Consider the following 144179-nt stretch of genomic DNA (forward strand, 5'->3'; position numbering starts at 1 on the left):
AAGCTGGCTCAGCCTACAGCAGATGACAATAAAGTCACCACAGCATTTTCTCCATAGCATGTACCACAGGCACCCCCAGACTGTGATCCAGAAGTATAAAAGAAGTCCAGATACAAATATAGGAGTAGAATTAGGCCATTTGGCCTTCGTGTCTGCTCCCCCATTTCATCACAGCTGATCCACTTTCCCTCTTAGCCCCATCTCCTGCCTTCTCCCCATATCCCTTCATGCTCTGACAAATCAAGAATCTATCAAGCTCTGCCCTAAATATCCTCAATGACTTGGCCTCCACAGCTGCCCATGGCAACAAATTCATCACTCCTCGTTTAAAGTAATTTCTCCCTATCTCCGTTCTAAAAGGACCCCCCCCCCCCCCATTGTGAGGCTGTCCTCTAGTCTTAGATTCCTCCACCATAGGAAACATCTCCTCCACATCCACTCTATCAAGACCATTCATTCAACATTCAAAGAGGTCACCCCTCATTCTTCTGAATTCCAGTGAGTCAAGGCCCAGAGCCATCAAACGCTCTTCATATGACAAGCCTTTCAAGCCTGGAATTCTCCACTAAGGAATTAGTGAGTTTAGGGGATAGGTACAGACAAAAGTCTGGGGAGTTTTTGGCGATGTGGTTATTGAGGATATGGGATATGGGAGTGATCCTATCTAACAGAGAGATAGGTGCTTTAGAGAGTCTATCATCCCAACATATGTTCACTAATGCCCTGAGAACACTGCTTGTTTCCTCTGAGCATCATGCCTCACTATGGATTCGGGTAATGGCAGTAGTTAAACTTGGCTATCCCACTCTTCCTGAATGGAATTAAATACTCCAAGTGGAGTGCAGCACAGTAGAGGAGGACACTAAAGTTCTACACCAGTGGGCTTTTATCACAGAAATATACCGTGATAGTGGTATCCCATCAGAGGATATTTAATTAGCTTCTGGAATGATAGGACATTTGGTTACAGCGGTGGTTTTCCCAATAAAAGGGATAGGGCTGTCTTTAATAGCACCAGCTGTTGGTCATCCTATAAGTAGCGTGATTCAATCATTACAAGGTTTAGCGTATGAAGAAGAGGGTGCCTGTAGCCATGTTGGATAAGTAGACGGGGAGTAGGGGAATTCTGCATATCCCCTAAGGAATTTTTTTAGCATTGCTTAATGCTGGGGTCCCAAAGGAGTAGATAAATGGAGTACCCATCCCAACCATCTATGCAACATGGAGGAAGTACTGTCTGGGAAAGCAAGAGAGGGAGGTTGTTGAGAGGGGGGAGGGCTGTTCTTCAAGCCCCCTGCAGATAAGGGCTTCTTTTGTCCTCTGCCAGATTCCTCGCAATCCATTCAGGATTCTCTTCAAAGCGTCATGGCTAATGTTCGCCAACAGTGGGAATTGGGGTGGTTAGTGCCTGATTATTGTAGGGAGGGAGTCATTCAACCTGCATCCCTCCTCCTTGTAAATAGTGTGAATGATTTTAATATGTGAAATACCAGTTTACTTTTCTGTGTGTGTGTGAGAGAGAGAGTGTGTGTGAGGGTGTGAGTGTGAGTATGAGTGTGTGTGTGTGTGTGTGTGTGTGTGTGTGTGTGTGTGTGTGTGTGTGGACTTTACCTTTAAGGCACTCAGCGAAATGTGTTGGCTCCGGCCAGTTGCTTTTTCCCTCTCAGCTGTTCTCTCATGTCTGATGTTTCTCTGTGAGAAATTAACTGTCTGTTTTTGCAGATCCATACGAAGTTTTAAGAGAAGAGGAGTGCAACCTGGGCTTTGTGTTTTGTGTTGAGTGTTCTAAACTGTTACTTTGTTTTTTGTGCTTGTTTTGTCAGTAACTTTGTTTCTTGGTTTGGAAATGTAAATAGGCAGTCAGAGCAGAGCACCCCTGTGGCCATTCCCCTCAAAAACAAGTACACCGCTTTGGATACTTTTGTGGGGGATGACCTCCCGGGAGAATGCCACAGTGACCAGGTTACAGGCACTGAGCATGAGTCCATGGTGCAGAAGGGAAAGAGGGAGAAGAAGGGAACAGTAGTGATAGGGGACTCATTCGTGAGGGGAACAGACAGGAGATTCTGTGGACGTGAACAAGACAACCGGATGGTATGTTGCCTCCCAGGTGCCAGGGTCAGGGACGTCTCAGATTATGTCCACAACATTTTGGAGAGGGATGGAGAGCAGCCAGATGTCTTGGTACATATTGGTACCAATGACATAGGAAGGAAAAGAAATGAGGTCCTGAAAAGAGAATTTAGAGAGCTAGGAAGAAAGCAGAGAAGCAGGACCTCCTGGGCAGTAATTTCTCGATTGCTGCTTGTCTATGCACAAGACAGGATAGAAAAGGAATGACTTGGCAGATAAATGTGTGGCTGAGAAGCTGATGCAGGGGGCAGGGCTTCAGATTCTTGAATTATTGGGATCTCTTCTGGGAGAGGTATGACCTGTTTAAAAGTGACGGGTTGCATCTGAACCCAAGGGAGACCAATATTCTTGTGGGCAGGTTTGTTAGAGCTGTTGGGGAGGGTTTAAACTAATTTGGCACGGTGGGGGGGGGGGAACCAAAATGATGGGACTCAGGATAGGATGGATGGTGAAAAAGTAAAGATAGCATGCAGTCAGACTGTCAGGAAGGGCCGGCAGGCGATGGGACATAGTTGCAGCCAACTGGGTGAGTATCAGTACATTAGGGATGCAAAGTCAGAGAGGGTAGTGAATACGGTACTCAAGGTGTTATATCTCAATGCGTGAGTATAAGAAATAAGGTGGATGATCTTGTTGCACCATTACAGATTGTCAGGTATGATGTTGTGGCCATCACTGAATTGTGGCTGAAGGATGGTTGTAGTTGGGAGCTGAATGTCCAAGGTTACACGTTGTATCAGAGGGATAGGAAGGTAGGCAGAGGGGGTGGCATGGCTCTGCTGGTGAAGAATGGCATCAAATCAGTAGAAAGATGTGACATCAGTTCGGAAGATGTTGAATCCCTGTGGGTTGAGTTACAAAACTACCAGGGTAAAAGGACACTGATGGCAGTTATACACAGGCCTCCCAACAATGGCTGGGAGGTGGACCACAGATTATAACAGGAAATAGAAAAGGCATGTCAAAAGGACGATGTTATGATAGACATGGGAGATTTTAACATGCCAATTGGGAAAATCACATTGGTAATGGATCTCAAGAGAGTGAATTTGTTGAACGCCTACAAGATGGCTTTTTAGAGCAGTTTGTCATTGAGCCTGCTAGCGGATCAGCAATACTGGATTGGTTGTTATGTAAAGATCCTGAGGTAATTAGGGAGCTTAAGGTAAAAGAACACTTAGGAACCAATGATCACAATATGATTGAGTTCAACTTGAAATTTGATAGTGAGAAAGTAATTTCTGATGTAGCAGTATTTCAGTGGAGGAAGGGAAATTACAGTGGTAAGAGAGAGGAGTTGGGCAAAGTAAATTGGAAGAAGCTGCTGGCAGGGATGTCAGCAGAGCAGCAATGATCTGTATTTCTGGGAAAAATGTGTAAGGTGCAGGACATGTGTGTTCAAAAAATGAAGAAATACTCAAATGGTAAAATGGTACAACCATGGCTGACAGAGGAGGTCAAAACTATTGAAAAAGCAAAAGAAAGGGCATACAACAAAGCAAAAAATTAGTGGGATGATACAGGATTGGGAGGTTTTTAAAAGCCTACAGACAGCAACCAAAAGATCATTAGAAGGGAAAAGATGAACTATGAAAGCAAGCTAGCAAATAATATCAAAGTGGAGAGTAAAGATTTTTTCAAGTATGTTAAAAATAAAAGAGAAATGAGAGTGGATATAGGACTGCTAAAAAATGAGGCAGAAGAAATAATAATGGGGGACAGGGAGATGGCTGATGAACTAAATGAGTATTTTGCATCAGTCTTCACTGTGGAAGAAACTAGCAGTATGCCGGGTGTTATAGTGTGTGAAGGAAGAGAAGTGGGTGCAGTTGCTATTATAAGAGAGAAGGTGCTCAAAAAGCTGCAAGACCTAAAGGTACATAAGTTACCTGGACCAGATGAACTGCACTCTAGGGTTCTGAAAGTGGCAGAGATGTGGCGGCATTAGAAATGATCTTTCTAAAATCATTGGACTCGGGTATGGTGACAGAGGAATGGAAAATTGTAAACATCACTCCACTCTTTAAGAAAGGAGGAAGGCAGCGGAAAGTAAATTATAGACCAGTTAGCCTGACCTCAGTGGTTGGGAAGATGTTAGAGTCAATTGTTAAGGATGAAGTGATGGGACTACTTGATGACACGGGACAAGATAGTACAATGTTGACATCGTTTCCTTCAGGGACAATCCTGCCTGATGAACCTGCTGGAATTCTTTGAGGAGGTTACAAATAAGATAGAAAAGGGGGATGCAGTAGATGTTGTATATTTGGACTTTCAGAAGGCCTTTAACAAGATGCTACACATGAGGCTGCTTACCAATTGAAGAGCCCATGGTGTAACAGGAAAGTTACTAACATGGTTAGAGCATTGGCTAATTGGTAGGAGACAGCAAGTGGGAATAAAAGGATCCTTTTCTAGTTGGCTGACAGTGATTAGTGGCGTTCCACAGGGGTCGGTGTTGGAACAACTTCTTTTTATGCTGTATATAAATGATTTAGATGATGGAATAGATGGCTTTGTTGCCAGGTTTGCAGATGATACGAAGACTGGTGGAAGGGCAGGTAGTGTTGAGGAAACAGGTAGGATGCAGAAGGACTTAGACAGATTAGGAGAATGGGCAAGAAAGTGGCAAATGAAATATAATGTTGGAAAATGCATGGTCATGCACTTTGGTAGAAGAAATAAATACGCGAACTATTTTCTAAACAGGAAGAAAATCCAAAAATCTGAGATACAAAGGGACTTGAAAGTCCTTGTGCAGAACACCCTGAAGGTTAACTTGCAGGTAGAGTCAATGATGAAGAAGGCAAATGCTATGTTAGCATTCAGTTCAAGAGATCTAGAATACAAGAGCAAGGATGTGATGCTGAGGATTTATAAGGCATTGGTGAGGCCTCACCTTGAGTATTGTGAACAGTTTTGGGCCCCTCATCTCAGAAAAGATGTGCTGGCATTGGAGAGGGTCCAGAGGATGTTCACAAAGATGATTCCAGGAATGAAAGGGTTATCATGTGAGGAATGTTCGACGGCTCTGGGTCTGTACTTGCTGGAATTCAGAAGGATGAGGGGGAATCTCATTGAAACCTTTCGAATGTTGAAAGGCCTAGACAGGGTAGATGTGGAAAGGATGTTACCCGTGGTGGGAGAGTCTAGGACAAGAGGGTACAGTCAGCCTCAGGATGGAGGGGTGCCCTTTCAAAACAGAGAAATTGAGAAATATCTTTAGCCAAAAGACGGTGAATTTGTGGAATTTGTTGCTACATGCAGCTGTGGAAGCCAGGTCGTTGGGTGTATTTAAGGCAGAGATTGCTTGGTTCTTGATTAGACATGGCATCAAAGGCTACAGGGAGAAGGCCGGGAGCTGGTGTTGAGGAGGAGAAAAGAAAAGGATCAGTGATGATTGAATGGCAGAGCAGACTTGATGAGCCAGGTGGCTTAATTCTGCTCCTATATCTTATGGTCTTATGGTAAGGCTAACTGGTCTATAATTTCCTTTGTGCTGCCTTCCTCCTTTCATAAAGAGTGGAGTGAAGTGGACTGAGAGGGAACAGGATAGATTGCCAGTATATATTAGAGAGCTGGGCAATCCTATAGCATACAGTCCACAACCCTGGTGTTGTCTCCACACACACACTCATATAGGCACACTCATACTCACACTCATAAGTGCATGCTCACACACACATGCTCATGCACATACTGACAGACACTCTCTCTCTCTCTCTCTCACATGCACTCAGACACATGGATCTGTCTACCAAGTTTTTTTATTCATTTCCCCTGTCCCCTTGATAAAGTTTAAGGGAATTGGGGGATTCTCAGATTCCTGCAAATAATGGGTTAAGTACCAACTATGTCTGTGACTGCAGTGTGTTTGAATAATGTCTCACTGCTGCTTCTTTGGAGCAAGATAAGGGTTAAAGTTCACACAGATCCATATAAACTATCTTCTGATTCTTCACACCTTTTGGTTTCAACAAAAGGCGGTACCTGATGGAAATTAGACAGGACACTCCTTTCATAATTAAAGTGGCTGGAGTGTCTATCAAACTGATTGTTCTTTTGTATCAATAGTCCATTGACGTGGCTGGAATGCTTATCAAACTGATTGTTCCTTTATATCTTTGCCTTTGCCTTATAACTTCTAACAATTCTGACATCAGGCAGTGAACTTGTTGAACCGCTGGAGGGATGAGAACGCTCCTCCCCTGATGTCGGGACCAAGTTCACTCGCTGGCTGAGCTCGAGGAAATAAACGGGTGAAAAGATAAGTAACAATCTTTTGTGCTGTGGTTATTTGGTCCGGTGTTTTTAAAGTTTACACCCTCCTCTACCTGGTTCCATCTACCCATTATCTCCTCCCCTTATGGTGACACTTATCACTTGATAGACTCTGCCCCAGGCCTAATATACTGTCTGATCATTTATGTTCCAATGCAGACTCGCAGCAGGAAATATCAACTGCCTTCACCAATGCTGCTTGACCCACCAAGTCATTTCAGCATTCTAGTTTTGTTCTTACAAACTAGAATGAATCTATCAGGGAAATGTCAGTCGTGAAATCAAATGTAATTCATTGTGAAGCCCATTGCAACATGCAGACCCACCAACACAGGGAGAGCAAAGACTCTTACTCCAATTCAGAGTGATATGACAGGTTTAACAACATATTTCTATAAAAATAGGTGCATCATTGTCTTGCAAAAAAATCTTTCAAATATTTCTAGTTGGAGGTGTTGCCTTTGTTTTCAATTGTTTTTAGATTATGAAGACACGCAGTCCTCTTTTATTGTCATTTAGTAATGCATGCATTAAGAAATGATACAATATTTCCTCCGGTGTGATATCACAAAACACAGGATAGACCAAGACTGAAAAAACTAACAAAACCACATAAATATAACATATAGTTACAACAGTGCAACAATACCATAACTTAATGAAGAAGTCCATGAGCACAGTAAAAGTTCAAAGTCTCTCAAATGTCCCACATCTCACGCAGACGGGAGAAGGAAGAACTCTCCCTGCCATGCCGACCACAGTCTGACTCTGAGTCATCTGAAAACTTCGAGCTCTGATCAGCTCTCCGACACCGGGTACTGTGCGCCATCTCTGTCCAAACGATTCAACCTCAACCTCGGTCGCCAACAGCAGGCAAAGCCGGGGATTTTGAGGCCTACCCTCCGAAAGATTCCCGACCATGCAGTAACGACAGCAGCAAACAAGCGTTTCAGAAATTTCTCCAGATGTTCCTCTGTGCTTTCACGTCCATTCTCCATCAAATCAGAATTGTCCATGGCCCCTATTTAACAGATACGATATCATTTTTCACAGAGGGCATTTTGAAGAGAAAATCATGGAGGCAATGGACTATTTGATTTCCTTTGTCAATTGTATGGCATATTTATATTATAGACATATGCACCAAGTGGAAGCCATCAACTTAAGATCTGGTGCGGCCACTTGGGCCACACAGTGGACCAGAGATGTCCAGCCTTTAGGAGAAAATTGTAAATGTTGCCATGAGTTAGATTAAAAATTGAAGATTGTTTAAGCCATTTCTAGTACACAGGTGTAAAGGAGAATGAAATGATTGTTATTCTGGATCTGATGTCAGATAAGAAGACACAAGATAAGGATCATAATAAATATAAATACATAGGTAGCATACTAAACACAAAATAATCTGCAGATGCTGGGGTCAAAGCAACACTCACAAAAAGCTGGAGGAAATCAGCAGGTCGGGCAGCATCCGTGGAACAGATCGGTCGAAGTTTCAGGCCGGAACCCGTCCTGACGAAGGGTTCCGGCCCGAAACGTCGACCGATTTTTTCCACAGATGCTGCCCGACCTGCTGAGTTCCTTCAGCTTTTTGTGAGTGTAGGTAGCATACTACATGGTTACATAAAGTGATGCTAGGCACAGGAGTGCCTACGTAATCTGAATGACAGGAAATGATAAGGTATTGGTGGTTTAAGGTGTATACAGGTCAGTTAGTGGGTGGAGGTGTTGATCAGCCTTACTGCTTGAGTGAAGTGTCTTGGTGTGGATGCTATGTAATCTCTTCTCTGATGGGAGTGGGACAAACAGCCCATGAGAAGGGCTAGGGTGGGATCCTTCATGAGATCGCAGACTGTTGCAAGAGACATAACGTTGTTTATAGCAGAATCAGAATCAGGATCAGGTTTACTATCATTGGCACGTGTCATGAAACTTGTTAACAGCGGCAGTTCAATGCAATACATAATATAGAAGAAAAATAATAATAAGTAAATCAATTACAATATACGTATATTTAGATTAAAAATCATGCAAAACAGAAAAAAATATATATTGAAAAAGTGAGGTAGTATTCACGGGTTCAATGTCCATTTAGGAATCGGATGGCAGAGGGGAAGAAGCTGTTCCTGAATAGCTGAGTGTGTGCCTTCAAGCTTCTGTAACTCCTACCTAATGGAAACAGTGAGAAAAGGGCATGCCCTGGGTGCTGGAGGTCTTTAATAATGGACACTGCCTTTCTGAGACACCGCTCCCTGAAGATGTCCTGTGTACTTTGTAGGCTAGTATCCAAGATGAAGCTGACTAGATTTACAACCTTCTGCAGCTTCTTTCGGTCCTGTGCAGTAACTCCTCCATATCAGACAGTTATGCGGCCTGTCAGAATGCTCTCCACGTACAACTATAGAAGTTTTTGAGTGTATTTGTTGAGTTGTGGGACCACTTTGCATCTAGTGATCATAATGCCATTAGTTTCAAGGCAGTTATGAAAAGGTCTGACCCTTGGGTAGAGATTCTAAATTGGAGGAAGACCAATTTTGATGGTATCAGAAAGGATCTGGCAAGACTGGATTGGAACAGGTTTTCTGGCAAAGGTGTAGTTGGTAAGCGGGAAGCCTTTGAAAGTGAAATTTTGAGAGTACTATGTTTGTATATAAAACAGGTAGGATGCAGAAGGACTTAGACAGATTAGGAGAATGGGCAAGAAAGTGGCAAATAAAATACAATGTTGGAAAATGCATGGTAATGCACTTTGGTAGTAAAAATAACTGTGCGGACTATTTTCTAAATGGGGAAAAATCCAAAAATCTAAGAGGCAAAGGGACTTGTGAGTCCCTGTGCAGAACACCTTAAAGGTAAACTTGCAGGTTGAGTCGGTGGCGAGGAAAGCAAATGCAATGTTGGCATTCATTTCAAGAGGTCTAAAATACAAGAGCAGGGATGTGTTGCTGAGGCTTTATAAGGCATTGGTGAGGCCTCACCTTGAGTACTGTGTACAGTTTTGGGCCCCTCATCTCAGAAAAGATGTGCTGGCATTGGAGAGGGTCCAGAGGATGTTCACAAAGATGATTCCAGGAATGAAAGGGTTATCATGTGAGGAATGTTCGACGGCTCTGGGTCTGTACTTGCTGGAATTCAGAAGGATGAGGGGGAATCTCATTGAAACCTTTCGAATGTTGAAAGGCCTAGACAGGGTAGATGTGGAAAGGATGTTACCCGTGGTGGGAGAGTCTAGGACAAGAGGGTACAGTCAGCCTCAGGATGGAGGGGTGCCCTTTCAAAACAGAGAAATTGAGAAATATCTTTAGCCAAAAGACGGTGAATTTGTGGAATTTGTTGCTACATGCAGCTGTGGAAGCCAGGTCGTTGGGTGTATTTAAGGCAGAGATTGCTTGGTTCTTGATTAGACATGGCATCAAAGGCTACAGGGAGAAGGCCGGGAGCTGGTGTTGAGGAGGAGAAAAGAAAAGGATCAGTGATGATTGAATGGCAGAGCAGACTTGATGAGCCAGGTGGCTTAATTCTGCTCCTATATCTTATGGTCTTATGGTAAGGCTAACTGGTCTATAATTTCCTTTGTGCTGCCTTCCTCCTTTCATAAAGAGTGGAGTGAAGTGGACTGAGAGGGAACAGGATAGATTGCCAGTATATATTAGAGAGCTGGGCAATCCTATAGCATACAGTCCACAACCCTGGTGTTGTCTCCACACACACACTCATATAGGCACACTCATACTCACACTCATAAGTGCATGCTCACACACACATGCTCATGCACATACTGACAGACACTCTCTCTCTCTCTCTCTCACATGCACTCAGACACATGGATCTGTCTACCAAGTTTTTTTATTCATTTCCCCTGTCCCCTTGATAAAGTTTAAGGGAATTGGGGGATTCTCAGATTCCTGCAAATAATGGGTTAAGTACCAACTATGTCTGTGACTGCAGTGTGTTTGAATAATGTCTCACTGCTGCTTCTTTGGAGCAAGATAAGGGTTAAAGTTCACACAGATCCATATAAACTATCTTCTGATTCTTCACACCTTTTGGTTTCAACAAAAGGCGGTACCTGATGGAAATTAGACAGGACACTCCTTTCATAATTAAAGTGGCTGGAGTGTCTATCAAACTGATTGTTCTTTTGTATCAATAGTCCATTGACGTGGCTGGAATGCTTATCAAACTGATTGTTCCTTTATATCTTTGCCTTTGCCTTATAACTTCTAACAATTCTGACATCAGGCAGTGAACTTGTTGAACCGCTGGAGGGATGAGAACGCTCCTCCCCTGATGTCGGGACCAAGTTCACTCGCTGGCTGAGCTCGAGGAAATAAACGGGTGAAAAGATAAGTAACAATCTTTTGTGCTGTGGTTATTTGGTCCGGTGTTTTTAAAGTTTACACCCTCCTCTACCTGGTTCCATCTACCCATTATCTCCTCCCCTTATGGTGACACTTATCACTTGATAGACTCTGCCCCAGGCCTGATATACTGTCTGATCATTTATGTTCCAATGCAGACTCGCAGCAGGAAATATCAACTGCCTTCACCAATGCTGCTTGACCCACCAAGTCATTTCAGCATTCTAGTTTTGTTCTTACAAACTAGAATGAATCTATCAGGGAAATGTCAGTCGTGAAATCAAATGTAATTCATTGTGAAGCCCATTGCAACATGCAGACCCACCAACACAGGGAGAGCAAAGACTCTTACTCCAATTCAGAGTGATATGACAGGTTTAACAACATATTTCTATAAAAATAGGTGCATCATTGTCTTGCAAAAAAATCTTTCAAATATTTCTAGTTGGAGGTGTTGCCTTTGTTTTCAATTGTTTTTAGATTATGAAGACACGCAGTCCTCTTTTATTGTCATTTAGTAATGCATGCATTAAGAAATGATACAATATTTCCTCCGGTGTGATATCACAAAACACAGGATAGACCAAGACTGAAAAAACTAACAAAACCACATAAATATAACATATAGTTACAACAGTGCAACAATACCATAACTTAATGAAGAAGTCCATGAGCACAGTAAAAGTTCAAAGTCTCTCAAATGTCCCACATCTCACGCAGACGGGAGAAGGAAGAACTCTCCCTGCCATGCCGACCACAGTCTGACTCTGAGTCATCTGAAAACTTCGAGCTCTGATCAGCTCTCCGACACCGGGTACTGTGCGCCATCTCTGTCCAAACGATTCAACCTCAACCTCGGTCGCCAACAGCAGGCAAAGCCGGGGATTTTGAGGCCTACCCTCCGAAAGATTCCCGACCATGCAGTAACGACAGCAGCAAACAAGCGTTTCAGAAATTTCTCCAGATGTTCCTCTGTGCTTTCACGTCCATTCTCCATCAAATCAGAATTGTCCATGGCCCCTATTTAACAGATACGATATCATTTTTCACAGAGGGCATTTTGAAGAGAAAATCATGGAGGCAATGGACTATTTGATTTCCTTTGTCAATTGTATGGCATATTTATATTATAGACATATGCACCAAGTGGAAGCTATCAACTTAAGATCTGGTGCGGCCACTTGGGCCACACAGTGGACCAGAGATGTCCAGCCTTTAGGAGAAAATTGTAAATGTTGCCATGAGTTAGATTAAAAATTGAAGATTGTTTAAGCCATTTCTAGTACACAGGTGTAAAGGAGAATGAAATGATTGTTATTCTGGATCTGATGTCAGATAAGAAGACACAAGATAAGGATCATAATAAATATAAATACATAGGTAGCATACTAAACACAAAATAATCTGCAGATGCTGGGGTCAAAGCAACACTCACAAAAAGCTGGAGGAAATCAGCAGGTCGGGCAGCATCCGTGGAACAGATCGGTCGAAGTTTCAGGCCGGAACCCGTCCTGACGAAGGGTTCCGGCCCGAAACGTCGACCGATTTTTTCCACAGATGCTGCCCGACCTGCTGAGTTCCTTCAGCTTTTTGTGAGTGTAGGTAGCATACTACATGGTTACATAAAGTGATGCTAGGCACAGGAGTGCCTACGTAATCTGAATGACAGGAAATGATAAGGTATTGGTGGTTTAAGGTGTATACAGGTCAGTTAGTGGGTGGAGGTGTTGATCAGCCTTACTGCTTGAGTGAAGTGTCTTGGTGTGGATGCTATGTAATCTCTTCTCTGATGGGAGTGGGACAAACAGCCCATGAGAAGGGCTAGGGTGGGATCCTTCATGAGATCGCAGACTGTTGCAAGAGACATAACGTTGTTTATAGCAGAATCAGAATCAGGATCAGGTTTACTATCATTGGCACGTGTCATGAAACTTGTTAACAGCGGCAGTTCAATGCAATACATAATATAGAAGAAAAATAATAATAAGTAAATCAATTACAATATACGTATATTTAGATTAAAAATCATGCAAAACAGAAAAAAATATATATTGAAAAAGTGAGGTAGTATTCACGGGTTCAATGTCCATTTAGGAATCGGATGGCAGAGGGGAAGAAGCTGTTCCTGAATAGCTGAGTGTGTGCCTTCAAGCTTCTGTAACTCCTACCTAATGGAAACAGTGAGAAAAGGGCATGCCCTGGGTGCTGGAGGTCTTTAATAATGGACACTGCCTTTCTGAGACACCGCTCCCTGAAGATGTCCTGTGTACTTTGTAGGCTAGTATCCAAGATGAAGCTGACTAGATTTACAACCTTCTGCAGCTTCTTTCGGTCCTGTGCAGTAACTCCTCCATATCAGACAGTTATGCGGCCTGTCAGAATGCTCTCCACGTACAACTATAGAAGTTTTTGAGTGTATTTGTTGAGTTGTGGGACCACTTTGCATCTAGTGATCATAATGCCATTAGTTTCAAGGCAGTTATGAAAAGGTCTGACCCTTGGGTAGAGATTCTAAATTGGAGGAAGACCAATTTTGATGGTATCAGAAAGGATCTGGCAAGACTGGATTGGAACAGGTTTTCTGGCAAAGGTGTAGTTGGTAAGCGGGAAGCCTTTGAAAGTGAAATTTTGAGAGTACTATGTTTGTATATAAAACAGGTAGGATGCAGAAGGACTTAGACAGATTAGGAGAATGGGCAAGAAAGTGGCAAATAAAATACAATGTTGGAAAATGCATGGTAATGCACTTTGGTAGTAAAAATAACTGTGCGGACTATTTTCTAAATGGGGAAAAATCCAAAAATCTAAGAGGCAAAGGGACTTGTGAGTCCCTGTGCAGAACACCTTAAAGGTAAACTTGCAGGTTGAGTCGGTGGCGAGGAAAGCAAATGCAATGTTGGCATTCATTTCAAGAGGTCTAAAATACAAGAGCAGGGATGTGTTGCTGAGGCTTTATAAGGCATTGGTGAGGCCTCACCTTGAGTACTGTGTACAGTTTTGGGCCCCTCATCTCAGAAAAGATGTGCTGGCATTGGAGAGGGTCCAGAGGATGTTCACAAAGATGATTCCAGGAATGAAAGGGTTATCATGTGAGGAATGTTCGACGGCTCTGGGTCTGTACTTGCTGGAATTCAGAAGGATGAGGGGGAATCTCATTGAAACCTTTCGAATGTTGAAAGGCCTAGACAGGGTAGATGTGGAAAGGATGTTACCCGTGGTGGGAGAGTCTAGGACAAGAGGGTACAGTCAGCCTCAGGATGGAGGGGTGCCCTTTCAAAACAGAGAAATTGAGAAATATCTTTAGCCAAAAGACGGTGAATTTGTGGAATTTGTTGCTACATGCAGCTGTGGAAGCCAGGTCGTTGGGTGTATTTAAGGCAGAGATTGCTTGGTTCTTGATTAGACATGGCATCAAAGGCTACAGGGAGAAGGCCGGGAGCTGGTGTTGAGGAGGAGAAAAGAAAAGGATCAGTGATGATTGAATGGCAGAGCAGACTTGATGAGCCAGGTGGCTTAATTCTGCTCCTATATCTTATGGTCTTATGGTAAGGCTAACTGGTCTATAATTTCCTTTGTGCTGCCTTCCTCCTTTCATAAAGAGTGGAGTGAAGTGGACTGAGAGGGAACAGGATAGATTGCCAGTATATATTAGAGAGCTGGGCAATCCTATAGCATACAGTCCACAACCCTGGTGTTGTCTCCACACACACACTCATATAGGCACACTCATACTCACACTCATAAGTGCATGCTCACACACACATGCTCATGCACATACTGACAGACACTCTCTCTCTCTCTCTCTCACATGCACTCAGACACATGGATCTGTCTACCAAGTTTTTTTATTCATTTCCCCTGTCCCCTTGATAAAGTTTAAGGGAATTGGGGGATTCTCAGATTCCTGCAAATAATGGGTTAAGTACCAACTATGTCTGTGACTGCAGTGTGTTTGAATAATGTCTCACTGCTGCTTCTTTGGAGCAAGATAAGGGTTAAAGTTCACACAGATCCATATAAACTATCTTCTGATTCTTCACACCTTTTGGTTTCAACAAAAGGCGGTACCTGATGGAAATTAGACAGGACACTCCTTTCATAATTAAAGTGGCTGGAGTGTCTATCAAACTGATTGTTCTTTTGTATCAATAGTCCATTGACGTGGCTGGAATGCTTATCAAACTGATTGTTCCTTTATATCTTTGCCTTTGCCTTATAACTTCTAACAATTCTGACATCAGGCAGTGAACTTGTTGAACCGCTGGAGGGATGAGAACGCTCCTCCCCTGATGTCGGGACCAAGTTCACTCGCTGGCTGAGCTCGAGGAAATAAACGGGTGAAAAGATAAGTAACAATCTTTTGTGCTGTGGTTATTTGGTCCGGTGTTTTTAAAGTTTACACCCTCCTCTACCTGGTTCCATCTACCCATTATCTCCTCCCCTTATGGTGACACTTATCACTTGATAGACTCTGCCCCAGGCCTGATATACTGTCTGATCATTTATGTTCCAATGCAGACTCGCAGCAGGAAATATCAACTGCCTTCACCAATGCTGCTTGACCCACCAAGTCATTTCAGCATTCTAGTTTTGTTCTTACAAACTAGAATGAATCTATCAGGGAAATGTCAGTCGTGAAATCAAATGTAATTCATTGTGAAGCCCATTGCAACATGCAGACCCACCAACACAGGGAGAGCAAAGACTCTTACTCCAATTCAGAGTGATATGACAGGTTTAACAACATATTTCTATAAAAATAGGTGCATCATTGTCTTGCAAAAAAATCTTTCAAATATTTCTAGTTGGAGGTGTTGCCTTTGTTTTCAATTGTTTTTAGATTATGAAGACACGCAGTCCTCTTTTATTGTCATTTAGTAATGCATGCATTAAGAAATGATACAATATTTCCTCCGGTGTGATATCACAAAACACAGGATAGACCAAGACTGAAAAAACTAACAAAACCACATAAATATAACATATAGTTACAACAGTGCAACAATACCATAACTTAATGAAGAAGTCCATGAGCACAGTAAAAGTTCAAAGTCTCTCAAATGTCCCACATCTCACGCAGACGGGAGAAGGAAGAACTCTCCCTGCCATGCCGACCACAGTCTGACTCTGAGTCATCTGAAAACTTCGAGCTCTGATCAGCTCTCCGACACCGGGTACTGTGCGCCATCTCTGTCCAAACGATTCAACCTCAACCTCGGTCGCCAACAGCAGGCAAAGCCGGGGATTTTGAGGCCTACCCTCCGAAAGATTCCCGACCATGCAGTAACGACAGCAGCAAACAAGCGTTTCAGAAATTTCTCCAGATGTTCCTCTGTGCTTTCACGTCCATTCTCCATCAAATCAGAATTGTCCATGGCCCCTATTTAACAGATACGATATCATTTTTCACAGAGGGCATTTTGAAGAGAAAATCATGGAGGCAATGGACTATTTGATTTCCTTTGTCAATTGTATGGCATATTTATATTATAGACATATGCACCAAGTGGAAGCTATCAACTTAAGATCTGGTGCGGCCACTTGGGCCACACAGTGGACCAGAGATGTCCAGCCTTTAGGAGAAAATTGTAAATGTTGCCATGAGTTAGATTAAAAATTGAAGATTGTTTAAGCCATTTCTAGTACACAGGTGTAAAGGAGAATGAAATGATTGTTATTCTGGATCTGATGTCAGATAAGAAGACACAAGATAAGGATCATAATAAATATAAATACATAGGTAGCATACTAAACACAAAATAATCTGCAGATGCTGGGGTCAAAGCAACACTCACAAAAAGCTGGAGGAAATCAGCAGGTCGGGCAGCATCCGTGGAACAGATCGGTCGAAGTTTCAGGCCGGAACCCGTCCTGACGAAGGGTTCCGGCCCGAAACGTCGACCGATTTTTTCCACAGATGCTGCCCGACCTGCTGAGTTCCTTCAGCTTTTTGTGAGTGTAGGTAGCATACTACATGGTTACATAAAGTGATGCTAGGCACAGGAGTGCCTACGTAATCTGAATGACAGGAAATGATAAGGTATTGGTGGTTTAAGGTGTATACAGGTCAGTTAGTGGGTGGAGGTGTTGATCAGCCTTACTGCTTGAGTGAAGTGTCTTGGTGTGGATGCTATGTAATCTCTTCTCTGATGGGAGTGGGACAAACAGCCCATGAGAAGGGCTAGGGTGGGATCCTTCATGAGATCGCAGACTGTTGCAAGAGACATAACGTTGTTTATAGCAGAATCAGAATCAGGATCAGGTTTACTATCATTGGCACGTGTCATGAAACTTGTTAACAGCGGCAGTTCAATGCAATACATAATATAGAAGAAAAATAATAATAAGTAAATCAATTACAATATACGTATATTTAGATTAAAAATCATGCAAAACAGAAAAAAATATATATTGAAAAAGTGAGGTAGTATTCACGGGTTCAATGTCCATTTAGGAATCGGATGGCAGAGGGGAAGAAGCTGTTCCTGAATAGCTGAGTGTGTGCCTTCAAGCTTCTGTAACTCCTACCTAATGGAAACAGTGAGAAAAGGGCATGCCCTGGGTGCTGGAGGTCTTTAATAATGGACACTGCCTTTCTGAGACACCGCTCCCTGAAGATGTCCTGTGTACTTTGTAGGCTAGTATCCAAGATGAAGCTGACTAGATTTACAACCTTCTGCAGCTTCTTTCGGTCCTGTGCAGTAACTCCTCCATATCAGACAGTTATGCGGCCTGTCAGAATGCTCTCCACGTACAACTATAGAAGTTTTTGAGTGTATTTGTTGAGTTGTGGGACCACTTTGCATCTAGTGATCATAATGCCATTAGTTTCAAGGCAGTTATGAAAAGGTCTGACCCTTGGGTAGAGATTCTAAATTGGAGGAAGACCAATTTTGATGGTATCAGAAAGGATCTGGCAAGACTGGATTGGAACAGGTTTTCTGGCAAAGGTGTAGTTGGTAAGCGGGAAGCCTTTGAAAGTGAAATTTTGAGAGTACTATGTTTGTATATAAAACAGGTAGGATGCAGAAGGACTTAGACAGATTAGGAGAATGGGCAAGAAAGTGGCAAATAAAATACAATGTTGGAAAATGCATGGTAATGCACTTTGGTAGTAAAAATAACTGTGCGGACTATTTTCTAAATGGGGAAAAATCCAAAAATCTAAGAGGCAAAGGGACTTGTGAGTCCCTGTGCAGAACACCTTAAAGGTAAACTTGCAGGTTGAGTCGGTGGCGAGGAAAGCAAATGCAATGTTGGCATTCATTTCAAGAGGTCTAAAATACAAGAGCAGGGATGTGTTGCTGAGGCTTTATAAGGCATTGGTGAGGCCTCACCTTGAGTACTGTGTACAGTTTTGGGCCCCTCATCTCAGAAAAGATGTGCTGGCATTGGAGAGGGTCCAGAGGATGTTCACAAGGATAATTCCAGGAATGAAAGGGTTATCATACGAGAAACGTTTGATACCTCTGGGTCTGTACTCGTAGGTATTTAGAAGGATGAGGAGGGATCTCATTGAAACCTTTCGAATGTTGAAAGGACTAGACGGAGTAGATGTGGAAAGGATGATTCCCATGGTGGGAGAGTCTAGGACAAGAGGGCATAGCCTCAGAATAGAGGGGTGTCCATTCAAAACAGAGAAGCAGAGAAATTGCTTCAGACAGAGGCTGGCTGTAGAGGCCAGGTCGTTGGGTGTATTTAAGGCAGAGATTAATAGGTTCTAGATTGGACACGGCATCAAAGGTTACGGGGAGAAGGCTGGGAAATGGGGCTGAGGAGGAGAAAAAAAGGATCAGCCGTGACTGAGTTGTGGACAGGCCTGATGTGCCAATTGGCCTAATTCTGCTCCTATGTCTTATGGTCCTATGGTTTCTTAATCTGTAACGAGCGAAGATCTACAGATGCTGGAAATCTAAGCAACACACACAAAATGCTGGTGGAACTCAGCAGCTCAGGCAGCATCTATGGAAAAGAGTACAGTCGACGTTTCGGGCCGAGACCCTCACCCAAACTGGAGAAAAATAATGAGGAATCAGAGTAAGAAGGTGGGGCGGAGGAGGAAGAAACACAAGTTGATAGGGGAAACCGGGAGTGGGGAGGGTTGAAGTAAAGAGTTGCTGATAGAGATACAGAGCTGGAGAAGGAGACGGAGGCAACAGAAGAAGAGCTCAGCATCATGGCAGGCATGGAACTCACTGAGGTGAGGGCGTGGGGGGACAAAATTGAGGCCGTTACTGTGGACAGAACATTCTGCCTCAAAGAGGGGACGGTCGGAGGTGAAGACTGGCACAGATGAGAGCTGGAATCAGAAGGGGGAATGGGTTAGTATTGTCAGAGGAGAGGGGAGGGTTGGGGTGTTCAGAGAAGATGCGGTGAGAGGAAAGTGGAGTCAAGAGCTGGTGGTGGGACCTGAGACACACGGGATTACAGAGTGATGGTTGCAAAGGGGAGGCATGGGGATTCCAGTGGCAGCACGTACAATCCCAGCCTGGAGGTGCTGTTGGTGAAGGCTGGAGTCAAAGTTGGAGGATGCCCAATCAGCACTTTGAAAGTGAATCTGTTACATGTCTATTATGTCTTAATCTGTTGCTTTGTTACTTGTTTCCCCATGCAATTAGTTTTAGGGATAATTTAGTTTTCATACTGGCCACATGAAATTTGAGTCGATGGACTAGATATTTGGGCAACTTTATTCTGGATATGAGAGGCCCACATTTCAGAGGAAATTCAGCACTTGGGGCACAATTCTAGTAGTTCTATTGCTTTTTGTGTTTCTAAATATCCACTAACTAATCAGGAGTGAGGATATTGTATTTCCCTGCAGTACAGAATGGCAAAGTGGTGGATGCTGATTTGTGGTGGGAGATCCTGTGATACATTCCTGAGGATGTGGTGTTTGAATTTGCACACTGGACCAATGGGTTAGATTGCTGGATTTGTATGAGGACTCTACTATATCATGGATGTGATGCCACTGATATTGATTTGTTTGACGACTGTTGGGGAAATTAAGTGGTTTTCGGGTTTTAGCATTCTGTTTTTGGGGAGCTGGGAGGGAGTAATCTATTCCAGCCAACTTCAACCCAGAGTATGGTAACAGCCTTAAAGTACTTGAGCCTTAATAGCCTTGGTGAAGTGACTGCTTTGAGGGCTGGTATTTCCCATTTGTATAACTGTGATGTCCTTTCTCTTAAAGTGACAGAGAGTGTTGGTGTAGGTGGTATGTTGAAACAGGTACAAGGTGCATGGTGGGTGGTTAGTGTTAACAAGAACAGTGTCCTGGGATGGCTGTGTCTACACTAAAGGGTGTTGTGAAGCTAGGCATTTGTTGGGTACTGAATGGCACTTACGGGATATGCAGTTCCTAGATCAACCCATTGTCCCCACTGGGTTGTACTATATGTATACCACCCCAGCACCTTGCCCATGTTGGTCGATAAGAGGGTTATAACAGAGGAAGGGAGGTTTCGAATGATAGCTTTTCTCAGCACAGTGTGGCCAGATTGTCACGGAGCTGATTTTGATGACCTCAGATTACCTGCTCACAAAATTTGTGGCACTTGTACTGTTATTGGTTAAGAATGCTGCACCTACATTCCTACTCACCTGGTTGATCACAACTCAGAGTCAGTGTATAAGATTAAGTGGGGTGACCAGTTCATTGGCTATTACACTCCAGGGTGGGGCCAGTGGCCTTTTTGGGCTTAGGGAGGAGGGTGACTATTGAGTTTACAGTAGTCAGAATTGTACTTCTGTGTTTTATATGTAGTTTAGTTGGGAGTTCAGGAGAGTCATACTAGTCTGAAGGGTGGATCATCACGTTCACAACTTTTGAGGGGTAGAGTGCCCTGTGGGAATGTCCCTTATTCTGATTGTCAAAAGTCGCTTCCATTGTGATTGGTAGTGGCTTCTTCTCCCATGGTTAGCTGCCTAGCCTTCAGTTTCAAATATTCTGGGTATATCGAGAGCCCGTGTGGGTGGTTCTTTATCCCTCTTCCTTTGTTTAAGGGAAGCGGTGCATATGCCCATTGGGAAGGTATGCTCTACACACGCTTTTAGCTAAGTACATATGTTTGTTGAATATTCAACTTTGTATGTTCTGTAACTTGGGGAACATAACTATTTAGTTAAATTTTTACTGTTTGCAAATAAATAATTGATATACTTATTCACAGTCAGTGTTTTCTATCTCACTTGCCAGACCCATGGACTTGATTCAACATTACATCAACACAGACCCTGTAGAACACCAGTAGTCACCGGCAGCCAACCAGGAAAGGCTCCCTTTCTCACTCTTTGTCTCCACCGATCAGCCACTGCTTTATCCATGCTGTTATATTTCCTGTAATGCCATGGGCTTTTTACTTGTTAAGCAGCCTCATGTGTGGCACCTTGTCAAGGCCTTCTGCAAACCCAAGTATACAACATCCATCGATTCTCACTCGTCTATCCTACTTGATATTTTTTCAAAGAATTCAAATAGATTTATCAGCCAAGAACTTCCCTTAAAGAAACCAGGCTGACTGGCCTATAATTTCTTTTCTTCTGCCTCTCTTCCTTCTTGAAGAGTGGAGTGACATTTGCAATTTTCCATTCCTCCGGAACCATGCCAGAATTAATTGAATTTTGAAAGATCTCTTTACCCACCTCCTTCAGAACCCTAGGGTGTAACTCATCTGGTCCAGGTGATTTATCTACCTTCAGACCTTTCAGTTTTGCAAGAACCTTCTCCATAGTAATGGCAACTTCACACACTTCAGCCCCCTGACACTCTTAGGCTCACGGCATACTACTAGTGTCTTCCGTAGCAAAGACTGATCCAAAATACCTATTCAGCTTGTCCACCATTACCTTGACCCCCATTTCTACCTCTTCAGCATTATTTTCCAGTGGTCCGATACCTACTCTCACTTCTCTTTTACACTTTATGTATCCTCTTTACAATTATTGGCCAGCTTACTGTCATATTCCATCTTTTCTCTCTTATTAACTTTTTTAGTTGCTTGCTGGTCTTTAAAAGCTTCACAATCCTCTAACTTCTGACTAATTTTTGCTCTATTATGTGTCTTTGCTTTGGTTTTTATGTTGGTATTGACTTCCTTTATCAGCCATAGTTGTGTCATCCTGCCTTTAGAATGCTTCTTCCTCTTTGGGATATATGTATTCTGTGCCTTCCGAATTGCTCCCAGAAATTCCAGCCATTGCTGCTCTGCCGTCATCCCTGCCATTTATCTTTTCCAATCAATTTTGGCCAGTTCCTCTCTCATGCCTCTGTAATTCCCCTTAACCCACTGTAATACATCTGACTTTAGCTTCTCCTTCTCAAATTGCTGGGTAAAATGTTATCATATTATGATTACTTTCCCTCTCTAATCAATTGTACAACACTGAATCCAAAATAGCTGGTCCCTTAGTAGCCTCAACTACAAGCTGCTCTAAAAAGCCATTTCATAAGCATTCCAGAATTTCCCTCTCTTGGGATCCAGCACCAAACTTATTTTCCTAATCTACCTGCATATTGAAATCCTCCATGACTATTGTAACATTGCCCTTCTGGCATGCATTTTGTATCTTCCATTGTAACTTGTAGACACATCTTTACTACTGTTTGCCGGTGGGGGGGCAGTGTATATAACTCCCAAGAGAGTCTTTTTACCTTTGTAGTTCCTTAACTTTACCCATAATGATTCAGTACTTTCCGACCCTAAGTCACCTCTTTCTAATGATTTGATTTGAGCCACGCCTGTCCTTTTGATACAGTGTATATCCTTGGATAGCTCCCAGCTATAATCTTCTCTCGGCCACGATTCAGTGATGCTCACAATGTTATGCATGCCAATTTGTAACAGCCCTACAAATTCATCTACCTTATTCTGTATATTGTGCACATTCAAATATACCACCTTCAGTCCTGAGTCACCTTTTTCAATCTTGTCCACCTTTTACATTGCAACTCATCCTGTTCAATGAAATTTTGCCCTATCATCAGCCTCTCCTTGCTAGCAGTCTCACTACACACTGCCTCTGCTTGTAAACCAATTACTTCATCCTCAACACTACCACTCTGATTCCCATCCCCTGCTAAATTAGTTCAATCCCTCCCAAACAGCTCTAGTACACCTGCTCACAGAATATTGGACACCCTGTGTTCAGGTTTACAGGTCATTCCTTCCGCAGAAGAGATCCCAATGATCCATAAATCTGAAACCCTACCCCCTGCACCAGTTCCTCAGCCAAATCATCTTACCCTCACTAGCGAGTGGCACGAGCAGCAATCCAGAGGGAGAAAACAATTCTAATTGAAGTTAGAGATGGAATCGGATACACTTCAGCTCTGGCAGTGTTTACAGGTCATTACTTCCTACAGTATGAAACCTAACACCATGAATAGCTGTAGTGCTTCGCTCCAAGATGAGCTCAATGCTTCTTATGCATGCTTTGAAAGGGAGAATAAAACTACACCTGTGCAAATCCCTGCAGCATCTTGTGATCCTGTGATCTCTGTCTCAGGCCCTGATGGTGTACGCAGTGGGGCACACCAAAATCTGTGCCAACCAACTGCTGGGAATGTTCAATCTCTCACTGCTGCATTTGGAGGTTCCCACCTACTTCAAAAGGGCAACAAGTATACCAGAAATCAAGAAAAGCAGGGTGAGCTGCCTCAACAACTGTTGAACTCACATCTACTGTGTTGAAGTGCTTTGAGAGGTGGGTCAAGGCTAGAATCAACTCTTGCCTAAAGCAAGGATCTGGACTCGCTGCAATTTGCCTATCACCGTAATAGGTCTACAGTGGATGCAATCTCACTGGCTCTGTATTCAACCCTGGATCACCTGGACAATAATAATATCTATGTCAGGCTGCTGCTTATTAATTACAGCTCAGTGTTCAACATGATCATAGTTTCAGTTCTAATTAACAAGCTTCAAAACCTGGGCCTCGGCATGTCCCTCTGCAACTGGATCCTTGACTTCCTCACTGGGAGACTGCAGTCTATGCGAATCAGAAATAACATCTCCTCCTCAGTGACGATCAACCCTGGCGCTCCACAAGGATGCGTGCTTAACCCACTACTCTACTCTCTCTACACCCATGACTGTGCAGCCAGGCACAGCTCAAACTCCATCTATAAATTTACCAATGACACAACTATTGACAGAATTTCTGATGGTGACAAGGAGGCATCCAGCAGCAACACAGATCAGCTGGCTGAGTGGTGTTGTCACAGAAACAACCTTGTGCTTATAGACAATAGACAATAGGTGCAGGAGTAGGCCATTCAGCCCTTCAAGCCAGCACCACCATTCACTGTGATCATGGCTGATCGTCCACAATCAGTACCCTTTTCCTGCCTTCTCCCCATATCCCTTCACTCCGCTATCTTTAAGAGCTCTATCTAACTCTTTTTTGAAAGAATCCAGAGAATTGGCCTTCACTGCCTTCTGAGGCAGAGCATTCCACAGAACCACAACCCTCTGTGTGAAAAAGTTTTTCCTCAACTCCATTCTAAATTGTCTACCCCTTATTCTTAAACTGTGGCCTCTGGTTCTGGACTCCCCCAACATCTGGAACATGTTTCCTGCCTCTAGCGTGTCCAATCCCTTAATAATCTTATATGTTTCAATCAGATCCCCTCTCATCCTTCTAAATTCCAGTGTATACAACCCCAGTTGCTCCAATCTTTCAACATATGACAGTCCCGCCATCCTGGGAATTAACCTCGTGAACCTACGCTGCACTCCCTCAATAGCTAGAATGTCCTTCCTCAAATTTGGAGACCAAAACTGTCCACAATATTTCAGGTGTGGTCTCACCAGGGCCCTGTACAACTGCAGAAGGACCTCTTTGCTCCTATACTCAATTCCCCTTGTTATGAAGGCCAGCATGCCATTAGCTTTCTTCACTGCCTGCTGTACCTGCATGCTTACTTTCAGTGACTGATAAACAAGGACACCTAGGTCTTGTTGTACTTCCCCTTTTCCTAACTTGACACCATTCAGATAGTAATCTGCCTTCCTGTTCTTGCCACCAAAGTGGATAACCTCACATTTATCCACATTAAACTGCATCTGCCATGCATCTGCCCACTCACCCAACCTGTCCAAGTCACCCTGCATTCTCATAACACCCTCCTCACATTTCACACTGCCACCCAGCTTTGTGTCATCTGCAAATTTGCTAATGTTACTTTTAATCCTTTCATCTAAATCATTAATGTATATTGTAAATAGCTGCGGTCCCAGCACCGAGCCTTGCGGTACCCCACTAGTTACCGCATGCCAATCTGAAAGGGACTCATTAATCCCTACACTTTGTTTCCTGTCTGCCAACCAATTTTCTATCCATGTCAGTACCCTACCCCCAATACCATTTGCTCTAATTTTGCACACTAACCTCCTATGTGGGACCTTATCAAAGGCTTTCTGAAAGTCCAGGTACTCTACATCCACTGGCTTTCCCATGTCTATTTTCATAGCTACATTCTCAAAAATTTTCAGAAGATTAGTCAAGCATGATTTCCCCTATCCTGCCACTGCTATCCAAATATGCCACCATCACATCTTTTATAATTGATTCCAGCATCTTCCCCACCACTGATGTCAGACTAACTGGTCTATAATTGCCTGTTTTCTCTCTCCCTCCTTTCTTAAGAAGTGGGATAACATTAGCTCCCCTCCAATCCGCAGGAACTGATCCTGAATCTATAGAACATTGGGAAATGATTACCAATACGTCCACGATTTCTAGAGCCACCTCCTTAAGTACCCTGGGATGCAGACCATCAGGCCCTGGTGATTTATCAACCTTCAGTCCCATCAGTTTACCCAACACCATTTTGTGCCTGATGCAAATTTCCTTCAGTTCTTCTGTTACCCTAGGTCCTCTGGCCACTATTACATCTGGGAGATTGTTTGTGTCTTCCCTAGTGAAGACAGATCCAAAGTACCTGTTCAACTCATCTGCCATTTCTTGTTCCCCATAATAATTTCACCTGTTTCTCTCTTCAAGGGCCCAACTTTGGTCTTAACTAATTTTTTCCTCTTCACATACTTAAAGAAGCTTTTACTATCCTCCTTTATATTTTTGCTTAATGCCAGTAAGACCAAGGAATTGATTATGGACTTCAGGAAGGGGAAGTTGAAGGAACACACTGCAGTCCACATCGAGGGATGTGCAGTAGAAAAGGTAAGCAGCTTCAAGTTCCAACATCTCTGAAGATCTATACTGGGCCCTGCATTTGAAGCAGTTACAAATAAGGCATGACAGTGGCTACTCTTTATTAGGAGTTTCAGGAGACTTGGGATGTCACCAAATACTCTTGCAGATTTCTACAGGTGTACTGTAGGAAGCATTCTAACTTGTTGAATCACCATTTGGTGTCGAAGGGCCACTATATAGGATTAGAAATTGCTGCATAAAGTTGTGATCTCTGTCAGCTCCATTAAGGGCACTAGACTCCCCAGCATCAAGGACACCTGTAAAAGGTGGCATCCATCATTAAGGACAGCTATCACCCAAGACATGCGCCCTTCTCATTGCTACCATCAAGGAGGAGGTACAGGAGCCTGAAAACATGCACTCAATGTTTTATGAACAGTTTCTACCCCTCTGCCATCAGATTTCTGAATGGACAGTGAACCCATGAACACTACCTTGCTATTTTTTCTCTCTCTTTTTGCAGGATTTATTTAATTTATTTTTATGTATACTTACTGTAACTTATAGGTTTTTTTATCATTATGCATTGCAATGTCTTGCTGCCACAAAATAACACATTTCACAACATATACCAGTGATATTAAACCTGATTCTGAAATCTCATCTTCTAGAGATTCAGATTCAGATCCAGATCCATTTACTAACACATGTACATCAAGACATATAGGGAATTGCATAATTTGCATTAACACATCTAGGGATATTGTGGGGGCAGCCCACAAGTGTCACCACAAATAGCATGCCCACCTTGTTCACAGAACACAACAAGCAACAAAACAACGACAGCAAAACAAGCAGCTTTCCTCCTTCCCATCCTCCAACTGCAGAACAGGCCTCTGCGCCTCCAGTCTCCAGTCCCCACTCTCCAGGCTTCAGCCATTGGGCATCGACTTCTAGACTTCCAAGCTTCCGAATGATCTTTGGGATCCGATCTTTGATATCAACTTCCAGACTAGCCAATCTTGGGATGCTGTACTCTGAACTATGGGCACGCTAGCAGACCGGCCCTTGTGCCTTTTCATGCCTCCTGTTTACATTGACCCATATGAACCTGGGACTCGCTGACATCCACAGATATTATTGGAGGTCCACTACTGTCCTGGTACTCCAGTGCTTCCCTTTGTAATTGTGCCTAACAGCTACGTTATGAAGATCATTCGTGTGAGGAGCCAGGACATTCCACTTCACCCCCACCCTCCCCACCACACACACTCACACTCACAAGTCATTATTCCAGGCAGTGCCAGCCATTGATAATGTCTGGTAGTGCAGGCTCCCTCAGGAGTTACTCACTTCTGAAGGTGCTTTGTATCTCAATCTCAACATTGTGTTTCTTTGAAAGCCACAAAGAAGCAACAAACGAGCATCTGCATGAGGTCAGAGTGCTCCAATATCTGTTTGCACATTTCGACATAAAGAAAACACATCAGGCACCAGTGATTTCCAGCACAATCTATTCTAAGGTAGTAGACAATCCAATTCCATACGTTCAAGTCACATCTTGTAAATTGGATTGTCTCCCCATTACCTTGGTCAAATATTTCCTAACTCCTAACCGATTTCCCAATTGTATCAATAAATTGGCTCCAGTTTCAAGTGTTTTCTAACAGCTCCACCTACTGTATATGACATCTGCTGACTTCCTTCCAAACGATAACTGTTGACTATGTTATTTGCTTGGCAAGGTTAATTCAACATGATTTTGTCATTACTAATCTCCCAGCTGAGTTTGTATTTTTTCAGAGTTCAGTCATCCCGTCAGATTGAATCCTTGTTAAGTATTCTTCTGTTGCTTACTATAATAGTGTAAAGTCAATTATTTCAACGTGTTATGAAAATCACAAGTTTATTTTGAAAGGTGATAAATAATTGGGCTGAGCATTTTTGTTCTTGAGCCTGGGACTTTTCAAATTCATTGAAGCAGCAAATGGAGTAAATCAAAGAGGAGCACCATCTGATGAGAGGACTTGATATTTTTTTAGATTCCCGTGGATACAAACCAGATTATTTCGATCCTTTAATTTCTGTATCTTAGACCATACTTGAAGTACTGTGAGCAGTTTTGGATCCTTTATCCAAGAAAGAATGTGCTGGCATTGGAGAGGATCCAGAGGAGCACAGGAATGATCCTGGGTATGAAAGGGTTAATGTATGAGGAGCATTTGATAACTCTGAGCCTGTACTCGCTGGTGTTTAGCAGAATGGGGGAAAGGGGGTTATTGAAAAGCCCAGAGTATGTTTCCCTTAGGGGGAAGTCTAGGACCAGAGGACGCAGCCTCAGAATAGAAGGATGTCCCTTTAGAACAAAGATGAGGAGGAATGTTTTTTAGCCAGAGGGTCATGAATCTGTGGAATTCATTGCCACAGGTGGGAGTAGAGGACAAGTCATTGGATATATTTAAAGAGAAGGTTAATGGGTTCCTGATTAGAAGGTGTGAAGGTTACAGGGAGAAAGCAGGAGAAGAATAGGGTTGAGAGGGACAATGAATCATCCACGATGGAATGGTGGAGTAGACTCAATGGCCTCATTCTGTTTCTATGTCTTATAGCCCTATATGCTGTGAAATTTATTGTTTTGTGACAGCAGTACAAGGCATGGCATAAATTACTATGTTACAATAAATAAATAAATAGACAGACAGGTAGATATAATAGATGGATAGTTATAGATAGATATAATAGATAGATACAAAATTATCTTACTGAGAAAGGTATTAAGAGTAAATTGAAACAACGTTTCCTTTTTTAATTCTTACCAATGAATGGTAATGGTGGCTGGTATTGATTAACTGTACGACTATTTCTGACTTTGTCATCAAAAGAGATGATGATAAAAATTCTATTTTACACCTTTACATGTAGCATTGAAGTGTATGGGTGGCAGTGTGATCACTCGAGGCAACTATGATATTCTCCTAAGGGGACTGTTTACTTTACATGTATGCAGTTTGTTTGTCCTTTGACACAATGACCAGTTTACTGAGATTCACTGAGTTAATATTCTACAAAGGTTATTGGCCTTCTGTTGTGCTTGATCCATGTTACATCTTTCTCCTTTCTATCAGGTCCAAACTGTCAGACGTCACTTCTGATTAAATTATAAAGCATTCTTTTTCCAGAATTGATGGGCATACAGTGTAGACTTTGATGTCATGTAAAAAAGTCTTTTGTGCATAAAGATCTGGATTCTTACAGGCCTCTTCAACTGAAGAAGGTTTTAGCTGATGAGTTGAGCACTGTTTTTGCTCTTGTTAAAATGAACTTAACATCGGCTGGTCTTGGTTTTCGAGACTCCCAACATCTTCTAGGGTGGTCCTTCTTGAAATAGTCTCTTTAATTCATCTTTTCACCTATTTCCTCAACAATTCATCTAATGATACCGTGAGGCCAGCATTGCTTTCACTGAACAGATTACTAATCACTGTAATTTTCCTCAACACACACAAAATGATGGAAGAATTCAGCAGGTCAAGCAGCATCTATGGAGAGGAATAAATAGTCTACAGTATAATCTACAGTACTCCACAGTAATTGTAATGATTTACATCAACAACCTGAAAGACCATAAGACCATAAGAGATCGGAGCAAAATTAGGCCATTTGGCTGATCCATTTTCCCTCCTGCCTTCTCTCCGTAACCTTTCATGCCCTGACTGATCAAGAACCTATCAACCTCTGCCTTAAGTAAACCCAAAGCATATTGCACTGAGCTCAAGGAAGTTTCTAACTCACTGTTATCGGAATGAAACAAGAGGTAGGAAATGACAGGTGAATCCGGGTGAGGAAGGGTGACAGGCAAATGGCAGATGGCAGATGGAAGAGTGGAAATCTTGACAGAGGCAGGGAGGAGATCAGAGGGCTGCAGATGATGGAGATTGATAGGAAAGGAAGTTGGTGCATAGAAACAAATAAGGGAGGTGGTGTGGGCAGTGGGAACAGCAGGAAGGAGTGTGGGTGATGGGCAGAGTGGGTGGAGGCAGGGAAACAAATATATGCGAAGAAATGATCCATAAAGCAAAGTTTTTGACTGAACCTCAGTATATCTGACAATAATAAACCAACTTACCAATTTTATTAACATTATGAGAACTCATTACATCTATTGGAGTTGATACATGGGTGTTTGCAACCCAGGGAGAACTTTGAATGTAAGCCAAGCTTCAGAGTTTTAAATGTTAGTTAATTAAAACTTGTAAATTGATGTAATGGTTTGCTAATGTTACATATACTGATGTTCAATGAAAACCTTTGCTTTACAGAGATTCTGCAGATGCAGGAAACCTGGAGACAAACACACAAGGTGCAGGAGGAACTCATCAGGTCAGGCAGCATCTGTGGAGAGAAATAAAACAGTTGACGTTTCGAGCTGAAACCCTTCATCAGGACAGGAAAGGAACAGGGCAGAACCACAATAAGAAGGTAGGGGGAAGGGAAGCAGTACAAGTTCCTCCTTCAAATGACACCTATTTCACTGATAGGTGTTTTTTCTTGTTTTTGGGAGTAGATTCTAACAATAAGTGAAACCCCACTGATTTCCTTGGCTGCATAAACCTAGGGAATACACACTCCGGTCCTGTCAGACCCATGAGATTGAGACGGTTCTCCCACTCCAAACCTCGATATGTCTGGATGCTGTGTAATTTGCTACCCTGTTACAACTCCGTGCCAAGAAATAACAGACTTCACGCTGCATACAATTAAAGAAATTGTATTTATGAATCTTAACTAAAGGGTTAGTAAAGAAAAGAAAAAAACATAAAGAGCCCATTATAATTAAACAGTTAAATATGCACTTTGGAGTTTAACTCTTCAAAAGTAATATTCATCGATCCTCAGTCGACTGCAGCACCTCCTCTATCAAATCACGGTCCCCCACCAGTTCGAATCCTATGACCGGTTCTCTCCAGAGTCTTCCCTCTCCATCTCCCGCCAAACAAAGGACCCAGCTCACATTCCAAAGCACCCGTTATCTCTAACCATAACTCAAGCACTGCTTCTTCAGAAAGACTATTACATTAGTAGTGAAACCTTTCCCAGGGTGTCACCCTCTTCGCCCACCAAAATTAATCATGTCTTCATGACGTTGAGATGATTTGTCACCCCTTCATACAAAGCACAAAGTCCAACCCAGGTGCAAATGGCTGTGACAGCTTACCAATAGGATAGGTCCCACACTTTTTTCCTGGCTGCGATATAGGCCTGTCTGTCTGGGGGGGGGGGGGTCTCCTGACACTTTGGGACCTCCTTACCCATCATTTACTTCTTCAGCTTCAGACACTCCCTGGTCTCTTTCCTGTCTACCTGGGGAGGCCCCTGCTTGTCAATTACTCATGCCTTCTGACAACTCAGGTCCTCTCGTCACTTGGCTGAGCTCGGCTTCATGCCCAGTTACTTTAGAGTCTAAGCGCAAACTTACTTGTCCACTGATAGTTCTCCCCGTTTCACCTGCCTCAGTGTGAGAAGAGTTGGGAATCTCTTCATTAATTATTGGGGAGGTTGCAAAGGGCAGCATATATCACACCCCCATTTCCTCATCCTCTGAGTCCATATCACATTCAGGGTATGGACTAATTCATCTCATTGCTGGTCCCACATTACCACAAAGTCCTCTTACTAGGTGTAGGGCCCAGGTCAGGCTCTGGGTCAACACGTACCTCTTGTCCCAGAGGGAGAAGGTGGTTCTGATGGAGAATATTGACAGGCCCATTCCCATCCTCTGGTTGCACCCAGAAATCTGGTACGTTTGGCATCTGACTCTCCACTACATAAGGCTTAGCTGCCCAGTGGTCAGCCAACTTATGCTTCCCAGGTAGCACCAAATTCTTTATGAGGATTCTGTCTCCAGGCATCAGTTAGGAGAACCTAACCTTTGATCGTACTTCCTCTTATATCCTTGATTCTGCTTGGTAGTCAAGACCTCAGCTAGTTCATAAGCTTTTTTTCAGCTCCCTTCTCATATCAAACACAAATGTATCAAGGACCTCAGCTACTCCCATATCTGCCTTCGAAAACTCCAGTTTCAACGACAAGTAACCGCCGTACGGATAGTCATCCATACTAAAGCCCCAGATCTCTAGCGCACGGAGCGGCATTAATCGTAAATGCGTCAAATACTGGTCGTAAAACAAATGGTATAGCAGAGTAACCCGAGAGCATGTCTCCAGCATACATACCCTCAATCTGTAACGATACACTGGAACTTGGCCCCAGTAATCCTTCAGGAATATGGTTTTTTGCTATAAGGTATTCCTTGATACGTTGCTGGGAAAGTGTTCCTCCTGAGACACCATGCTATTCCCTCACTGGGCCTCCCCACTGAGGTACCCGGGGAGGCTCACTCTCTGAGGGTTTTCCCATCTGTCATACACTCGCTTGAAGTGTCCGTCTTCATCACAGTTATAACAGACAATCAATACCGGTCACTCCCCTTCTTGTAGGGCCCTGTTCACTCGCAGCCCCCTGCTTAGTCCGTCCCCTCAGGGGCTCTGATTTCCTGTCGGCTTTGTCGTGTGGGGTGGCCGCCAATAACAACTGAGACATCTCAGTCTTACACTTTGCCACAAGCTCCTTTTAATACTCCCTGGCGTGGTCACTTCAACCAAACGGGCTACTACTGAGAACTGTACCCTACTGCTACTACTGCACTTCCGTTGCATTCTCCCCCTCTCTTACTTCGCTGATCAGCTCAACAAACAAGAGAGGAGGGTGCGTCTCATGAGACATGCGGAGACCCCAACGATCGGGTCCTGTGACTGTGCACCTTTTGCCACTTGGTCCATTCTTAACTGGTTCACCTCAGCCATTTGAATGCCACCCCCCCCCCCGACGCCGCAAGCAACTCAGCTGCCTTTCTAGCCATAAAATGTAGGTGGAAAGTTTCTCCCCCTTCTCCTGAATCGTGTTCTGAAACACTGTCATACCAAAAATGTTTAGTAGCACTTGTACGTAGCCCACAGAAGTAGCAAATGAGTTCTGTGTCTTTAAGGATCTCACTACGTCAACAGCTAGCCCCCTCAAACTCTCTACCAATTGCTGTCATCAGAGCACTGCCACTCATCCAGCATCTGAGAGGTCTGCTCCACCCAAATCTCATACTCCTCTTCCTCTTTAGTGGTGGGCTTCATTTCCGAGAACATGCTGAGACGACAATAACTGGTACTTTGAACCTGGGCACTTTGCCATTTATTCGTCAAGGAGGTAGGGGCCACTGTCAACTCAGAATGCTCACCCCTCACTGGCGGACTCATTAGACCTTATATATCAGACCACTCCTTCCCCTTGCTCTGCAGAAATGAGAATAACTTGTCTTCAAAGTCTCTGCCCCCAGCTAAGGGAAATTCGGCTTCCGATTTGGCACGCTCACCTATACTCCCCTCCTCCCGGCAAATATGGACTGCCCACGGCCCCTCCTCTCCCAGAGCCCCAATAGTACCAGGTAGATCCACTGCTGTTACGTCAGCGCTAGTCTGAACTAAAACAAAGACTTTGCCTGCCATTTTGTCAAACCTCCACTCCATGATCGTAACTGTTCCAAATGCTTTAACAGTACTTAAAGTACGAATTAACAATTCATCGGAAGTACGATTGTGTACCTCACTCAATATTCATGCATTTGTTACTGGTAACCTCATGAATTAGCACCACAGCTCGACCCCTGCAGCGTCCATAACCATGTATCTTAATCACTCTACCGGACAGTAGTTTAACACAGGCTTAAACACACAACCCATTGGATCAATGCTCACAGCATCCAACAAAATCAATCCCGGACGAGCCCCCACAAATGAAACCCCACTGGCTTCCTTGGCTGCGTAAGTCTAGGGAATACACGCTCTGGTCCTAACAAACCCATGAGATTGACAGCTATCCCACTCCAAACCCAGGTTTGTGTGGATGCTGCATAATTTGCTACCCTGTTAGAACTCAGTGCCAAGAAATAACAGACAGCACACTGTATAAATTAAGTAAATTATTTTTATGAATCTTAACTAAAGGGTTAGTAAAGAAAAGAAAAAAAACAAAAAGCGCCCATTTTAATTCAATAGTCAACAGTCAAGTTGGAGCTCAACTCTTCGAAAGTAATATTCACCAATCCTCAGTCGACTGCAGCACCTCCTCCATCAAATCACGGTCCCCCACCAGGTAGAATCCCATGACCGTTCTCTCCAGCGTCTTCCCTCTTCACCTCCCGCCGAACAAAGGGCCCAGCTCATGTGCCAAAGCACCCATTATCTCCAACCGTAACCCAAACACTGCTTCTACAGAAAGACTATTATGTTAGCCGCGAAACCTTTCCCAGAGTGTTATATAAAATTGGTACCCTACTTCTGAGGGGATTAAACCATCCTCAAGATCATGTCCACATCATCAGTCTGGGAGGAAAGCAACAGATATAGAAATCCTAGTCTCACACTGCCAATAAAGGTATATGACTTATTGCACCATAATTTTGGATGCATGTCTCATGCTCAGAAAACATATTTAGAAACAGATGACACAATCGATTCCGTCAGAAAGCTCAGAACTTGAGGTCATAAGTAATTCACAGCATCATTTCTGCTATTTGTAATACACACAGAATCACAAAACTGTTTGGAACAATTTATTGTTTAGTGCTCTTGCTGCTACAATGTGAAAGAAAGCAACAAACAATTTCCAGGATCAGCAAATGAAATTTAAGTGAGCCTTTCTTTATAAAGGAAACTAAAGTGCTTGAATTTCAGGTTGAGTCTTAATGAGGTTCAGTAATGGGTGGAGGATTGCTTTGGCTTCAGTTAAAAAGGATGTAACATTATTGTATCTAAGACTTTCAACTTCTTCCAGGTTGTCCTTTTCCAAATAGTTTCCTTAGTGATTCAGAAAAAAACTCTCAAATTCACAATGGTCCATTGGAATGCAAAGTGGACATGGAATGATGAAGCACTGTGGTGAAAGCTTAGCCTGAGCTTGGAGTATTAGACTGAATGCTTAGTCTCATGATGAGCCAGCAGAACAAAGACACAGTCTGTGCAATGAATCAGAATCAGAATCAGATTTATTGTCACCGGCACATGTTGTGGAATTTGTTAATTTAGCAGCAGCAGTACAATGCAATTCATGATAATATAGAAGGGGAGAAAAGTACTGTAAATCAATTACAGTAATTATATATAAGTATATTAAATAGTTTTAAAAAGCACAAAACAGAAAAAATATTTTTTTACAAGTGAGGTAGTGTTCATCGATGGGTTCAACATCCATTTCAGAATTGGATGGCAGATGGGAAGAAGCTACTCCTGAATCACTGAGTGCGTGCCTTCTTCCTGACGGTAACAATGAGAATAAAGCAGGTCCTGGATGATGGGGGTCCTTAATAATGGACGCGGCTTTTCTGGGGCATGTCTCCTTGATGATGTCTTGGATACTATAGAGGCTAGTATAGAGGAGATGACTCATTTTACAACTTTCTTGTAGCCTCTTTCAGTCCTGTGCAATAGCCCCCACCCCACTTCACCAGACAGTGGTGCAGCCTGTCAGAATGCTCTCCACGGTACATTTGTAGAAGTTTTTGAGTGTTTTAGGTGACAAACCAAATCTCTTCAAACTCCAAATGAAATATAGCCGCTACCTTGCCTTCTTTGCATTGGCATGTTGGGACCAGGTTAGAGATCGTGACACCCAGGAACTTGCAATTGCTCACTCACACCACTTCTGATCCTCCTATGATTGATTCATGTTCCCTTGCCTTATCCTTCCTGAGGTCCACAATCAGTTCTTGGACAATGGACTATCAAAGTGGACAAAGCTTTCACACTACTGAGTCCAGATGAAAGGTCACCAGACTTCAGGATGTTTGCATGGATGTACCATGGAGAGCACTCTGACTGGTTGTATCTCCACCTAGTTTGGAGGCTCCAATGCCCAGGATTGTGCAGAGTTGTAAAGTCAGCCAGCTGCTTCATGGGTATAAGCCTCCACACCATCAAGGGCATCTTCAAAAAGCAGTGCATTAAGGACCCCCACAATCTGGGACATGCCCTCTTCTCATTACTACCATCAGAGAGGAGGTAACTGAGCCTAAAGGCCCATGGCTTCTTCCCCTTTGCCATCAGATTTCTGAATGGTCCACGAACCTTGCCATACCTCTTTTTTACTCTTTATTGTTTGTGTATCTGTCTATCTAACTATTTACTTGTAATTAATAGTGACGTTTATGCCTTGCACTGTACTGCCAAAAAACACAAATTTCACTATATATATATATCAATGATTCTGATTCTGATGTCGGCTGTCCATTTCCATCTACATTTCTGCCAGAGTTCCTCCAGCAGATCATTTGTCGCTCTGGACCCCACCATCTGCAGCTTCTTGTGTTTTTTTTAAAGTAAAATTGATTGTCAGAATATACACACAGTCCATCCAAAGGCCATCTGATCAAATTGGCTGCTCCACTACTGGCAGCCAAGACAAACACACCGACTGCGCAGACAGATCGCATAACGGGTGCAATGTACTACAGAACACGTGTATAGTCTCTATCTTGAAATCTCAGAGTGACGACTGAGGCAGCGTAGAAGACTGCCAAAGCAAAGACCTGATGGAGTTAATGCTACGTCTGTGATATAGATCACCAGGATGAATGATTAACCAGTGTGACAGCCACCAAAGTTCAAAAGTTCAAAGTAAATTTATTATCAAACTACATATATCTCACCATATACAAACCTGAGATTCACTTCCTTGTTGGCAATCACAGTAAATACAAGAAACACAATAGAATCAATGTAAGACCTATCCAATCGGATGGACAATAACCAATGTGCAAAAGACAACACTGTAAATACAAAATTAAAAAAATAAATAAAATAATAATAAATAAATATCAAGAACATAAGATGAGGAGTCCTTGAAAGTGAGTCCATAGGTTATGAGGAACAGTTCAATAATGGGCCAAGTGAAGTTATCCCCCCGATTCAATAGCCAGATGATTGGGTAATAACTGTTTCTGAACCTGGTGGTGTGGGTCCTGAAGCTGCAATACCCTCCTCCTGACAGCGGCAGCGAGAAGAGAGCATAACCTGGACGGTGGAGGTCTTGTTTTCCTGTGACAGTGTTCCCTGTAGCTGTGCTCAATGATGGGGAAGGCTTTAACCATGATGGACTGGGTTGTATCAACTATGTTTTCTATTCAAAAAGGCATTGGTGTTTCCTTAACAGGCTGTGATGCAGTCAGTATAGACATGTTGGCCCATTGTAGTATTGCGTGCACGCTTGGTGGAATGGAATACCAGGGGAAATCCAGTGCCTGTAAGATCAGCTACCAGACAGAAGGCAGCAAAGTTGAGGTGAGAGATCACCTGAGTCAACGCCATGGACCACCAAAGCAAATACATGGTCTATGTAATGGCCTACCAGAGCACATGTCTGGCCACCAACCTCCAGAACAGATCACAGCTTAGATGCAAAATCTGCACAAAGGACAGCGAAACTAAACCTTAGGTCGTAGGATGGATAGTGAATGGTCTCGGAAAGGGATTAGCTACACTAATGCAAATGAACAAGGTCAAAATTTAGATGATATCTCTGTCATCTTCAGCAGGACTCATTGTCTGAGTGAATGCATATTCTGTGTGATGGGGCTCTTGGCCCACACAACATACTCAGAGCAAATATACAGAACTTGTGCTGACCTACCAACACAAATATTCACTCTAGCAGAACCTCAAGTGGGCTATGGGGTTGCTTTGGCCTCTCTTCATGCTAGCTACTGCATTTGCTTCGAGAATCAACCATGCCAATCAACTACATTGACAATAGTTGGTGATTAACTTTGACAACATGATGAGACACCACTCTCAATGTGGTTGAAGGTCACTGTTGAGGGCCAAAACAAATCAAGGACCAGGATCAACTTTATTCGCCAATTACAAATACATTTACATGTATTAGGAATCCGTTGTGGTGTGGACATCAGGGCACAATGGGCAATGAGAAACAATATTCAATGCTTACAAAGAATAAAGAATCAAATTTATATACATACTATTATTAAATATTTTCTATATTATATAGAAATAAAGTTAGAGATTAAATTATGCATATGGAATCAAATGTACATAAATACCAGCATGTACTTACAATATAAATATCTGCTGCATGCTACCACCCACACGGGACCCACTACAATAAACCTACCGACATAACCGATCGACAGATGACGCAATAGCCACTGCTCTACACACTGTCCTTACACATCTGGAGAAGGGTGCTTATGTGAGAATGCTGTTCTTGGACTGCCATTTTAGCATTCAACACCATTAATTCCCTCCAGGCTTGACAAGAAGCTCAGAGACCTCGACCTTCACCCTGCAGTGTGCAGCTGGATCCTGGTGTCAGATCACTGGCAGGTGGTAAGAGTGGGCTCCCTCACCTCTGTCCCTCAACACAGGTGTCCCTCAGGGCTGTGTCCTAGGCCCTCTCCTTTACTCTGTACACCCATAACTGTGTCGCCACCCACAGCTCCAATCTGCTAATAAAATTTGCAGATGATACTACATTGATTGGCCTTATCTCAAATACTAATGAGGCAGCCTACAGAGAAAAAGTCATCACCCTGACACAATGGTGTCAAGAAAACAAGCTCTCCCTCAATGTCGCAAAAACAAAAGAGCTGGCTGTGGATTACAGGAGGAACGGAGACAGGCTAACCCCTATTGACATCAATGGATCTGGGGTTGAGAGGGTGAACAGCTTTAAGTTCCTCAGCCTACACATCACCGAGGATCTCATGGTCTGTACATACCGACTGTGTGGTGAAAAAAAAGTACAAGCACCTCTTTCAGCTCAGACGGTTGAAGAAGTTGGGCACGAGTCCCTAAATCCTAAGGACTTTCTACTGAGGCACAATTGAGAGCATCCTGACTGGCTGCATCACTGCTTGGTATGAGAACTGTACTTCCCTCAATGGCTGAGCTCTGCAGAGAGTGGTGCAGTCAGTCCAGTGCATCTGTAGATGTGAAATTCCCACTATACAGGACATTTAAGAATACAAGAACATAAGAAATAGGAGCAGGAGTAGGCCATCCAGTTCAACGAGCCTGCACCACCATTCAATAAGATCATGGCTGATCTGTCCGTAAACTCAGCTCCATCTACCTGCCTTTCCCCCATAACCCTTAATTCCCTTACTATGTAAAAACCTATCTGTTTCTTAAATATATTTAGTGAGGAAGCCTCAACTGCTTCCCTGCACAGAGAATTTCACAGATTCACCACTCTTTGGGAAGAACAGTAAAAAAAGAACAGTCCTAAATCTTCTCCCCTGAATCTTGAGGCAATGTCCCCAAGTTTGAGTCTCACCTACCAATGGAAACAACTTTCTTACTTCTACCTTATCTATCCTTTTCAAAATTTTGTATGTTTCTGTAAGATCCCCTCTCATTTTTCTGAACTCCAGAGAGTATAGTCCCAGGCGACTCAATCTCTCCTCATAGGTTAACACCTTCATCTCTGGAATCAACCTGGTGAACCTCCTCTGCACTGCCTCCAAAACCAGCATATCCTTCCTCAAGTATGGAGACCAGAACTGCACACAGTACTCCAGGTGCGGCCTCACCAGTACCCTGTATAGTTGCAGCATGACCTCCCTGCTCTTGAATTCAATCCCTCTAGCAATGAAGGCCAACATTCCATTTGCCTTCATAATAACCTGTTATACCTGCAAGCGAACTTTTTGCAATTCATGAACAAGCACTCCCAAGTCCCTCTGCACAACAGCATGCTGCAATCTTTCACCATTTAAATAAAATAATCTGCCCTTCTATTATTGCTTCCAAAGTGGATGATCTCGCATTTACCAATGTTGTATTCCATCTGCCAGACCTTGGCCCACTCACTTAACCTATCTATATCCCTCTGCAGACTCTCCACATCCCCTGTACAATTTGCTTTTCCACTCAGTTTAGTGTCATCAGCAAATTTTGCTACACTATACTCAGTCCCTCTTCCAAATCATCAATGTAAATGGTAAACAGCTGCGGGCCCAGCACCAACCCCTGCGACACCCCACTCACCACTGACTGCCAGCCGGAGGAACACCCATTTATACCAACTCTCTGCCTTCTATTGGTTAACCAATCCACTATCCATGCCAATACACTTCCTCCAACTCCCTGCATCCATATCTTATTTATAAGTCTCTTGTGCAGCACCTTATCGAACACCTTCTGGAAATCCAAGTATATGACATCCACCCATCCACCTGTTCCCCTCTATCCACTGCACTCATTATGTCTTCAAAGAACTCCAGTAAGTATAGGACCTGCCCTTTCTAAATCCATGCTGTGTCTGTCTAATGGAACCACTCCTTTCTAAACGTTTCGCTATTTCTTCCTTAATGACAGCTTCAAGCATTTTCCTGACTACAGATGTTAAGCTAACTGGCATATAGTTGCCAATTTTTTGCCTACATCCTTTTTCAAAAAGTGGTGTGACATTTGCTGTCTTCCTATCCACCAGGACCTGCCCAGAGTCCAGAGAGTTTTGATAAATCATTACCAACGCGTCTACTATCCCATCAGGACCAGGGGACTTGTCCACCTTCAGGCCTTCTAGTTTGCTCATCACTATCTCCTCAGTGACACTGATTTTATCGAGGTCCTCACCTCCCATTTCGTCCATAACATCGTCTTTGGCATATTAGATGTGTCCTCCACCGTGAAAACTGACACAAAATAGTCGTTCAATGCCTCAGCCATTTCCTTATCACCCAATACCAATTTCCCCTTATCGTCTTCCAAGGGACCTACGTTGACCTTAGCCGCCCTCTTCTGCTTTATATATTTATAAAAACTTTTGCTATCTGTTTTTATATTTTGTGCTAATTTACTTTCATACTCTATCTTCCCTTTCCTATTTCCTGTTTAGTTGTTCTCTGTTGCTTTTTAAAGTTCTCCCAATCCTCCAGTCTCCCACTAGTCTTTGCGACTTTGCACACGAGCTTTTAATTTGATATTATCTTTTATTTCCTTAGTTATCCAAGGCTAGCTCTCCCCACACTTACTGTCCTTATTTTTGACCGGAATATACTTCTGCTGAGCACCGTGAAAAATCTCTTTGCAAGTATTCCACTGTTCCTCCACTGTCCTACCAAATAGCCTGTGCTCCCAATCCACATTAGCCAACTCCTCCCTCATCCCGTTGTAGTCTCCCTTGTTCAAGCATAATACACTAGTTTTAGATCTAACTATTTCATCCTCCATCTGAATGCAAAATTCAATCATACTATGATCACTCTTTCCAAGAGTATTCTTGACTACAAGATTGTTAATCTTACCTGCCTCATTGCACAGGACTAGATCTAAGATAGTATTTTCCCTTGTAGGTTCACTAACATGTTGCTCAAGAAAGCCATCATGGATGCATTCTACAAAGTCCTCCTCAAGACTTCCCTGACCAACCCGATTCACCCAATCTATGTGGAAGTTAAAATCCCCCATGACAATTGCCGTTCCGTTCTTCTCAGTTATTTCTTGGTTAAACGCCTCTGCCATGGCAATATTTTTATTAGTTGGCCTATAGACAACTCCCACCAGTGATTTTTTCCCTTTACTATTCTTAATCTCTACCCAGATGGACTCAACATTCTGCTCCGTAGATCTTATATCGTCTCTCGTAATCACCCTGATCTCATCTCTAATCAAGAGGGCCACCTCACCTCCTCTGCCTTCCTGCCTACCTTTCTGTATTACCTGATACCCTTGGATATTTAATGCCCAGTCATCTCCACCCTGCAACCAGGTTTCTGTAATGGCCACTAAATCATATGCCTTAGTACTGATCTGTGCCACAAGTTCACTAACCTTGTTTCTAATACTATGGGCATTTAGATAAAGTGCCCTTATACTCATTGTCCTTTTAGAATCCAGTGACCTATGCGATTTTTGCTTTTTACTTTTATGCACTCTACTCTTACTTTTTTCTTCACTAACTTTAGCTTTGGTCTCTGCATCACTTCCCTCTTCTTCTCTGTGTCGGTTCCCATCCCCCCGCCATATTAGTTTAAAGCCTCCCCAACAGCACTAGCAAACAATCTCCCTAGGACATTGATCCCGGCCCTGCCCAGATGTAGACCGGACAGTACTGGTCCCACCTCCCCCAGAAGCGGTTCCAATGCCCCAAGAATCTGAAACCCTCCCTCCTGCACCACCGCTCAAGCTACATATTCATTCTAGCTATCCTGCTATTCCAACTCTGGCTAGCATGGGGCACCGGTAATAATCCTGAGATGATTACCTTTGAGGTCCTACTCTTTAATTTATCTCCTAGCTCCCTAAGTTCCAGCTTGTAGGACCTCATCCCACTTTCTTCCTTTATTGTTAGTACCTACATGCACCAGGACAGCTTTTTACAGCAACAAGTGTGTAAAAAGAGCCCGAAGGATCATTCAGGACTCAAGTCACCCCAACTACAAACTGTTCCAGCTGCTACTGTTCGGAAACAGTACCACAGCATAAAAACTAGGACCGACAGGCTCTGGGACAGCTTCTTCCATCAGACTGCTTAATTTATGCTGACGCAGCTATATTTCTATGTTATATTGACTATCCTGTTTATTAAAAATTGCTATAAATTGCACATTCAGACAGAGATGTAACATAAAGATTTTTACTCCTCACATACGTGAAGGATGTGAGATATGAAGTCAATTCAATTCAACAGCATTATAAAATGTGGTTTAAAATGTCTACAGTGCAATACAGTAAAGGATGAGGGACTAATAGACAGAGGGGTGTGGGGCTAATAGACAGAGGGGTGTGGGGGCTAATAGACAGAGGAGTGAGGGGGCTAATAGACAGAGGGGTGTGGGGGCTAATAGACAGAGGGGTGAGAGGGCTAAGTAGGATGGTTGATCATATTAACTGCCCGGGGGAACAAAATTTTTAACAGGCATGGTTTTTGTTTTAATAGTCCTATAGCACTTTCCAAAAGAGAGCTGTAGGAAAAGGCAGTTTAAGACCATAAGATACAGGAGCAGAATTAGGCCATTTCGCCTATTGAGTCTGTTCCGCCATTTCATCATGGCTGATCCAATTTTCCTTTCAGCCCCAATCTCCCATAAAATCAGGCTGCAGTAGCTGGCAAAGAAGGGTAGCTAAAGAGAATCCATGGCCTACTGATAATTCTGTCAGAGTGAGTGCATGGCCCATGTGACAGATTGTCAGTGAATGTGTTGACCACAGAATAGGCCACTAAGTGAATACCTAATCCTGTATGTTACAAAGCATATGCGCTAAATAAATCTGAATCTAATCCATAGGATCCCCAAAGTGAATGCACAGTCTCTGGGCCGAATGACAGAGTAAATACATAGCTGACACAGTGCACTAACAATGTGAACTCATTGTATCTGCAATGAACCATGAGAGACAATAGAATAATTGAATTTGCAAATTCCCATGTCCCAGCTGTTTGAATTATGGTCTTATACAACAATTTGAATGTGCAGGAATGCAGAGAATAGTGGACTCTTGACAGGCACAGTCCATTGGTAGCATCTACAGGAGGTGTTACCTCAAGAAGACCAAATCCATCATCAGAGATCCTCCAATTTCTGGACCATGCAATCTTCTCACAGCCTGCAGCTGCCAGGAGGCCTGAAGTCACACACCATCAGATTCAAGAACAGCTACTTCTCTTCAACCTTATCTCTTATGAGTTGAGATTTAAAGGGCAAAAGTTTCGGGGTAACATGAGGGGGAACTTCTTTACTCAGAGAGTGGTAGCTGTGTGGAACAAGCTTCCAGCAGAAGTGGTTGAGGCAGGTTCGATGTTGTCGTTTAAAGTTAAGTTGGATAAATATATGGACAGGAAAGGAATGGAGGGTTGTGGGCTAAGTGCAGGTCGGTGGGACTAGGTGAGAGTAAGAGTTCGGCACGGACTAGAAGGGCCGAGATGGCCTGTTTCTGTGCTGTAATTGTTATATGGTTAACCATTCAATTCCTGAACCAATTTCCACAACACTAACCACTACCTCAGTATCACAACACTATAACCACTTTGATGAATTGACACTACAATGGACCTTGTTCGAATTGTATCCTTTCTTGTAAAACTAGTGTATAATTTATGTTTTTCTTGTGAATGCTGCTCATGTGATACAAAGTGCCTATGATGCTGCTGCAACTAAGTTTGTTATTCCACCTATGTATTTGTGCTTATGAGGGTGTATGGGGTGTCAGGGAGGGGTAGCACCTCTGGTGGGGGAACATGTTGCGTCCTTTTCAAGGCAGTTAGTCCACCTTCGGTCCCCACCTGGTACTCAGCTCTCACCTGTGGCTCCTCGTAGCTGTTTGCATGCGACAGCGGCCACACCCCGGGCAACAGCTTTGACAAGCCGGCTAAACCAGATGAGGGTAGCCAACGGGTCTCAAACCCTCGGTGAGATAGGGAGTTGTCTCTCCCAGCATGTGAAGACAGACTCCGGCGGATTGAGCGGACGAGCCCAATGGAAGGTCCAATGGTCAAGAAGGCAGTCTCTGCAAGTGTCGTGGATCGTGTAGAGCATGACAAGACACAGAAGAGGTCCTGGTCATCCACTGCACCTAGTCCCATCTCCAGCCGTCTCGACTCTTGTCTTGCCACTGGATCCAGATGGGAATTGGGAAGAGAGAGTGAGGCCGATCCTGCACAACTCTCCCTCACTTAAATCCAAATCAAGCGCTCGTCTCGACACCGTCATCATCATCCTCAACTTTTGAAGTCCTGTGGCGATGGGCGAGTGACGAAGCAGCAGGTGTGGATACACTGGGAGCTGTAGTCACAGACCTGCACACAGGCAGCTCAGGTCTAATGGTCGTTTTTCACTGACCGAAGCAGCAGTGAAACTCGGCATCTAACTTGGCGACTGAGCAGCCCTCTTTAGGAATGCACTGCTCACCCCTGTAGTATGAGGAAGGGGATAGAAAACGTGCCCCAAACATAGCCTGCTTCATTACACCCTGGCCAGTTTGCCGCAGCTGGTGGGGATCCTATCTTGGCGGTTGAACAAACACAACGAAACGCAAGGTGACACCACTCACCATTGGCACTTGGAACATGTGCACGCTATTGGACAACCCTACAGCAAACAGACCAGACAGAAGAACAGCCTTAGTTGCCAGAGAGCTTGCAAGCTACAACATTGACATAGCAGCCCTGAGGGAGACTTGTCTTGCCAACATAGGTCAGCTGACTGAAACTGGAGCAGATACACTTTTTTCTGGAGCAGTCGCGGCAGCGATGAGCGTCGTGATGCTGGAGTTGGATTCACCGTCAGGAGTCACTTTGTTCGGAAACTTGCCAGTCTCCCCAAGGGTGTGAGTGACTGGCTCATGACACTACAGCTTCCGCTACAGAACAGAAGTCAAGCCACCCTGATCAGCGCCTATGCCCCCAAAATGACCAACCCGGAAGAAACTAAAGACAGGTTCTATGAAGAACTAGACGCCCTGCTATCAGCAGTGAGCAGTGCCAACAAGCTGATCTTGCTCGGCAACTTCAATGCAAGAGTAGGGTGCGACTCCGCAGCCTGGCAGGGAGTCGTTGGGAGTCATGGAGTGGGCAAATGTAACAGTAACGGCCTACTCTTACTGAAGACCTGTGCAGCATACAACCTGCTCATCACCAACACAACTTTCCGCCTGCCTACCCATAACAAGACCTCCTGGATGCACTCCCGCTCTAAGCATTGGCATCTTATCGACTATGTCATTGTCAGAAGAAAAGACAGGCAGGATGTCAGTGACCAAGGCCATGTGTGGTGCTGACTGCTGGACAGATCACAGGCTCATTGTCTCCAAAATGAAGCTCTGCATCAGACCCAAGAGGCAAACACAAGGAAGCAAGGCTATGAAAAGAATCAATGTGACGAGGCTGAAGAACCCCAGCATTGCTTCAGCACTGGTTGAAGATTGAGGAACCAAGCTTGCTGACCTACACCTTGTAGGCAGCGCTGTGGATGACTGGGATCACTTCAGGGATGCTGTCCATTCATCTGCACTGAAGATGCTAGGGCTCTCTACCCGCAAGCAGCATGACTGGTTCGATGAGAATGATGAGTAGATACAGGCTCTACTTGTTGAAAAGCACCACCTTCATCGTGCCCATCAGAACGACCCATCATCAGCTGCCAAGATAAACGCCTTTACCAGTGCTCGCAGGACAGTCCAGAATAAACTGCGTAAAATGCAAGATGCCTGGCTGAGCGCCAAGGCAGATGAAATACAGGGATACGCTGACAGAAACGACTTAAAACAATTCTATGAAGCCCTCAACACTCTGTACGGACCTCAGTCTCTCCGGAGCTCCCCCCTCCTGAGTATAGATGGTACAACTCTCATTACAGAGAAGGCTCAGATCCTGCAGAGGTGGGCTGAACACTCTGAAGCCATCCTCAACCGACCGTCATCTATTAACGATGAGGCGATAGACAGGATTCCCTAGGTCGACATCAACAGCGCCATGGATGACCCACCGGTAGTAGCCTAAGTCACGAAAGCTGTCAGCCAGCTATCCAGTGGCAAAGCCCCAGGGGCAGACGCCATACCTGCAGAGATCTACAAAGCCAGTGGTCCTATACTTATAGAGAAGTCTTTTTGGAAGCATGGATCCATTCCTCAGGAACTTAAAAATGCATCCATGGTACACCTCTATAAGAGGAAGGTCAATCGACAGGTATGCGACAACCACCGAGGAATCTCGCTACTCTCCATTGCAGGAAAAACCCTTGCAAGAGTCCTGTTAAATTGTCTGGTCACCCATCTGGAGCTGGGCCTGCTGCCAGAGTCACAGTGTGGCTTTCGCAAAGGCCGTGGGACTATTGACATGATTTTTGCCGCGCGCCAACTTCAGAAGCAGTGTCAGGAGCAGAATCGCGAACTCTACACAACTTTTGTTGACCTCACGAAAGCCTTCAACACTGTCTGCTGACAAGGGTTGTGGAGGATCATGTCAAAGTTCGGCTGCCCCTCCAGATTCATTCAGATAGTATGCCAGTTCCATGACGGCATGATGGCCAGAGTGCTGGATGGCGGAGAATCCTCTGAGGCGTTCCCAGTCACCAATGGCGTCAAACAGGGTTGTGTGCTCGCACCCACACTGTTCAGCATGATGTTTACTGCCTTGCTGAATGATATCTTCCAGGACAGTGATGCTGGAATCAGCCTCAAGTACAGAGTGGATGGGAAGCTCTTCAACCTGAGGAGACTTCAAGCTATTACCAAAGTGAAGGAGACTGTTCTGAGAGAAATCCTTTTTGCCGATGACTGTGCCCTCTATACTGGCTCGGAGCTAGAGATGCAAGTCAATATGGGCAAATTCTCCACGGCTTGTGACAACTTTGGACTCACCACTAACATCAAAAAGACTGAAGTCATGCACCAGCCTGCCCCTCATGCACCGTACACAGAACCAAAAATCACAATCAAAGGACAGAAACTACAGGCAGTTGACCTGTTTACTTAGCTTTGCAGCACCCTCTTCCGAGCAGTGACTATTGATACAGACGTTAACTGCAGAATAGCAAAGGCAAGTTCTGCTTTCAGTAGACTGTGCCCAAACTGTATGGGAATGCCGAGGAATCAGTCCAGCAACAAAACTGAAGGTCTACAGAGCTGTGGTACTCACTACCCTCCTGTATGTCTGTGAAACGTGGACTATGTATCAAAGGCATGCAAGACAGCTCAACCATTTCCATATGACTTGTCTTCGCAGAATATTAGGCATCAGATGGCAAGGCAAAGTACCAGACACTGAAGTTCTTTCTAGAGCAAGTCTACCATCAGTCATACATTGCTGATGAGAGCACAGACCTGGTGGGCAGGTCATATCATCTGCGTACCAGTCGAGTGCATACCCAAGCAGCTCCTTTTCGGTCTGCTGGAAGACGCTCGCATAGAGGGCAGAAGAAACGTTACAAAGACACACTAAAGGCCTCCCTGAAGTCGCTTGACATAGACACGACCTCCTGGGAAACGCTGGCACAAAACCGCCCTGCCTGGCGCAGCCTTATCCACAAGGGCTGTCAAGCTTACGAAGCAAGGTACATTGCTGAAGCACAACATAAACATGAGCTGCGCAAGTCCAGAGCCACCAGCGCAACAACTGCAGTGCCTACACGTCTGCCCAACATATGCCAGGCCATTCCGTGCCCGAATTGGCCTGACCAGTTATCTTCGGTCACACTGCATCCAGTCTCAAAGTGACTAATGGTGTCGAGGTCTTCAACGACGACGATGGACGAACGATATGTTTATGACAATAAACTCGACTTTAGGCTTTCGGTGGACCTCTATAGAAACATAGAGACATAGAAAATCTATAGCATAATACAGGCCCTTTGGCCCACAAAGTTGTGCCAAACATGTCCCTACCTTAGGAATTACTAGAGTTACCCACAGCCCTCTATTTTTCTAAGCTCCATGTACCTATCCAGGAGTCTCTTAAAAGACCCTATCGAGGCAGGTTCGATGTTGTCATTTAAAGTTAAATTGGATAGCTATATGGACAGGAAAGGAATGGAGGGTTATGGGCTGAGTGCAGGTCGGTGGGACTAGGTGAGAATAAGAGTTTGGCACGGACTAGAAGGGACGAGATGGCCTGTTTCCGTGCTGTAATTGTTATATGGTTATATGGCATCCGCCTCAAACACCATTGCCGGCAGCCCATTCCAAGCACTCACCACTCTCTGTGTAAAAAACTTACCCCTGACATCTCCTCTGTACCTACTCCCAAGCACCTTAAACCTGTCTCCTCTTGTGGTAGCCATTTCAGCCCAGGGAAAAAGCCTCTGACTATCCACATGATCAATGCCTCTCATCATCTTATATACCTCTATCAGGTCACCTCTCATTCTCCGTCGCTCCAAGGAGTAAAAGCTGAGTTCACTCAACCTGTTTTCATAAGGCATGCTCCCCAATCCAGGCAACATCCTCGTAAATCTCCTCTGCACCCTTTCTATGGTTTCCACATCCCTCCTGTGGTGAGGTGACCAGAACCAAGCACAGTACTCCAAGTGGGGTCTGAGCAGGGTCCTACATGGCTGCAACATTACCTCTCGGCTCCTAAATTCAATGATCGATGAAGGTCAATACACCGTATGCCTTCTTAACCACAGAGTCAACCTGCACAGCTGCTTTGAGAGTTCTATGGACTCGGACCCCAAGATCCCTATGATCCTCCACAATGCCAAGAGTCTTACCATTAATACTATATTCTGCCATTAAATCTGACCTACCAAAATGAACCACTTCACACTTACCTGGGTTGAACCCCATCTGCCACTTCTCAACTCAGTTTTGCATCCTATCAATGTCTCGCTATAACCTCTGACAGCCCTCCACACTATCCACAACACCTCCAACCTTTGTGTCATCAGCAAACCTACTAACCCATCCCTCCACTTCCTCATCCAGGTCATTTATAAAAATCATGAAGAATAAGGGTCCCGGAACAGATCCCTGAGGCACACCACTGGTCCCCGACCTCCATGCAGAATATGACCCGTCTACAACCACTCTTTGCCTTCTGTGGGCAAGCCAGTTCTGGATCCACAAAGCAATGTTCCCTTGGATCCCATGTCTCCTTACTTTCTCTATGATAAATGTACACCTTTGTAAGCACCAACAAGACCTGAAACACTGACTGTTTAATCCCCTCCATACATATTGCCTGAACTGCTGAGTTTCTTCAGCATCTTATCTGTTGCTAAAGGAAAGATACTGGAGCTGAGCACAGTATCTGCCAGTCTGTAGGTCAGGCATTCTGGCCCACTTACTTTTACATGTACAGTTCCATTTCAAGATTCTGTATTAAGTTGTTTAAAAAGAATTCCATGAAATCAGCAACTTGAAAGGATGAATTTCAATGCCATTGTAGCAATCTTAGTTGGCTTTGTTTCTCTTCCAGCATTCCTCGTTGGATTCTTTGCCTGTTTGCTGGTGTTTGCCATGTAACTAAATTGCTGGTGTTTGTCATTTAAATTAATTACTGATTTCACAGTTCCTCAAATCAGTGGCATGAATCCTGTTTCTAAGATCAAAGTTCAAAGTAAATTTCTTATCAAAGCACATACATGTCACCGTATACAACCCCGAGATCTGTTTTCTTGCAGGTATACTCTGTAAATCCAACAACCATAATAGAATCAATGAATGACCTAGCAGTGTGCAAAAGACAACAAATACAAAAGAAAAAAGAAATAATCAATAAATATTGAGAACATGAGATACAGAGTCCTTTGAAAGTGAGTCCATAGATTGTGGCAACATTTTAGTGATGGGCAAGAGAAGCTAAGTGATGTTATCCCCTCTGGTTCAAGAGCCTGATGCTTGAGAGCTCCTAAACCTGCTGGTGTGAGTAACTTCTGATGGCAGCAATGAGTAAGAGGTTGTTGAGATTTTCAAACTCCCTCTTATATGCAGATTTGTCAGCACCTTTGATTTGGCCATCTACTTTTTCAGCATTCCTTCAGGATCAAGCATTATTTGCCTGCACTCCATTTCTGAGGTGATTGATGGGACCTGCAGACTGGAGTAGTTTACTCTGGGTTACTGTGTGCTCCTATAACATGGACATGTTTCTCAGTTCCATTCATTTCCCATTTGAAGTGATCATGTGCCCAAGCTTTCCTTGATTCAATGTGAGTGTTACACTTTCTCAGGCAGGTTTTGAAACATCCTTGGATCTTTACATCTGTCCACCCAGCAATCTTCCCTTGAATCTGGTGTCATGTGGGTGAATGACTCAGGTTATCCTTCACAAACAATTGGATTTAATTTGGATTTTACTTGGCCTGGGAGTAGGCACTCACTTTGGTTCGCATGTCCCAAGACTGGGTTTGAAGTAATTTGAACAGATTTGGTGGTACCTCTCTGATGTCTTGAGAGCTATATTGTAGGTCACCCACATTTTAGAACCATACAGGAGGGCAGAAATCACAAGACCTCGAGCGCTATGGAGGGATTTTCATCATTGATATCTGCCTTTGCTAAGAGATAGTACCCAGGACACAGGAACTGGTCTGCGTTTCATCAAGGACCTTTGTTGTCAAAGGGCACAATTGTCCTGCAGGGAGAGGTTGATAGAGAACCTTTGTTTTGCAGACTTTACGTGTGAAGCTATCCTTATATATGCCTATATATTACTGCTCAGTGAACAGATTCTAAACATGTACAATTACAGATGATGTCTCTGGAATATATCTTTATAGATGGTTCTGAATTAGAAATGACACAGGTTGAATAATTCCAGGACACATGTCAGTGATAAAAAAAAACTAACTCTTTTAAGACATAGGACCAGAATTAGGTTATTCAGCTCATTGAGTCTGCTCTGCCATTCCATCCAGGCTGATTTACTATCCCTCTCAACTCTATTCTCTTGCCTTCTCCCTGTAACCTTTGACACCATTACTAATCAAGAATCTATCAACCTCCACTTCAAATACCTAATGATTCCACAGACATCTGTGGCAATGAATTCCCACTGGCTAATGAAATTCCTCATCACTTCTGTTCTAAAGGGACATTCTTGTATTCTGAGAATATGCCCCCTGGTCAACTCCTCCACAATAGGAAGCATCCTCTCCATATCCATTCTCTGGGCCTTTCAATATTCAGAAGGTTTCAATCAGATCCCCCTCCCCTCAGTCTTCTAAACTCCAGAGCAGGAGCCATCAAATGCTCCTCCTACATTAACCCTTTCATTCCCAGGATCATTCTTGTGTACTTCCTCTGGACCATCTCCAATGCCAGCACGTCTTATCTTAGATAAGGGGCCCAGAACTCCTCACAATATTCCAAATGTGGCCTGATCAATGTCTTACAACGTCCTCCCTGCTGTCAGTCATGGGACAAGTTATTTCCAAGGTCTTTCTCAAACACCCCATAGGCAGAAGAACAGCTCCCAAATTGCAATTGCTCTGATATACAGAGGAGGACATGAACTTCACTGAGTGACCAGCCTAACAGAATAGTCAGGAGCAACACTAAGCAATGTACATGACCCTTTCCAACCTTTCCAAAGACTTTAGCATTAATTGAGGAGTACTGTGGAGCATCTCTTGTTGCCATTTTACCTGTGCTGCCTGACTGTATGAAGGTCACGGTTTTAAAACCACAGTGCACAAAGGTGTCAAGTAATCTCGTGTGATGTCATCGATATTTTTCTCAGCAATATGGCACCCCACCTCCAACATGCTTCCCAGTGAAGCAGAGCCAAACTACAGGATTAAAGGGAAACAGACTGATTGAATACGGTGTAGGGAAGTATACAGGAGAAGGAATAAAGATTTAGATTTGGTGCAGCCTGCCAATAACCATGACTTAAAGGTGGAATTTTATCTGCTGTTCCTCCCCCCCCCCCCCATAGATGCTGCATGACCATTTTCTGGAGATTAAAGATGTGATTGGAAACAACATTCAAATGGTTCCAATTACATTTATTAATTCAGCATATCAAGATTATTACATGTAATTTGATTTTCCAGAACACAGTTGTTGTTTAATCAATAACAATGCACTTAGCAATGCTAGTGGCTTTCAGCTGTTCTGCAAGTGTAGTGGCCACTTTATTAGGTGCACCTGCTCATTAATGCAAATATCTAATCAACCAATCAAGTGGCAGCAACTCTATGCATAAAAGCATGCAGACATGGTCAAGAGGTTCAGTTGTTGTTCAGACAAAACAGTAGAATAGAGAAGAAATGTGATCTAAGTGACTTTGACCATGGAATTATTGTTGGTGCCAGTCAAGGTGGTTTATTTCAGAAACTGCTGATCTCCTGAGATTTTCATGCACAACAGTCCCTAGAGTTTACAGTGCAAAACGCAAAAACATCCAGTGAGTGGCAGTTCTGGGGGACAAAAACACCTTGTTAATGAGAGGTCAGAGAAGAATGGCCATGCTGGTTCAAACTGACAAGAAGGCGACAGGAACTCAAATAACCACACGTTACAACAGCAGCATACAGAAGAGCATCTCTGAATGAATATGTTCAACCTTGAAATCTGGCTGAGTGGTGCTACAACAACCTCTTATTCAATGTCAGTGGGACCAAAGAGCTGATTATTGACTTCAGGTGGAGGAAATCAGAAGCCCATGAGCCAGTCCTCATTAGAGATGAAAAGGGTCAGCAACTTAAAATTCCTTGGTGTTATCATTTCAGAAGACCTGTCTTGGGTCCAGTAAGTACATTTACAAAGAAAGTACAGCAGCACCTCTACTTCCTAGGAGCTTGCAAAGATTTAGCACGACATCTAAAACTTTGACAAGCTTCTCTAGATGTGTGGTGGAGAGTATATTGACTGGCTACATCACAGCCTGGTATCGAAACATCAATGCCCTTGAACAGAAATTCTTACAAAAAGTAAGAATTTGGATGTGGGGGTAGAAGGGTGGGTTGGCAAGTTTGCAGACGACACAAAGGTTGGTGGGGTTGTAGATAGTGTAGAGAATTGTCAAAGATTGCAGAGAGACATTGATAGGATGCAGGAGTGGGCTGAGAAGTGGCAGATGGAGTTCAACCCAGAGAAGTGTGAGGTGGTACACTTTGGAAGGACAAACTCCAGGGCAGAGTACAAAGTAAATGGGAGGATACTTGGTAGTGTGGAGGAGCAGAGGGATCTGGGAGTACATGTCCACAGATCCCTGAAAGTTGCCTCACAGGTAGATAGGGTAGTTAAGAAAGTTTATGGGGTGTTAGCTTTCATAGTTGAGGGATAGAGTTTAAGAGTCGCGAGGTAATGATGCAGCTCTATAAAACTCTGGTTAGGCCACACTTGGAGTACTGTGTCCCGTTCTGGTCGCCTCATTATAGGAAGGATGTGGAAGCATTTGAAAGGGTACAGAGGAGATTTACCAGATGCTGTCTGGTTTAGAGAGTATGGATTATGATCAGAGATTAAGGGAGCTCGGACTTTACTCTTTGGAGAGAAGGAGGATGACAGGAAACATGATAGAGGTGTACAAGATATTAAGAGGAACAGACAGAGTGGATAGCCAGCGCCTCTTCCCCAGGGCACCACTGCTCAATACAAGAGGACATGGCTTTAAGGTAAGGGGTAGGAATTTCAAAGGGGATATTAGAGGAAGGTTTTTTACTCAGAGAGGAATGCACTGCCTGAGTCAGTAGTGGAGGCAGATACACTAGTGAAGTTTAAGAGACTACTAGACAGGTATATGTTGGAATTTAAGGTGGGGGGTTATATGGGAGGCAGGATTTGAGGGTCGGCACAACATTGTGGGCCGAAGGGCCTGTAATGTGCTGTACTATTCTATGTTCTAAGTAATGGATACAACCCAGTCCATCACAGGTAAAGCCCTTCCCACCACTGAGCACATCTACAAGAAGAGTTGTTGCAGGAAAGCAGCATCCATCATCAGGACCCCCACCACCCTGGTCATGTTCTCTTCTTGCTGCTGCTATCAAAAAGAAGGTACAGGAGCCTCAGGACAGACACCAGCAAGTTCAAGAACAGTTATTACCCATGAACCAAATTCAATTTCACTTGCCATCACTGAAATGTTCCCTCAATCCATGGATTCTCTTTCAAGGACTCCATCTCATGTTCTCAATATTTATTGCTTATTTAGACCATAAGACCGTAAGGTATAGGAGCAGAATTAGGCCATTTGGCCCATCAAGCTTGCTTCACCATATCATCCTGGCTGATCCAATTTTCCTCTCAGCCCCAATCACTTATCTTCTTACCGTATCCCTTTATGCCTGACCAATCAAGAATCGATCAACCTCTGCCTTAAAAATACATAAAGAAGGCTTCTACGGCTGCCTGTGGCAAAGAATTCCACAGCTTCACCACCCTCTGGCTAAAGCAATTCCTCATCTCCGTTTTAAACGGATGCCCCTCTATTCTGAGGTTGTGTCCTCTGGTCTTATTCTCTCCCACCATAGGAAACATCCTCTCCACATCCACTCTATCAAGTAATTTCCATTATTTGATAGGTTTCAATGAGGCCACCCCCCATTCTTCTGAATTCCAGTAAATACAGGTCCACAGCCATCAGATGCTCTCGTATGAGAAGCCATTCAATCCTGGAATCATTTTCGTGAACCTCCTTTGAACTCTCTCAAGTTTCAGCACTTCCTTTCTAAGATAAGGGACCCTAACCTGCTCATAATACTTCAAGTGGGACCTCACCAGTGCTTTATAAAGCTTCAATACTGCATCCTTGCTTTTATATTCCCATCCTCTTGAAATGAATGATAACATTGCATTTGCATTGCTCACCGCAGACTCAAACTGCAAATTAACCTTTAGGGAATCCTGCAGAAGGACTACCAAGTCCCTTTGCGACTCAGTTGATTGTATTTTCTTTCCATTTAGAAAATAGCCAATTCTTTCATTTCTTCTACAAAAGTACATGATCACACAGTTCCCAACACTGTATCCCTCTGCCATTGCCCATTCTAATCTAAGTCCTTCTGTAACCCCTCTACTTCCACAAAACTACCTGCCCCTCCACCTATCTTTATATCATATGCAAACTTTGCAACAAAGCCATCAATTTCATCATCCAAATCATTTACATATAACATCAAAGAGTCGATCCCAAGACAGACCCCTGTGGAACACCACTAGGCACTGGCAGCCAGTCAGAAAATGCTCCCTTTACTCCCACTCTTTGCCTCTTGCAAATCAGCTATTGCTTTATTCATGCTAGAATCTTTCATGTAATACCACGGGCTCATAGCTTGTTAAGCAGCCTCATGTGTGGTACCTCGTCAAAGGCCTTCTGAAAATACAAGTACACATCAACCGATTCTCCTTTGGCTATCCTGCTTGTTACTTCTTCAAAGTATTCCAACAGATTTGTCAAACAAGATTTTCCCTTGATGACCTATTTTATCATGTGCCTCCAAGAATGAGATCTCATTCTTAATAATCAGCTCCAACATCTTCCCAGCCACTGAGATCAAACTAACTGGCCTATAGTTTCCTTCTTTCTGCCTCTCTCCCTTCTTGAAGAGTGGAGTGGCATTAGTAATTTTCCAGTTTACCGGAACCATCCCGGAATCTAGTGATTGTTGATCCAGGTGACTTATCTACCTTCAAACCCTTCAGTTTCCCAAGAACCTTCTCTCTAGTTACCATAACTTAATGCCCCCTGACACCTGGAACTTCCACCATCCTGCTAGTGTCTTCCACAGTGGGGATTGATGCAAAATAAACTTACTCAGTTTGTTCGCCGTTTTTTTGTTTCCCATTACTACCTCTCCAGCATCGTTTACCAGTGGTCCAATATTCACTCTCACTTCTCTTTTACACTTCATGTATCTGAAGAAACTTTTGGTATCTTCTTTAGCTACGTTACTTTGGCTAGGTTACTTTCATATTCCATCTTTACCTTCTTAATGACTCTTTTAGTTGTCTTCTGGTGGTTTTTAAAAGTTTTCCCATCCTCTAACTTCCCAATAATCTTTGCTCTATTATAAGCCCTCTCTTTGGCTTTTATGTTGGCTTTGACTTCACTTGTTAGCCACGGTTATGTCATCTTTCCATTAGAATACTTCTTCCTCTTTGGGATGTATATATCCTGTGCCTTCCAAATTGCTTCCAGAAATTCAAGCCATTGTTGCTCTGCCATCATCCCTGCCAGTGTTCTTTTCCAATCAATTCTGGCCAACTCCTCTCTCGTACCTCTGTAATTCCCTTTACTCCAGTGTAATACTGACACATTTAGCTTTAGCTTCTCCTTCTCAAATTTCAGGACCAATTCGACCATATAATGACTACTTTCCCCGAGAGTTCTTTTACCTCGAGCTCTCTTAATTAATACTGGTTCTTTGCACAACACCCAATCCAGAATAGCGATCCTCTAATGCGCTCAACCATGAGTTGCTCTAAAAAGCCATCTTGTAGGCACTCTAGAAATTCCCCCTCCTGTAATCCAGCACCAACCTGATTTTCCCAATCTACCTGCATATTGAAATGCCCCTTGACTATTGTAACATTGCCCTTTTGCAATTCACTTTCTATCTCCCATTGTAATTTGTAGGCAAAGTTTAGGGGTCTGTATACAACTCCCATCAGGGTCTTCTTACCCATGCAGTTCCTTTGCCCTATCCACAATGATTCAACACCTTCTGACCCTATGTCATCTCTTTCTAATGATTTGATTTAATTTTTTACCAACAGAGCAATGCCACCCTCTCTGCCTTCCTGCCTATCCTTTCGATACAGTGTGTATCCTTGGACATAAAGCTCCCTGCTATAATCTTTCAACCAGATTTGGTGATGCCTACAACACCATACCTACCAATCTGCAACTGCGCTGCAAGTTCATCTTCCTTATTCCGTATACCGCACACATTCAGATACAACACCTTCAGTCCTGTATTCACCTTTTTCGATGTTGTCGCACCATGCTCAACCTTTTGATTTCTAACGTTGTCCGAGGTCTTACCAACATCTGCCTCCACAACCTCTCCACTAACCCTTCTGGAACTCTGGTTTCCATCCCCCTGCAACTCTAGTTTAAACCCCACCAGTTCAGGTGCAAACCATCCCTTCTGTACAAGTCCCACCTTCCCTGGAAGAGAACCCAATGATCCAAAGATCTTATGCCCTCCCTCCTACACCAGCTCCTTAGCCATGTATTATATTTATTATTAATTATTACTTTTCATATTTGTACAGTCTGTTGACTTTTTTTTACTCTGGATGAACGCCAAGTTGATGCAGTTTTTCATTGATCGCATTATGGTTATTATTCTATTATGTATTTTTGAGTATGCCCACGAGAAAATTAATCTTGGGTTTGTTTCCTGTGACATATATGTATTTTGATAATAAATTTACTTTGACCTTTGAAGCAAATGGGTTATACATCCAGTGCCCACTTTATAGGTATGGGGGTACTCAACAAAGTGGCCACTGAGTGTAGATGCAATTAATGTGATCTTAAAATTGGCACCTAATGAAATAGGTTTTGTACATTTCTCTCCATGGCAACATAACTACCAATTTCTGCAATCACAATCAATGCATTTCACAGTATGTTTTGAAGTACACATGATAAATAAATCTGAATCTGCATCTGAAATAGACCTGGAATACAAGAGGAGAAATAAACTGCATGTCCTAGAAATCCACAACAAAAACAAAAATGCTGGAGGCACTTGTTATTTCTTCAAAGAATTCCAACAGATTTGTAAGGAAACCCATGCTGACATGTTATCTGCTTCCACTGATTTCCCTTGGCAGTGTTCCAAGCACTTTTGGAGAGGATATGGGCCAAACACATGCTGATAAGACCAGCTCAGGGTGGCAACTTCGTTGGTGTGGATGAGTTGTGCCGATGGGCCTGTTGTGACTCTGGAAACACAAGTCAATGCTATTCTTTTTAATTCTTCTGTGTTCAGTGACCAACACTTTCAACTTGTCAAATGTGCCTCACTCCCTATCTAATGTGTTAAGTGGATTCTCTCCAGTAAGCTCAGCTTTAAATCTGTTTCAGTCAAATCTTCACTTACTTAGACATCCCATCTAATAGGGAGGCTCCAATGTACAAGATTGGAAAAAGCTGCAGAGGGCTGTAGACGCGGCCAGATCCATCATAAGCACTAGACTCCCCAGCATCAGCTTCTTCCCCTCTGCCATCAGATTCCTGAACAGCTCATCAACCATGAACAATCCCTCACTATTTAGCACAATTTACACTACATACTGTATATATCATTGTAACTTAAACTAACTTAATATTCTAATTTTCTTAAAGTATATTTTACATATTGCACTGTACTGCTGTGACAAAACAAATTTCACAACATACTGTATGTCAGTGATAACAAACTATTCCAAAAGTTTCCTCAACTCATCTGCCGCTTATCAGATATTTATTCTTTCGCAAAAGTTCCTGGGTGTTTCACAAATTAAAGCCTCTGAATACAAATTATTGTTTGAATCTAGGAAATATGTGTGAGTTTAATCACACTCAGAACCCTTTAATATGAATTATTTCCTCCTAACTTATGCTGTCAGATGGACCATGAATTCCAGAATTTTGTCTCCAGACCATCCCACAGGTAGCTCTCTATTTTTGAAATGTATTCACGTTGTAATGTAAAAACTATAGCAGGTAATTTACACCTGGCAAACACAAACAAATCACAAAGAGCAAATAATCTGTTTTCTAACGTGCGGACAGGACACCAGGAATAATTCAACTTGTTGATTTCAATGTAATGCAGTGGGCAGACAGACTCGCTTTAACATCACTCTAACTATGCAGAAATCCTTCAGACTATAAAAAAGCAAATAAAACTGCAATGATAACAATCTGAAATTTTTAAAAATGCTGGAGATTCCGCAAACTTTTCTCTCTACAGATGCCACCTGACTAGCCGAGTATCTCTAGCACTTTGCTGTTTCAATCCCTCACCAAGTCGATTTGTGTACTTTGGTTTCTGGAGGACGCTTGAATTCAGAATTACTGATTTTGAAATCTTGAAGCATGGAGTCATCTCAGCTCTCCACAACTTGTGCATTTGCATCACTCCCCAATTCTCATTCCAATACCACCGCTCCCTGGCCTTTAACATTATCATGGAAAAGGACAGAATCAGAGAGGACAGGAAAATTTTTAATTGGGGAAGGGCAAATTATGAGGCTATAAGGCAAGAACTTGCAGGTGTGAATTGGGATGATGTTTTTGCAGGGAAATGTACTATGGACATCTGGTCGATGTTTAGGGATCTCTTGCAGGATGTTAGGGATAAATTTGTCCCGGTGAGGAAGATAAAGAATGGTAGGGTGAAGGAACCATGGGTGACAAGTGAGGTGGAGAATCTAGTCAGGTGGAAGAAGGCAGCGTACATGAGGTTTAGGAAGCAAGGATCAGATGGGTCTATTGAGGAATATAGGGTAGCAAGAAAGGAGCTTAAGAAGGGGCTGAGGAGAGCAAGAAGGGGGCATGAGAAGGCCTTGGCGAGTAGGGTAAAGGAAAACCCCAAGGCATTCTTCAATTATGTGAAGAACAAAAGGATGGCAGGAGTGAAGAAAGGACCGATTAGAGATAAAGATGGGAAGATGTGCCAGGAGGCTGTGGAAGTAAGCGAGGTCCTCAATGAATACTTCTCTTCAGTATTCACCAATGAGAGGGAACTTGATGACGGTGAGGACAATATGCGTGAAGTTGATGTTCTGGAGCATGTTGATATTAAAGGAGAGGAGGTGTTGGAGTTGATAAAATACATTAGGACAGATAAGTCCCCAGGGCCTGACAGAATATTCTCCAGGCTGCTCCACGAGGCAAGGGAAGAGATTGCTGAGCCTCTGGCTAGGATCTTTATGTCCTTGTTGTCCACAGGAATGGTACCGGAGGATTGAAGGGAGGCAAATGTTGTCCCTTTGTTCAAAAAAGGTAGTAGAGATAGTCCGGGTAATTACAGACCAGTGAGCCTTACGTCTGTGGGAAAGCTGTTGGAAAAGGTTCTTGGAGATAGGATCTATGGGCATTTAGAGAATCATGGTCTGATCAGGGACAGTTAGCATGGCTTTGTGAAGGGCAGATCATGTCTAACAAGCCTGATAGAGTTCTTTGAGGTGGTGACCAGGCATATAGACGAAGGTAGTGCAGCGGATGTGATCTACATGGATTTTAGTAAGGCATTTGACAAGGTTCCACACGGTAGGCTTATTCAGAAAGTCAGAAGGCATGAGAAACACAAAATAATCTGCAGATGCTTTGATCAAGGCAACACCTACAGTACGCTGGATAAACTCAGCAGGTCGGGCAGCATCAGTGGAAATGATGAGTCGACGTTTCTGGCCGGAACCCTTTGTCAGGACTGAAGAATGAAGGAGGTGGAAGGATTTGAAGAATGCTTGGGATCCAGGGAAGTTCGGCCAAATGGATTCAGAATTGGCTTGCTTGCAGAAAGCAAAGGGCCATGGTGGAGGGAGTACATTCAGATTGGAGGGTTGTGACTAGTGGTGTCCCACAAGGGTAGGTCCTGGGACCTCTACTTTTCATGATTTTTATTAACAACCTGGATGTGCGGGTAGAAGGGTGGGTTGGCAAATTTGCAGATGACACAAAGGTTGGTGGTGTTGTGGATAGTGTAGAGGATTGTCGAAGATTGCAGAGAGACATTGATAAGATGCAGAAGTGGGCTGAGAAGTGGCAGATGGAGTTCAACATGGAGAAGTATGAAGTGGTACACTTTGGAAGGACAAACTCCAAGGCAGAGTACAAAGTAAATGGCAGGATACTTGGAAGTGTGGAGGAGCAGAGGGATCTGGGGGTACATGTCCACAGATCCCTGAAAGTTGCTCACAGGTAGATAGGGTAGTTAAGAAAGCTTATAGAGTGTTAGCTTTCATAAGTCGAGGGATAGAGTTTAAGAGTCGCAGGGTAATGATGCAGAACTTGGAGTACTGTGTCCAGTTCTGGTCGCCTCACTATAGGAAGGATGTGGAAGCACTGGAAAGAGTGCAGAGGAGATTTACCAGGATGCTGCCTGGTTTAGAGAGTATGCATTATGATCAGAGATTAAGGAAGCTAGGGCTTTGCTCTCTGGAGAAAAGGAGGTTGAGAGGAGACGTGATAGAGGTATACAAGATATTAAGATGAACAGATAGAGTGGACAGCCAGCGCCTCTTCCCCAGGACACCACTGCTCAATACAAGGGGACATGGCTTTAAGGTAAGGGGTGGGAAGTTCACGGGGGATATTAGAGGAAGGTTTTTTACTCAGAGAGTGGTTGGTGCATGGAATGCACTGCCTGAGTCAGTGGTGGAGGCAGATACACTAGTGAAATTTGAGAGACTACTAGACAGGTATATGGAGGCATTTAAGGTGGGGGGGCAGTTATATGGGAGGCGGGGTTTAAGGGTCGGCATAACATTGTGGGCCGAAGGCCCTGTACTGTGCTGTGCTGTACTGTTCTATGTTCTATGTTCTAACACATATGTCCATGGCTTCCTCTACTGCTATGATGAGGACACACTCAAGTTGGAGGAGCAACACCTCATATTCTGTCTGGATAGCCTCTAACCTGACAACATGAACATTGATTTCTCTAACTTCTGGTAACTTCTCCACCCCAGCCCCTTCTCTCTTTATCCATTCCCCATTCTGGTTACCTGATCACCCTTCACCACTTCTCTTCTCCTCACCTGCCCATCACTTCCCTTTGGCACCCCTCCTCCTTCCCTTTCATCCATGGTCCACTGTCCTCTCCTATCAGATTTCTTCTTCTTCAATGCTTTACCTCTTCCTCTTGTCACCTCCCAGCTTCTCACTACATCACCTCTCTCCCACCCACTCACCTTCTCTCCCACTTGGTCTCACCTAACACCTTCAAACTTGTAGTCCTTTCCCCTCCCTACCTATCTTTCCTGGACTCATGAAGAGTTTTATCATGAAATATTGGATATTTATTCCTCTCCATAGATGATGCCTGATCTGCTGAGTTCCTCCAGCATTTTGTGAGTGTTGCTCTGGATTTCCAGCATCTGCAGAATCCTATGTGTTTCCAGTTGCATCACGCTAGTTACCTATCCATTAGCACACTATCAAATAAGAGGCACATTATCTGATACAAGACCAATAGGATACACTTTGGGTCATGATGGGTTTGGCCAACTCTTTATAAATAACTGTTCTAAGGCTTAGTGCTTCGCTAAGACCCCAGATACCTGACTCAAGTCTAATGATACTGAATATACACTGCCAGATTTGGGTCAAGTATTAAAACAACTGTCCGTAGGCTCAAAATACGTTTGAATTTCAGTTTCCAACAGATTTCTCTTGTGACCCTTCCCCATGACCTCTGTCAACATATGCTCTATACGAGGCTGAACTATGACGCTGCTGATAGTTTAGAAGAATGACAGGTGTCCTCAATGAAATAGTGAAGATTCTAAAAGGAGTTGAGGGGCAGAGAACGTTCCCTTGGGCTGGAAAAGCTCGGAGTAAAAACAGAACATTACAGCATAGTACATTCAGTTAATGGTAAGGATCCATGGCATAAAAAGATGGGGAACCCCTGCCCTGTATCTGTCTCTTTCACCATCCCTGGCAGGGCAGCACATTCCATGCATTCACAACTCTCTGTGTAAAAAATAACTACCTGAGCCATCTTCCCATACTTTCCTCCAGTCACCTTAATAGGGCTCCAATGTACCCCAAGTATTAACCATTTTTGCCCTGGGAAAAACTCTCTGGCTGTCCACTCTATCTGTGCCTCTTACTCTCTGTGCATCTCCATCAAGTCACTGTTCATCCTCTTTCTCTCTAAAGAGAAAAGTCCTAGCTCGCTCAACCTATCCTCATAAGACGTGCTCTCTAGTCCACATAGCATCCTGGTAAATCTCCTCAGCACCCTCTCCAAAGCCCCTTCCTATAATGATGTGACCAGAACGGAACACAGCGTGGTATATCTAGGGATTCTTGGAGCAGCAAAATCACCTAACAGCTTTTGAAATCAATCCCCTGACTAATGAAGGGCAACAAACTATATGCTCTCTTAACAACTTGGATGCTCTATTCCAAACCAAAGTGTACAAGTTATTACTCAGAAAAGAACTTCACAGACAGATGGATCATGAGGGAGAAGTCAGAGAGAAGTTGTCAATGGCAGTGAATACCTGGCTGAAAGAAGAGGCAGGCTCAAGGGACTGGTTTCTGTTTCAATTCCTTGCATGCTTGCAATGGCAAACAACAAATAATCATCTGGAAGAACTCGGTGGATCAAGCAGCATCCGTTGTTTCCTCCTCTGTATTTAAATGCATTGTAAACGTATCCTTTCATTTTCAAATAACACCTCGGATTAAACCTCATGCTTTGCAAAGAGTTGAGTTGTTTTTTTATTTCACAGTTATAAGTTACTAGGGAAAATGGAATCATTATGTCAGTGAGTATTAGAATGAAACGGCAGCAACCGTACTTGGCAAAAGGTCTGCATTTCCTAGCTGAGTGCAGATCGAACATCCACATCCGAAGTTCTTCATACAAATGTCATTGGTTCTGTAATGCACAGTAGTGAGTCACTGTCCGACATGGTATTGGCATCAGCCCTTTGAACCGGGTTTCAAACTGGCAAATGGCTTGCTGTTCTTCAAGGAGCCGGAGAGCTCGTTGAGGAAAGAGAGAAAGTGGGAATCCTTCTCTGACTTCCTGGAGTCGAAGATCACCACAAGGGTGAACTGTGGTTCAGGGCGCGTGAGGAAGTAGGTGCTCTGGACCTTGTCGTCATAGAAATGGACCACTTTTTCCAAAGTGTTGAGCTCCATTGCACTGTCTGTCATGATCATGATGACACTGGGCCAATGAATCAAAGGCCGATCACTGGGCAGAGAGACTACTGCTGGGTACTGATCCACTCCCTTAGGGGCTTCTCTGTATGAGTGGGGGTGGTGGTAGCCATGCCCCTGGAAGGTCTCCGAACCCCGGTTATCAAAGATGAGGGAAACATTCTGGGCGTCGTACTTACGGATGAAGCTGGAGATCTTGCCGCAGTAGTCGGGGTTGGTCTTGGTGGTCAGAGCCTTCATCTCTGATGGGGTGGTCTGGCGGCTCAGGGCCTCATGAAAGTAGAAGCTGAATTTGGCCAAGAGAGCGTTCTTCAGCCTGGCCAGCCACTGGAAGAGGTGAGGTGGCTGGAGGGCCTTCTGGGTCTGGCCCCCAAACAGGTGCTTCCTGGTCTCTCGCTGCTTCTCAAACATCTGGCCCCAGCTCTGCAGTTTGGAGTGGGCGCCGTGCAAGTTGAGCAGAGAAGGGAGAAACCTCCATTCGCTGATCTCGGCCTGAGCCTTCAGCAGCTGGCTGAGCACATCCACCTCCAGATGGAAGCAGCTTTCCAGAGGGCTCAGGATTGGGTGATGGAACCTGAGGAAGTCAAAGCCAACACATGTTAAACTCATCAAGTAGATTCTATAGATGCTGGAAATCTTGAGCAACACACACAAAAAGTCAGAGGAGCTCAGCAAGTCAAGCAGCATCTATAGAGGAAAATAAATAGTCAATGTTTCAGGCTAAGACCCTTCATCAGAACTGCAGTGGAAGAGGGCAGAAGCCAGAATACTGGGGCTGCACGGTAGCATTAACGCTATTACAGCACCAGCAACCCAGGTTCAATTATCACACACCCTGTAAGGAGTTTGTACGTCCGCCCTGTGACCAGGTGGATTTTCTCCAGTTGCTCTGGTTTCCTCCCATATTCCAAATATGTACAGGTTAGTAGGAAAATTGGTCACAAAGTGAGGCGCAGTCTCATTAGGACAGGAGAGCCTATTACCGTGATGTATCTCTAAATAAAATAAAACCTAGAAAGAATGTGGCGGATGGAGAGTAGTACAGCTGGCAGGTGGTACGAGACCAGATGAAGGGGGACCAGGTAAGGGGGAAAGTGGGTGGGTGGGGAGGGGGGTATAAAGTAAAAAGCTGGGAGGTGATACGTGAGACCAGATGAAGGGGAAGGTAGAAGGGTGGGGAGGGGGGGATAAAGGTGTGAGATGGAAGAAGCGAAATGCTGAAGGAGGAGGACAGTAGACCATGGAAGAAAGGAAAGGAGGAGGGGAACCAAAGGGCTACGGTAGGCAGCTGAGGAGAAGGGGTGGGAGGGTAGCCAGAATGAAGAATAGAAAAGGAGTGAAGGGGGAGGGGGGAAATTACTTCATGGCATCAGGTTGAAAGCTACCCAGATGAAATATGAGGTGGGAAAGAGAACTTAAGATTATTATACCGATTGAAAAATGGGAAAAAATTCTTCAATTGGTTAATTTATCCTCTATATGTGCTAAACATGTGTTGATACAGTTTAAAGTAGTGCACAGGGCTCATATGTCCAAAGATAAACTATCTTGTTATTACTCTTATATTAATCCAATATGTGACAGATGCCATTCCGAGATAGCTTCTTTAACCCACATGTTTTGGTCATGTCCTTTGTTGGAAAAATATTGGAAAGATATTTTTGACATTATTTCAACGGTTTTGAATATAGACTTACAACCTCATCCAATTATTGCTATCTTTGGATTACCAATGATAGATTCAAATTATTTAACCTCTTCAGCACATAGGATGATTGCATTTCTTACTTTAATGGCTAGAAGATCCATTCTGCTGAATTGGAAAGAGATTAACCCTCCTACTGTATTTCATTGGTTTTCACAAACTATGTTGTGTTTAAATTTGGAGAAAATTAGAAGTGCGGTTTATGACCCTTCCATTAAATTTGAAAAAACTTGGAGGCCATTCATTCAGCATTTTCATTTGATGTAATTTGATCATTTCCAAACTTGTTTTATTTCTCTGTACTGTTGGTTGAAAGGAACGGAGTCGTCGACACTAAGGTTTTCTTCTTTCCCATTTTTAAGTTGTTAGTTTTGCCCAAGTCTTTTAGTTTAGTTGACTAATTCTGTTTAGTTTTTTTTGGGATGGGGTTTGTTTTTTTCCTATTTTTTTTCTTTTTCATGATTTTTCTTCAGTTTTTTTTTGCTTTGTATTATTCATTGCTATTCTACACGATTGGGAGCTTTGTCAATTTATACTATTTGGTCTTACAATTACTCATTTTAAGTGTAACAATGTATCTCCTACTATTTGTATTATTGCTATGTTATGTTTTCATTCTATGAAGTTAATAAAAAGATTGAAAAAGAAAAAGAAATATGAGGTGTTGCTCCTCCAACCTGAGGGTGGCCTCATTACGGGAGTAGAGGAGGCCATGGACTGACATGTTGGAATGGGAATCGGAAGTTGAATTGAAATCGGTAATCCCACCTTTTTTGTAATTTTTTTTTTAATCAGGATTTCGTTCCCACCTGTGTTCATCCCTTTCCACAAGGCATTGTAACTTGGAGCAATTTTATGTATTGCACTGTACCATTGCCGCAAAACAACAATACATTTCTAAACAAGTGTCAGTAATAATAAAGCTGATCCGAATTCTGATTTTAATAGATCAACTGCAGAAACATGCTCTGTACAAAATAGTGATCAAGATTCCTAACATCGACTATTCATTCTGTCCTCCTTGAAATATTCCAGCTCTCAACACCTGTCTTGCTCAGCTGGATGAGATTTGGGTTACTGACTGCTGTATTGCTCAGAATCTATCATCTCTGGAGCATGACTAGAAACCACAAACAACTGATTCATAAGCAATCATCACTGTCAGAATTCAGAAAATAGCTTAATGTAAGAGTCATGAACACGAGTGTTTCTGTAGATGCTGGAAATCCAAAGTAACACACACAAAATGCCAGGCAGTATCTATGGAGAGAAATAGACAGTCGACATTTCATGCCAAGACCCTTCATCAATGCATCCTAAAGGGTCTCGGCCCAAAATGTCATTTGTTTATTCCACTCTATAGATGCTGCCTGACCTGCTGAATTCTTCCAGCATTTTGTGTGTGTTAATGTGAGAGTCACTGTACATCTGGAAGGAAAAATCAGTGAATGTACAACTCAAAGGCAGTATTGAAATAAACTGCAGCAGAGTTCAACATATTTCTTTGATTTGACTTGCATTTTCAAAGATACTAATTTATCTTCAAAAATGTTAGGTCTTAGAATTGCTTTGGAGTGGAGCTCTAAAAGTATAGTCTAACACTTAAGATATATGCACTATCAACAGATGGAACAAATGAAGATATAGATAAATTCTATTAAGAGCTTGAACAAGCAAAGAATGGATGCAAATCTCAAGATATTGTTATTGTCATGGGAGATCTAAATGCTAAAGTAGGATAAGCTGCTGATGGAAATACCTGAGGAAAATTTGGACTAGGGGAAAGAAATGTAAGAGATGAGAAATGGGTAGAATGGTGCAAGATGAATAATCAGGTCATTATGAATACCTACTTTAAAAACCATCCAAGACACTTGCGGGCTTGGAAAAGTCCAGCTGAACACTAGAAATCAAATTGACTTTATTACTATAAACCAAAGATTTAGAAACTCAGTGACCCAATGTAAAACATATCCAGGTGCAGACTGTAATAGTGACCATAACCCAGTAACATGTCACGTAAAAGTAAAACTTAAAAAACTAAAGAAGCAAAAACCTGAACAATCCCTTGACTACTTGCAATTAATTAAAGAAGAAAACTTAAGACAAAAATTTACAATTGAAGTAAGGAATAGCTTTCAAATATAGAAATAGAATCTGTTGAAGATGATAGCAATCATATAGAAATGAAATTTAACTCGCTAAAGGATGCCTTGGTAGAATCAGCAAAGTCAGCAATTCCGAAAAAAGAAAAAGGCACAAAGAATAAATGGATGACAGATGAAATCAAAAATCTAATGGAAGAAAGGAGACAGAAGAAAGCAAATCCTATGGAATATATGTCCTAGATTAAAAATTTAAAGCTTATATCAAAAAGCCAAAGAAGAATGGTTAAACCAGGAATGTGAGCAAATAGAAAGAATCCCTATTACTGATCCAAAAAGGTTATATCATCAAATCAAGAATATCACTGGTAAAAAGCTCCTCTGTTCTTCAGATGGATGTTTGAAAGCAAAAGACAGTACCATTATCCTGGAAAAAGATGAGATTATGAACAGATGGACTGAGTATATTCAGGAATTGTTTGAAGACAATCGAGGCAAAAAACTAGAAATTAAGAAAAACATTGAAGGTCTAAGTATTTTAAAATCTGAAGTTCATAATGCAATAAATAAGATGAAGAAAGGAAAGGCAGCAGGTCTTGATGAATTAGTAATAGAACAAATTATCACCCTTGAAGAATATGGAATTGAAAAACTTACTGATTTAATCAATGACATTTATGAGACTGGAATAATACCAGAAGAGATGAAAAAAATCAGTATTTATCACTCTTCCTAAGAAACCTGGAGCAATAGAATGTGAATTATGTAAGTCTAATGAGTCATATCACCAAGATACTTCTAAGAATTTTGATGACAAGAGCTAAAGGTAAGATACAAGCTGAAATAGGTAAAGAACAATGTGGTTTTGTGAAAGACAAAGGTACAAGAAACGCAATATTGATGTTAAGGATACTATCAGATCGAGCTATTCAAGTGCAAAAAGATTTATTTGTTTGTTTTGTCGACTACACAAAAGCATTTGATGAAGTGAAGCACAGTAAGTTATTTGAAATATTACAGAAAACTCTAGATCTAGATTCAAAAGACCTCCGCCTACTCAGAAATCTGTACTGGGAACAAACTGCCGCTGTAAGAATAGATGGAGAGGGGAGTCAGTTCACGAAAATCAAGAGAGGCGTTAGACAAGGGTGTGTTTTCTCCCCTGATTTATTTTATGTGTACAGTGAAACAATATTACAAAAAATAAGAGACATCTCGGGAATCAAAGTTGGCAGTGAAAACATCAATAATTTCAGATATGCAGATAACACTGTGTTAATTGCAAATACGGAGAAAGAACTACAAAATTTAATTGATATAATTGTTGAAGAAAGTGCAAAAGTGGATGTCTATCAATTGCAAAAAGACAATGTATGGTCATATCCAAAAAGAAGGAGAATCCTATATGAAGGCTGAGAATAAACGGGGAAGACATAAAACAAGTACAGAATTTTTGCTACTTAGGAAGCTGGGTGACATCAGATGGCAGGTGCGACATGGACATCAAAAGAAGAATAGGGATGGCAAAAGACACCTTTACGAGAATGATGAGTATACTGACCAATACTAAACTAGGCATGACAACCCGCCTCAGAGTACTGAAATGTTACGTTTATCCAGTTATGTTATATGGCTCAGAATGTTGGACAATTTCTAGTAACATGAGGAAACGAATTGAATCAGCAGAGATGTGGTTTTTGAGGAGGATGCAAAGAATATCATGGATGAAATGGATATCTAAGGAGGATGTCATGCACAGAGCAAGCATGAAAAGAGAAATAATGTATGAGATCATGAAAAGGCAACGTAACTTCATTGGACATGTGATTAGGAAAGAGGAGTTAGAATGTACGGTAATTATGGGAAAGATTGAAGGGAAGAAAGCAAGAGGAAGACAAAGACAAACGATGATGGAGACAGCAGCCAGAGAACTGGAAATGAATACCAATGAATTGATCCACTTGACCCGAAACAGGAGTGTGTGGGCCATGGCAGTCAAAGCTCAAACTGGGCACCTGATGATAATGATGAACACTTAAGTTCCTTTGTCAGATACCATCACACCAGTATCTGTACTCATAATAAATTAATGCTGATATAACATAATTCATGTATACAGTATGTGCATTAATCTAGCCTCACCGTATAAGCTCCAACCATTCAAATCTGGCATCTCTAACATGCATTTTTTTTTAAATCAAGCAAAAGATTAAATGGAAAATCCAATAAAAGGTTTGAATTGCTTTCAGAATTTGCAAAGAACATGTGGGAAGTACTGAGAGATCGTAAGCTCTTAGTCTATCAAGTACTATTTAATACCTTTAAGCCAGTGAGGGGCAGATCACCAACATCCCTAAGGGTGAATCTAATCCATCAATCTAATACCTTCTACCCATGCTTCCTAATTATTTATCAGTTCCAAGGGAAATAGATCCCTCCTATCGATTTTATCAACTCTTCTCAATCTTACCAAATTTGATCAAGTCACTGTTCCAAAGAAAAATGGTCTATCCTAGCTAATCCTTTCTCATAAGTAACCTTCTTCACACCAGAAAACATAATTTTATCTCTCCAGAGCCCTCTCTGGTAGATTTGACATAGAAAACTGCAGCACAATCCAGGCCCTTCAGCCCAAGATGTTATGATCAATCTAGCCCCTAATTTTTCTTTCATTCATGTGCCTGTCTAAGAGTATCTGAAATATCCCTAATGTATCAGCCTCTACCACCACTCCTGGTAGAGCACCTGCCAGTCTGTGTAAAAATCTTGTTTCTGCTGTCTCCCCCTATAGTTTCCTCCAAACACCTTCATGCCCCCTCGTATTAACCATTTCCACCTTGGCTGTCCACTCGATCTATCTCTTATCATCTTGTGCATCTCTATCAAGTCACCCTCCATCCTCTTTCTCTCTAAAGAGAAAAGTCTTAGCCCACTCAACTTATAGACAAGCTCCAGGGTAAATCTTCTCTGCACCCTCTTGAAAGCTTACTATCATGAGATGACCAGAACTAAACACAATGCTCTAAGTGTGGTCTAACCAAAGTTTATATTACCTAAGGTTTGATTAAATGTTTGTCCTGTACAGCCACCCTGGCCAATATTTATTGGAAACATCAAGGCGTAAGACTATGGACCATGGTTGGTCCAATCCGAAACACCCTGTGGATGATCAAAACCTCAGTATGTTTCTCTGCAGTACTGACCCCAAAATCACTAAATTAGGACTTCCACTGACCTGGAGCTATACTTCTGTACGATAGATTCCAGTGTGTCCACCAACTCCATGGAATGGATGGACTTCTGTGTGCTGAGAGAGTATATTTTCTCGTAGAACTCGGCAATTTCCATTCGGGCCTGGATGAAATCACAGAGCTGCTCAGAGAGGTGGCAGAGAAGCACATCCAGGTGGGATGAGTTGCTAGCCGTCGAACCCTTCCCAAAAGCGACCAGCTTGCGCAGTTCATTTTGGATGCTGGTGTAGATATTTCGAATGGAATCCTTCCGACTGAAGAATGATTGCCCGCCTGCCAGTTCAGAGATTGCATGTGAGTGAGCAATGAAGTATCTCAAGTACATTCATTAAGTCTTGTACTGGTATTTACCGGTACTGATGTGGCCAAATTTGGAGTATTCATCTTCTACTGTTTCCACCCCTTCCCTGCCTTCTCTCCTCCTAGAACCTTCCCCTTGCTCTCCACCTCCACTCCACTACTTCTCTGTCACCAATTCTTCACTCGCAATCCTCAATCCTTCCATCATCATTCCATTCCCTGCACCCCGTATTCCTCCACTTCACCCACATCCATGTGCCCACCATTCTCCCCATCCCCTAGACACCATTTACTCAAGTGTACATCTATCGCATACCCACAAAGCATTCACCCTTCAGTACATTACCCCATCCGCTTCACACAATTTACCCATCCATACATCACCCCCATCCCCTTCACACAATTCACCCATCCATACATCACCCCCATCCCCTTCACACAATTCACCCATCTATACATCACCCCCATCCCCTTCACACAATTCACCCATCCATACATCACCCCCATCCCCTTCACACAATTCACCCATCCATACATCACCCCCATCCCCCTTCACACAATTCACCCCTGCATACATCTCTCCTATTCCCTACACCTCTCCAATTCTGTATACACCATTCACCCATCCACTCTCCTTCCTGCTTTCACACTCTTCCCCACCTCTCCTTACACTTGCACTCCATTTCCCTCTTTATTCACTCTTATTCCCTCCCATTCCACACCCCATCACCTCATCTCCCTCCAGCACTCCCATCCCTCCCACCCGTCCCCTTCCACACCACCTCTCTTTTCACCCTCCCTCCCCACCCCCTACCCTGCCCCTCTTTCCCTCCCTGACCAGCCCTTTCCCTCCCCTCTCTCTGCCCAAACCCACCCCTCTCTCCTCCCTTTCTGACCCTCCATACCCCCTCTCCCCACCCCAACCTCACCCCCTCTCTAACGCCTGTCCCCATCCCCACTCCACCCACCCCTCTTTTCATCCTCCCTCTGGAGCCCATTCTTCACTCTCGCTCCACACTCCAGCCCTCCCTCCCCAGCCTCTCCCCAGCTCTTCCATCCCCACCCACTCACCCTCATTCCCCACCCCCCTCTTTCCTGCCCTTCTTCCCCTTGCCCACTCTCTCCCTCTTTCCCTCCGACCCACCCCTCTCTACAACCAACCCCTCACCTCTCTCCCCAACATTCTCTTTTCCCCCACCCCCGCTCCCCTCCCTCCCTCCCCCCACCCACACTCCCACTCCATCCCCATCCCTTCCCCTCTCCCCATTGTTCTGCTCACTCACTCTCTGACCCCACTCTCCTCCCTCCCCACCCCTTTCCCCTTCCTCTCCATACCCTCTCCCCCTCCTCTCCCCACCCCTCTCCCCTTCCTCTCCACACCCTCTCCCCCTCCACACCCCACTCCCCTTCCTCTCCACTCCCTCTCCCCACCCCACTCCCCTTCCTCTCCACACCCTACTCCCCCTCCCCACTCCACTCCCTCCCCACCCTCTCCCCCTCCCCACCCCTCTCCCCTTCCTCTCCCCTCCCCTCTCCCCTTCCCCTCCCCTCACCCTCCTCCCCAACTCTAACCCCTTCACCTCCTCCACATTCCTATCCCCTTCCTCTCCCCACCTCTCTCCCCCTCCTCTCCCCCACCCCTCTCCCCTCCTCTCTCCCCACCCCTCTCCCCCCTCCTCTCCCCCCTCTCCCCTCCTCTCCCCCTCCCCCTCCTCTCCCCCCTCTCCCCTCTCCCCCCTCTCCCCTCTCCCCTCCCCCCCTCTCCCCCCTCCCCCCTCTCCCCTCCCCCCTCCTCTCCCCCCTCTCCCCCCTCCTCTCCCCCTCTCCCCCTCCTCCCCCTCTCCCCCCCTCCTCTCCCCCTCCTCCCCCCTCTCCCCCCCTCCTCTCCCCTCTCCCCCCCTCCTCTCCCCCTCCTCCCCCCTCTCCCTCCTCTCCCCCTCTCCCTCCTCTCCCCCTCTCCCCTCCCCCTCCTCTCTCCCCTCCCCCTCCTCTCCCCCCTCTCCCCCCTCTCCCTCCTCTCTCCCCTCCCCCTCTCCCCTCCCCCCCTCCCCCCTCCCCCCTCCCCCTCTCCCCTCCCCCCCCTCTCCCCCCTCTCCCCCCTCTCCCTCCTCTCTCCCCTCCCCCCCTCCCCCCTCCCCCTCTCCCCTCCCCCCCCTCTCCCCCCTCCCCCCTCCCCCCCCTCTCCCCCCTCCCCCCTCCCCCTCCTCTCCCCCCTCCCCTCCCCCCTCCCCTCCCCCCTCCCCCCTCCCCCTCCCCTCCCCCCTCCCCCCTCCCCCTCCTCTCCCCTCCCCCCTCCCCCTCCTCTCCCCTCCCCCCTCCCCCTCCTCTCCCCCCTCCCCCTCCTCTCCCCCCTCCCCTCCCCCCTCCCCCCTCCCCCTCCTCTCCCCTCCCCCCTCCCCCTCCTCTCCCCCCTCCCCCTCCCCTCCCCCCCCCCCCTCCCCCTCTCCCCCCCACCTCCCCCTCTCCCCTCCCCCCTCCCCCCTCTCCCCTCCCCCTCCCCCTCTCCCCTCCCCCCTCCCCCCTCTCCCCTCCCCCTCCCCCCTCTCCCCTCCCCCTCCCCCCTCCCCCTCCCCCCTCTCCCCTCCCCCTCCTCTCCCCCCTCTCCCCTCCCCCTCTCCCCTCCCCCTCCTCTCCCCCCTCTCCCCTCCCCCTCCTCTCCCCCCTCCTCTCCCCCCTCTCCCCTCCCCCTCCTCTCCCCCCACCCCTCTCCCCCTCCTCTCTCCCCACCCCTCTCCCCACCCCTCTCCCCCTCCTCTCTCCCCACCCCTCTCCCCACCCCTCTCCCCTCCTCTCCCCACCCCTCTCCCCCTCCTCTCTCCCCACCCCTCTCCCCCTCCTCTCCACACCCTCTCTGCCTCCCCACCCCATCGCTCTTACCTAGTTTCTGGCCCAGGAAGCCCATGCTTTGATAGGCCTTCTCGGCGGCCGCCAGGTGCCCGAGGGCCGTCAGCAGGGCGCCCCAGCTCGGGCCCGCACTCTTGCTGCTCTCCTTCTCCCGCTCCACGTAATCCTTGGCGCGGTCGTGTGAGAAGACGCCGAGCTGCGAGAAGAAGGTCTCCAGCACCGCCTGCTCTTGCGGCACCGGGGCCGGGGCCGGGGCCGAGGCCTCGGACTCGCTCATCCCGCGGTCGCCGGGGACGGAAGCAGGGCGCGGGCGGAGCCGAATGACGGCGGTCGCTGGACGGTGGGGTGTAGCGAAGGGACAATGGGAGGGGCAAACGAGAGGGGAATGAGTAGTAGTGGAAGCAAGGGGCATTTGGGAGAGGAATGGGAGGTTTGTGTAAGTGGCAAAAAGAAGATGAGATGGGGCAAAGAAGGAAAAGAAGAAAGAGAGGAGATTGTGGAGGGCAGAAGGAATGAAGCAAAGGCAAGTGGGAAGAGGAACGGGAGAGTGTAGAAAAAACGAAGGAGAATGGGAAAAGGCGGAAAGGGAATACAAGCTATGGAGGTTTGAAGGAGCAAGGGGAAAACAGTGGGAAAATGGAAGGGTAAAGAAGAGTTATTGCAGGGGCAAAGGGGAAGAGGTCTGCTCCAGTGTCACCCATTAACAATTGGTTCTGCTTCAATTTTAGTCACCAAGTCGTTTTTCTGTCTCTGATCTCACTTATCCTTAAATTCTCAGAGTATTTCTATTTCCTGCCTGATGATCATCCCCAAATTTATTTGTCCTAATTCTGGCAGCCATGACTTTCAATACCAAGGCACTGGGAAGTTCCTTCCCTATATCTGCCATCCACCTCTCCTATCTTTGAGATGTTTTTTTATATCTGCCTCTTTGTCCAAGGTTTTGATCATCAGCAGATGCAGGAAATGTCAAATAAAACAGAAAATTGTTGTGAAATTGTAATTGGTTTATCATTGTCAATTATTGCCGTCTCAGGTTGAGATCCTATATCATGGCCTGATGCAGAATTTCAACTCAAAACATTGACAATTCCTTTACCAACCCCTACCCCAATGCTGCTCAACGTGTAGCGTTCCTTCAGCAGATAGCTTGTTGCTCCAAATTCCAGCAATGTCCTGTTTCAGCCACAAAAAAAGAGCCAGGAAACTGGAAATAATTCTTGTTATTCAATGTTAACTTTTCTTTTCAGGGAAGAGATGTTAAAGGTGGTCAGAATCATACAGCAGGTATATCATTAAGGACCCTTGCCATTTGGGTTATGCCCTCTTTTCAGTTGAGGAGGTAAAGGAGCCTGAAGACACACATTCAATATTTTAAGAACAGCTTCTGCCCCTTTGTAATTAGATTTCTGAATGATCCATGAACACTCTCTTGCTATTCCTCTTTTTTCACAATTTATTTATTGTAATTTATATTAACCTTTTCTTGGTCTTGCACTGTACTGCTGCTGCAGAACAACACATTTCACAATGTATATTAGTGATAATAAACCTGATTAGAGTCATAAAGTTATACAGATTGTGAAAACCTGTTTTTTCCTGCCTCATCCCACACTCCTCCATAACCCTCCCATCCATGTACATCCAAACTTCTCTCAAATGTTGAAATCAAACCTGCATCTACTAATTCTACTGGCAGATTGATCCACACTTGCACCTTCCTCTGAGTAAAGAAGTTTCCCCTCAGATTCCCCTTAATAATTTCACCTTCCACCCTTAACTAATGACCCCTAGTTCCAGACTCACCCAATCTCAAGGGAAAAAGTCTGCATGTATTTACCCTATCTATACCCCTCATAATTTTGTATACCTCACTAAGATCACTCTTGCAAGCTTCTGTATCTGCTACTCAACTTATCCCAAATCCTGACCACTCCTCTCGGAAAAAAGGATGGTTCCTTATGTCATGTACCTCCCCCACACCAACTGTCCCAAATCTGCTTCTTTCCCTCTCACTCCTCTCCTCGTCACCCGAACAATGAAGGAGGGGATAGGGAAAATTTGAGCAATACTTTAGTTGTGTTCGTTCAGTTATCATAAGACAGACCTTGCTGCCTCACAGTCCCTGTATTGCCAGTTCAAAGAATGACCACCAACATGTCCTCTCTCTGACTGAAAAAGCAAGTAAACAGGAAGTATAACAAAATCCTTGTCAGCAGAAGATGGGAGGAGGGAGAATGAGGAAGAGCAGGAAGCATGGAAGAAATAGCTCGTGAAAATTCTGAAGGAGGAAAACAAGGGGTTCAGATTGGTTGGCAACTTTATCAAGCTCCTTCGCTCCGTACACCAGAAAAGGCAGGAGATCTTGTTGGCTATGCATTTCCATTTGAATTCCTAATCTGATTCCGAAGTGCCGGTCCATGGCCTCCTCTACTGTCAAGATGAGGTTGCATTCAGACTGGAGAAGCAACACCCCATATTCCATCTGGGTTGCGTCCAATCTGATGGCTTGAACATAGATTTCTCCAATTTCTGGTAATTTCTTCCCCCACCCTAGTTCTGTTTTTCCTTTCACTATTCCGGTTCTCCCTCATACCTTTTCTTCTCACTAGTCCATCATCTCCCCTGGTGCCCCTCCTCCTTCCCTTTCTTCCATGGTCCACTATCCTCTCCTATCAGTTTCTTTCTTTCCCTCTTCCTCTTATCCCCTGTCCAATTCTTGTTTCAAACCCACCCACTTCCTCCTCACCTGGTCTCACCTATCACCTTCCAGCTTGTACTCCCTGCCCTCCCATCTTATTATTCTGTTATCTTCCCCGCTCCTTTCCAGTCCTGATGAAGAGTCCCAGCATGAAATATCGACTGTTTACTTCCGTCCAGCACTTTGTCTGATGATTTCCAGCATCTGCAGACATCCTTGTGTGTATGAACTGTCAGTCCCAACCATTTCTCACCTCCCTGTCAATCATTCCCACCCCTCCATACATTTATCCAGCCCATCTCCCATCCATAAGGTTATTTGGCCCTCAGAGTTTGCTCCGCCCTTTCATCATGGCTCATCCAATTTTCCTCTCAGCCCCAATATGCCTTCTCCCCATGTCACTTCATACCCTGACCAATCAACCTCTGCCTTAAATGTATTTAAAACTTGGCCTCCACAGTTGCCTGTGGCAAAGATTTCCACAGATTCGCCACTCCCTGGTGAAATAAATTCCTCCTCATCTCCGTTCTAAAAAGACACCCCTCTATTCTGAGGTTGCGTCCTCCAGTCTTAGACTCTCCCACTATAGGAAACATCCTCTCCACATCACTTTCACCATTCGATAAATTTCAATGAAATCACCCCTCATTCTTCTGAATTCCAGTAAATACAGGCCCAGTGCCATCAAACGTCATATGACAAGCCCCTCAACCCTGGAATCATTTTTGTGTACCTCCTTTGAACGGTATCCAGTTTCATCCTTTCTAACGTATTTTTCATACCGAGGTAGGTTTTCACACAAAGGGTGGTGGGTGCGTGGAATGCACTGTCAACAAAGGTGGTGGAAGCAGATACAACAGGGTCTTTTAAGAGCCTCTTAAATAGGTACATGAGCTTAGAAAAATAGAGGGCTATGCGATAGGGAAATTCTAGGCAGCTTCTAGAGTAGGTTACATGGTAAGCACAACATTGTGGGCCGAAGGGCCTGTAATGTGCTATAGATTTTCTATGTTTCTATATGTATAAATTTTCTGTGTTTCTATATATATATATATATATATATATATATATATAGATAGCAGAGGTACTTAATGAATACTTCAGTATTCACTGTGGAAAAGGATCTTGGTGATTGTAGTGATGACTTGCAGCAGACTGAAAAGCTTGAGCATGTAGATATTGAGAAAGAGGATGTCCCGGAGCTTTTGGAAAGCATCAAGTTGGATAAGTCACTGGGACTGGATGAGATGTACCCCAGGCTACTGTGGGAGGTGAGGGAGGAGATTGCTGAGCCTCTGGTGATGATCTTCGCATCATCAATGGAATGGGAGAGCTTCCAGAGGATTAGAGGATTGTAGATGTTGTTCCTTTATTCAAGAAAGGGAGTAGAGATAGCCCAGGAAATTTACCTCATTGGTTGGTAAGTTGATGGAGAAGATTCTGAGAGGCAGTATTTATGAACATTTGGAGAGGTATAATATGATTAGGAATAGTCAGCATGGCTTTGTCAAGGGCAGGTCATGCCTTACGAGCCTGATTGAATTTTTTGAGGATGTGACTAAACACATGGATGAAGGAAGAGCAGTAGATGTAGTGTATATGGATTTCAGCAAGGCATTTGATAAGGTACCCCATGCAAGGGTTCTTGAGAAAGTAAGGAGACATGGGATCCAACGGGACATTGCTTTGTGGATCCAGAACTGGCCTGCCCACAGAAGGCAAAGAGTGGTTGTAAATGGGTCATATTCTGCATGGAGGTCGATCACCAGTAGGGTGCCTCAGGGATCTGTTCTGGGACCCTTGCTCTTCGTGATTTTTATAAATGACCTGGATGAGGAAGTGGAGGGATGGTTAGTAAGTTTGCTGATGACACAAAGGTTGGAGGTGTTGTGGATAGTGTGGAAGGCTGTCAGAGATTACAGCGGGACACTGATAGGATGCAAAACTGGGCTGAGAAGTGGCAGATGGAGTTCAACCCAGATAAGTGTGAAGTAGTTCATTTTGGTAGGTCAAATATGATGTCAGAATATAGTATTAATGGTAAGACTCTTGGCAGTGTGGAGGATCAGAGGGATCTTGGGGTCCGAGTCCATAGGACGCTCAAAGCAGCTGCGCAGGTTGATTCTGTGGTTAAGAAGGCATGTATTGGCCTTCATCAATCGTGGAATTGAATTTAGGAGCCGAGAGGTAATGTTGCAGCTATATAGGACCCTGGTCAGACTCCACTTGGAGTACTGTGCTCAGTTCTGGTTGCATCACTACAGGAAGGATGTAGAAGCCATAGAAAGGGTGCAGAGGAGATTTACAAGGATCTTGCCTGGATTGGGGAGCGTGCCTTATGAAAACAGGTTAAGTGAACTCGACCTTTTCTCCTTGGAGTGACGAAGGATGAGAGGTGACCTGATAGAGGTGTATAAGATGATGAGAGGCATTGACCATGTGGATAGTCAGAGGCTTTTTCCCAGGGCTGAAATGGTTGCCACAAGAGGACACAGGTTTAAGGTGCTGGGGAGTAGGTACAGAGGAAATGTCAGAGCTAAGTTTTTTACTCAGAGAGTGGTGAGTGCGTGGATTGGGCTGCCGGCAACAGTGGTGGAGGTGGATACGATATAGTCTTTTAAGAGTCTTTTGGATAGGTACATGGAGCTTAGAAAAATAGAGGGCTATAGGTAAGCCTAGTAATTTCTACGGTAGGGACATGTTCGGCACAACTTTGTGGGCCGAAAGGCCTGTATTGTGCTGTAGGTTTTCTATGTTTCTATGTAAGTGGCCGAAACTGCTCACAATACTCCAAGTGAGCCTCACCTGTGCTTTATAAAGTCTCAGCATTACATACTTGCAGAAACACATGTGACAGCAGAGAGGGGAACCTGAGTTGACCAACAACTTGTTGATTTGGGTTATTACTGGCACCCAATTCCCCTGAGGGCCAGAGATTAACATCTGTTCATGTGCCATATAGATAAAACATTCTAGATAGATAATTCCAGGCAAGATCCACTAGGAATGTCCTCAGATGTCTCAATCCAGAGCAGATCTCTTCCTCTGCTCAAGAGACCTCACCTGGGGAACTGCCCTCTGCGTTGGTCTCCTGATGTAAAAGGGGCACTGGAGCCAAAAAGTATAACTTAGGTTATCCTGTTCCATCTGTTCAAGGCATTGGCAGTCATAGTCCAGTTTATTGTCTGCAACAGGTCTGTATGTGCACAGGTGCAATGAAAACCCTGCTTGCAAAAGCATCAGAGGCACTTAGCATCAGATAAGTAGTATTCACAAGTAAAGCAGAAATATAACATCAATTATAGAATGTCGGGAAGTACAATGCAATATCAGGCCCTTCGGCTCAGAAAGCTGCTTCTCTAAACTCATTCCTTCTGCCTACACAATGCCATATAGAATCATGTATTATTGTTCCACAAGACCATAAGACATAGGAGCAGAATTAGATCATTCAGCCCATTGAGCCTGCTCGGCTATTCCATCGTAGCTGATCCTGTTTCCCACTCAAACCCATACACCTGCCATATTCTTTAATGTCCTGACCAATCAGGAAACTCTCAGTTTCTAATTTTAAAAATATCCACAGACTTGGCCTCCAGCACAATCTGATGCAGAGCATTCCACAGATTCCCCACTCTTTGGCTAGAAAAAATCCCTCCTTGCGTCTGCTTTAAAAGGTTGCCCCTCAGTTTTAAGGCTGTGCCCTTTAGTTCTGGATACCCCCAACATAGGAAACATCCTCTCCACATCCACCTTCTCTAGTCCTTTCAACATTTGGTAGGTTTTAATGAGATCCCCCTGCATTCTTCTCAATTCTAGTAGGTACAGACCCAAAGCTGCTAAACACTCCACATATGTGAACCCTTCATTCCTGGAATCATCCTTGTGAACCTCGTCTGGACTCTCTCCAAAGGCAACACATCCTTTCTCAGAAATGGAGCCCAAAACTGTTAACAGTAGTCCAAGTGCACACTGACTAGTGTCTTTCAAGCCTCAACATTATCTCCTTGTTTTTATATTCTATTCCCCTTGAAATAAATGCCAATGTTGTATTTGCCTTCTTTACCACGGATTCAACCTGTAAACTAACCTTCTGAGAGTCTTGCCTGAGGACTCCCAGGTCCCTCTGAACCTTCTCCCCATTTAGATAATAGTCTGCGCTATTGTTTCTTTTACCAGAATGCATTTCCCAACACTGTGTTCCATCCGCCTTTTTTTTGCCCATTCTTCCAATTTGTCTAAGTCCTGCTGCAATCGCATTGCTTTCTCAGCACTACCTAACCCTCCACCTTTCTTTGTATCATCTGCAAACTTTGCCACAAAGCCATCAATTCCATTATCCAAATCATTGACAATGTGAAAAGTAGCGGTCCCTAAGGAACGCCACTAGTCACTGGCAGCTAACCAGAAAAGACACCTTTTATTCCCACTTGCTGCCTCCTGCCTGCCAGCCATTCCTCAATCCATCTTTCCTGTAACGCCGTAGGATTTTATCTTATCAAGCATCCTCATGTGTGGCACCTTCTGAAAATCCAAGTAAATGACATCCACTGCCCTTTCTTTGTCCACCTTGCTTGTTACTTCCTCGAAAAACTCTAACAGATCTGTCAGGCAAAATTTCCCTTCACAGAAACCATGCTGACTTTGACTTATTTTATCATTAGTCTCCAAGTACCCTGAAACCTCATCCTTAACAATAGACTCCAACACTTTTCCAACCACTGAGGTTGGGCAAACTGGAATATGGTTAAGGAGCAAAGGGAAGATCAGGCAATGTTTTAGGGGAGTGAGAGATATTGGGACTATTCCCCCCCCCCCAGGTCTGTGAGCTCACAAAGGGTCATCTACCTCTTCATGACATCACACAGCTGCCCTGCCCTGGCTGCAGGCAGTGAGGTGCAGTTTGGGGCAGCCATTTCCAGGGTGATCCCAGTGGGTGAGAGGCATCTGAGCACACTGCCAAAGCTCAGCCTAGAAGTCACGTATTCTATGGCAAATAAACGCATCTCAGATTAGACTGACACCTGACTTAGAGGCAACAGAGGTAAGAGGTAAGGTGCGGGAGCTGGACGGAGGGGGAGAGTGGTTGGTTTGGGATTTACGGATGGAGAGTGTCAGAGGACAATTCTCGGTGATGGAGAGAGGGAGTTCACAGCAATTTCCCTTTGGCTGCGGAGAGTGTGCTGTAGCAGATGAATGCGCATGTGGAGTCACAGGGTAATTCTTTGGCTAGGCCTCTCTGTTACTATTGGGGGGGGGTCTATAAAAAAAACACCCAGTAGTTATTGCCCCCCTCCTGTTTCTGACTTCCACCCACACTGACTCAGTGGACAATCCCTCCATGACTTTCTCCATTTCTACAGCCCAAAGATGAAGTAGTAGTCTAAAGGGAGGATTAGGCAACTGTGACTGACAAGGGAAGAGAAATAAAGCATAAAATTAAAAAATATAATAGAGCAAAATTATTGCTGGTAGAATCTCAGATGGTGATGAGAGGGCATACAGGAGCGAGACATGCCAACTAGTGGAGTGGTGTCAGAGCATCAACCTGGCACTCAATGTCAGTAAGATGGAAGAGCTTATTGTGGACTTCAGGGAGGGTAAGATGAAGGAACACATACCAATCCCTATAGAGGGATCAGAAGTGGAGAGAGTGAGCAGTTTCAGGTTCCTGAGGACCTAAGGACCTAACTTGGTCCCAACATATCGATGTAGCTATAAAGAAGGCAAGCCAGCAACTATAATTTATTAGGAGTTTGAAGAGTGTGCCAAGAAAAACACTCAAATACTTCTATAGATATACCGTGGAGAGTATTCTGACAGGCTGCATCACCGTCTGGTATGGGTGGGGGGTGGGGATGGCTACTGCACAGGACCCAAAGAAGCTGCAGAAGGTTGTAAATTTAATCAGCTAGTCAGCTAGCCTACAAGGTACCCAGGACATTTTCAATGAGTGGTGTCTCAGAAAGGCAGTATCCATTATTAAGGACCTCCAGCACCCTTTTCTCACTGTTACCATCAGGTAGAAGATACAGAAGCCTGAAGGCACATACTCAGCGATTCAGGAACAGCTTCTTCCCCTCTGCCATCCGATTCCTAAATGGACATTGAACCCATGAACACTCCCTTACTTTTTTAATATATATTATTTCTGTTTTTGCACAGTTTTAATCTATTCAATGCATGCATATTTAATTTATTTATTTACTATTATTTTTCTTCTATATTATGTTCTTCTATATTCTATTGAACTGCTACTGCTAAATTATCAAATTTCATGACACGTAATAACTCTGTGATAATAATCCTGATTCTGAAAATTAGTCAAAAGTTAGAGGATAGGAATCTTTTAAAAACCAGTGAAAGGCAACTAAAAAGCTATAAAGAGAAAAAAGATGAAATATGAAGGTAAGCCAGCCAATAACATAAAAGAGGGTATAAAAAGATTTTTCAGATGTATAAAGAGTAAAAGAGAGTCAAGAGTGGATATCACACCACTGATAGAGGTAGAGGAAGGGGTGACCCTGGAGAGGTAGTAATGGGGTGCAATGAAATACCAGATGAACTTAAGAAGTATTTTGCATCAGTCTTCACTGTGGAAGATATGAGCAGGATACCAGAAATACAACTGTTTCAGGAGACAGAAGTGAGTGAAGTTGCCATTACTAAGGAGAAGGTGGATGGGAAGCTGAAAGGTCTGAAGGTAGATGTCACCTGGATCAGATGGACTACACCCCAGGGTTCTGAAAGAGGTAGCTGAAGAAATTGTGGAGGCATTGGGTATGATCTTTCAAGAAAGGAAATTGCAGACCAGTTAACCTGACTTCAGTAGTTGGAAAGATTATTAAGGATGAGGTTTTATGGTACTTGGAGGCACATGATAAATAGGCCAAAGTCTGACAAATCTGTTGGAATTCTTTGAGGAAATAACAGGCAGGATAGATAAAGGAGGGTCAGTGGATGCTGTTTACTTGGATTTTCAGAAGGCCTATGACAAGGTGCGGCAGTGAGCTGCTGAACAAGACAAGAGCCCATGATACTTGAGGATGGATGGAAGGTGCTCACATGCAATGTACTAACATGGATAGAAGATGACTGACTGGCATGAGGCAAAAAGTGGGACTGAAGGGGGCGTTTTCTGGCTGGCTGTTGGTAACTAGTGATGTGCCACAGGGGCCAGTATTGGGACTGCTTCTTTTCACCTTATATGTCAATTATTTGGATGTAGGAATTGGTGGACTGATGGTGAAGTTTGTGGACAATGCCAAGATAGGTGGAGGGGAAGGTAGTGTTGAGGAAGCAGGGTGGCTGAGACAGATAGGGGCAATTGGCAAAGAAGTGGCAGATGAAATATAGTATAGGGAAGTGCATGGTCATGCAGAATTGGCAGAAGGAATAAAGGTGTGGACTATTCTGTAAATGGGGGGAAAATTCAAAGATCTGAGTTGCAAAGGACTTGGGAGTCCTTGTGCAAAATTCCCTAAAGGTTAACTTACAGGTTGAATCAGTGGTAAGGAAAGCAAATAAAAAATTATCATTGATTACACGAGGAATGGAATACAAAAGAAAGGATGCAATACAGCTTTATGAGGCATTGTTCAGTCCATGGTGTATTGTGAGAATTTCTGGGTCTCTTATTTAAGAAAAGATGTGCTGGCCAGTGGAGCGTCCAGAGAAGGTTCATGAAAATGATTCCAGGAATTAAAGTGTTAACATATGAGGAGCCTTTGATGGCTTTGGACCTGTAGTTGCTGGAGTTTTGAAGAATGACGGGGATCCTATGGAAACCTATTGAATATTGAAAGACCTTGAGAGATTTGAAGTGGATAGGATGTTTCCTATGGTGTGGGAGTCTAAGACCAGAGGACATAGCCTCAGATTAGAACAGAAATGGGGAGGAATTTCTTTAGGGAGAGGGTGGTGAATCTGGGGAATTCATTGCCACAGACAGCTGTGCAAGTCAAGTCACTGGGTATATTTATAGGTTCTTGATTAATCATGGTATCAAAGATTACAGGGAGAAGGCAGGAGAACGGGGTTATGAGAGATAGTAAATAATCCATGATGGAATGGCAGAGCAGACTCGATGGGCCAAATTACCTAATGCTGCTCCTATCTCTTTTGGTCCAAAATTCTTGCTTAGGGCATATTTGGAGTATTGCATTCAGTAATAATTGCCCTATTATAGGAAGGACGTGGAGGCTTTGGAAAGGGTGCAGAAGAGGTTCACAGGATGCTCTCTGGACAAAAAGAAAAAGTTAGGCAACATGGGTTGTTTTCTGTGGAACAATGAAGACTGAGGGGAGACCTAAATGAAATTTATAAGGTTATGAGAAGCAAAGAATAGACATTTGAAATCTTTCTCGCTCGGGTGGAAATGTCATGCATTTAAGGCAAGAGAAGTTAGTTCACAGGGGCAAATTGCCTACCTTCAGATTAGTGGGTGCCTGGAATGCGTTGCCAGGAGTGATAGTGGAGGCAGGTATGATAGAGGTCATATAGAGGTTAGAAAAACTTTTATATATGCACATCAGTCTGCAGAAAATGGAGGGATATGGACTCTGGCTGCAGAAGGAATTAGTTTTGTTAGGCGTTTAGTTACTACAATTTAATTAGTTCAGTATAATGGCCTGTTCCTGTTTGATGTCCCTCTAAGAAACTGTGGGATAGAAATATCCAAAGTTTCAGCACACCCTCCTACAATCATTGGGCAGTAACTCATTAAAACCAGCCTACTTTCTTGTACCATTACCTGCTTTTGTATTTACAGCATATATTCCCCCAATTTTTTCTTTATTCTTCCAAGTTCAAAGTAAATTTATTATCGAAGCGCATATAAAGGATATACTTTGTATTGAAAAGACAGGCCGAAAGGCATAGGTGTGGTGTGGCTCTGTTGGTAAGAGATAGAATTACACCTTCCGAAAAGGGTGACATATGGCCAGAGAATGCTGAATCTTTGTGGGTGGAGTTAAGAAACTGGAAGGATAAAAAATACATTCTGGGAATCGTATATAGGCCTCCAAGTAGTAGCCAAGATGTGCGGTTGAGATTGCAAAGGAAGCTGGAAAAGACATGTAATGACACAATTGTAATGGGGGACTTCGATATGCAAGAGGATTGGGAAAATAAGGCTGGTGTTGGATCGCAAGAGAGGGAATTTATTGGATGCCTACAAGATGGCTTTTTAGAGCAGCTTGTGCTTGAGCCTACTCAGGGAAAGGTTATCTTAGATTGGGTGTTGTCTAATAACCTAGATCTTATTAGGGAGCTTAATATAAAGGAGTTCTTAGGAGGCAGTGATCATAATATGATTGATTCGTACTGCAATTTGAGAGGGAGAAGCTCAAGCCACATGTATCAGTGAATTACAGAGGCATGAGAGAGGAGCTTGCCCAGGTGGATTGGAGGAGGATACTTGCAGGGATAATGGCAGACCAGAGATGGTTGAAGTTTCTGGGAATAGCTCACAAGGCGCAGGATAGTTACGTCCCACTGAAGAAGCTGTTCTCAAATGGCAGAGGTAGGCAACTGTGTATGACAAACAAAGTTAAGGACTGCATAAAAGGACATATATGGTAGCAAAAAGTGAGTGGGAAGTTGGATAATTGGGAAGCTTTTAAAATCCAACAAAAGGCAAATAAAAAAGCTATAAGAAAGGAAAAGATGAAATATGAGGACAAACTAGTCAATGATACCAATAATATAAAGCAGGACATGTTTAGTTTTCTCAGTTATATGAAGAGTAAAAGGGAGGTGAGAGTTGATATTGAACCACTGGAAAATGACGCTGGTAAGGCAGTAATGGGGGACAAAGAAATGGCAGGAGAACTTAAAAAGCACTTTGCATCAGTCATCACTGTGGAAGACACTAGCAGTGTGTCAGAGGTCCGTGTGTGTCAGAGAGCAAGAGTGAGTGACATTGCTATTACAAAGAAAAAAGTGCTAGGCAAACTTAAAGGTCTTAAGGCAGATAAGTCACCTGGACCAGATGAACTACATCCAGAGCCCTGGGAGAGGTTGCTGAAGAGATAACAGATGCATTGATCATGATCTTTTAACATTCACTTGATTCTGGCATGGTTCCGAAGGACTGGAAGATTGCAAATGTACTCCACTTTTTTAGAAGGGATGAAGGCAAAAGAAAGGAAATTATAGGCCAGTAAGTCTAACTTCAATGGTTGGGAAAGTGTTGGAGTCTATTATTAAGGATGAGGTTTTGGGGTACTTGGAGACGAATGATAAAATAAAGAAGTCAGCATGGTTTCTGTTAAGGGCAATCTTGCCTGACAAATCTGTTGGAGATCTTCAAGGAAATAACAGACAGGGTGGACAAAGGAGAGGTAGTGGATGTCATTTACTTGGATTTCAGAAGGCATTTGTTAAGGTGCCACACATGAGGCTGAAGTTACAGGAAAGATACTGGCATGGGTAGAGGAATAGCTGACAAGCAGGAGGCAGTGAAAGGGAATAAAGGGGACCTTTTCTGGTTGGCTGCCAGTGACTAGTGGTGTTCCTCAGGGATTAATATTAGGACTGCTACTTTTCACATTGTTTGTCAATGATTTGTATAATAGAATATACATAATAATAATGGTTTTGTAGTCAATTCGTTAAGGTGTTCGTCTGGTGATCTGAAGGTCGCTAGTTCGAGCCTTGGCTGAGGCAGCGTGTTGTTTCCTTGAGCAAGGCACTTAACCACACATTGCTCTGCAGCAACGCCGGTGCCAGGCTGTATGGGTCCTAATGCCCTTCCCTTGGACAACATCGGTGGGGTGGAGAGGGGAGACTTGCAGCATGGGCAACTGCCGGTCTCCCATACAGCCTTGCCCAGGCCTGCACCCTGGAAACTTTCCAAGGCGCAAATCCATGGTCTCACGAGACTAACGGATGCCTGTAAATGGTTTTGTAGCAAAGTTTGCGGATGATATGAAGATAGGTGGAGGGGTAGATAGCGCTGGGGAAGCAATGTGATTGCAGCAGATCTTAGACAACTTGGAAGAATGGGCAAAAATTTGGCAGATGGAATACAGTATTGGAAAATGTACTATAATCCATTTTGGTAAAAGGAACAATAGTGCAGACTATTATCTAAATGGGGAGAAAGTTTAAAAATCAGAGATGCAGAGGGACTTAGGAGTCCTCGTGCAAGACTCCCAGAAGGTTAATTTACAAATTGAGTCTGTGGTAAAGAAGGCAGATGTAATGTTCACATTTATTTCAAGGGGAATAGAATATAAAAGCAATGAGATAATGCTGAGGTTTGAAGGACACTAGTCAGGCCGCACTTGGAGTATTGTCAACACAAGAGGCCACAGCAGGAGCACTGGATACAAAAGAGGAGGCCACAACAGTAGCAGTGGGTACAAAAGAGGAGGCCGCTTCAGGAGCAACAGACACAATCGAAGAGTCTGCAACAGGAACATTCGATACAGTAGAAGCAGCCACATCAGGAGCACCGGATACTATAGAGGAGGCCTCACCAGAAGTAACGGATACAATAGAGGAGGATGCATCAGGAGCACAGGATACAAAAGAGGAGGCCACACCAGGAACATCAGATACAGGAGAGGAGGCCACACTGAGAGCAGCAGATACAATGGAGGAAGCCATATCAGGAACACTGGATACAATAGTGAAGGCCACTTCAGGTGCACTGAAGACAACAGAGGTGACCACATCAAATACATTGGATACAATAGCGGAGGTCACATCCTGAGCACCAGATCCAAAAGGGGAGGCCACATCTTGAGCACTGGATAATATAGAAGAGTCCCCATCCAGAGCAATGGATACAATAGAGGAGGCCACCTCAGGAGCAGCAGATACACAAGAGGACAACACACCCGGAACACTGAATTCAATAGAGGAGGCCACATCAGGAGCTCTGGATCCAAGTGAGGAGTCAAAATCAGGAAAACTGGGTACAGTTGAGGAGGCCACATCAGGACACTGGATACTGTGGAGGAGACCACATCAGGCGCACCGGATGCAACAACGGAGGCCACAACAGGAGAGATGGATACAATGGAGGAGATTACTTCTGGAGCACTGGAGACAATAGAGGAGACCACACCTGGAGCTCCAGATACAATAGAGGAGGCCAATTCAGGAGCACTGGATACAATGGAGGAAGCCACATCAGGAACACCGCATTCAATAGTGAAGGCCACACCTGGAGCATAGGATACAATCGAGGAAGCCACATCAGGGGCAGGATACAATACAGGAGGCTGCTTCTGGAACACTGGATACAACAGAGGAGGCTGAACCTGGAGCCCTGGATAGAACCCAGCACGGCATATCAGAAGCAATACATACAATAGAGGAGGTCACATGAAGAGCACAGGATACAAAAGAGACCACATCATGAGCACCAGATACTACAGAGGAGACAAAAGCGCAAGCAGTGCATATGAAAGAAGGATCCATAGCAGGAGTACCAGATAGAATAGAGGAGGCAGCAATGGGAGCATCAGATACAACGGAGTAAGCCACATTAGGAACACTGGATATATTTTAGGAGCACTGGGTTCAGCAGAGTTCATACCTCGAGTACTGGATACAATGCAGTAGGCCACATTAGGAGCACCACATACAATAGAGGAGTTTGCATTAAGAACAACAGGTACAAACGAGGAGGCTGCGTCAGGAACACTGGATAGAATAGAGGACAGCATATTCAGAGCAACGTATATAATACGTTGCAGTGCAAGCAGCAGATAGAAAAGAGGATGCCACAGAAGGAGCACCGATTAGAATAAAGACCACGCCTGGATTTCTGGACACAGTAGAAGAAGCCACATCAGGAGCCCTGAATACAATAGAGGAGGGTGCATAGGACCACTGGACACAATCAAAGAGGCCACATCAGGAGCACCGGATACAGTAGAGGAGGAGACCACATCATGAACATCGGATACAGTAGAGGTTCAATAGAATTTATACAAGAAGAATATATACAATATACATCTTGAAATTATTTTTCTTTGCAAACATCCACGAGAACAGAGGAGTGCCCCAAAGAATGAATGACAGTTAAATATTAGAACCCCAAAGCACACACCCCCAGCTCCCCCTCCCACACACAAGCAGCAGCAAAGCAACAACCCCCCCCACCAGCAAAAAAAAGCATCTGCACCCTCCACCAAGCACTCAAGTGTGCAGTAAAGCATCAATAAAGACACAGACTTGCAGTACCCCAAAGACTACTCATTCATCTGGTAATTTGACATACCACAGACTCTCTCTCTCTCCCTAATAAGGGAAAAGGAGGTGTCCCCATTCCACAACGAGAGAGGAGACCTAACAAACAACTTGCTGATTTATGATGTTAAAAGTCTGTTGTGTCACTTTTTCCAAGCTCTGTGCTCAGAGGATTGGGTCCGGAAAGGCTCAGGTCTCTGGACACACAGCCAGCAGCTAACCCGCTGCTCTTGTGTTCTGTGTTCTCCCGTGACGTCTCAGTCAGGGGCACTGGCCTAGAATCAGCCCATCTCCAGAACCATGAAAATCCAGCACCCTGAAGGTGTGCTAATCTTCCAGGTCACATCCTTGGGATATCAAAAAGCGGCCAATTGCGAGGCCCTGAAGGCAGGTCCCATTCCCGCAGAGAACCAAAGTCAGAGTGTTACTCCAGGTCAGGGTCTTCAATAGAACCTTGAAAAGGAAAAAGAGAGATGTCAAATATAGAAATAGAGCTGGTTCTGAAGATGCAAACAAAGGAGTCGCCATTTTGCGGCATTTTGACTTTTCTATGCACTCCAGGCTACCTCAGGATCACCCGATACAATGGAGGAGGCCACTTCAGGAGCACTGGATACAATAGAGGATGCCGAACCAGTGGATAAAGTAGAGTGGGCCACAGTAGGAGCAATGGATACAAAAGAGGAGGTCACTTCGGAATCACTGGATACAATTGTGGAGACCACATCCTGAGCAGTGGATCCAATAGAGGAGGCCACATCAGGAGCAGCAGATACAACAGATGAGGCCACATCACGAGCACCGGATACTATAGAGGAGACTGCATTACAAGCTGCAGATACAAAAGAGGAGGCCACAGCAGGAACACTGGATACAATGGAATAGGCTACGTAAGGAGGACTGGAGACAATAAAGGAAGCTGCTTCAGGAGCTCTGGCTACAATAGAAGATGTTGAATCAGGAGCACCAGATGTAATGGAAGAGGACAAAACACCACACACAGTAGAGGAGGCCGCATCAGGAGCACTGAATAGATTAGAGGACGATCAGGAGCAATGAATGCAATAGAGAGGGTCACATGAAGAGCACCAGATTCAAAATCATGAGCACCGGATACAAAAGAGGAGACCGCATTGCAAGCAGCAGGAGCGCCAGATACAACAGAGGAGGCCATACCTGGAGCACTGGATACAATAGAGGAGGCTGCATCAGGAGCACTGGATACAGTAGAGGAGGCCACAATGTTCTGATTTAAGGTGGTGCTATCAATAATGTGTGACGGCTTACTGGTAATTTAAAAGGGAAGGAATCTGATTAAAACATTATTAATATCAGTTATTTTGAAGTATATTATGGTAAACAATGAAAAGGTGGGAAAATTTGCAAGATTTGCCTTGTTTGGAGTTGGAGCCATGCTAGTTGGAGTGAATGATTTAGAGGGGAGGAAATGAGGCAGAGAGGTTCTGATGCCCATCCAGCTGGCCCAGGTGTGAGGGTGGATTGTTCTAAGCACTGAGCTGATTTGGAGAGGTCAAGAACAGCTTCTTTGGCAATGAAATCTAGGTCCGAAACGAATTGCTGGGCTGTGTGTTCCAGGCCTGGAGCGATCCACCGCGGCAAGGCCCAGGGCCAAATGCGAGGTACAATACGCTGTTTGGACAATCTAAATGCTGGTTCATTTAGACTGGAAAGGCAGGGTGTAGAGAGTCGGGTGAGATTAAATAACTCTGGGCACCTTCGGCAGTGAAGTGTCGGCCCAGAATGATTTGTTGTGGTGGAGCCATGTCCTGTTGTGAGTTTTGGACAATTTAAATGCCAGTCCAGATAATCTGGGCACTTCTCTCTCTATGATGCCAAAGCTATGAGACTACCCCCAGATGCAGTGCTTCATGTCTGCGAACTTTGAGCTGATTTGCCCTGCTGATGTGCTGAACTGAATAGCAAGGCTTTGGGCCTGCTCTAGGCTGCTCCGTAGATTTGGATCTAAGGACTCAATTTGGTTTGGAATGCTGTTATTATTACTCACTTCTATTGCTTGCATGATTTGTTTTGTGTGTTTTTTTCTCTTTCTCTGTGGGCACTGGGGGTTGGTCTTTTTTTTGATTGGGTTCTTTCAGGTTCCTTGCTTTGCGACTGCCTGTAAGCAAACAAATCTCAAGATGGTAGAATTTATACATTCTTTGATAATAAATGCACTTTGAAACTTTGAATGGGAGCGTCAGAAACAATTGAGGAAGCCTGATCAGAAATACTGGATACAGTAAAGGAGTCCACATGAGGAACACCAGATACGATTGAGGATGCCACATCAGGAGGACTGGATACCTTAGAGGAAACTCCATAAGGAAGACTGGATACGATAGCGGAAGCCCTAAAAAGAGGACTAGATACAATAGAGGAAACTCCATAAAGAGGACTGGATACTATAAAGGAAACTCCATAAAGAGGAATGGATACAGCAGAGGAAGCTGAATGAGCACCGGTTGTAATGGAGGAGGACACAATGGGATCACTGGGTGCAATAGAGGAGGTCTATTCTTAAACTTAAATAAGCTTCTTTCTTCCTCTTGACAAGATATTGTACACCTTTTTCATCCTCACATCCATTCCCTACTTCAATGAGGCAAACCTATCAGGAATTACATGTAAGTGCTCCCTAAACAAACGTCATATTTCTATTGATATTTCCTGTTTTATAGAAACATGAGAAACCTACAGCACAATACAGGCCCTTCCGCCCACAAAGCTGTGCTGAAGATATCCTTACCTTAGAAATTACTAGGTTTACCCATAGCCCTCTATTTTTCTAAGCTCCATGTACCTATCCAGGAGTCTCTTAAAAGACCCTATTGTTTCCGCCTCCACCACAGTCGCCGGGAGCCCATTCCATGTTCTCACCACTCTCTGCATAAAAAACTTGCCCCTGACATCTCCACTGTATCTACTTCCATGTACCTTAAAACTGTGCCCTCTCGTGCTTGCCATTTCAGCTCTGGGAAAAAGCCTCTCATCATCTTATTCACCTCTATCAGGTCACCTCTCATCCTCCATCGCTCCAAGGAGAAAAGACCGAGTTCACTCAACCTACTCTCATAAGGCATGCTCCCCAAACCAGACAACATCCTTGCAAATCAATATGTTTCCAAGTTCCTGACTAATAGCAACAGAATCACCCTCATCCATTTAAATACTTTCCTATACCATCTTACCCTATCCCTGTCCAAATCTTTGGTAAAAGTCAGGGAATTCTGGTCACAGTCTCTGAAATGCTCACCCACTGAGATCTGTCCGCTGACCAGGTTCATTGCCTATCCAATAAACCAGATGCTGGAGTCGGCCTGTCTACACCCTCCCTACCCCCGCCAAGATTGGTGCTCTATACCCTGGGGTAGAGGTCCAGAAATTCTCTGTCTCAAGAAATTCCTTGGCAAAGGCTATCCCTAACTTGTAACTCGTGGTTCCGAATGTTCTGTTCCCCACAGATCTTGTAATAGTTCAATGTGATCACTGCTTTTGCTTTTAAACTCTAAAGGAAATTGGTCTAATTCTTTTAGCTACTTGTGATAAATTAACCCTCTCAATTCAAACACTCGCTAAACAAATGTCTTCGATGAACTGAATTGCCAATACATTTCTTTATTCACTGCTCATCTCTGTGACCTCTTCCAACACATCCTATCTCCTTAACCCCATTTGGCTTCTACACTGCTGCTTATTTGTGACAGCCCCTGGCCTATTGATTGGAAAAGAACACTGGCAGGGATGATGGCAGAGCAGCAATGGCTGGAATTCCTGAAAGCAATTTGGAAGGCACAGGATATATACATCCCAAAGAGGAAAGAGTATCCTAAAGGCAAGATGACACAACAGTGGCTAACAAGAGCAATCAAAGCCAACAGAAAAGCTAAAGATTGGGGAGAGGGCGTACAACAGAGCAAAAATTAGTGGGAAGTTAGATGATTGGGAAGTTTTAAAAAAACAACAGAAAGTAACTAAAAGTCATTAAGGAGGTGAGATGCCTACTGGTTGCTGATGGAGTAACAACTTCTTGGAGCTGCACCTATATTACTTACTTTGCTGATTCCAACCTCTTTTGAAATCTTACTTTTAAACATAATATTGTTATTATGAGGGGTGCTAAAGCTACGAAAAAAGAAGAGGACCCTCCTGTAACTTTGGAATCTATTCGGAAACATAATAAAGAATTTCTCTGAGGTATTTCAGCAACTCAGCTCTGAAATTAAACAAATTGATGTAAAATTTGATTCTATTCAAAAAGCCTTAAGTGAAGATGAATAACGACTACAGGAGAATGAAGATACTTTGATGATTTTGAACGCGAAAATTGAAGATCTGCAAACGCTTTGTGAAAATCAATCAACGTCTAATGAAAAATTAAGACAGAAGATTATCGACTTGGAAAATAGAAGTAGAAGAAATAATCTACGAATTCTGGGTCTTAAGGAGTTAACGGAAGGTAAACAGCCTACAGAATTCTTGCAAAATTCTTGCCAAAATTATTCCCTAAAATATCAAAAGCTGCACCTAAGACTGACCGAGCGCATAGATTGTCCCGTGCCCAGACCTGCTACAGGAGAGAGGTCCTGATCTGTGATAATCTGTCTTCATGATTTTCAAACAAAGGAACTTATAATTCGTGAATCCTGTCGAAGAGGTATGATTGATTACAACGGTCAGGAGATCAGAATCATCGAAGATTATTCACCTGAGGTGACGAATGAGCATTTCAAGTTTAAAAAGGTTATGTCAGAACTGTATAACAAGGGTTTTAAACCATCTCTCCGTTATCCTGCCCAACTCAGAATTATCTTGAAGGATGGGTCTCGGAAATGGTTTCATTTGATACAGGAAGCCCAAGAATTTTTCGACGTAGAAGTTTGACTGTTTAATTTCTTCTTATATGAATAATTGCTTCTTTTACTTTTCATATGCCTTTGTAGCTAACTCTCTTCTTGAACTCTTTAATGTTTTACTGAGAAAATAAGATTTTAATGAGTTAATACCTTGCGTGTTAATATGTTTTGAATTTTGATTGTTTTTTTAAATATTTCACATTATACTTATTTTTTCAAGGTTATTTTTTCTTTCAATGATTGTCTTTTATTTAGTTTAGTTGGAACACAGCTAACCTTGAAAATTTATTTGGAGCGTAACCAGTAGGCTTTTTTTGGGAGGGTAGGTTTTGGGTCAGTAGGTTTCACTGTCAACTATCTATTGGTCGACTTTTTGACTTTGGGAAGTGGGTGGGGGGTTTGGTGTTTTCTTGTCTGTGAGCAGTTTTGGTCTCTTAGTCACATCTGTTGCCTGGTTACTTTATCTCAAAGTTCATTGTTTGGATTTAATACAGATTTCAGTGGTTACTATTCTAACCTTTCTTTTAAGTAGTATTAAAATGGATCATACTATTAATTTGCTTAGTTTTAACGTTAAAGGATTAAACCACCCTGTGAAATGGAATAAGATATTTACCTATATTAAAAAACTTAACATCCCAATTATTTTTTTTACAAGAAACACATGTACATAAATGTGATCATTTATGCCTCTTCAGTCATTGGAATGGATTACAATTTCATTCCTCCCTTCAGGCTAAGTCTAGGGGTGTTTCGATTTTTAGGGATAATACAGTTTCTTTTGTTCAACATAAAGTAGTGTCTGATACCAATGGGCATTTTGTTATAGTATCAGGAAAATTAGATAATAAGTTAATGGTATTTGCTAATTTGTATGCCCCGAATATAGATGTTCCAGGGTTTTTTGAGTGATTTTTTTTACTTCTACCTGATTTAAGTCTTTACCCATTGGTCTTGGGTAGAGATTTTAATTGTTGGCTAGACCCAGTTTTAGATTGATCATCTTCTAAGCTAGCAATACTTCATAAATCAGCCCTGTTTATTCAATCTTTTCTAATGAAATGTGATATTGTTGATGTCTGGCGTTTCTTACATCCAATAGATAAGATGTATTCATTTTTTTCCCATGTCCATCATACGTATTCCAGGATTGATTATTTTTTTATTGACAGTCAATTGATTCCATTAGTTTGATCCTGTGAATATAAAGATATTGCTGTTTCAGATCATACTTCTATGGTTTTATCTTTAAAGCTCCCTGGTTTCTTTCAAATAAACATATTTTGGCATTTAACCCAACTTTGCTATCAGATAAGGATTTCTTAAAAATTGTTGGAGAGACAAATTATTCTTTTTTTTTGAAGAGAATACGCAGGAAGAGACTTCTAGTCTTATTATATGGGATACCTTTAAGGCTTATATTAGAGGTCAAATTATTTCTTATACTGCAAATGTTAAGAAAAAAGCTAACAAAGAGAATTGAGCTAGTTAATAAGTTGAAACAAATGGATCAAAAATACGCCTTGACTCCAGAACCTGCTTTATATAAAAGGTGTGTTGAAATTAAAACTAAATATGATCTTCTTTTAACATATCTAATTGAAACTCAACTCCTAGAAGATAAAAGTCAATTTTATATGCATGGATCCAAAACAGGTAAATTATCAGCTTACCAGTTAAAAACTTTTATAGTTAAAAGGCAAATTAAAGAAATCCGTAAAGCTAATGGTGATATGACAACTGACCTTTTAGAAATAAATGATACCTCCAGAGAATTTTACTTTAAACTATATAGTTCTGATTCTCCTAAAGATAATACTGTAATGAATAATTTCTTAGATCAATTAAATATCCCTACACTTTCTGATGATACCAAAAACAGTTGGATCAACCTATTTCTTATGAGGAAATTGCCGAGGCTATATGTTCGTTGCACTCGGGGAAGGCTCCGGGTCCCGACAGTTTTTCTGGAGAATTTTGTAAGGCTTTTCCCTCATTGTTTATACCTCATTTATATTTAGTCCTTTTGGACTCCTTTAAGGTGGGTAGGTTGCCACAATCTTTTTTATGAAGCTTCTATTATTCTATTTCTTTAGCTGAGAAAGCTAAAGAAATTTGGCCTGTCCCCTAAAACCCTCACTAATTTTTATAAATGCACCCGTAGAAAGCATTCTTCTAGGGTGCATCACAACCTGGTATGGAAGTTGTTTTGTTCCAGACTGAAATAAGCTGCAGAAGATCGTGAGCACAGCCCAGCACATCACATAAACCAATCTTCCGTCCTTGGACTCACTTTACACCGCATGCTGTCGGAGCAGTGCTGCCAGGATAATCAAGGACACGACCCACCCAGCCAACACACTTTTCATCCCTCTTCCCTCCGGGAGAAGGCTCAGGAGCTTGAAGACTCGTACAGCCAGATTTGGGAACAGCTTCTTTCCAACTGTGATAAGACTGCTGAACGGATCCTGACCCGGATCTGGGCCATAACCTCCAAATATCCAGACCTGCCTCTCCGTTTTTTTGCACTACCTTACTTTCCATTTTCTATTATCTATTTATGATTTATAATTTACATTTTTAATATTTACTATTGATTTGTGCTCCAGGGAGCGGGAAGCACAGAATCAAATATCATTGTCATGATTGTGCATTCTAGTATCAATTGTTTGGCGACAATAACGTATAAAGTATTTCACTTATTCTTAAAAAGAATAAGAACCCAACTGAATGTTCATCATATAGACCTATCTCCTGACTTAACATTGACACTAAAATCCTATTCAAAGTTCTGGCTTGTAGGATTGAAAATATTTTACCATCTATTATTTCTGATGATCAGTCTGGATTTATTAAAAATTGATATTCCCATTTTAATATTCGTCATTTATTAAATATTACTTATTCTCCTTCTAAAGAGATATCGGAATGTGTGATATCCTTAGACGCTGAAAAAGCCTTCAATCTGGTTGAATGGAATTACTTATTTAAAACCCTAGAAAAATTTAATTTTGGGCCCGATTTTATTCAATGGATTAAATTGCTTTATTTATCTCCCTCTGCTCGGATTCTTACTAACTCTCAGAATTCCAAACCATTTAAACTTCAACGTGGAACTAGACAAGGTTGTCCCCTGAGCCCTTTGCTTTTTGATCTGGCTTTAGAACCCTTAGCTATTGCTTTCCGGGAATCTAATGATATCACTGGTATTTTAAGGAGAGGTATTACTCATGAAGTTTTGCTTTATGCTGATGACTTTTTGCTTTATATTTCTAATGTTGCAACTTCATTACCTTTTGTACTTTCTTTACTTTCCTGTTTTAGTCAGTTTTCAGGATATAAACTAAATTTTCTGAAGAGTGAACTTTTTCCTTTGAATATTTTGGTATCAATTAATATGAACCTTCCTTTTAAAATTGTAAGAAATCAAATTACTTATTTGGCTCTAACAATTACTAAGAATTATAAATACTTATTTAAAGAATTTTTTTTTATTTTGCTGAATTATGTAAAAAGGGCACTATCAAAATGCTCACCCCTTTCATTATCATTGATTGGCCAAATTAACTCTATTAAAATGAATATTTTGCCTAAAGTTTTATACCTTTTTCAGGCCTTACCCGTTGTTATTCCTAAATCCTTTTTTGATTCTCTTGATTCTATCATATCTTCATATATATGGAAAAATAAACATTCTTGATTAAATAAAGCAACACACATCAAAGTTGCTGGTGAACGCAGCAGGTCAGGCAGCATCTTTAGGAAGAGGTACAGTCGATGTTTCAGGTGGAGGCCCTTCGTCAGGACCTTAGTCTAGTCCTGATGAAGGGTCTCGGCCTGAAACATCCACTGTACCTCTTCCTAGAGATGCTGCCTGACCTGCTGTGTTCACCAGCAACTTTGAAGTGTGTTGCTTGAATTTCCAGCATCTGCAGAATTCTTCGTGTTTGCTTGATTAAATAAAGTTCATCTTCAACAAGCTAAAAAGAATGGGGGTTTAGCTTTACCAAATTTTAGGTTTTATTACTAGGCAGTCAATATACGGAACCTTACGTTTTGGTTATATTAACCGAGAGGACTGTCTGGTTTGGGTTTCTTTAGAAGCTAACTCTGTTAATAAATTTTCTATCATCTCTCTTCTCGGATCCTCGATTCCTTTATTTTTATGTAAACTAACTGATAGTTTTGTAGTTAAACATACTTTGAGGATTTGCGTACAATTCAGAAAATATTTTGGTTTATTGAGATTTTCTCTTTCAAGTCCCATTTTTTCTAACTATTGTTTTAAACCTTCTATGACTGATGTAACTTTTAAAGATTGGGATAGACTGGGTATTAAATGCTTTCAGGATCTATTTGTTGGAGGAAGTCTCTTTTCATTTGAGCAGTTGTCAACTAAATATAACTTATCAAAACCCACTTTTTTCGATATTTAGAGACTTTTTGCAGTCTCAATTACATACATCTAAAAGCCTTGCTAAGAATTTATTAGATGTAATTTTTAACCTGAAATCCTTTCATAATGGATTAATGTCCAATATTTATGGTATGTTGTTGGGAATGAGAAATATTCTTTTAGACAAAATTAAAAATCTCTGGGAACAAGATTTACAGACTTCAATTTCTGAGCAAACTTGGAATGACATTTTTAAATTGGTTAATACCTCATTGTTGTGTGCCTGTCACTCCCTCCTACAATTTAAAGTGGTCCATAGGGCCCACGTGACTAAAGATTGTAATGTATTGTGTGAGTATTCATAGTGTCCGAGTGCGTATGACGTCAGGATGTAGAGAAGTACGTCCAGTAGCTCTCAGGGATCAAGTAGTGGAGGAGCTACACAGAAGGGAACAGATGGGAGTCATAACAAGACAAATAGAACCGACCGACTGGGTGGTCACAGAAAAAAAGACGAGGATTTGCATGGATCCACAAGACCTCAATCAAGCCATCAAAAGAGAGCACTATCTGCTGCTCACGGTTGAAGAGGTTGTCTCCCGCATGCCTAATGCAAAATACTTCTCAGTATTAGATGCAAATCAAGGTTTCTGGCAGATCAAGCTGGATGAAGAAAGTTCCAAATTATGCACTTTCAACACGGCCACAGGGAGATATCGTTTCCTGTGTCTACTCTTTGGGATTTCTTCTGCATCAGAGGTATTCCAGAGATCCATGGCACAAATGGTTGAAGGCCTGGACGGGGTGGTCAACATCATTGATGCTTTGCTGATATGGGGTGACACAATTGAGGAACATGATCAGAGACTGAGGAAGCTCCTGGAAAGAGCACGTGAGTACAACCTAAAACTGAACAAAAGTAAATGTAAGATCAGAACTACAGAGATCAAATACATAGGTCATGTACTCAGCGCTGATGGGTTAAAACCAGATGATGTAAAGGTCAGAGTTGTGGTACAGCTACCACCAATTGAAGACAAGCAAGAACTATTGAGGTTCATGGGCATGATACAGTATCTTGCCAAATTCATTCCAAACTTATCAGAGAGCAGCGGTCCACTCCAAAAGCTACTAGAGAGCAACACTGAATGGCATTGGGAAGACGAACAAAAGAAAAGTTTTGACACATTGAAATATTTGGCTACCAATGCACCAGCACTCATGTTCTATGATGTCAATAAACCGGTGACGATGTCTGTGGATGCCAGTTCAGAGGGAATATAAGCTGTTATACTGCAGGATGGGAGGCCTGTGGCATATGAATCACGAGCACTTACGGGTTGTCAACGCCGATATGCTCAAATCGAGAAGGAATTACTCGCCATAGTTTATGGGTGTGAGAAGTTCCACCAATATGTATATGGCAAAGAAATCCAGGTTGAAAGTGATCACAAACCACTTGAGAGCACCTTCAAAAAGCCACTCCACCAAGCTCCTAAAAGGCTCCAAAGGAGGCTTCTCAGGCTACAGAGGTACACTCTCATAGTCACCGATAAGCCAGGAAAAGAACTGTACATCACTGATACTTTGAGCCGTGCTTACCTCAAAGAGCAAAAGGAAGAGTTGCTAGGAAGAGAGCTGGAGGTCAACTGGGTTACACGTCAGCTACCCATCTCTGAGAAGTTGAACACGTTCAGGAAAGCGACTGCAGATGATCCTCAAATGCAAATGCTAAGAGACATTGCAATGAATGGATGGCCAGCAGAAAGAAAAGATATTCCAAAGGAAATGCAGAAATACTGGACATTTAAAGAGGAAATCAGCTATGCATCAGGACTAATATTCAAAACGGCAAACCTCATCGTACCAAACCAAATGAGACAGGAAGTGCTCAACAGAATTCATGAGTCACACGTGGAGATAGTGAAATGTAAAGAAAGAGCAAGGGACATTCTCTATTGGCCAGGCATGTCAACTCAGATAGAGGACACACATCAAAGTTGCTGGTGAACGCAGCAGGCCAGGCTGCATCTCTAGGAAGAGGCATTGTCGACGTTTCGGTCCGAGACCCTTCGTCAGGACTAACTGAAGGAAGAGCTAGTAAGAGATTTGAAAGTGGGAGGGGGAGGGGGAGATCCGAAATGATAGGAGAAGACAGGAGGGGGAGGCATGGAGCTAAGAGTTGGACAGTTGATTGGCAAAAGGGATATGAGAGGATCATGGGACAGGAGACCTAGGGAGAAAGAAAAGGGAGAGGGGTAAGCCCAGAGAATGGGCAAGGGGTATAGTGAGGGGGACAGAGAGAGAAAAAGGAGAGAGAGAAAAAGAATGTGTGTATATAGAGGACATTGTATCTCAATGTGCTGTCTGTAATGAAAACAAAAACAGCAATCCAAGAGAGCCTCTGCTTCCCCACCCACTACCAGGAAGGCCATGGGAGAAGATTGGCACAGATCTCTTTCACGACAATGTTGCAGAATATCTGCTTTGTGTGGACTACTATTCAAAATATCCAGAGATCACCAAGTTAAGTGACACGTCCAGTTGAGGTGTCATTACTGCAATGAAGTCAACATTTGCAAGACATGGTATTCCAGATATTGTCATTAGTGACAATGGTCCACAATATGCCAGTGGTGAGTTCAGAGGGTTCTCAGAAAGCTGGGAATTTCAACATGTGCAGGGCACGCTCAGTCTAATGGACAAGCAGAGGGAACTGTACAAACGGTCAAGAACATGCTCAAGAAGGCACATAGCAGCAACGGTGACCCTTACATTGCTCTGCTTGAATACCGCAACACACCGATTGAGGGTGTGGGGTTCTCTCCTGCGCAGCCGTTGATGGGACGTCGTCTGAAGTCCAAACTGCCAACATCCACAACTCTACTGACTCCTGAAGGTAATGGTCAAGTACATGACAAGCAAATAAAGCAAAAGAGCTACTATGACAGACATACAAGACAGTTGCCAGATCTGCATGCAGGTGAAAATGTCAGAATACAGAGAGGAGACACTTGGCAACCAGCTGTGGTCGCGAACAGACATCAGCAACTAAGATCCTTCATAGTTCGCACGCCGGGTGGAAGAGTCTACAGGAGGAACAGGAGCATCTGCTGAAGACAGACGAGAGGGAGTTTCCATGTACAGATGCACAGGACATTTCCACATATACAGACATGGAAACAAACGACACCAAGAGTGATGCAGACCGCAAAGACAGAGAGGTCACTCGAGAGGCTGACACGGATGAAGGACAAGCACAGTCACAGTTGTATCACACACGGTCTGGGAGACAAGTCAAACTTCCAGCTAGATACAGAGACTAGACATACATACAGTCTCACACAGTTTGAGGCAAAGTCACATATGTGGTAAGTTCCAAGGTGTGAAATAAAAGGTTTATTAATCTATGTTAGTAAAAGAAAATACACTGCTGTTAGTATTGTAAGATACAATGCAGAATACAGTACAAGAAGTTAACATTTTTTCATGGTTGTTGCACTGTAAGAAGGCATTGTTTTGGTGATTCACAGTGTTGTAAAAAAAAAATCTGGAGAAGGGGGATGTAATGTATTGTGTGAGTATTTGTAGCGTCAGAGTGCGTATGACGTCAGGACGTAGAGAAGTAAAAAATGGAAGTCTGGTGAATAAATGTGGTGGTTCAATCTATAGTGGTGTCCAAGTCACACCAATATTACAAAGATAAGCTGTCTGGTTTTTATTTGGATATATCTCCCTATTGTGACAAATGTAACAATGGAGAGGCTTCATTAATTCACATGTTCTGGACATGTCCGAGTCTTGAAAAATACTGGAAGGAAGTATTTCAAACTTTTTCTGTGCTTTTTAAAGTAAATTTTAAACCAAACCCGTTGACTCCCTTATTCGGTATTATTGGAGGAAAAGATATTATCTTGGAGACACATGATTTGCACATTTTGGCTTTTATTTCTCTTATAGCTAGGAGGCCGTTGTTGCTTAGGTGGAAGGATGTTGCTCCGCCTGCTCATGCCCAATGGCTAAGAGATGTTATGTCATGCTCAAATTTAGAGAAGATTCGTTGTTCAATTTCTGAATCAAGCCAAGACTTTTTCACATTGTGGGGACCTTTTTTGAATTACTTTCAAAATCTTTGATTTGTTATCAAGTACAGATGTTGGCTAATAATATGTTTTACTATATGATAAGGAGTTTTTTTTTTCCTTTTTCTTTCTTTACCAAACAGCTTTCTCGGTAGTGGGTTTAGATTTTTTTTTGTATAATAATAAAATAATTACTTTTCAATATTACGATTCAATTTAATTTACATGAATATGGGGTAATGAAACTATAAGTGTGATTCACATATATTGTATTTGATATATGATATATATCCTCCTGTACTCTGTATTCTTTTTTGTAAGAAATCAATAAAAATATTGAAAAAGAAAGAAGGTAAAGATAGAATACAAAAGTAAGCTGGCGAATAATATTTATGAGGATACTGAAAGTTTCTTCAGATACATAAGGTGTAAAAGAGAGGGGAGAGTGGATATTGCAGTGCTAGAAAATGAGGCTGGAGAGTTAGTAATGGGAGAAAATGAAATAACAGATGAATTGAATAAAGATTGTGCATCAGTTGTCATTGTAGAAGACACTAGCAGTATGGTGAAGTCCCAGGTGTCATGGGGCATGAAGTTATCATAAACAGAGAGAAGGTTCTTGGGGAACTGAAAGGATTGAAGGCAGATAGGTCACCTGGACCAAATAGTGTACATCCCAGAGTTCTGAAAGAGGTGGCTGAAGAGATTGTGGAACCATTGGTAATGATCTTTCAAGAACCACTAGATACTGGATTGGTTCTAGAAGAGTGGAAAATTGCGAATGTCACTTTACTCTTCAAGGGGGAGAGGCAGAAGAAAGGAAACTATAGGCCAATTAGTCTGACCTCTGTGGTTGGGAAGATGTTGCAGTCGATTATTAAGGACGAGGTCTCAGGGTACTTGGAGGCACAGGATAAAATAGGCCATTATTAGTATGGTTTCCTCAAGGGAAATTCTTATTTAACAAATCTGTTGGAACTCTTAAAAGAAGTAACAAGCAGGATAGACAAAGGAGAATCGGTTGATGTTGTGTACTTAGATTTTCAGAAGGCCTTTGACAAGGTGACACACACAAGGCTGCTTAACAAGCTATAAACCTATGGTAATACAGGGAAGACTCTAGCATGGATAAACCAGTGGCTAATCTGCAGAAGGCAAAGAGTGGGAATAAAGGGGGCCTTTTCTGACTGGCTGACAGTGACTAGTGGTGTCCCACAGGGGTCTGTGTTGGGATTGATTCTTTTTACATTATATGCCAATAATTTGAATGATGGAATTGATGGCTTTGTTGCAAATTTTGCGGATGATACGAAGATAGGTGAAGGGCAGGTACTTTTGAGGAAGTAGAGAGGCTACAGAAGGACTTGGACAGATTAGGAGAATGGGAAAAGAAATGGCAGATAGAATTCAGTGTTGGGAAGTGTATGGTCATGCACTTTGGTAGAAGAAATGAAATATATTCTAAGTAGAGAGGAAATACAAATAAAAAACTGAGGTGCAAAGGGATTTGGGAGCCCTTGTGCAGGATTCCCTAAAGGTTAATTTGCAGTTTGAGTCTGTGATGAGGAAAGTAAATGCAATGTTAGCTTTATTTCAAGAGGACGAGAATATAAAAGCAAGGTTGAAGCTTTGTAAAGCACTGGTGAAGCCCACTTGGAGTACTGTGAGCAGTTTTGAACCACTTATCTTGGAAAGGAGGTGCTAAAACTGGAGAGGGTTCAAAGAAAGTTCACAAAAATGATTCCAGGATTGAATGGTTTGTCATATGAAGAACGTTTGATGGCTCTGGGCCTGTATTCACTGGAATTCAGAGGAGTGAGGGGTGACCTCATTGAAACCTATTGTAGGGGCTTGATACAGTGGATGTGGAGAGGATGTTTCCTATGGTGGGAGAGTCTAAGACCAGAGAACACAGCCTCAGAATAGAGGGGCATCCTTTTAGAATGGAGATGGGGAGGAATTTCTTTACCCGGAGAGTGGTGAATCTGTGAAATTCTTTGCCACAGGCAAAGGTTCATAGATTCTTGACTGGTCAGGGTATGAAGGATACAGAGAGAAGGCAGGAGATTTGGGCCGAGAGGAAATGGCACAGGAGACTCAATGGGCCAAATAGATTAATTCTGCTCCTATATCTTATGTTCTTATGATAAATACACCGCTCCCTATCTCCGTAACTCTCTTTAGCCCCCTGCTTAGGAGAATGAGGGGCATCTCACAGAAATATTTTAAAATTATAACAGGCGTAGATAAGTTGGACAGTAATAGTCTTTTCCAAGTGTAGAGGAGTCCAAAACTGGTAATCACAGATTTGGGCTGACAGGGAAAAGATTTAAAGAGACCCAAGGTTGATAATGGCAAATATATGGAATGGACTGCCATGAGAAGTGGTTGAGGAAGCTACAGTAGTATAATTTAGATAGATTCATGGAAGGCCAGAGATGAGAGGAATATGGGACAAATGCAGGAAATTGGCACTAGATGGGTGGGCATGGTGGATGACATGGACTGGTTGGCCAAAGGGCTATATGTCTCAATAACCACTTCTTACCTCTACAATCCCTTTCAATCTCTAATGTCTACCTCTGTCACCTTCTCTGGACCCTACATTCCTCCCATCTCTGTAACATCACCCCTTCCCCAAACCCCTCTCCAATTTGTGGGCAGTATTCCCAACTGGTGGTGATCTCTCGCAATAACAGACCCTATTGATTTGTTACACTGTTGCCACCCAGTGGTGCTCCACTGCAATGACTGAGTCACTGACTTTATCAAGATGATTATGGTCGAGTGCATATCCACAAAATCATTCAGAGTCTTCTCCAACCCGAATAACCGGATGAACCAAGGAATCAGTGATCTGCTGAAGACCAGATCAGTGATGTTCAGGTCAGGTGACCCGGAAAAGTACAAGATGTCTAAGTAGAAGGGATTATGGTTGATTAGGGCACATCGGGTCCAGTAAATTTTGGCCCAATTAAAATAATGCCCCAATTAACTGAAGTTTCATGGAAATAACTAAAAAGATATAGAAACACAAACTAATTTTAATTGAATAACAAATTAGGTATTTAAATGAAATACAGAACAAATTAGAACACTATCCCACCCTCTAGGGTACTATAAAACTGTGTATCAGTTCCTAAAAGTTATCAATGTTCTTTTGATTGAGTGTAAATGAACAAAATCACTGCAGTGCAGATAATGAACTACCTTCATATAATCCTTCCAACAATTGTATCCTCCAAATCTTCATTTTCTATTGTAACAGCCAAGATGATTGTCAAAGCCTTCAAATTCTTCATAGTTCATAACTTGTTGAAGTTATGAAATCATTGCATATTCAGTCCTGTCCGTTTTTGGCATCTCCAAGTCTGAGTGCTTGAGATCACAGTGAATAAAATAGTTCTGAATTGCCATACTGCTTATTTCTCACCAACTATCAGTGACAAAAGTCACTGCCTTTTGAACACACACACGTTTAACTGATGCTATTTAAAAACTGCTCTATGCATGGTGTAGTGTCTAATGATCAGGCAAGTGCATGTGTCCGACGCTAGTTAGAAACTATTTGGCAGCAGCTTTCTGTCCCATTTAAGTGACATAGTGTCCCAAATAAACAAAGAGAATCCCGGCTATTTTCTTGATTAGTTTTTTCTTTTAAGAATCAGACCAAATAAGCAGTTGCCTTCATTAACTGATGGCCCAATTAACCAGAATCCACTAAATTGTATTTCTTTGTCTACCGTCAATGTCAAAGAAGGAATCTGATAGGAGAGGAGAAGGGGCCATGTTGAGGAGAAGAGGTAAAAGGCCTGAGTGGGAATAGAAGAAAAAGGAAAGGGGAGGGAAAACATTGCTGTCTTCTCCAAACCTTTGCCTTTTCCAGATATCACATCGCAGCTTCTTCCCAGCTCTTTCACTTCCAGGATCATTCTTGTGACCTTCCTCTGATCATCTCCAATGCCCGCACATTTTTTCTTAGATGAGGGCTTGCAGTACTCCAAGTGAGGCCTTGCCATCGCCTTATAACGCCTCAGCATTACATCTTTACTTTTATATTCTAGTCTTCTTGGAATGAATGCAAACATTGGATTTACCTTCCTCACCACTGACTCAAACTGCAAATTATCCTTTAGGGAATCCTGCTCGCAGACTTCCAAATCCCTTTGCACCTCTGATTTCTGAATTTGCTCCATGAAAAAGAAATCCTTTTTTGGTAGAAAAAATAAAGGTGTATAGAATAATAGGGAAGGGGCAGTGTTGGATCTCCTGTTAGGGAATGAGATAGGTCAGGTGACAGAGGTTTGTGTTGGGGAGCATTTCAGGTCCAGTGATCACAATGCTATTAGTTTCAATATAATTATGGAGAAGGATAGGTCTGGACCCAGGGTTGAGATTTTTGACTGGAGAAAGGCAAACTTTGAGGAGATGCGAAAGGATTTAGAAGGAGTGGATTGGGACAACTTGTTTTATGGGAAGAATGTAATAGAGAAATGGAGGTCATTTAAAGGTGAAATTTTGAGGTTACAGAATCTTTATGTTCCTGTTAGGTTGAAAGGAGAGGTTAAAAGTTTGAGAGAGCCATAGTTTTCAAGGGATATTGGAAACTTGGTTCGGAAAAAGAGAGATATCTACAATAAATATAGGCAGCATGGAGTAAATGAGGTGCTCGAGGAATATAAAGAATGTAAAAAGAATCTTAAGAAAGAAATTAGAAAAACTAAAAGAAGATATGAGGTTGCTTTGGCAAGTAAGGTGAAAATAAATCCCAAGGGTTTCTACAGCTATATTAATAGCAAAAGGATAGTGAGGGATAAAATTGGTCCTTTAGAGAATCAGAGTGGACAGCTATGTATGGAACCAAAAGAGATGGGGGAGATTCTGAACAATTTATTTTCTTCGGTATTCACTAAGGAGAAGGATATTGAATTGTATAAGATAAGGGAAATAGGTGGGGAAGTTATGGAAACTATGATGATTAAAGAAGAGGAAGTACTGGCGCTTTTAAGGAATATAAAAGTGGATAGGTCTCCGGGTCCTGACAGGATATTCCCTAGGACCTTAAGGGAAGTTAGTGTGGAAATAGCAGGGGCTCTGATAGAAATATTTCAAATGTCATTAGAAACAGGGATGGTGCCAGAGGATTGGCTTATTGCTCATGTTGTTCCATTGTTTAAAAACATAGAAACATAGAAACATAGAAAATAGGTGCAGGAGTAGGCCATTCAGCCCTTCGAACCTGCACCGCCATTCAGTATGATTATGGCTGATCATTCAACTCAGAACCCTGCACCAGCCTTCCCTCTATACCCCCTGATCCCTTTAGCCACAAGGGCCATATCTAACTCCCTCTTAAATATAGCCAATGAACTGACCTCAACTGTTTCCTGTGGCAGAGAATTCCACAGATTCACCACTCTCTGTGTGAAGAAGTTTTTCCTAATCTTGGTCCTAAAAGGTTTCCCCTTTATCCTCAAACTGTGACCCCTCTTTCTGGACTTCCCCAACATCGGGAACAATCTTCCTGCATCTAGCCTGTCCAATCCCTTTAGGATTTTATACGTTTCAATCAGATCCCCCCTCAATCTTCTAAATTCCAACGAGTATAAGCCTAGTTCATCCAGTCTTTCATCATATGAAAGTCCTGCCATCCCAGGAATCAATCTGGTGAACCTTCTTTGTACTCCCTCTGTGGCAAGGATGTCTTTCCTCAGATTAGGGGACCAAAACTGCACACAATACTCCAGGTGTGGTCTCACCAAGGCCTTGTACAACTGCAGTAGTACCTCCCTGCTCCTGTACTCGAATTCTCTTGCTATAACTGCCAGCAAACCATTTGCCTTTTTCACCGCCTGCTGTACCTGCATGCCCACTTTCAATGACTGATGTATAATGACACCCAGGTCTCGTTGCACCTCCCCTTTTCCTAATAGGCCACCATTCAGATAATAATCTGTTTTCCTGTTTTTGCCACCAAAGTGGATAACTTCACATTTATCCACATTAAATTGAATCTGCCATGAATGTGCACACTCACCTAACCTATCCAAGTCACCCTGCATCCTCTTAGCATCCTCCTCACAGCTAACACTGCCGCCCAGCTTCGTGTCATCCACAAACTTGGAGATGCTGCATTTAATTCCCTCATCCAAGTCATTAATATATATTGTAAACAACTGGGGTCCCAGCACTGAGCCTTGCGGTACCCCACTAGTCACTGCCTGCCATTCTGAAAAGGTCCCATTTATTCCCACTCTTTGCTTCCTCTCTGCCAACCAATTCTCTATCCACATCAATACCTTACCCCCAATACCGTGTGCTTTAAGTTTGCACACTAATCTCCTGTGTGGGACCTTGTCAAAAGCCTTTTGAAAATCCAAATATACCACATCCATTGGTTCTCCCCTATCCACTCTACTAGTTACACCCTCAAAAAATTCTATGAGATTCGTCAGACATGATTTTTCTTTCACAAATCCATGCTGACTTTGTCCGATGATTTCACTGCTTTCCAAATGTGCTGTTATTACATCTTTGATAACTGACTCTAGCAGTTCCCCCACCACTGATGTTAGGCTAACCGGTCTATAATTCCCTGGTTTCTCTCTCCCTCCTTTTTTAAAAAGTGGGGTTACATTAGCCACCCTCCAATCCTCAGGAACTAGTCCAGAATCTAACGAGTTTTGAAAAATTATCACTAATACATCCACTATTTCTTGGGCTACTTCCTTAAGCACTCTGGGATGCAGACCATCTGGCCCTGGGGATTTATCTGCCTTTAATCCCTTCAATTTACCTAACACCGCTTCCCTACTAACATGTATTTCGCTCAGTTCCTCCATCTCACTGGACCCTCTGTCCCCTACTATTTCCGGAAGATTATTTATGTCCTCCTTAGTGAAAACAGAACCAAAGTAATTATTCAATTGGTCTGCCATGTCCTTGCTCCCCATAATCAATTCACCTGTTTCTGTCTGTAGGGGACCTACATTTGTCTTAACCAATCTTTTTCTTTTCACATATCTATAAAAGCTTTTACAGTCAGTTTTTATGTTCTCTGCCAGTTTTCTCTCATAATCTTTTCCCCCCTTCCTAATTAAACCCTTTGTCCTCCTCTGCTGAACTCTGAATTTCTCCCAGTCCTCAGGTGAGCCACTTTTTCTGGCTAATTTGTATGCTTCTTCTTTGGAATTGATACTATCCCTAATTTCCCTTGTCAGCCACGGGTGCACTACCTTCCTTGATTTATTCTTTTGCCAAACTGGGATGAACAATTGTTGTAGTTCATCCATGCGATCTTTAAATGCTTGCCATTGCATATCCACCCGCAACTCTTTAAGTGTCATTTGCCAGTCTATCTTAGCTAATTCACGTCTCATACCTTCAAAGTTACCCCTCTTTAAGTTCAGAACCTTTGTTTCAGAATTAACTATGTCACTCTCCATCTTAATGAAGAATTCCACCATATTATGGTCACTCTTACCCAAGGGGCCTCTCACGACAAGATTGCTAATTAACCCTTCCTCATTGCTCAATACCCAGTCTAGAATAGCCTGCTCTCTAGTTGGTTCCTCGACATGTTGGTTCAAAAAACCATCCCGCATACATTCCAAGAAATCCTCTTCCTCAGCACCCTTACCAATTTGGTTCATCCAATCTACATGTAGATTGAAGTCACCCATTATAACTGCTGTTCCATTATTGCACACATTTCTAATTTCCTGTTTAGTACCATCCCCAACCTCACTACTACTGTTAGGTAGCCTGTACACAACTCCCACCAGCGTTTTCTTCCCCTTAGTGTAATGCAGCTCTACCCATATTGATTCCACATCTTCCCGGCTTATGTCCTTCCTTTCTATTGCGTTAATCTCCTCTCTAACCAGCAACGCCACCCCACCTCCTTTTCTTTCCTGTCTATCCCTCCTGAATATTGAATATCCCTGAATGTTGAGCTCCCATCCTTGGTCACCCTGGAGCCATGTCTCTGTGATCCCAACTATATCATATTCATTAATAACAATCTGCACTTTTAATTCATCCACCTTGTTACGAATGCTCCTTGTATTGACACACAAAGCCTTCATGCGCGCTTTTACAACTGTCTTAGCCCTTATACAATTATGTTGAAAAGTGGCCCTTTTTGATGCTTGCCCTGGATTTGTCGGCCTGCCACTTTTACTTTTCACCTTACTACTTTTTGCTTCTACCCTCATTTTACACCCCTCTGTCTCTCTGCACTGGTTCCCATCCCCCTGTTGTGAACTAACCTCCTCTCGCCTAGCCTCTTTAATTTGATTCCCACCCTCCAACCATTCTAGTTTAAAGTCACCTCAGTAGCCCTTGCTAATCTCCCTACCAGGATATTGGTCCCCCTAGGATTCAAGCGTAATCCGTCCTTTTTGTACAGGTCACGCCTGCACCAAAAGAGGTCCCAATGATCCAAAAACTTGAATCCCTGTCCCCTGCTCCAATCCTTCAGCCACGCATTTATCCTCCACCTCATTGCATTCCTACTCTCACTGTCGCAGTTCTAAGAGTAAATCTAGCGATTATTGGCCTGTGAGTTTGACGTCAGTGGTGGGTAAATTGATGGAAAGTATTCTTAAAGATGATATATATAATTATCTGGATAGACAGGGTCTAATTAGGAACAGTCAACATGGATTTGTGCTGGGAAGGTCATGCTTGACAAATCTTATTGAATTTTTTGAAGAGGTTACGAGGAAAATTGACAAGGGTAAAGTGGTGGATGTTGTCTATATGGACTTCAGTAAGGCCTTTGAGAAGGTTCCACACAGAAGGTTAGTTAGGAAGGTTCAATCATTAGATACTAATATTGAAGTAGTAAAATGGATTCAGCATTGGCTGGATGGGAGACACCAGAGAGTAGTGGCGGATAACTGTTTGTCAGATTGGAGGCCAGTGACTAGTGGTGTGCCTCAGGGATCTGTACTGGGTCCTATGTTGTTTGTCATATACATTAATGATCTGGATGATGGGGTGGTAAATTGGATGAGTAAGAATGCAGATGATACTAAGATAGGTGGAGTTGTGGATAATAAAGTAGCTTTTAATAGCTTGCTGAGAGATTTAGGCCAGTTAGGAGAGTGGGCCGAAACATGGCAGATGGAGATTAATGCTGATAAATGTGAGGTGCTGAAATTTGGTAGGACTAATCAAAATAGGACATACATGGTAAATGGTAGGGCATCGAAGAATGCAGTAGAACAGAAGGATCTAGGAATACTGGTGCATAGTTCCCTGAAGGTGGAATCTCATGTGGATAGGGTGGTGAAGAAAGCTTTTGGTATGCTGGCCTTTATAAATCACAGCATTGAGTATAGGAGTTGGGATATAATGTTGAAATTGTACAAGGCATTGGTGAGGCCAAATTTGGAGTATTGTGTACAGTTTTGGTCACCGAATTATAGGAAAGATGTCAACAAAATAGAGAGAGTACAGAGAAGATTTACTAGAATGTTACCTGGGTTTCATCACCTAAGTTGCAGAGAAAGGTTGAACAAGTTGGGTTTTTATTCTTCGGAACGTAAAAGGTTGAGGGGGGACTTGATAGAGGTATTTAAAATTATGAGAGGGATAGACAGAGTTGATGTGGATAGGCTTTTTCCATTGAGAGTGGAGGAGATTCAAACAAAAGGACATGAGTTGAGAGTTAAAGGGCAAAAGTTTAGGGGTAACATGAGGGCGAACTTTTTTACTCAGAGAGTGGTGGCTGTGTGGAACGAGCTTCCAGCAGAAGTGGTTGAGGAAAGTTCGATGTTGTCGTTTAAAGTTAAATTGGATAGATATATGGACAGGAAAGTAATGGAGGGTTATGGGCTGAGTGCAGGGCGGTGTGACTAGGTGAGAGTAAGGGTTCAGCATGGACTAGGAGGGCCAAGATGGCCTGTTTCCGTGTTGTAGTTGTTATATGGTTATATGGTTATATATGATGTTTCATGAGGGGAGCGAATTGTGTTTGGTAAGATTAATGGTGATTGATGAAGGTGAGTGGAAGTGATTGATGAGGGGGAGTGGATGGTGATTGATGAAGAGGAGTGGATGGTGATTATTGAGGGGAGTGGATGGTGATTGATCAGGGTGATATTGATTGATGGAGGGGAGTGGATGGTGATTGATGAGGAAGAGTGGATGGTGTTTGCAGAGGGTGATGGTGATTGGTGGGGGGTAGTGGATGGTGATTGATTAACCGAAAGCAGTGGATGTTTTTTCGACAGAATTTTGTAAAACTTCAATGATGTAAGCTTACATTGCGCTTGACACCCAGTTCCAGAGATTAGTTGATGGTGATTGATGGGGGGGAGCGGATGGTGATTGATGGGGGGGAGCGGATGGTGATTGATGAAAGGGAGTGGATATTGTTTGATGATGCTGAATGAATATTATTTGATGAGATTGATGGTGATTGATGAGGGGGAGTGGATGGTGATTGACGAAGGGGAGTAAATGGTGATTGATATGGGGAAGTAGATGCTGATTGCTGATGGAGTGTGGAAGGACATTGATGAAGGCAAGAGGATGGTGATTGATGAAAGGGAGTGGATGGTGATTGAGGAATTCAAGTGCACAGTAATTGATGAGGAGGAGTGGATAGTGCTTGCAGAGGGTGATGGTGATTGGTGGAGGGGAGTGGATGGTGATTGATGAAAGGGAATGGATGATGATTGAGGAAGTCAAGTGCACAGTAATTGATGAGGAGGAGTGGATAGTGCTTGCAGAGGGTGATGGTGATTGGTGGAGAGGAGTGATTGGTGATTGATGAGGGGGAATGGATGGTGAATGATGCCAGGGAATGGATGGTGATTGATGAAGGGGCGTGGCTGGTATTTTTTGATGGGGAGAGGATGGTGATTGGTGGAGGGGAGTGGATGGTGATTGATGATGTGGAGTGAATAGTGATTGATGAAGTTGAGGTGATGGTGAATTATGAAGGGGTGTGGATGGTGATAGATGAGGGGGAGTGGATGGTGATAGATTAGGAGAAGTAGATGGTGATTGATTATGTGGGGTGGATGGTGATTGATGAAGCGGTGTGGTTGTGGATTGATGAGGCACTGTGGATGGTGATTGATCAGGAGGAGTGGTTGGTGATTGATGAGGGTGAGTGGATGGTGATTGATGAGGGGGAGTGGATGGTCATTGATGAAGCGGAGTGGATGGTGATTGATGAAGGGGAGTAGGTGGTGATCGATCAGGGGAGTGGATGGTGATCATGATTGATGAGCTGAGTGGATGGTGTTTGGTGGAGCAGAATGGTTGGTGATTGATGTGGAGTGTTCGATGGTGATTGATGAAGGGAGTGGATGGTGATGAAGGGAAGTGGATAGTGATTGATGAGGGGGAGTGGGTGGTGATTGATGAAGGGGAGTGGATGTTGATTGATGAAGGGGAGTGGATGGTAATTGATGAGGAGGAGTGGATCGTGTTAGATGAAGGGGAGTGGATGATGTTTGATGAAGCAAGTGGATGGTGATGAGTGGGGATGAATGGTGATTGATGAGGGGGAGTCAATACTGATTGGCAAAGGGGAGTGGATGGTGATCAAAGAGTGGAAGTAGATGGTGATCGATGAGGAGGAGCGGATAGTGCTTGCTGAGGGTGATGGTGATTGATGGAGGGGAGTGGATGATGATTGGCAAAGGGGAGTGGATGGTGATCAAAGAGCACAGTGGATGGTGATTTGATGAATGGGAGTGGATGGTGAATGATGCTGGGGAGTGTCTGGTGATTAATGAAGGGGAGTGGATGGTGATTAATGAAGGGAAGTGGATGGTAATTGATGAAGGGGAGTGGATAGTGATTGGTGGAGGGGTGTGGATGGTGATTGATGAGTGGGAGTGGATGTTGATTGATGAAGGGGAGTGGCTGGTGATTGATGAGGTGGAGTGAATGGTGATTGATGAAGTTGAGGTGATGGTGAATTATGAAGGGGTGTGGATGGTGATAGATGAGGGGGAGTGGATGGTGATAGATTAGGAGAAGTAGATGGTGATTGATTATGTGGGGTGGATGGTGATTGATGAAGCGGTGTGGTTGTGGATTGATGAGGCACTGTGGATGGTGATTGATCAGGAGGAGTGGTTGGTGATTGATGAGGGTGAGTGGATGGTGATTGATGAGGGGGAGTGGATGGTCATTGATGAAGCGGAGTGGATGGTGATTGATGAAGGGGAGTAGGTGGTGATCGATCAGGGGAGTGGATGGTGATCATGATTGATGAGCTGAGTGGATGGTGTTTGGTGGAGCAGAATGGTTGGTGATTGATGTGGAGTGTTCGATGGTGATTGATGAAGGGAGTGGATGGTGATTGATGAAGTTGAGGTGATGGTGAATTATGAAGGGGTGTGGATGGTGATAGATGAGGGGGTGTGGATGGTGATAGATGAGGGGGTGTGGATGGTGATAGATGAGGGGGAGTGGATGGTGATAGATGTGGGGAAGTAGATGGTAATTGATGATGTGGGGTGGATGGTGATTGATGAGGAGGAGTGGTTGCAGATTGATGAGGCACAGTGGATGGTGACTGATGACGGGGTGGATGGATACTGATGGGGGGAGTGGATGTTGATTGATGAGCAGGTGTATGGTGATTGATGAAGAGGGGTGGATGTTGATGGATGGAGGGATTGGATGGTGATTGATCAAGGGGACGTAGATGGTGATTGGTGGAGGGGAAGTATATGGTAATTGATTTGCCTCAGGCAGTGGATTTTTTTTCTCTAAAGAGTTCTGGAAAGCTACAATAATATAAGCTGATGGTGTGTCTGATGCTCAGTTCTGGAGAGGAGTAGATGGTAATTGATGAAGGGGAGTGGATAGTGATGAGGGGGCATGGATGGTGATTGATGAGGGAGAGTGGATGGTGATCGATGAGTGGGTGTGGATCATGATTGATGAGAGGTAGTAGATAGTGATTGATAGGGGGTGGATTGTGATTGATGAGGGAGAGTGGATGGTGATTGATGAGGGAGAGTGGATGGCGATCGATCAGGGGGTGTGGATCATGATTGATGAGAGGTAGTAGATAGTGATTGATAGGGGGTGGATTGTGATTGATGAGGGAGAGTGGATGGTGATTGATCAGGGAGAGTGGATGGTGATCGATGAGTGGGTGTGGATCATGATTGATGAGAGGTAGTGGATAGTGATTGATAGGGGGTGGATTGTGATTGATGAGGGAGAGTGGATGGTGATTGATGAGGGAGAGTGGATGGCGATCGATGAGTGGGTGTGGATCATGATTGATGAAAGGTAGTAGATAGTGATTGATAGGGGGTGGATTGTGATTGATGAGGGAGAGTGGATGGTGATTGATGAGGGACAGTGGATGGTGATTGATGAGGGGGCATGGATAGCAATTGATGAGGTGGAGTGGATAGTGATTGATGAGGGGGAGTGGATGGTGATTGATGAGAGGGAGTGGATGGTGATTGATGATGGGAAGTGGATGATTATGAGGGGGAGTGGATGGTGATTGATGAGGGGGCATGGATAGTAATTGATGAGGGGGAGTGGATAGTAATTGATGAGGGGGGAGTGGATAGTGATTGATGAGGGGAAGTGGATGGTGATTGATGAAGGGGAGTGGATGGTGATTATTGAGGGGAGTGGATAGTGACTGATCAGGGTGATATTGATTTGATGGAGGAGAGTGGATGGTGATTGATCAGGGTAGTGGATGGTGATGATAAAGTGGAACGGATGGTGATTGATGAGGAGGAGTGGATGGTGCTTGTAGAGGTTGATGGTGATTGGGTAGGGGGGAGTGGATGGTGATTGATTAATCTAAAGTAATGGATGTTTTCTCTACAGAATATTGTAAAACTTTCAATGATGTAAGCTGACATTGTGCTTGATGCCCAGTCCTGGAGATGAGTGGATGGTCATTGATGAATGGGAGTGGATTGTTATTGATGGATGCAAGTGGATGGTGATTGATAATAGTGATGGTGATTGATGGAGGGCAGTGGATGGTGATTGATGAAAAGGAGTAGATGATGTTTGATGGGGGAGTGAATGGTGTTTGATAAGAGTGATGATGATTGATGGAGGAGAGTGGATGGTGATTAATGGATGGGGTGATTGTTGGAGGGGAGTTGATGGTCATTGATGGAGGTGGTGGATGATGTTTCATGAGGGGGTGCGAATTGTGTTTGATGAGCGTGATGGTGAATGATGGAGGGGAGTGGATGGTGATTGATCAATGTGATATTGATTGATGGAGGGTAGTGGATGATGATTGAGCAGGGTAGTGGATTGTGATTGATGAAGTGGAGTGGATGGTGATTGATGAGGAGAAGTGGATGGTGCTTGCAGAGGGTAATAGCGATTGGTGGGGATGAGTGGATGGTGATTGATTAACCTAAAGCAGTGGATATCTTCTCTACAGAATTTTGTAAAACTTCAATGATGTAAGCTGACATTGTGCTTGACACCCAGTTCTGGAGGTGGGTGGCTGGTGATTGATGAATGGGAGCAGATGGTGATTGATGAATGGGAGCAGATGGTGATTGATGGATGAAAGTGGATGGTGATTGATGGAGGGGAGTGGATGGTGATTAATGAAGGGGAGCGGATGCTGTTTGATGATGGGGAGTGAATGGTATTTGATGAGATTGATTGTGATTGATGGAGGAGAGTGGATGGCGATTGATGGATGGACTGGACGGTGATTAATTAGCCAAAAGCAGTAGGTGTTTTTCTCCACAGAATTTTGGAAAACTTTAGATGATGTAAGCTGACGGAGCAACTGATGCTCAGTCCGGAGCGGAGTGGATGGTGATTGATGAAGGGCGTGGATGGTGATTGATGAAGGGGAGTGGATGGTGATGATGAAGTGGAGTGGACAGTGATTGATGAGGAAGTGTGGATGGTGCTTGCAGAGGTTTGTAGCCCCCGGTAAGCCTCAGGCTCGCTCAACTCGCTTTCGTCTACAGGGAGCAGCCTTCAGTCCTGCCAAACAAGCTGCTATAGAGAAGCACTTTCTCAGCAGATAACATAACAAAGAAGCCATTTCATTCTAACATAACAAAGAATCCATTTTCATTAGCCTTAGCAGTAACATAAAAGAAGAAACCCCTTACACTCTCCCCCGACCAAATTTAGTCATGTCCTCATGACTTCTAAATAACTCGCCAACCCTTCCGGCAGACACAAAAACCCAATCCAGGTACAAACAGTCACATTGCTCCCCAAACAGTAGACCTTATGCCCTGTTCCTTAGGCGCTACATAGGCCAACCTATCTGGGAGTTTCCTAATCCTCCGAGACCTCCGTACCCATTCAACTAAACCCTTCAGGCTCGGACACTACAGAGGATACCTCGGGTCTGCTTGCCTACTCCTCTCTCAATCTCTCACTCATGCCCCCACTGCAACCTGGAGCCCCCTGTCCCATGTCCAGGGCCCCGCTTCTTTTCCTTCAGGGTCCTGCTGTAACCCAGGCTGCCCACAGATAGCCCTCCCCACTACATCTGACTCAGTGGGGGAAGGGCCAAAAGTCTCTTCCTCGATCAAGGGGAAGTTAGCGAAAGGCAGCATGTACCACACATCCAGCATATCATCCTTCGAATCCGTACTCTTCCCCATTTCCTCCATTGGTAGCTGCTGTTTGATTTTCTCCAAACTGGAGCACTTAGCCTGGGCTGCCTCTGCAGCCTCCCGCAATCGAGACGTCAGCTTCTTCTCTGACTCCTCTGCCTCCACCCGCAGTTGCAGCAGTTCGGAGAGGAGTGGATGGTGATTGATTCATCTCCCTCTGGGACGCAATTTCACCACCCGCTTCTTCCAATCTGTTCTGGATCGATTTCTTGAGTTTCTGCTGATCCTTTCAAAGGTTGGTCATTGTTTCATCTCTCTGGATTAATTCATCAGGAAATGACCGCTGTTTCGGCTCGGAATTCCGTTTCTCCGTCTCCACTTTAACGAGCGTGGACTCCAATTCTTCAATGGTTGTCCCAAAATTGCAGCACTCTGTCTCCAGCCTGCATTTCTGAGCATTCAGTTCGGCGATGCAAATCTCCTCACTTAGGAGCTGTGTCTTTCTCCAGACCTGGCACCCATGCAAAGAAAGTTTTACTTCATTAATCCCTAGTCACCCAGGATCCCTCACTCGCCTCGCTTCATAGTCTTCCAAGGCTAATCCCAGTGCTAGGAGATCATCCAAATACACCAAAACTCCAAACAAGTCCACATCCCCCATGGTCTTCCCCATGCTACGTGGGAAGGTTGCAAGGACTCCGGATATGCCCTGTGGCATCTTTTCGGATCAGAAGAACCCTAGTGGACCCATAAGGGCCATCTTCTCCTTGTCAGCCTCACTCATCAGGATCTGGCAACATCCACTCCTCAGATCCAGCACATTAAACCACATTGCACCACACAAACAGACCATCGCGTCTTTGGCCCTCAGGACCGTATTCTGGTCAATGACAGTGTGCCTGTTCAGAATCCTATAATCCGCACACACGCTACCTACGTCTTCCATGGCTGCAGGGGCCAGTCGCCACGACCTCTCTCTCACTGAGGTGTTTTCAGCGGTCAACTCACCTCCCTCGTGGTATTTCGGAGCATCTACTAAGAGGGTCTCACCTTCAGATACTTCCCCTGGCGGGCCATACCACCATTGGCTCTTGTTTAAATTTGGTACTGGCCCCCTGCTGCTACACACGTCCTCACGAGCAGCTCAAAACACTGGGTGCATAGACAATGCCCCCAAACAGCTCTCACCTGTCTCCTCCTGGCAGGCCCCCATGCTAGGAGATCATCCTAGTCACTCCTCATCAGTTGGTCCCCTCCTGAACTGAAACGCTGCCCATCTCAACAGTGTCCAGACACATCAGCATTAACGATTCACGACCCTCTGACATCTACACATTGGCCTCCAAGAACTCCAGTTTCACTGACCAATAACCGTCGTCTGGATAATCACCGGCATTGGTACCCCTAATCTCTAGTGCCCTTAATGTTGTCAAGGGTAAATGCTTCAGAAACCAGTTGTAAAATGAACTGTACAACAACTTGACCTGCGCCCCGGGGTCGAGGATGGCTTTAGCATAGCTTCCATTGATCTGTAATGACACCCGAGGGCGTGGTCCCTCTAAGCCTTCAGGAATAGGGTCTTTTCCTTTTGGGAGTTCCTTGGTACATTGCTGAGAACGTGTTCCCCCAGAGACCCCAAGCCATTCCCCCACTGGGCCTCCACTAAGTTTCCCGACACCTCTCTGATCAGCTGAACAACTGAGGGAGGGGCTGATCCCCTTAAATTATTCCCCTGGCACTGCAAGCAATTTAGCTGCCTTTTACTTCCAGTCGAACCAAACGCATTTCCCCCACTTTCAGATAGCTGGCAGCTGTCTCTACGGGGTAATTGACCCTGACAGTTCTAACACCGTCACCAGCCCGGCTCCTCAAACTTTCAACAAATTCCTGCCACTCTCCCTCAACCGAGCACTGTCACTCATCTAACAAATAAGAGATCCGCTCCGCCCACGTCTCGTACACCTCCGCCCCTTTGGGGTGGACATTATCCTGAAAACCAGGCGGAGCCTGCCATAGCTGGAACATTTATTCACAGACACTACCTCTGAATCAGACCACTCTTTCCTCTCTCTCCTAACAGTATGGACGGCCCATGGTCCTGCCTCACCTGGGGCAGTGATAGACACTGGTAGTCCCACCACCATTTCGTCAGCGCTAGTCTGAACTCGAGCAAAGACCTCCGGGGGTACCAACACCTACCCCACCCAACACACATGTAGTAACAACCAGCAATCCCACAGAGGCACACCAGCTTTCCGTCCCCGCAGCATGCATAATTTAAAGAGGGCAATCACACAGCTTCCTATGAAAAATCCATATTCTGGACGGGTAACCCCACAATATAGCCCCCTGGTAAGCCTCAGGCTCACTCAGCTTGCTTTCATCTAGGGGGAGCAGCCTTCGGTCCCGCCAAACTGAGTAATCAAGTTTGTGTAGATGCTGTGTGATGTACCGCACCCCGCCAAATAACAGACAGTACACCATATGCGATTTACAGAACACAATTTATAGATCTTACTGGAACTATGTAATTAATAGAGATACAATACAAAAGGAAAAGTAAAAGGCGCCAAACTTATCAGAGTTCAACCACTTCGTGCACAACCGTTGGAGCTCAATTAATGGAGTCTTCTTTCCACCATTTGATCCCCTCCGACCTCCTTGACCCGCCGCCTGGGATCAAACACGATGGTCGACCAGACGCTCCACACGAGTCTGTCCTCATCTCCTCTCCTTGCCGAAGACCCTGGGCCTCAGACTCCTGTTCGGGGGTCCGTTCCGTCGCCCAGCTTACAGCATCGCGTTTCCTCTCTCTGTCCCCATCGCGCCTTCTGCCCCAAAGCCTGCGAAAACAATAGCTTACAGACACACAAGAAAGAATAACATCTATCCCAATTGGTTAGGAAATGAATATAATTCTCTCTATCAGTAATTATAACCCAAACAAGCTGCTATAGAGAAGCACTTTCTCAGCAGTTAACATAACAAAAAAGCCATTTTATTCTAACATATCAAAGAAGCCATTTTTATTAGCCTTAGCAGTAACATAAATGAAGAAACTCCTTACAGGTTGATAGTGATTGGTGGGGGGAGTGGATGGTGATTGATTAACCTAAAGCAGTGTATGTTTTCTCTACAGAATATTGTAAAATTTTCAATAATGTAATCTGACATTTTGCTTGACACCCAGTCCTGGAGATGAGTAGATGGTGATTGATGAATGGGAGTAGATTGTTATTGATGGATGCAAGTGGATGGTGATTGATGAAGTGGAGAAGATGTTGTTTGATGATGGTTTAGTGAATGGTATTTGATGAGACGGATGATGATTGATAATAGTGATGGTGAATGATGGAGGGCAGTGGATGGTGATTGATGAAAAGGAGTTGATGTTTGATAAGGGGGAGTGAATTGTGTTTGATGAGAGTGAAGATGATTGATGGAAGAGAGTGGATGGTGATTGATGGAGGGGTGTGGATGGTGAAATATGGAGGGGAGTTGATGATGATTAATGGAGGGGAGTGGATGGTGATTGATGCAAGGAATAGATGATGCTTCATGAGGGGAGAGAATTGTGTCTGATGAAGCACCAGGTCAACAGTTGCTGAATGCCCAGTCTCTCCTATCTCAGCCACTGAAGCTTGTAACTCCTCCAGAGTTGTCATAGGTATCTTGGGGCCTCCCTCCCCTTCTTCTACAGTCACTCAGTTTTTGAGGATGGCCTGCTCTAGGCAGATTTACATCTGTGCCATATTCTTTCCATTCCTTGATGATTGACTTAACTGTATTCCAAGGGATATTCAGTGACTTGGAAATTTTCTTGTATTAATCTCTTGACTTGTGCTTTTCAAAAACATTTTCGTGGAGTTGCTTGGAGTTTTCTTTTGTCTTCATGGTGTAGTTTTCACCAGGATACTGACTCACCAGCAGTTGGACCTTTCAGATACAGGTGTATTTTTACTACAATCAATTGAAACACATTGACTGCACACAGGTCTCCAAAAATAGATCTCCATTTAATTAATTATGTGACTTCTAAAACTAATTGGCTACACCAGAAATGATTTGGTGTGTCATATTAAAGGTGGTGAATACTCATTCAATCAAATATTTTGTGTTTTGTATTTGTAGTTGTAAAGCCCTGGTTAAGATTTTTACTGCTATGCTGTAGGTATTTCATTTTAGCAGTTCTGTAAGAGCAGTCTGTTCTGCTTTCAGCTTGTTCAAGTTTGAGCTGAGATAAGAGACTTGTTCACCTTAGGAATGTGGTGTCAGCCAATCAGGATGGTGGAACTGGGAGAAGGTTCTAGAGAACACTGGGTGGAGAGGTCTTCGTTGGCAGAAGCTGCAAGAAAACAGGAGGGTAGATAGTGGAGGATGTCTTCCCTGTTACACAAGGTGCAAATAATAGTTTCAAGGAGGAAGGACCAGTACTCCCATGGGAGAGCCCGTTTGTTCCAGATGGATTTCGAGTGACATTTGGAAGGTGGTGTGTGTGCTTTCCTGCAGACCGAGGGTCCAGCATGTGAGTGACAGAGAAGTTCAAGATTTGGGCTCCAACGTGCGCATATTTAAGTATAATGGGCCCTTTTTGTTTCTTTTCTTTCTTTCATTTAATAACTGATTGTTTAAGTTAATGTTGATAAATACACTTCGTAATAATTGTATGCAGTGTACAATCTGTTATTTCTTGCCAACATGTGATTGCTAGGGGCAGTAAATTACACAGCAATCACACAAACCAGGATTTGGGTGGGCGGGACATCCCAGCCTCATGGATTTGGCAGGACCAAAGTCATATACACTCTAAATGTACTAAGCCTGAGAAAGGTGGGTTCTCGCCGTGGAAACCAGTGGTTGTTAGCAAGGGGCTAACGTGTCACATTTCCAGAGATGCCCAGTAAAAGGGAGTTTCAAAATTAACTTAGATCACTTGGTAGAGATCTGTTTTCACTCCTTCTGTTTTTTTTGCTTTTGATCAAAATAACTCAAATTAAATCTACTGTGATTCAATGTTGTAAAACAATAAAACATGAAAACATCCAAGGGGGATGTATACTTTTTAGAGGTACTGTATAGGGAGATAGGAGATAAGAAGAGAGAGAGAGAGGGAGAGAGAGCTAGGTAGAGGTACAGAGAGAGAGAGTATCAGAGAGGAAGGAAGGGAGAGAGAGTGTCAGAGACAGAGAGAGAGAGGCAGTCAGTGAGACAGAAGGAAAAATGTCAGAGAGAGACAAACAGACTGACAGACTGAGGGCAGACAGAGTGAGAGGCAGAGAGAGAGAGAGAGAGAGAGAGAGAGAGAGAAACAGACAGAGAGGCAGACAGAACAGAGAGATAGAGTGAGCTAGACATAAAGAGTGAGAGAGAGAGTGACACTATCAGACAGTGAGAGAATCAGAGGCATACAGAGAGAGCCATAGATTGAGAATGAGGCAGACAGAGAGAGAGAATCAGACAGAGGATATTGTGAAATGCAGACAGAGAGAGAATGAATCAGGCAGACAGAGTGAGGCAGAGAGAGAGAGTGAGAGAGAGGTAAACAGAGATTGAGAGTGGGAGTCAGAGAGAGTGTGAAAGAATAAGGCAGAGGGACAGAGAGAAATCTGAATCAAGTTTATTATCACTGGCATGTGTCATGAAATTTGTTAACTTAGCAGCAGCAGTCCAATGCAATACATAATCTAGAAGAAGAAGAAGAAGAAGAAAAAATTAAATAAGTAGATCAATTACAGTATATGTATATTGAATAGATTAAAATTGTGCAAAAAGAAGAAATAATATATATTAAAAATAAGGTAGTGCTCACGGGTTCAATGTCCATTTAGGAATCGGATGGCAGAGGGGAAGAAGCTGTTCCTGAATCGCTGAGTGTGTGCTTTCAGGCTTCTGTACCTCCTACCTGATGGTAACAGTGAGAAAAGGGCATGCCCTGCCTGCTGGGGGGTCCTTAATAATAGACGCTGCCTTTCTGAGACACCGCTCCTTGAAGATGTCCTGAGTACTTTGTAGGCTAGTACCTAAGATGGAGCCGACTAGATTTACAACCTTCTTTCAGTCCTACGCAGTAGCCCCGCCCCCCATCACCATACCAGACAGTGATGCAGCCTGTCAGAATGCTCTGCACAGTGCATCTATAGTTTTTGAGTGTATTTGTTGTCATACCAAACTCTTCAAATTCCTAATGAAGTATAGTCGCTGTCTTGCCTTCTTTATAACTGCATTGATATGTTGGGACCAGGTTAGATCCTCAGAGATCTTAACACCCAGGAACATGAAACTGCTCACTCCTGATCCTTCCATGAGGATTGGTATGTGTTCCTTCCTCTTGCACTTCCTGAAGTCCACAATCAGCTCTTTCATCTTACTGATGTTGAGTGCCAGGTTGTTGCTATGATACCACTCCACTAGTTGGCATATCTCACTCCTGTACGCCCTCTCGTCTCCATCTGAGATTCTACCAACAATGATTGTATCATCAGCAAATTTATAGATGGTATTTGAGCTATGCCTAGCCGCACAGTCACGTGTATATAGAGAGTAGAGCACCAGTACCCCTGCAGTGCACCAGTGTTGATCGTCAGCGAGGAGGATATGTTATCACCAATCCGCACAGATTGTGGTCTTCCAGTTAGGAAGTCGAAGATCCAATTGCAGAGCGAGGTACAGAGACCCAGGTTCTGTAACTTCTCAATCAGGATTGTGGGAATGATGATGTTCAATGCTGAGCTATAGTCGATGAACAGCATTCAGGTGATCTAAAGCCGTGTGAAGAGCCATTGAGATTGTGTCTTCCATTGACCTATTGTGGTGATAGGCAAATTGCAATTTGTCCGAGTCCTTGCTGAGGCAGGAGTTCAGTCTAGTCATGACCAGCCTCTCAAAGCATTGCATCATTGTAGGTGTGAGCACTACTGGGCAATAGTCATTAAGGCAGCCCACATTATTCTTCGCAAACAACAGGAATTCTGCAGATGCTGGAAATTCAAGCAACACACATCAAAGTTGCTGGTGAACGCAGCAGGCCAGGCAGCATCTCTAGGAAGAGGTGCAGTCGACGTTTCAGGCTGAGACCCTTCGTCAGGACTAACTGAAGGAAGAGTTAGTAAGAGATTTGAAAGTGGGAGGGGGAGGGGGAGATCCAAAATGATAGGAGAAGACAGGAGGGGGAGGGATAGAGCCAAGAGCTGGACAGGTGATTGGCAAAGGGGATATGAGAGGATCATGGGACAGGAGGCCCAGGGAGAAAGACGGGGGGGGGGGAACCCAATGGATGGGCAAGGGGTATAGTCAGAGGGACAGAGGGAGAAAAAGGAGAGCGAGAGAAAGAATGTGTGTATAAAACTAAATAACGGGTGGGGTACGAGGGGGAGGTGGGTCATTAGCGGAAGTTAGAGAGGTCAATATTCAGGCCATCAGGTTAGAGGCTACCCAGACGGAATATAAGGTGTTGTTCCTCCAACCTGAGTGTGGCTTCATCTTTACAGTAGAGGAGGCCGTGGATAGACATGTCAGAATGGGAATGGGATGTGGAATTAAAATGTGTGGCCACTGGGAGATACTACTTTCTCTGGCGGACAGAGCGTAGATGTTCAGCAAAGCGGTCTCCCAGTCTGCGTCGGGTCTCGCCAATATATAAAAGGCCACATTGGGAGCACCGGACGCAGTATATCACCCCAGCCGACTCACAGGTGAAGTGTCGCTTCACTTGTAAGGACTGTCTGGGGCCCTGAATGGTAGTGGGAGGAAGTGTAAGGGCATGTGTAGCACTTGTTCCGCTTACAAGGATAAGTGCCAGGAGGGAGATCAGTGGAGTGGGATGGGGGGGGGGCAAATGGACGAGGGAGTCGTGTAGGGAGCGATCCCTGCAGAAAGCAGAGAGGCAGGGAGGGAAAGATGTGCTCAGTGGTGGGATCCCGTTGGAGATGGTGGAAGTTACGGAGAATAATATGTTGGACCCGGAGACTAGTGGGGTGGTAGGTGAGGACCAGGGGAACTGTAAAGATGAAGCCACACTCAGGTTGGAGGAACAACACCTTATATTCCGTCTGGGTAGCCTCCAACCTGATGGCATGAACATCGACTTCTCTAACTTCCGCTAAGGCCCCACCTCCCCCTCGTACCCCATCCGTTATTTATTTTTATACACACATTCTTTCTCTCACTCTCCTTTTTCTCCCTCTGTCCCTCTGACTATACCCCTTGCCCATCCTCTGGGTTCCCCCGCACTTGTCTTTCTCCCTGGGCCTCTTGTCCCATGATCCTCTCATATCCCCTTTTCCAATCACCTGTCCAGCTCTTGGCTCTATCCCTCCCCCTCCTGTCTTCTCCTATCATTTTGGATCTCCCCCTCCCCCTCCCACTTTCAAATCTCTTACTAGCTCTTCCTTCAGTTAGTCCTGACGAAGGGTCTCGGCCCGAAACGTCGACTGTACCTCTTCCTAGAGATGCTGCCTGGCCTGCTGCGTTCACCAGCAACTTTGATGTGTGTTGCCCACATTATTCTTCTTAGGCACTGAGATAATTTTTGCCTCTTTGAAGCAAGTTGGAACTTCCGGCCATGGCAATGAGAGATTGAAAATGTCCTTGAATACTCCCGCTAGTTGGTTGGCACAAGTTTTCAGAGCCTTCCCAGATACTCCATCAGGACCTTCCACCTTGCCTCACCCTCTTTAAAGACAGCCTAACATCGGCCTCTGAGACAGAGATCACAGGGTCATCAGGTGCTGCAGGGATCTTCACAGTTATAAGCCTTTCAAGGCGGGCATAGAAGGCATTGAGCTCATCTAGTAGTGAAGCATTGCTGCCATTCACGCTATTGGGTTTTGCTTCGTAGGAAGTAATGTCTTGCAAACCCTGCCAGAGTTGTCATACATCCGATGTCGTCTCCAACTTTGCTTGATGTATGTATTTCATTTTGGCAGTTCTGTAAGAGCAGTCTGTTCTGTTTCCATGCTTGTTTGGGTTATTGTTGAAGATACGCGATAAGGAGAAATGTGTGCCGTCCAATTAGGATTGTTGGATTAGGGGGAAGTTTCTCTGGTGAGAGGCACTAAGGTTGGGCTTGAAGCTTTTATTCGAGAAAAGATGAAGAGAGAAGACGCTGGAAAGAACCGGTGGTAGCATACAATCTGGTGGGAGATCCATTTGTTTGAGATAGATTGCGATGTTCAGAAGGTGGTGTGAGCTTTCGCGTTGACCGAGCGCCCAGTGAGTGAGTGACAGAGAAGTTCAAGGTGAGCTCCAATTTGTGCACATTTGACTGTTTAACTAGAATGGGCCCTTTTCCTTTTGTTATTCTTTACTAACCCATCAGTTAAGATTCATAAATATAATTCCTTTAATCGTATGCAGTGTACTCTCTATTATTTCATGGCATTAGTTTGCAACGGTAGCAATTGACACAGCATCCACTCAAACCAGGGTTTGGGGTGGGATTGAGCACGCCTCAGTCTCATGGGTTTAGTAGGGCTGGAGGATGTCTTCTCTAGACTTACGTAACCAAGGAAACCAGGGTGTTTCAGATTATTATTTAACAATTTAATGATATGGGTCATCAGATAGTTTAACAACATGGGGCCATTTTTCTCAGAAAGAGGAGGAAATTCAGAGTGTGTGGTTAGATTTGATGCTATTGGACCTCAGAGTATGTCTGAGGGATCGAGTGGACTCCTTGTATTCTCACTTCAACAAACATCTTGGCCATCCACCCTGGTATTGACCCGTGGGGGTGAATGATAAGAGGCAGTATCTAGGTGTATTTTTTTGTTTCCAGCCCGTGCTAGTCTGTGTGGCACTAGCTGTCAGTTCGTCACTGTCACATATGGTAGTCAGTGTCAATGTATTGAGTGAAATAGTTACAGTATGATCTTTTAGAGCCTGGACCTATAGTCAAAAGGCAAACCTAGTGTTTAGAGATGGAAACAACAGGAATTCTGCAGATGCTGGAAATTCAAGCAACATACATCAAAGTTGCTGGTGAACGCAGCAGGCCAGGCAGCATCTATAGGAAGAAGCGCAGTCGACGTTTCAGGCCGAGACCCTTCGTCAGGACTGACGAAGGGTCTCGGCCTGAAACGTCGACTGCGCTTTTTCCTATAGATGCTGCCTGGCCTGCTGCGTTCACCAGCAACTTTGATGTATGTTGTTTAGAGATGGAACATAGCTCCTCTTTTCGCTGCAATACCATAAGTCCATAGGAGATAGGAGCAGAATTAGGCCATTCAGCCCCTTGAGTCTGCTCCACCATTTCATCATAGCTGATGCTGGATCCCATTCAACCCCATACATCTGTCCTCTCAACATATCTCTTGATGCTTTGACCAATCAGGAATCTATCAATGTTCACTTTGAATGTACCCAGGGATTTAGCCTCCACCACAGTCTGTGGCAGCACATTCCACAGATTCCATACTCTTGGGCTAAAAACATTCCTCCTTACTTCTGTTCTAAAAGGTCGCCCTGCAATTTTTAGGCTGTGGCCTCTCATTCTGTTTACCCCCACCAGAGGAAGCATCCTCTCCACATCCACCTTATCTAGTCCTTTCAAAATTCAGTAGGTTTCAATGAGATCCCCCATGAATTCTTCTACATTCTACTGAGTACAGGCCCAAAGCTGCATTAACCCATTCGTTCCCAGAATCAACCTCGTGAACCTCCTCTGGACTCTCTCCAATGATAACACATCCTTTTTGCGATAAGGGGCCCAAAGCTGTTGTCAATACTCCAAGTGTAGCCTAACTAGCTTCTTATAAAGCTTCAGCATTTTCCCCTTGCTTTTATATTCCATTCTCCTTGAAATAAATGCTTTCTTTTCCACAGACTCAACCTGTGAATTAACCTTCTGAAAGTCTTGCAGAAGGACTCCTAAGTTCCCTTGCACCTCTGATGTTTGAATTTTCTCCCCATTTAAATAAGTTCACACTATCGTTACTTTTACCAAAATGCATTATTATACATTTCCCAGCACTGTATTCCATCTGCCACTTTTTTTCCCATCCTTCCAATTTGTCTAGGTCCTGCTGCAATTGCATTGCTTCCTCAGCACTACCTACCCCTCCACCTATCTTCATATCATCTGCAAACTCTGCCAGAAAGCCATCAGTTCCATTATCTAAATCATTAACAATGTGAAAAGTAGCAGTCCCATTACTGACCCATGAGGAGCACCACTAGTCACTGGCAGCCATCCAGAAAATGCCCCCTTTGTTGCCAGTCGCTGCCTTCTGCCTGTCAGCCATGCCCTCTATCCATGCCAGTACCTTTCCTGTAATGCCACTATTACGTACCCCATAACTGGGTTGCCAAACCAGCAGAAATGGATCACTCAGTTGGAGTCTGGATTACTAGAACTAAGAAAGTTTTATTAAAGAAACAAGCAACACAGTAATCGAAAGGATAATAAATGCAACAGTTCAGCAATGATAAACACACACGTGCACAGAATTAAGATAACAGGATCAATCAAGCTCTATCGTTGTCTAGGGGCAAATGACCAGTTTCAAAGTGACGCAAAGTTCAGTTCAGTTCAGTTCGCAGTAATTGTTGCCATGGCGATGGATAATGTGGGGGGAGGGAGAGAGAGAACGGGAACGACTGATCATTCAGAACGGCTTCCACTCACAGACCGGCGATATTGCTCACAAGCAGCTTTCGGGCGGGTCCTTTGTGATGTCACCTGAGGTCACCGACTGTGACCCCTCCTCCAGATGCGGTCGATCCTCTGCAGTGAACCCGGCACCCAGGCAAGGGCGGACACACACCGGGTTCCCGCTGATCGTACCTTTCCACCCTGTGCGTTTGTGGCTCGGTACTTCCCACCGACTCGTGAGAGGCGCACCGCTTCCAGGGTCTCGTTACCTCGAGTGTCGTGTGTGTGTCCTGCCTTAGCGAACCTGTTCCTTTTTATCCCCCTGCTGAAGTATCGCCTGTCCATCACTTCAAACAGTTCAGGGTTCAAAGGGGGGAGCCGCTCCAGACAGCTCTCTCTCCTGTCCCTTCATTACACATCTCCAGATCGCCTGTCCATCACTTCAAACAGTTCAAGGTTCAAAGGGGGAAGCCGCTCTGGACAGCTCAGACTGATGGCTCCTTCATTAACACCTCCAAATGCTGCTTCATTGTTCCTTATCTCTCCCTCCCCTGAGGACAGGTGGCAGACCAACTGCTGATGCCACTGATGCTAGCCCAGGCCAGCAAACATCTTAATTTATGTGTATTCTCGTCACACCACAGAAATTTATCTTGTTATGCAACCTCATGTGAGGCACCTTATCAAATGCCTTTAGAAAATCCAAGTAAATGACATCCATGGCCTCTCCTTTGTCCTGCTTCATACTTCCTTGAAGAATTCTAAGAGATTTGTCAGGGAAGATTTCCCTTCACAGAAACCAGGCTGACTTTGACTTATTTTATCATTCGTCTCCAAGTACCTTGAAACCTCAATTTTAATAATGGACTCCAACACTTTTCCAACCACTGTGGCTCAGCTAACTGACCTATAATTTCCTCATTTTTGTCTTCATCCCTTAAAGAGTGGAGTGTCAGTTGCAATTTTCCAGTCCTCAGGGACCATGGCAGAACTGGGTGAAAGATCATGACCAATGCATCTGTTATCTCTTCAGCAACCTCTCTCAGACCTGTGGGATGTAGTCCACCTTGTCCAGGTGACTTATCCACCTTAAGACCTTTGAGTTTGCCGAGCACTTTTTTCCTTTGTAATAGCAATGTCACTCACTCCTACTCTCTGACACTGACAATCTCTGGCATATGGCTAGTGTAAAGACTGAAGAAAAGTACTTATTCAGTTCATCTGCCATTTCTTTGTCCCCCTGTCTAGGGTTGTTAGCCCCAAGTATTTTAGAACTGGAGTCACTAACATCGAGCATCATGGACACTTTATTACGAAGTGTCTCACGTATTTAGGTGAAACTGTGTATGACTCTGGGGAATATGCAGACAATTCAGGCATATTGGATATTTTTGGTGTTCCTCCAACAGACAAGAAGTTCTGATTTGAATCTTACCGAGGCCATGTTGTTATGGGTACCAAACTAATGGTGCAGTGAAATATGACAGCAGTCGGGCATTGCAAGTTTATTTAACTCACCATTGCATTGTCGCGCCTACGTCTTTGTTCGGGTTGAGAGTTGGCTGGAATGGTTGTGAGGAATGAGTAGTTCAGGGGATAGGTTGAAAATACTTAAGATAGGGTTTAATGTTAAACCGGGAAGAGTCTCTTTTGGATGAGCCGGAGCTTGTCAGCAGCGTGATCCCGAGTAGGAAATACTGTACAGAAAATTCAACGTGCGCTTCTGTCAAGGAACTGTAGCAATAAGGCGGCTGGGTATTTCACTGCATTCTCAACTGTTCCCTGAACTTGGTCTGGGTCGCTGCGTAAATAAATGTATTAGTGCGACAACTGAAATCTCTCAGCAAGTAGCCTACCAGTGCAAATATATTTTGTAGATCACTGTACTCTGATCTTGCTCTTTTTCCTCCAGCAGCATAATAGAAAAATTCTGTTACGTGTGTCAGCCAAAGGAGGATGAAGCTGCTGGAAATGGTGAGAAGTAAAACCACAGACCTCCTCCTGCTCTTCATCTCCGGGTCACTGCGGTTAGCTCCCTTGCTCTGAATCCTTAGCTCCTTACGAATCCGACTGGTCAGTAAAATGTGCCTGGCTGTCAACGCATTGATCAGCAGAATTGCAGCGAAAGGGAACAGCGGGTTGAAAACGGTATCGAACCAGTTGAAAGCCACCCAGCCAGGTTCAGTGTAGCAGCTTTGTTTCATAAACCAGTACCTGGGCACCTTGTAGATGACTCCAATGGCTCGAAGGCAAAGTAGAACGGGACGTTTTTCAAACACAGCAGAACGACAGCTGTTGCCAGAACCACAGCCGCAGTTTTTCCTGCGCAATATTTTGCTTTGAGCCTCTGGCAACAAATAGCGACAAATCGATCGACGGTGAAAGTAATGGTGAAATACACAGAACACTCAAAGCAGAGTAAAACCCTGCAGACGGGAGTGAAGTCCAGGAAGCTCGGCTGGAAATAATGCTAATTGATCCGATATAAGAAAACCTCAGCGACAACAACCAATAGATCTACAGCTGCCGTGGCCACAAGATATCGGGTGGTGCAGATGGAGAGGCCACACTGTCCCCGAGATAGGATTAAAATCGCCACTAAATTCACTGGAAAGTTATAAGGGAGGAGATACATATTATTGCCACAAATGGCTCATTTTATGCAGAGAGTAAGTTTATCAACCATGTAAACAAAATAGACACAGCTCATGAGCGAGGGTCGTGCAGCTTTCATTCTTACAACTGCGGTTCATGTATAGAAACATATACATCGATTAGTAACAAAGACGTTCTGGTAACTTCAGCGAGATATTAATTCTGTTCACGAAGACTGATTACATCTTTTGGAAGCCACCACCCATGACTTAAGGTGCACCACTGCAATTAAAGAACTTACAAGAATAATACTGTCCTTTCACTCTTCAGATTTTTTTTTACATTGCGGTTCAATATAACTGATCCTATAAATATCTAAATAACAAAAAATGCCAGTTTTCTCGATTTCAAGACACTTTAAGTTAATAATTTCATTTCTATGGGGACGAAAGCTGGTTCATCTGTTGAATAGGCAGAACTAACCGTTTTTTCCCGGCCAATCGAGATGCTAATTCCGCAGTCATGGATGTTCCAGTAATACTATAATTCCGGCTCAAATAAGTGACGTTTATGATTAGCACTGGCAAATATTCTGAATGAAATGCACACTCTGGGATGTCTTTGAAGCGACGCAATTTTACTTAGGTGTGGACAACTCATTGACGGCAAATAATTCTACTCAGGTCTATAATGATTCAATCATAGTTAGGAATCATTAGTCAATATATATCATAGTCAGTAATCTCGGGGCCTGAATTCCACCCCTGATCTGTACAGTTTCCTCAATAAACAGTCCCAGAAATACATTACAAGATTACTTGCCCCGAATTCCTGTACAACAGAACACATAGCCAGTTTTAGATGAGAAACCCATAGAAACCCCACGATTTGCAAACCTAACTTTAATTTATTTTGACTGAATATAAAATTGCAGCTGTACAATTCATCTTGAATAACAGATGCCATTGATAATGGTCATCCGGCAGATCGTTTCATAACGTACTGATGAACACAGAAGATGATCTTGAGCAGAGATCTACTCAACATAAATTATTCCATTGCCTTACCTGGAATTCCAATGACTACAATCACAACGTAAAGTATTTTCTACACACTAAAATATATTTCCAGCATTTCTCTTTGAGAGTTACCCCTTGGTGCTCAAGCAGTTTCTCAGAATGAAATGCTGAAGCGATGCCGAGCATTTTAGAATTGATGTTTATGTAGCGCAGTATTTTCCATGGGGAGATTAACTAGTCTTTGTAATTTAAATACACACACGATTACTTCATCCAAGTTATAGCTCTTCAGTGGCATTATCCTTAAACCAGATCATTTAGAGAACCCAATATTATGTCAGCACGAATAGGTGAAAATCGTGAGCGCCATTCTTCTAAAAACAGTAGAAAACTTTAAACAAAATCAGATCGATTTCCACGTCTCACATTGTTTGGATGATGCACTTACGGGTCTTCCTCCACCGGCAATGAGCGGGATAATCCTCTCCTACTGGGGTTCGTCGCTCTGATGTTGAGTGAGCATATGCCATTGCTTGCGCACAGCCTAACGCCCGTTTCAGGCATTTTACTCTTTCATTTTTGCATTGAATCTCCTTTCTCTCACAGGAGCAGACTACACCAATGCACTCTCAACCGGGACTGATCACATTTCCCATTCACCATCTGATCTCATCTCGTGGTTGATTTCACAGCCCCTGAGAAAGGCACACCGTGTCCTGTCGTGCGGGCTGTTCACGCTCCGCCTGCACGAGAAGAGCCCCTCCATTCCTTTGCTGAGCAACCTCCCTCCCATTTGTTCTAATCCTGAGGACTTGATTCCCCCTTCCACTGACGGAGTAAGCTCCCTCTCCTTCTGCAGGCACAAACCCCCTTCCCTACCGTCCCTGCTCACTTTTAACCCTCCTAATATTGCCGCTATCCACCCCCTTCATTTTGTGGCGTAATACCTCGCCTGAAATATTCCTCGATGATGTAAGATGGGCTTTTGCCAGTTACAGTGTTGAGTATTGTCATGGTCCGGTCCGTGAAGTCCGTATTCTGGTTCACGGTCCGTCCATCGATCCTTGCTCCAGGTTTTCCTATCTACCCTGTTTCCGTTCCTGTTGAGCTCTAATTGAGGCAGCTGATGCTCATTGGGGCTGGCTGCATAAATACCTTCAGAGACCCAGGTGTGGGTGCTGAATTGTTCTTGTCCTTACTCCTTGTATCCCTTCCTCTGCCTTCTGTTTTCTCGCCCGAAGCCCTCCCTTGTCTTACCGGTAACTCTCGCCTCACCTGAAATTCTCGTCTCACTTTGCTTTGCCAGAAGCCTTGCCTTGTCTTGCCAGTAACTCTCGCCTCGTCTTGCCTGCAGTCTTGACCTGGAGCCACCCTGTACCTAGCTCCCTTCCTGTCCCTTGCCTCTGCCCAGGTAAGCCAGGCCGTCTTGCCGTTACCTGGGGTTGGTTCTGTCCCTTCCTGTCCCTTGCCTCTGTCGGGTGGTGCTCTGCACCCTGCCCAGGAGTTGCCTGCCAAGCCTCACCTCAAGTCTCCTGCCTCCTGCCAAGCCTTGCCTCAAGTCTCCTGCCTCCAGCCTCCAGCCTCGCCTCGCCTCAAGTCTCCTGCCTCCAGCCTTGCCTCAAGTCTCCTGCCTCCAGCCTCCAGCCTCGCCTCAAATCTCCTGCCTCCAGCCTCCAGCCTCGCCTCAAGTCTCCTGCCTCCAGCCTCCAGCCTTGCCTTGTCTCCTGCCTCCAGCCTCCAACCTCCAGCCTCACCTCAAGTCTCCTGCCTCCAGCCTCCAGACTCAATTCTCCTGCCTCCAGCCTCGCCTCAAGTCTCCTGCCTTCAGCCTCCAGCCTCGCCTCAAGTCTCCTGCCTCCAGCCTCCAGCCTCGTCTCAAGTCTCCTGCCTCCAGCCTCCAGCCTCGCCTCAAGTCTCCTGCCTCCAGCCTCCAGCCTTGCCTCAAGTCTCCTGCCTCTAGCCTCCAGCCTCTAGCCTTGCCTCAAGTCTCAAGCCTCCAGCCTCCTGCCAAGCCTCGCCTCATCTCTTGCCGTGCCTCGAGCCTGAAGACTCCAACCTCAAGCCTGAAGATTCCAGCCTCGTCCTGCCTGTCTGCCAAGCCTCGTCCTTGCCTAGTTCTGGGGTCCGAGCCAGAGGCAAGACCCAGGTACTGGGTCCTTGTCCAGTCTCTGGCTCGGAATCCATGCCCGGGCTCCTAGCTCTCTTGTCCAGTACTGTTCCGGGTTCCCGGTTTTTATGTCCATGTCCTTGCCATCGCCCTGTATCCTAGTCCTGTCCCTCGTACTTCAGTGTCTGTGTCTTGCACTTGGGTCCGTTCCCAGCCAACCCCCGTATGACAGAACGATCCAGCCAAACGTGGACCCAGCGACACAGACATTGTCGTTTTCCTCTTGCCACCCGGGGTTACTTTCTGTTACGTACCCTCCTGCCGGCCCGGGTCATCCATAGTCTAGATACCCTGTTTGGTCAACAGGAGGTTCCCATAGAGGGCGAGGGGACTGTCATGGTCTGGTCCGTGAAGTCCGTATTCCGGTTCACGGTCCAGTCCATTGACCCTTGCTCCAGGTTTTCCTGTCTACCCTGTTTCTGTTCTTGTTGAGCTAATTGAGGCAGCCGATGCTCATTGGGGCTGGCTGCATAAATACCTCCAGAGACCAGGGCGTGGCTGCTGGATTGTTCTTGTCCTTACTCCTTGTGTCCCTTCCTCTGCCTTCTGTTTCCTCACCTGAAGCCCTCCCTTGTCTTACCAGTAACTCTCGCCTTGCCTGAAGTTCTCGTCTCGCCTTGCTTTGCCAGAAGCCTTGCCTTGTCTTGCCGGTAACTCTCGCCTTGTCTCGCCTGCAGTCTTGTCCTGGAGCCACCCTGTACCTAGCTCCCTTCCTGTCCCTTGCCTCCGCCCAGGTAAGCCAGGTCGTCTTGCCGTTTCCTGGGGTTGGTTCTGCCCCTTCCTGTCCCTTGCCTCTGTCGGGTGGTGATCCATGCCCTGCTCAAGAGGAACCGCCCAAGCCTCGCCTCAAGTCTCCTGCCTCCAGCCTCACCTCAAGTCTCCTGCCTCCAGCCTCACCTCAAGTCTCCTGCCTCCAGCCTCCTGCCTCCAGCCTCGCCTTGTTTCATGTCTCCTGCCTCCAGCCTTACCTTGCCTCAAGTCTCCTGCCTCCAGCCTCGCCTCGTGTCTCAAGTCTCCAGCCTCACCTCACCTCAAGTCTCCTGCCTCCAGCCTCGCCTCAGGTCTCAAGCTTCCAGCCTCCTGCCAAGCCTTGACTCGTCTCTTGCCTAGCCTTGAGCCTGAAAACTCCAGCCTCCTGCCTAGCCTCGAGCCTGAAGACTCCAGCCTCATCCTGCCTGCCTGCCAAGCTTCATCCTTGCCTAGTTCTGGGGTCCGAGCCAGAGGCAAGACCCAGGTACTTGTTTCTTGTCCAGTCTCTGGCTCGGAGTCCAAGCCCGGGCTCCTAGCTCTCTTGTCCAGTCCTGTTCCAGGTTCCTAGTTTTCCCGTCCATGTCCTTGCCATCGCCCTGTGTCCTAGTCCTGTCCCTAGTATTTCAGTGTCTGTGTCTTGCACTTGGGTCCGTTCCCAGCCACCCCCCCCCCCCCGTATGACAGAACGATCCAGCCAACCGTGGACCCAGTGACACAGACACTTTTGTTTTCTTCTTGCCACATGGGGTTACTTTCTGTTACATACCCTCCCACCCACCTGGGTCATCCATAGTCTGGATACCCTGTTTGGTCACCAGGAGGCTCCCGTAGAGGGGGGAGACTGTCATGGTCTGGTCCATGAAGTCCATATTTCGGTTCACGGTCCGGTCCATCGACCCTTGCTCCAGGTTTTCCTGCCTATTCTGTTCCTGTTGAGCTAATTGAGGCAGCTGATGCTCGTTGGGGCTGGCTGCATAAATACCTTCAGAGACCAGGGCGTGGCTGCAGGATTGTCCTTACTCCTTGTATCCCTTGCTCTGCCTTCTGTTTCTTCACCTGAAGCTCTCTCTTGTCTTACCGGTAACTCTCGCCTCGCCTGAAGTTCTCGTCTTGCCTTGCTTTGCCAGAAGCCTTGGCCTGTCTTGCCGGTAACTCTGGCCTTGTTTCACCTGCAGTCTTGACCTGGAGCCACCCTGTACCTAGCTCCCTTCCTGTCCCTTGCCTCCACCCAGGTAAGCCAGGCCGTCTTGCCGTTACCTGGGGTTGGTTCTGTCCCTTGACTCTGTTGGGTGGTGATCTGCGCCCTGCCCAGGAGGAGCCGGACAAGCCTTGCCTCGTCTCCTGCCTCCAGCCTCACCTCAAGTCTCCTGCCTCCAGCCTCCAGCCTCTAGCCTTGCCTCAAGTCTCCTGCCTGTGTGTGTGTGTGTGCATGTGAGTTTGTGTGTGTCTGTATGTATGTATATGTCTGTGTGCATGTGTGTGTGTGTCTGTGAGTCTGTATGTTTGTGCATGTGAGTTTGTGTGTGTGTGTTTATGTGTCTGCATGTGTGTGTCTGTGAGTCTATGTGTGTGCATGTGTGTGTGTGTCTGTGAGTCTGTATGTTTGTGCATGTGAGTTTGTGTGTGTGTGTCTATATGTGTCTGCGTGTGTGTGTGTGTCTGTGAGTCTATGTGTGTGCATGTGTGTGTGCGCGTGTTTGTGTGTGCATCTGTGCTTGTATGTGTGTCCGACTGTGCGTGTCTCTGTATGTGTGTGTGTGTGCCTTTGTCTGTGTGTATGTGTGTCTGTGTATGTGTTTGTGTCTGTGTGTGTCTGTCTGAGTGAGTGTGTTTGGGTGTGAGAGTCTGTATGTGTGTTCATGTGAGTTTGTGTGCGTGTGCATCTGTGCTTGATGTGTGTCCGACTGTGTGTGTGTGCCTTTGTCTGTGTGTACGTGTGTCTGTGAGTGTCTGTCTGAATGTGTGTGTCTGTGTGAGTATGTGTGTGTGAGTCTGTATGTGTGTACATATGAGTCAATGTGTGCTTATGTGCATGTGTTTGTGTCTGAGTGTGTGTGTGTGCATGTGAGCATGTGAGTTTTGTGTGTTTATATGTCTGTGTGAGTGTGTGTTTGTGTCTGTGTGTGTGTATGTGTGTCTGTGTGTGTGTGTGGTTTAGCCTGTATCTGTGTGCACATGAGTTTGTGTGTGTGTGTGGTTTAGTCTGTATGTGTGTGCGTGTGTGAGTTTGTGTGTGTCTGTATCTGTGTGCTTGAGTGTGTTCGTGTGTGTGAGTGTTAGTCTGTATGTGTGTGTGTGAGTGTGTGAGTGTTAGTGTATATGTGAGTTTGTGGGTGTGTGTGTGTGTATGTGCGCGTATGTGGCTCTGTGTGTGTGTGGCTGCGCGTATGTGGCTCTGTGTGTGTGTATGTGCGCGTATGTGGCTCTGTGTGTGTGTGGGTGCGTGTATGTGGCTCTGTGTGTGTGTATGTGCGCGTATGTGGCTCTGTGTGTGTGTGGGTGCGTGTATGTGGCTCTGTGTGTGTGTGGGTGCGCGTATGTGGCTCTGTGTGTGGGTGTGTGTATGTGGCTCTGTGTGTGTGTGGGTGCGTGTATGTGGCTCTGTGTCTGTGTGGGTGTGCGTATGTGGCTCTGTGTGTGTGTGGGTGCGTGTATGTGGCTCTGTGTCTGTGTGGGTGCGCGTATGTGGCTCTGTGTGTGTGTGGGTGCGTGTATGTGGCTCTGTGTCTGTGTGGGTGCGCGTATGTGGCTCTGTGTGTGTGTGGGTGCGTGTATGTGGCTCTGTGTGTGTGTGGGTGCGCGTATGTGGCTCTGTGTGTGTGTGGGTGTGCGTATGTGGCTCTGTGTGTGTGGGTGCGCGTATGTGGCTCTGTGTGTGTGTGGGTGCGTGTATGTGGCTCTGTGTGTGTGTGGGTGCGCGTATGTGGCTCTGTGTGTGTGTGGGTGTGCGTATGTGGCTCTGTGTGTGTGGGTGCGCGTATGTGGCTCTGTGTGTGTGTGGGTGTGCGTATGTGGCTCTGTGTGTGTGTGGGTGTGCGTATGTGGCTCTGTGTGTGTGGGTGTGTGTGTGGTGGAAAGACTGGCAGAGATATCAAGGATATGGAGGAGATACGGGTAAGGGCAGCATTAACTGTGGCACGGATGAAGGTTGCAGAAATATGTTACTGTTGTAAACTATCCTCTACTTGAAAAAACTGAGCAATTTTCTTGGGTCTCACCAAAAAGTGAGTACCTAATCAGATGATTATTTGACTGAGATCAAGGAAGGACTCATTTAGCCAGTTTTGTCCATATGTGCTTCCTGACTGATTCCTTTAGTTCAACGTGTAGTGGAAATCAGCTTCATTCAATAACTTTCTCTTTCATCGCAGCACAGTTTCCAGCCTGTCTCTGAATGCAACACAAGCTTCTAACGTTGCTTGCACCCGCGCACCCCCCCCCCACCAACAGCCAACTGTAGATTCAAGCCAGGTTGCATGAATCGAGTGGAAATTGATTTAGTTTCAGAATCTGATGATGATTAGGCATCTAAATAGGGCGTGATGTACTGATAACTGAGATCATATTTTTGACTAGGATCCAGTTCTCTTTGTTCTTCAGAACCAAGTTACGCAATTGCACCATACACTTTTCATCAATTAACAAAGCAGCCACTGTGTTCAAATGACTGGAATTTATTACAAAGGCAGATAATCCCACATCTAGTTGACATGTTTAGCACCACAACTAAGTGGATTTAATTCTCTTCTTCTTCAGCTTCTGCTAAGATATCACATGTACTGTACATTTTATGTGTACACAGCAGTACAGAGTTATAGAGGACGAAGGCTGGCAGACAGCAATCCATTGTGCTGAAGAGCTTAATATTATTGTAACATCTCTTGGCGTTAGACCTTTCTTCGTGTTATTGCTCACTAAAACTCCGCTATGAACATATTTTGTCCTGCTAAAACATCTGAATTCACAACTAATGACTGAACAGTGAGGAGGGAGGAGAAGATGGCGGCACAACGCAGCACGCGCGGCTGTTCCAAATGAATGTCGTATGTGTAACTAGGGTGCCATGCACAATCCTGATTTGATGGAGACAGCTGTGAGAAGCACAGAGGAACACCTGGAGTAACTTCTGAAATGCCTGCTTCGCAGCCGCGCCTACTGTGCGATCCAGAATCTCTGGAGACGAAAGCCCCAAATCCTCGGCTTTGCCTATTGCCAGGGCCGGGGTCGGAATGCCGGCAGAGATGGTGCTCGGTGCTCGGTGTCAGAGAGCTGGTCGGAGGCTCGGAGTTTTCAGGCGGACTTAGAGTTGGACTGTGGTCGGATGCTTCCAGGATGCTGCATCGGCATGTTTGCGGCGCTGGAGGTTCACCGTCTGCGTGAGATGATGGGACTTTTGAGAGACTTTGAGACTTTATCATGCCATGGTCTGTTCTTATCAAATTACAGTATTGCTTTGCACTGTTGTAACTATATGTTTAATTATGTGGCTTTTGTTAGTTTTTAAGTCGGTTTGTCATGTGTTTTCGTGATGTCATTCTGGAAAAACATTCTATCATTTCTTAATGAATGCATTACTAAATGACAATAAGAGGACTGCGCGTCCTCATAATCTAATAATCTAATCTAATCTAATCCAACAGTGCCCAACAGTCGGTGAGGTTTTCAGCGCTGCAACCCACCATCGTGCGGCGGTGCTGAAATAACTCATACGCTGTATTCTTACAGAAGAGACATCCACGATCAAAGTCACTTAGGTAACATTTCTTCCCTATTCTGATGTTTGGTCAAAGAACTTCTTCCCCATGAATCGAGTTGCTGCCACACGATTGGCTGATTATATATTTGCATTAATGAGCAGGTGTACAGGTGTACCTAATAAAATGGCCACTGAGCATATATACCCTCACTATTTTGATTTCTTTTTTGCACTGTTATGCTACAAGGAAATAGCTGCTCCAAATTAAGCTTTTGTTTCGTGTTTTGGCTTCGTTCTATCTCCTGGATTCACAAGACCATAAGACATAGGCCATTTGGCCTGTCGAGTAGGTCCACCATTTAATCATGGCTGATTCTTTTATCCCCTTCTCAGCCCCGCTCTCTGGCCTTCTCCCCGTAACATCTGATGCTGATCCACTCAAAAATCTGTCAAGTTTTGCCTTAAATACACACAATGATCTGGCTTCCACAGCTGCCTGTGGTAATAAATTCCACAAATTCACCACCCTCTGGCTAAAGAAATTTCTCTGCATCTCAGTTTTAAAAGGAGGCCCCCTTTATCCTGAGGCTGTGCCCTCTTGTCCTAGACTGCCCCACCATGGGAAACATCTTCTTCACATCTACTCTGTCTAGGCCTTTCAACATCCGGAAGGTTTCAGTGAGATCTCCCTACCCTCATCCTTCTGAATTCCAGTGAGTACAGACCCACAGCTGTCAAACATTCCTCGTATGATAACCCTTTCATTCCTGGATTCATCCTTGTGAACCTTCTCTGAAACCTCTCCAATGCCAGCACACCTTTCTTTTGATTTTTTTTAGCGTGTCGCAGCAGACAGTCAGCTATTCTTGCCTGGCGCGTGGTGTCAGGATTGGTCTCCTTTCAGATTAACCGGGTCACGATATGAACGTTCCTGATTCAACACTTTTTTTATATATACGAGGCCAAGTGGCTAGCTCGACGCTCAACTGGCACATTTATTTCTTCCACCAAAATGCATAACCGTGCATTCTCAATTTTCTTTAATTTTCTTCCCCATTCTCCAAATCTGTCTAAGTCGTTCTGCAGCCTGCCCGTTTTCTCCATGACACACTGGATCGTCACAGGGGCTCCGGATACGCCCAGGGGCATCCTTTCAAACTGGAAGAATCCCAGTGGACAGAAGCACCATCTTCTCTTTGTCAGCTTCACTCATGGGGATCTGGTAATACCCACTCTTCAAGTCCATCACAGTGAACCACATCGCATCACTCAGGCAGGCCAGCGCGTCTTTGATCCCCGGGACCGTATACTGGTCGGGGACGGTGCGCCTGTTCAGAGTCCTATAGTCCACACACATCTGTACCTTCCCCTTCTTCTTTCTGGCCACTACTACTGGGGACGCACAGGGGCTTCTGGACTCAGCGATGATCCCAGCTTCCACAAATGCTGCGGAACGTTTTCCACCTCTGCAGGGGCCAGTCACCGCAACCTTTCTCTGAACAGGGTAACCTCGGTCACCTAGATGTGGTGAGTGCTGTTGGAACAACCCACTTCAAACTCATCCATGGAAAAGACGCCTTCCAGTCTCAATACCTTGTCTATCAACCTTCTCTTCCAACCCGCCACTACTAGGGAGTCCCCAAAGCTGAATGACTCAGCAGTCAACTTTTCCTTTTTTGAAGAGAGTTCCTCCCTGGCTTGTCTCACAGGGACACTAGACATTACTGTCACCAGGAAGAGGTGCACAAGGGTAATTCCCTGCTTGAAGGTGACCTCCCTCTTCGTAGTGTTCCTGACAATCACAGTCATCCAGTTCGCCTGTACAACCGAGGGTTTCTGCAGTTCGGGCCTCACCAGTACCCCAGCAGGTAGGCCCGACTCCTCTTCCTGGTCTTCTAGAGCATCCACCAGGAGGGCCCTGGACTCAGGCATTCCGGGAAATTTGGGGTTTCCCATCACTCTCGCTACTTCCCCATACCATAACACGATTGGCTTTGACCAGGTGAACCACACAGTCCCTCATCTAGGTTCATTATCCGGCCCAGT

The 144179-nt window shown here is 44.2% G+C and overlaps 1 protein-coding gene across 2 annotated transcripts; it reads right to left on the reverse strand.

Moving 5' to 3' along the window:
- Positions 1–12322: 12322 nt before the first annotated feature.
- Positions 12323–75231, reverse strand: kics2 (KICSTOR subunit 2). Of its 2 annotated transcripts, XR_010019257.1 has the most exons (4): positions 74528–75231; positions 71335–71623; positions 63623–64863; positions 12323–16155 (listed from the first exon to the last, which is right to left on the reverse strand). XR_010019257.1 is itself a non-coding variant. In XM_063058505.1 (3 exons), the coding sequence occupies exons 1-3, from the start codon at positions 74904–74906 to the stop codon at positions 64047–64049; spliced, it is 1485 nt and encodes a 494-aa protein (XP_062914575.1). In that variant the 5' UTR covers positions 74907–75231; the 3' UTR covers positions 34599–64046. The 2 variants fall into 2 exon arrangements, 1 of the variants encoding a protein (XP_062914575.1); XM_063058505.1 differs by lacking the exon at positions 12323–16155 and having other exon boundaries at positions 34599–64863.
- Between the last annotated feature and the right edge of the window lie 68948 nt (positions 75232–144179).

Source organism: Mobula hypostoma, chromosome 9, assembly GCF_963921235.1.
Source record: "Mobula hypostoma chromosome 9, sMobHyp1.1, whole genome shotgun sequence".
Taxonomy (NCBI): Eukaryota; Metazoa; Chordata; class Chondrichthyes; order Myliobatiformes; family Myliobatidae; genus Mobula; species Mobula hypostoma.

What these genes read in the sequence shown, in the direction of transcription:
- kics2 (XM_063058505.1), bottom strand. Translation starts at nt 74,906, where the DNA reads ATGCCCCTTGCTTCCACTACTACTCATTCCCCTCTCGTTTGCCCCTCC. An exon ending in CTTCCTGGGCCAGAAACTAG is followed by an intron (nt 71,624 to 74,527) that starts GTAAGAGCGATG and finishes CTGAACTGGCAG; the next exon opens with GCGGGCAATCATTCTTCAGT. An exon ending in GTACAGAAGTATAGCTCCAG is followed by an intron (nt 64,864 to 71,334) that starts GTCAGTGGAAGT and finishes TGACTTCCTCAG; the next exon opens with GTTCCATCACCCAATCCTGA.